Here is a 124,749-nt window from a genome sequence, read left to right as displayed (position 1 = left end):
GCAACTGATCAGCTGATTACTGCAAGGTAAATCTTCTCAAATCCATAACTGGATTGTAATATCTTTTAACGAATTTTCCTCTTTAAAACTAATTTTACAGTGAATAATTTAATATGTTAAATGATGATTATTTCATGTCATCTTTTTTTGTGTTTGTTTTGTTTTGTTCCTGAACATGGTGAGCACATGTGTTTTTTTCTTTTGAACTTAATATTTAACATCATAACACCAAAAATGGTACTAAATGAGTTATCTAATTTCCCCATATTTGTGAATGACCAGAAACAATGTGAATTTGACAAGCACAATACTTTATTGTGTGTAAAACATAAATACATAGGATATATGTAAACAATAAATTATTATTTCAATAGTTATACAAACATTTGCAGTTTAATACCCTTGTAATGTTATATTGTTATTTTACTGCAACAGTTATCTCCAAACTAAATTCTTTTCTTATTTTATCAGATTAGAAATTAAGACTTACTGATAATAGGTAATTTAAAATTAACATTTTCTTCTTTTTATCTTCATGAAAACAAGACTCATAATAAATATATATATTAGTGACCTGTTCATATATGATTTTTTTGTATAAAGTATTAAAATTAAAATTAGACATAAGGTTTATGGTGAAATGTTATATGACAACCTCTTGTTGGTCATTTCTTCATCACCCATAAATTTGAGATTTTCTTTACTTACCATGTTCTGAAAATTTACACATTACACATTAGAATAATTTAAGGTCTCTGATTAAAATAGCAACACAGCTTTCCACTCTCAGGCAGCCAATTAGATTATGTGAACAAAACAAACCACTGTAAACCTTGTAATGGGAGAATAATACATAAATAATACATTTCTTATTTGTCATATGTCCAGTGTATCATCCCAAGAAATGCTAAATAATTATCATTAAAATTAAGTTAGCTATGCATATTGGGGCTCCTTATTTGCTATGATAATATAACAATTGCATTATTAAAGAATGTTTTTTCAGTAAACAAGGAAAATAATCTTTGGTTTAAACAATATTCTTAAGACAAACATAATTCTACATGTCTTTAATACTCTGTATTGTCTGTTTATTCTGAAAGTAATTAACTCTGATATTCAGTTTCTACCTAAAAATAATAATATGAAATTACTTTTGAGACTATTTCATCCTATCTAAAATACTAAATATATTTTAAAATGCATACATGTAAGAGTTGTTGAAAAAAATTAATATTGTTTTTGAAAAAAATACCTTATAAGGTTGATTGGTGCCCACCATCTTTATCTTCATCATTTTGTCTGCTCCCTATAAGATATCAAAATAGTTAAGAAAAAATATAAATACATATGTTACTTTCTTGAGTTTACATAGATTTTAGTATGACTTAATACATTCAAGTTTAAACGTGGTAATGTTTTTTTTTTAATAATGAGTTTCTTAATTGTCCTGAGAAAGTATGTTCAAATAATTGAAGTAATCATGTTTAAAAATCACCAAATAATTATAGGCCAAAATACATTAATTATATTGATCTGGATAAACTCCACCTGTTGGAGGGGGAGGTCGGGTAGCCTAGTGGTTAAAGCGTTCGCTCGTCACGCCGAAGACCCGGGTTCGATTCCCGACATGGGTAAAATGTGTGAAGCCCATTTCTGGTGTCCCCCGCCGTGATATTGCTGGAACATTGCTAAAAGCGGCGTAAAACCATACCCACTCACTCACTCCTCCTGTTGAAAGGGGAAACAACTGCTGTGGTTGCAAAACATCTTGGTCGTGAGATGTACGGTCAAAACATCTTGGTCGTGAGATGTACGGTCCGTCCGGCAAAGTTTGAGCGTTTCCTGCATTAAAATTGAGCATTGCTTTAGATCCAAATTATTTGAGTGTTTATTTTCTTAAAATATGAAATTTAAGTCTCGATTATTTTAATATAACTATGAAATATGTTTTTGATCGATCGGCTCTAGATCAACACTTCGTTATAACGTGACATTTCTTATGTGGTTGCATGATAGTTATTTTTTTAAACAATACCAAAAACAATATGGTTTGTTTCACTATTTCATCGGTATTTTACATGAATTAATTAACTGTTTCATTAGCTTTGCTATTAGCCTTGAAAACGTACAGAATGTACCGGAGTGGCTCACCTGGTCCCATGCGGTATCGCGCTTCGGTTACCGTCTTCTCATTCTGCAACTGAATCTGGTACATTGGGAAGCCGAAATTCTCTGATATATCTCCACATATCACACCCCTTCTTCCCCCCCAAATTGTCTCTCGGTCACCAACCTTCGGAGATGAAAACATCGTCACCACGGTAATGTTTTGCCAGCTGGGGATTTCCTGTACTAGACGACCTCGGGTATCCCCGATCCGAAAATAGTGCCGTCAATTATTTTTAGCCAGCCAATCAAAACGCGATGACACAATCCTCCACTCTCAGCCAGCCAATCAGATTGGGTGATAAAAATAAACCACTGCGAATACACCACGGCTGGCGATTGAAGATCAAGCCCTGTTATGGGAGAAGTAAGGTTCTCCCATGTGATTGGATGATATTGTGATAATGGTGAGTACGTGTGGAGTAAATGTCCCATAAAAGTTGTGAACATGCTATCTTGAGCATAAGGATATATAATTAAAAACCCTCGCTCTTCCCCAAATGGCTTATATTTACCAATCATAATGGGAGGACGTGGTTTAATTAATGTGGAGGCTCTTCATGATAGAAATGTTTTGTGCAATTTTGCACACATTTATTTGTCTGATGATCCTCTTGTGAAGCATGTCAAGACCGAGCCGAGCTTGTGGGTTTCACCAGAGTGGAAAATGTTGAGACCTGCATCACTTCGGGTTTTCCTCCCACATTAAGCTGACACGCCGTAATATAACTTGAATACTGTTAAAAGCGGGGTTAAACCCAACCCACTCACTCACTCACTTGGGTTGAGGAGCCAATGGTTAACCATGAAGTTACCTAAGCACGTAGGTTATTACTGCGAATGCATCAAACTGAATGTCAATCTGAATATGATGGTTATTCAAACATGAATCAACCAAGGGAGCTAACTCTTACATCATTATCATTCTGTTTATCGAAGGGCAATCATACCTAGGCATAATATGGCAGTTCATGAACTAATAAATAATAGTTAATAAATGGGGGAATAACGTGACGTTAGTTTGATTAATCAACTGATATACATAGACGTTTGGCAACTTAATAAGAATGAATGACAAATACTTTCTTCATACTGCATCAGGAAACGATTATGAAAAATGCATAAAATGTGACCATCGTAAAACACATGAAAGTGGTGTATTAGATGTACATGTATCTACCTTCCCTATTGGAAACAGTGGTTGATAGCATGAGCACCGAACTACGCTGAAGGTACATACAATCGGCCACGCCCTGTAACACTCATTCCTCTTAAGGCTTTCACTGAAAGCATCGGTACTTGTTCTGATCCTTACACTGAATGAAAAAGGTGTAGAGGAATGAATAGATGTAATATTGTAGACAAATACACTAGGGGGCCATGTCCCGACTTTAAATGCGTTCAGGTAAGCATAACCTCTAATATTCCAGGAAAGGTATCTTACGTCATACTTAGAATTCAAAATCGAAAGAGAAAGTAACAGTTTTAGGATTCACGTACGTGTCCAGGTTATCTTGATCAATTAACAACTTGATGGCACAATATAATGTTTGTACACGGGTTTATTGGGATAATAATAGTGCCAACGTAACAAACATTACGACCCCAGTCACTGTATGAAGAAGAACGAGAAAAAGTAGTAGCTTGAGACTTCGTAATGGCTGAAGGAGGGTCGAGAAAAGGTAAGATAAGAAGTGTTTGTGTTTGTGTGTGTGTGTTGTGTTGTGTTGTGTTGTGTTGTGTATCGCCGCAGCCCAAACATTATCGAATCTTATAATCCAGTGATATTGTGAGCAGCGAGCCACGTCGTCAGTGTACGCTGAAACGTAGTCGTCAAACCTGATCACCCGATCCATTTGCCCGTCTCTTACCACAAGTAGGCAATTTCTGAAGACCAATTCTAACCCGGAACATTCAGGGGGGCAGTGAATTTCATAACGCCTAACGCTCGTACTTAAGCAGCTCTCACACTTTGCCGAGGTGGTTGCCGAGCTCTCCCGAGCCTAACTCGGTTAGGACTCGGGAAGAGACTACATATATACGAGTATCATACGAGTACGCTACGAGTGTGTGACGAGGACCACAGGAGTCCAATAGGAGTCTATTAATTAATAGAGTTGCATACGAGCACAACGATCTCGATACGAGCTGTACAAGTTTGGTACGAGGTGGCTACGAGCTGCTAATGCTACCATCACATCAAAGTAGTTCTATCCCGTTCTACCCCGTTCTAAACAAAATACTAGAACGGGCTGTGTTCACGGTATAGCGCATAGTTTGGCGTAAAATACTATGATAGTTCGTTCATAAGCAGTCCTCAATACGTCTATCTCGTTCTTAGCCAGTCTGCAGTCCGTTTTTATCCAGTTCAGGTCGAGTAAATGTGCCCGTTCACCTCATCCCGACAACGTTTCGAAGCAGTTCGTAGCCGTTCTCAACCCGTTCTTAACCAGTTCAACCTCGTTCTACCCCGTTCACAATACGTCAAAGCCAGTTCTACCTAATTCTTAACCCGACCAACTCGTTCGCAGTACATCCTCATCTCGTCCCAAGTACGTGTGTATTCGCGTCCTGGCCCGACACCTATGGATACCTAGCGCGTTGTAGCCAGTTTTCATTCAAGTTCAGGGCTCCGAGCTGTACACATCATGTCTCCAAAGAGAAGTCGTCCCGGTCGGTGTGCACACGTTGTGAAAATTATGTCGGACTGCACCACGTCGTAACACGTCCCTAGTAGGTTCGAAGTACGGCAATCCCGTTCGAAGTACGGCAATTCCGTTCGTAATACGTCTTTCTCGTTTTAAGTACGTTGTTAATCCGACTAATTGCAGAACGGGATGGACGGGATAAAATTTTGAGCAGACTCAAAGTTCTAGAACACCCTCCCCGTCCGAGCCCGTCCATGAAGTTCGTAAAAAGACTGTCAATAGTTGCTACTACGTCCACTACGTTCTTACACAGTTAGAACCCGTTCGACAAAATTTTCATGAACCTATTGAGAACTAGTTTGTTGTGATGGGGGTATAAATAATTCGGCGGGAATTACACTCGTATAGCTCGTATTAGACTCGGTCAACTAGGCAATAAATTTTGCAGACGATCCTCATACGAGTTCTGTACGAGCACCACGAGGTCGCCACAGGGTACTATGAGTAGGACGTGTGTGTTACGAGTTTGTTACGAGTTTCTTAGGAGTTGGCTGGCGGCCCGACTGTTTTGAGCAGATCAGTACGAGGTATCCCGAGTTACCCCGAGTTTAGTACGACTTCGCTACGAGCTCCATACGAGTACCCCCGAGTCAGCTCGGGTCCATACTCGGACGCAACTCGGCAAAGTGTGAGAGCCCCTTAAGTCTTCATCCACCTGCACGAGGGTGACACTGAGTTTGCCTCACACATTTTGAAATCTTCTCTTGTCCTTGAGACTAAACACAGAGAATTTTTTCCAGATAATAATAAAAGACAATAGACCTCACCACCCTAGCTCTTCCCTCAATCGCTTATATTTACCAATCATAATGGGAGGGCGTGGTTTGATTAACGTTGGGGCTCTTCATGCTAGAATTGTTTTGTGCACTTTTGCACACATCTATTGATGATCCTCTTGTGAAGCATGTCAAGACAAGGCATTGCACAGTTTTCTTAAAGGATGTGGAACAAAATCTCAATGTCAGTGCTGATTTTGTTGATGGTTCTGTACTGCTGGACGGTACAGAAATGAGTGTCAACCAAGCGAAGTGCTGTATCAGATCGGCCCAGACTATGTTTAAGTGTGTTGAGAAGATCAGCAACTCTGGAGAGTCCTTCGCTTGGATGAAGTCGGCTGGCCTGAAAAGTGAAACAGAAGGCTTTCTGTTTGCTGCTCAGGACCAGTCACTTCCACTCGAAACCGTCAACGTGTAATTTGGCATCAAAATGTAAATATAAAATGTAGAATATGCAATTAATTCAATGAGACTGTCCAAAACATTGTCAGTGGATGCCCAGCTTTGGCACAAACACAGTATCTTAAGGGACGTGATGGAGTGGCTCGATCATTTTATTGCCGTTTTCGCCATCCTTTTGGTTTTGACAGATAGGTCCATCCATGGTACGACCCGGAATATGTAGAGGGTGTCATGGAAAATGATAAATACAAAATACTTTGGAATAGGTCCGTATACAGCATCAGACGTATCAAGGCCAACAAACCTGATCTTGTCCTATTTGATAAATCCAATGAAATCATTTATATTAGGGAATTTTCTGTCATTTTTGACCCTTTTCTGTGATTGACAAGATTGAGGAAAAACATGGCAAATATGCAGACTCCGCTTTCGAAATGTCACGCTTGCATCCCAAGTACCATGAGCTGATGATGAGCCTAACCAGTATGACTGTATCCTCTTTGCTGCATTTTTTATGTTAATCTGTAACTACTACTACTACTACTACTACTACTACTACTACTACTAGTACTACCAACAGGCGACGAAGCCTTTACCATTAAATGAAATCATGCGAATCAGTCAATGGTGAAATATGTCAAATATGTGCTGAAATATGTACTTTAGTCTCTGCATAATGCGGTTCACCGCAGGTGACAGTCTGAGCAACACAGTTCCTCTTTGTTGGTGTCCATTTGTTCACTGGAATAGGTTAGAATAGAAATGAACTCAAAGATCTAATGTTTTGGATTTGTGATGAGAAACATGATGCTGTATTTATTCACGCTATGGAATTCCGATGGGTTTCCCAAGGTGTTCTTAGCCACTCCAAGATAACAGGTTCGTGAAAAACCTATAAAAGTTAAACTGTGTCTGTTCCTCGGACATGTGACCAACGACAATGTAGTCGCATGTAAAGAAACAAAACAATGTTATAAAGAAAAGCTCCCGACTAAAGGACAAAACATGTTAAAGAAACATTTGACAATTTTGTTGATTTGTTGTTGGAAAGGCGGAAGGTTTCTACGTTTGTAATATTGTAAAAACATGAATACTGTGACACAATATTCGCCGTGACGTGTACAACCAATCAAAAGGTTGGACGAACGCAGTTATCTGTGTTGTACCGACAGACTGATCTGACCAATACATGAGGTAAAAATGTTTTATGTATCAATATTTCCTGACATATATGTATTTTACATGTACACGTGTTCATATCGAGTGCGAGATACTAAGGTACGTAATCTTTATCTGATATCCAGAATGTTGTCTAAACCTGACTCATTGTTTTGTAAAACCAAAGGCATAGTAATTTGCCTACGTTTGACAGACTATTACACCCCACCCCCACCTCTTCCAGTTAGTATGATTTAGTATGATAATTATCTTTGTTCATTTGCTAAAGAGGCCCAATGCCAATTGCTGCATTTCTGTTGTAGAATACCTTGAAAGGCTACTGGCTAAAGCTGAGAGACACAGCACCGGAAGCGTCGCTGAGGTCGTCTCCCTTCTATACCGCAATAAACCAATTGGCTACTTTCGCCACATTCTAGAGAATAATAATGGGAAAATGCAAAGACTAACCAAAGATATGGGAGGGGATCCACATTGTCCAATCAATGGAAAGCTTAGTGGACTTTTCTTTGGTGTTACTTTATTTAAGGGTGGCTTGCCGACCATATCTCCATTTGGGGACACCAGAGTGACAGTACCCCTGAGTGAAGTCTTTGATGATTCGGCAAATCTGTATTTTGCTGATTTTTATTGCATGCCTAGGGGTAAACGTTTGCATTATGTGACCCTAGTTCTGACCAAAACTGATTCGGAGGCAGACCGTTTCTGCGAAGAAAACCTGATCAAACTTGATGCATACAAAAACAAATATTTAATAAGGAGTGGGAAGCAGACATATCGGTCCCAGACACGTAATAAATTAACTGTTGAAGTGTTCTATACAGAAGATGTGAACATATCACGTAGGAACCTGACGCATACACGTATATATGGGCGGGGACAAAGCGTTGGGGGAATAGGAAAATCTGTTGGATGTTCCACATGCAATATTGATGTTCATGCACATTTGAAACATCAGAGGGAATGGGTAGGTGTTAGTCAATGGGAATATGGTGAAGATCCATACGAAGATGATGAACCACACTGTCAGGTAGATGATGATCCATACAGAGACGATGATTCACAGATAGAGTATGACCCATATCAAGACTTTGGGCCATTTGAACATGATGAGCCATTTCAAGATGACGGGGCTTCTGAGGATGATGAACCATATCAAGACGATGAACCATATCAAGACGATGAGCTGTATCAAAACGATGAGCCGTATCAAGATGATGAGCCGTATCAAGACGATGGGCCGTGTCAAGATGGTCAGCCGTATCAAGACGATGGGCCGTGTCAAGATGGTCAGCCGTATCAAGACGATGAGCCGTATCAAGACGATGGGCCGTATCAAGATGCTGAGCAATATCAAGATGATTGGCCATATCAAGATGATGAGCCGTATCAAGACGATGAGCCGTATCAAGACGATGGGCCGTATCAAGATGGTCAGCCGTATCAAGACGATGGGCCGTGTCAAGATGGTCAGCCGTATCAAGACGATGGGCCGTGTCAAGATGGTCAGCCGTATCAAGACGATGGGCCGTATCAAGATGGTCAGCCGTATCAAGACGATGGGCCGTGTCAAGATGGTCAGCCGTATCAAGACGATGGGCCGTGTCAAGATGGTCAGCCGTATCAAGACGATGGGCCGTGTCAAGATGGTCAGCCGTATCAAGACGATGGGCCGTGTCAAGATGGTCAGCCGTATCAAGACGATGGGCCGTGTCAAGATGGTCAGCCGTATCAAGACGATTGGCCGTATCAAGACGATGGGCCGTATCAAGATGCTGAGCAATATCAAGATGGTCAGCCGTATCAAGACGATGAGCCGTATCAAGACGATGGGCCGTATCAAGACGATGAGCAATATTTAGATTATGAACAATATTAAGGTGGTGAGACATATCAAGACGATGATCAATATCAAGATAATGAACGTTATTAAGGTGGAGAGACATATCAAGACGATGTTTGAAGATGATGATCCAAACAGATATGACGATGATCAATACATTGGTGACATTTGAATGATGTTGACACAGCATATTCACCGGAGAGTAAAAATGTGATTACAAGATATTAAGAAGTGATGCAAGAACAAGGTGTGTACTAGTATTGGCATAGATGCCTACACTTTACCATCCAAAGAATGGGTGTGGATATTGTCGTTTGGAGGAGCAGAATAGGATGTTTTTGTCCGAGAAGAAAACACTCACATGGAAGTCACCCCGGTATACAGCTACCAAGTGGTATAAGGTTGGTTCTGAGACTCACACTGTTTTCATTGTCGCTTTTATTGATAGCGGGAGATGTTGAATCCAACCCAGGACCGACCCAAAATACCCCCTTCTTCAGAAAGAGTAAAGACTAGATTATCGCACAAAATGTTTCTGGCCAATGTTTGACTACTGACACGTCACATAGCCAATCAACACTTGAAGATCTTGCTATAACACCCAAAGCAATACAAACACAGATTACCTCCCTATGATGACAAACTTCGTGACTTTCAAGAGGAAAACACAAGTTTGAAACAGAAACTTGATGCCCTGGAATCCAGAAATGACAGCATTGAAGCACAGTCTCGAAGATCAAATTAAATCTTTCATGCTCTGCAAGAAAAGAAGAGTGAAACATGGGAAGAGTGTGAGTCATGTGTTAAAGATTTTATGGACGTTACCCTAAACATCGACTTCAATCCATCAGCATAGAAAGAGCACATCGGCTGCACTCAAAATCTGGAAGTAGACCGATAATTGCCAAGTTCTCTTTCTACAAGGACAGAGCAGCTGTGATGGAAGCTGCCAGGAAGTTTCTAAAGGGAAATAAAGAGTACAGGGTTTCAGAAGACTACACCCGGGAGTGAGAGGAGTTCGATCAAAGTTGTTTCCCTTTATGATGAGAGCCAGACAAGAGGACAAAGTTGTCTATTTGAGCTACGATAAACTTGTAGTTGATGGTTCAGTTTTTGTTCTGGGAGACGACGACACATAAATAAGACAACTTGGACAGCTTAGGAACTGGACAAGATCATCACCCAATCCTACTGAGACATCATCGCCGTCTGCACCTGCTGCTGGGTCATCATCAACAACGTCTCCATCAGCTTATAGTAATGGAAAATAGGGTGGTGGTCGTGGGCTCAATGACACTCATGAAAATAACACTGATTCTACACTTAACATATTGAATATATGTTCCTGGAACATCCAAGGACTAAAATCCAAGAATGAATTTGGTGACTTTATTTCATTCTGCCTGGATCTTGATATATTCTGTTTTGTTGAAACAATGTGTACAGATGCTAGTGATGTATTAACGAACGTATTCAGTAACTATGATTATTATGTTTGTGATGCAAAACGTCTCTCTGAACGTGGAAGTTTATCTGGTGGAATTGCAGTTTGCATAAAATATTGTTTGGCGGGATACTTCGAGAGAGTTTATTCACATTGGGATAATGTTATCTTTTTCAGGATTGTGAATGCTGAAAGTCCAATACATGTTTTCATTGCTTTTGTCTATATTCATCCTGAATCATCTCCGCTCTACAATAAGGGTGAAGAAAATGGTATAGATAGATTGGAAAGTCAGTTAGTACAGATCAAACATGATTATGATGAGTCCTGTAAATTCATCTTATGTGGTGATTTTAATGCAAGAACGGGGTGCGACCGGGATTTGATTCTTGATGATGATGTGAAGTACACTCTTCAAAAAAGGAAACGCATAGGTGTTTTGAGAATTCCAATTAGATATTTTCCCCCAGCAATCGTCATAAAGACAATTCTTTTGTTTGATTCCCGTTAATCATGTCATGTTTGTTGTGCATTGCGCGCAAACACATCTCAAATTTTTTTTGTAAACGTTTATCAGCAAAAATGAAAAGGATGCACGGAAATTGCTTTCAGAAAAAGTTTTCAGCACAATGCACGTGCAAAATGTTGGAAACAAGAGTAGAGACACTGACTATATAAGACCTGCAGCTGACAGAAATATCGCCATTGGACGTTGGGAAGCAGGGGAGTCCCAGTCTGCTGCTTCAAGACACTTCAACGTTCACCAAAGCACCATATCTCGACTATGGGATCGATATACCCGCACTAATCCGACTCAAGATCATCCCAGAAGTGGAAGACCAAGAGTGACCAACCCTGCTCAGGATCAGTGCATCGCCTTCGGAATCGATTTGCTACAGGAACGGACACTGCAGGACAAGTGCCTGTTATGCGAAGAATATCCGACCAAACCATCAGAAATCGTCTGAGGGAAGAGGGAATTCGAGCGAGACGACCAAAAGTTGGACCTGTCTTGCGACGTCTACATCGTCAACGACGTGTCCGGTGGTGCAACAGAGTACAGGCATGGGATCTCAGGAACTGGCGACGCGTTTGGTTCAGCGATGAGTCACGTTTTCTTCTTCAACGACGGGATGGAAGACAACGTGTATACCGACGTTGACATGAACGTTTTGCGACGAACTGCGTTCGACAGGCGGACCGATTTGGTGGAGGGAGTGTCATGGTGTGGGGAGCCATATCCTACACGGGAAGATCACAGTTAGTGGTTGTCCAGGGCAATCTTACAGCAAAACCGATACATAGACCAAATTCTGCGTCCTCACCTCCTCCCAACTTTGGACGCCAGAGGGAGCTGTTCCAACATGACAACGCTCGGCCGCACACAGCACGTGCAACAGTTAATTTCCTTGTTAATGAGAACATCAATGTCCTCCCATGGCCGTCCAAATCGCCTGATCTCAACCCGATTGAACATTTGTGGGACGAACTTGATCGACGCCTCCGTCAACGTTACCAGCGTCCCCACACACTGGCACAACTCGCCAACGCCTTACAGCAGGAATAGCGAAGAATTCCCAAAGAAAAAATCCGACGACTTGTGCAATCTGTGCCAAGGAGGTGTCGAGCAGTGACGGCTGGAAGAGGTGGTGTGACTAGGTACTGACCGTGACGCCCCCTTGTGCAATGTGCAATGACTGAACTGAATTAATGCTGACAATGACGACAATGCTTTTACCGATCACTGTGTCTAATTTAATTTGATTGTGTTCACGTATATATTCTGTGTAGATACTTTTACATCCGCTTAATAAATATCATTTTTCAGTTACAAGAAGTGTTCGTGACTATAAAACAAATAAGTATGGTAGAGCTTTACTGGACTTGTGTAAATTAATCGGCATACATATTGCAAATGGCAGAGCCCCATTTGTTATCCCGAGTAACTTCACTTTTGCGTCACATACAGGATGCAGTACTGTAGATTATTTCATAGTTTCCAGTGATCTTTCCCCAAATGTCATTGACATGTTATCCAGCGTACAGATTCAGATTATATGCCCGTCAAATGTACAATAAAAAATGAAATATACAATCAAGTAATAGAATCACCAGAAACCACAGATGGTATGGTGGAGACTGTTCCTAGATATATTCTACCAGTTGAAAACTTGGGGTCATATTTACACTGTCTTCAGAATACTACAAGTCAGATTATGTATGAACTATTCTCAGTGATATTAGATGATAACATTAACAAAGCCATTGACAAACTATCTGAAATTATGATCCACAGTGCTCAAAATGGAGGAGCTTATGATACAGCATCTAAGCAAACTAGAAGATCACAACCTCCTTGGTTTGATGAAGACTGTGTTCAATTCAAATCAGAGAAATATAGACTTCTGAACAAGTTCAGAAAATATAACTGTGCGCTAAATTTGCAAAAATACATTGATGCAAAGGCAGATTTTAAAATGTGCTGTGGAAGAGAGAAGAAAATTTATAATATGAAAATGAGTGATGAGATAAATGCAGCTGTCAAAGGATAATGACTGCAAGAGATTCTGGGATACACTTGCCCCACAAAACAAGAACTCTAGTAATACAATATAACCTGACGTTTGGGCATCCTATTTTGAAAACTTATTGCACCCTGCAACTACAGAAGATAATTCTGAATTTGATCATTCGGTTTTCCAATTCCTTGATAACCATTCTTGCGAAAATTGTAGTATATATTTTACTAATGATCTATCAGACAAAATCACTGCATACGAGATAGAAGAAGCCATTTCCAAGCTAAAACTCGGCAAAGACAATTAAATGTATTGCAATCATTTTGTTTGAAATGGGGACTTGGGGTAAATTTAAATAAAACAAACATAATAGTATTTAGAAATGGTGGTATTGTTGCCAAAAGGGAAAAGTGGACTTATGGACTTAAGTGGACCTCGGTCAAGGTTGAAACTTACTATAAATATTTGGGTATCATGTTTTCTTCTAAATTATTGTGGTCAGTAGCATGTAAACAACTTGCTATTCAAGCTTCAAAAGCATGTATGCCTGTGTATAAATTGTTTAAACAAAATAAGTATATATCATTTTCAACAGCATGCAATATTTGTTATTGTAAAATTGCACCAATATTACTATATGGTTCGGAAATATGGGGAACGAAATATTATGCTGCCATCGAAAAAGTACATACCTCATACTTCAAACGTTTTTGGGGTATTGGTAAATATGCCTCAAATAAAGCAATTCTTGGTGAAACTGGACGCTGCAATATGTTTGTGCATAGCCAAGTAAGAGTAGTTAAATACTGGATAAAGTTACTTAGAATGGAAGAATGTAGATATCCTCTTCAATGTCATAAATTGTTAAAGCATTCGAATGATAAAGGTAAACAAAACTGGGTATCTGAAGTAAGAAATCTATTATTTACATGTGGTTTTTCTTTTGTGTGGATTGCACAGGATATTGGAAACATTTAAGTATTTATGGGAATATTTAAGCAGCGAGTGAAAGATATATTTGCACAAACTGGAACGAAACTGTTTCATCTTCGCATTATCTTAGCAATTATAGTAAACTAAAGACACATCTTCAACAGGAAATGTATTTATCTGTCTTACCAGACAAGTCATTAATAAGATCGTTTTGTAAATTTAGAATCTCATTACATAGTTTTTATGTAAATATGTGTCGTGAATCGAAAGATATTGATGCTGTTAACAGTGTTTGTACCAATTGTGACAGAGGTGAAGTTGAAGATGAATTCCATGTCTTATTTAAGTGTAACAAGTAATCCAAGTTAAGATCTACATATCTCCCCTTCTTGAATAATGACTATAAATCTGAAATGTTAATGATCAATATTATCAACTCACAAAATAAACATGTTATCTTTTCAGTGGCTACTTATATAAAGCATGTTGTTTTTTATCAGATTCAAGAAGATGTAATTTCTGTATATGCACGTGACATCATATTATGAGTAAGTATCAATTGTACTTTAGGCCATATGGCTATAATACTGAATAAACCTGTCTGTCTGACTACTGACCATTTGAAGAAGGAGGGTATTGGGAAAACGATGAGCCATAGGGTGATGGATCGAAGGCTGACATCGGGTAATAGGCAGTTGGAAAACCATAATCTAGTTAGTAGAGCAGATGAAGTGAAAACAATTACAAATAATTATATACCCGTGGGGATTCCCGCTAAGAATATATTTGCCCATCAACCTATGCTGGTCGTGAGAGGCGAATACTGATTACCTCCCTTTAGCAGTATGTGTGATTCAAAATCAGAGAGGTAAATAATAGAAAATCAAGAAGAACTTTTCCAATACTATGGGGATATCTCTTCGGCATGGAGAGCTCGAATCGGCAGGTTTGTGCTCCCAAGAGACCACAGGCAAGTAGAAAAGGTTCTTCTCTACATACCTGAGTCAGACAGGATGGAGGGTACAGCAATGGCGTATAGGATTTTGTTGTATACAACTGTTTTTATCACAATGTGGACAATGAGATCGGTCACTGCATCTATGGACCATGCGATGTTTACGTTGGATTTGCCGTCCAGAGGAACCTCGTTTACATACCCAAAACTGAACAGTATCCACGAATTTAGGACAAACCCGTTTGTTTCATTGCTGTTGGTTGAAGGTGAGGTAGAATCGAACCCGGGACCTACGAGTTGGGATTTCGCAGGATCAACCATCGTAAATCAGATTGAGGAATCAGACAACTTATAAAGAGACATACGGTCTTTGAGAGAAAAGGTGCATTCAAGCAAGGCAGGGGTATGTGAACTAAGAACCAGAAGTCAGTGTTAACAGAGAAGAACAGGCTGTTTTCAGACTAGATGTGGATGAAGTGCCTTACAACGTAGTTCATAGTTATGTGTCACACAGTTTGCATCTGTAAAACATTAGGATTGAAATATTTTCGTCCTGGCCATTTTATTGTTTTTAATTTTACTTAATCAGATGACAGACACATTTATATTTACTTTTTATCTTGTACATTAGATAAGTAATGTGTAACAACATATTTGTTGTGTAAAAAAAGTACTTTGTTAAATGCATGGTTGTTTGGATTTCTGAAATCTCAGTCAATCAAACACTCAAACATGCAACAATTCACTCCCAGGGAAAATAGAAATACTTGAATGAATTAGATGAGTTATTTGATAGTTTTTTTAATATTAATTCTATTCTCCGAAATGCACTAAAACATGACTAAGTATTAGTTACACTTAGGTTAGATTTATCATTGTTAAGGTTGAATTTACTGGTTTTATTTATACACAAACAAAACAAATATAACACACAAAGTAAATACACTTATAAACCAATGTAAAAGATTAACCTATCCTGTGAGGTATTTACAACTGTTTATGACTCCAATCTATCACAGTCCTGCTGGTGCAAAGGGTGAATGTGAAGTGCAGATTTGAATTAAGAAAGAGGGCAAGAGTTTGAATGATCCAATCGGTTAAATCAGGCCACGTAATAATGTGGTAGCCCTACCTGTTACCCTTATTTATATTACAATGAAACAAACTGTAGAGCTAATAGTAGACCCAACTCGGAAACCCTCTGTGTCCTTATAATTATAGTCTGTTTCAAAATGACCAAACCTGTTGATAGAAAAAATATATTCATTAGTTAAAATAGGAAATGATAAACCTGCAATTCTCAAAGCAATTGTCATTATACAAGGTGAGGTGAGGTGAAATGGGGTTTAACGTCGCGTCCAAGATTATTGCACTTATATAGCGACGTGTGTGTGTGTGTGTGTTGTGTTGTGTTGTGGTGTGGTGTGGTGTGGTGTGGTGTGGTGTGTGTGTGTGTGTGTGTGTGTGTGTGTGTGTGTGTGTGTGTGTGTGTGTGTGTGTGTGTGTGTATGTGTGTGTGTGTGTGTGTGTGTGTGTGTGTGGCTGCTTGTGCTAGTCCGGACTACTGCCGATTCATAGTGCTAGCTGACTGAGATACCATGCCGCAGTTTAACATGAATACCCCACTCAGACACAGTATACTGACTCCGAGCCGACCAGTCCTTGTTTTAGCCTTTGTTGCATCTCACCAAAATATTGAACAAAACGAGTTGATATGTTCATCAACAGAGCATAGATGTCCCACATAAAGAGACCCAGTCTCTAAAGCTGACTATATGCTTTATTTATATGGCATGATGTATTGTACCGGATCAGATATGATGAAACAGAGGTTGATTACCAGCAAAAGTGAATTTAGGTTGGGAGCAGCTATTTCCGACATTTCCCAACGTTGTGCTGATGTCCTGGTAGTAAAGTGGTACCCGGTAGGACTCCCAGATCAGGTAGACTCCCAGATCAGGTAGAATGGCATATATTATTATTGTAAATCCCAAGTACAATAAAATATACACGGACCTGTGGGCACGAGTATATAGGAAAAGGCTCATCCGTCTTAGTCGTCTCTTACCCTAGGTTATTGGGAACCTATTCTACACGAAATAGTAGGTATATTTACAGGCGTAACAAAATTTGTGCACATGACAAATGTAACGATCCAAACGCATTCCTACTGGCTATCTCTATAACACTATGGCCTATGTATATAACTGAGTAAAAACTGATTTCACAACTGATATGTTTTTGATTATTCCTCAGGTCACACTGTGGCTGGAACACAGCCGAGGCGATGTGACATTGAAACTCTCTCACTGACACTTTTCTCGCCAGACACACGGTATATAAAGCTACAGGCCACATTGTGGCTGGAACACAGCCGTGGCGATGTGACATTGAAACTCTCTCACTAACACTTTTCTCGCCAGACACACGGTATATAAAGTATGTTCATCTCCCTAACCGATATACTCTACATATGTCTCTGTGGTTATTCGTCCTGGTCCATTACATTCTTAGCGGCTCATTTACACTGCAAAACTGACGGGGTTGGTACACTTACGGCGATATCTTGTTCAATATTCGTTTGAATGCGTCAGAACAGGTCTATTAATTTATCCTTGTTCGCAGTGTAAAAGGCTGATCTTCAACTGAAAGCTCATTACGTTATTCACGCTTCGCGTACCGTGAAATAAACTATGCACTCTTTCTGTATGTACAAACACGAGAAGCATAATTATTAAATGAACTGAGTTTGTCATGGTACATAAGCATATTCTAAACCTTTTGTGTAACTTCAAGAAGTGAAAATGTGTAGAACACTGAAACTAATCTAATACCCGTCTTGTATGAGCGACACATTCGTGTCGACGCATGCTCATATGACTGAATGACATAAACCATAAATGGAACGAATTTCAAAGATTTTGTGTTAAGCCTGATCACTCGTTGTAAACAGTCAGTCCCAAATATAGTCTGGAAGATAATTTAAGGTACCGTCATAAACAGTCATACATAACTGGATATTACATTTAAAGACAATCGGTGCATGAATAAAAAATCTGTCCATTTAGCTATCACTATATTTCATCAACAACCAGACCTGTTCGTCACGGGTGGAACGAGCATTCATTGAAACAGCCATCTGCATAATGCTACCCCTGCGTCACAGGGCCATATGCACGGGAATCACGCACGTTGAGACGCCCAACGCTAACACCGTATTCGTGCGTGATTCCCGTGCACCGGAATGGCGAACAAAAGGCTATGCTGTTCTTGAAATAATACCTCTTGGATCCAATGATATGACAGTGGCACTTGAAACGTTGCCAATAACCCTGGACTCATAATTGAAAACAGTAAATCTGAAAACTGCGAGTGATGCACAATTGCAATAGTTTCATGACACAGTTGCAGACCAACAACAAGCATTGAACATAAGAAGGCATATTTTTTTTATTCACTTCCACACATTGTCAAATCGTCAGTACATGATTAATTAAATAATCCCACATATCCTGTGTTTCCTTAATTACTCATTGTCACTGACTGTCAATAGTATATTCATGGATTTTATCTGATTTGTTTAGTGTGTGAGAGTGGAGGAGCAGTTTTCACTCGTTGGGGGGCATACCAGATGTCGAAGGGGCAACACAGTGGTATACAGAGGTGATGGGTCTACTTTGCTTGTTATGCAAATACCAACCTATTTCAATTTGAAGTCAGAATGGGGAAGCAAATTTGAGACTGAGGGCATGAACTTGCTGACGTGTGCTGGTTCTGTGGTGTAGCGGTTACTACGTCTGCTTTACACGCAGAAGGTCGCGAGTTGGTACCTCGTCAGTACTTCTTTTTGCAAGCATTTTTCTTCTTCCCTTTACGATCAAACGAAGAAACAAGTAACTAACGTTTCATTTACATTTAATCTGTAACATTCATTATTAATTCACTTTCCCAATACAAACGAGTTTATGACGTGCAATCACTGTTTTTTGTTGGACATAAAGAAAACATACCCGAGTGTGCTGTTTTCAGTTGATAGCAAATAAAATGTCAGTTGTTAGTTGAGGGAAGATGAAAAAAACAAACATGAAATCGGTAAATATGCTTTGAAATGAAGTAAATGTGTCTTTGTTACCGTGTGCTGGTTCTGTGGTGTAGTAGTTATCACGTCTGCTTTACACGCAGAAGGTCGCGAGTTCGAACCTCGCTAGAACCTCTTTTTGTAAGCACTTTTCTTCTTCACCATCAGATGATCAAATAAATGACTTCCGTTTCATTCACCTTTCTTCTGAAAAAATTCATCTATATTCTCGTCGTTCTCCACCAAGCATTCACTTTCCCAATACAAACGAGTTTAGGTGCAAATCACTTTCTTTTGTTGGACATAAAGAAAACATACCCGAGTATGCTGTTTTCAGTTGATAGCAAATAAATGTCAGTTGTTAGTTGAGGGAAGATGAAAGACGACAAACATCTCCTTAAAACTGGAAAACCACATATAAACAGGGTTATTTGAAAAAAACCCGAAATGAAATCGATAAATATGCTTTGAAATGAAGTAGATGTGTCCTTGTTAACGTGTGCTGGTTCTGTGGTGTAGTGGTTATCACGTCTGCTTTACACGCAGAAGGTCGCGAGTTCGAACCTCGCCAGAACCTCTTTTTGTAAGCACTTTTCTTCTTTACCATCAAACGATCAAATAAATGACTTCCGTTTCATTCACCTTTCTTCTGTAACATTCATTTATATTCTCGTCGTTCTCCACCAATCATTCACTTTCCCAATACAAACGAGTTTAGGTGCAAATCACTTTCTTTTTTTTGGACATAAAGAAAACATACCTGGGTGTGCTGTTTTCAGTTGATAGCAATAAATCACTTTTTTTTGTTGGACATAAAGAAAACATACCCAAGTGTGCTGTTTTCAGTTGATAGCAATAAAATGTCAGTTGTTAGTTGAGGGAAGATGAAAGACGACAAACATCTTCTTAAAACTCGAAAACCACATGTAAACAGGGTTATTTGAAAAAAACAAACATGAAATCGGTAAATATGCTTTGAAATGAAGTAAATGTGTCTTTGTTACCGTGTGCTGGTTCTGTGGTGTAGTGGTTATCACGTCTGCTTTACACGCAGAAGGTCGCGACTTCGAACCTCGCCAGAACCTCTTTTTGTAAGCACTTTTCTTCTTTACCATCAGATGATCAAATAAATGACTTCCGTTTCATTCAACTTTCTTCTGTAAAATTCATTTATATTCTCGTCGTTCTCCACCAAGCATTCACTTTCCCAATATAAACGAGTTTAGGTGCAAATAACTTTCTTTTGTTGGACATAAAGAAAACATACCCGAGTGTCCTGTTTTCAGTTGTTAGCAATAAAATGTCAGTTGTTAGTTGAGGGAAGATGAAAGACGACAAACATCTTCTTAAAACTGGAAAAGCACATATAAACAAGGTTATTGGAAAAAAACCCACATGAAATCGGTAAATATGCTTTGAAATGAAGTAAATGTGTCCTTGTTAACGTCTGCTGATTCTGTGGTGTAGTGGTTATCACGTCTGCTTTACACGCAGAAGGTCGCGAGTTCGAACCTCGCCAGAACCTCTTTTTGTAAGCACTTTTCTTCTTTACCATCAAACGATCAAATAAATGACTTCCGTTTCATTCACCTTTCTTCTGTAACATTCATTTATATTCTCGTCGTTCTCCACCAATCATTCACTTTCCCAATACAAACGAGTTTAGGTGCAAATCACTTTCTTTTTTTTGGACATAAAGAAAACATACCTGGGTGTGCTGTTTTCAGTTGATAGCAATAAATCACTTTTTTTTGTTGGACATAAAGAAAACATACCCAAGTGTGCTGTTTTCAGTTGATAGCAATAAAATGTCAGTTGTTAGTTGAGGGAAGATGAAAGACGACAAACATCTTCTTAAAACTCGAAAACCACATGTAAACAGGGTTATTTGAAAAAAAACAACATGAAATCGGTAAATATGCTTTGAAATGAAGTAAATGTGTCTTTGTTACCGTGTGCTGGTTCTGTGGTGTAGTGGTTATCACGTCTGCTTTACACGCAGAAGGTCGCGACTTCGAACCTCGCCAGAACCTCTTTTTGTAAGCACTTTTCTTCTTTACCATCAGATGATCAAATAAATGACTTCCGTTTCATTCAACTTTCTTCTGTAAAATTCATTTATATTCTCGTCGTTCTCCACCAAGCATTCACTTTCCCAATACAAACGGGTTCAGGTGCAAATCACTTTCTTTGGTTGGACATAAAGAAAACATACCCGAGTGTGCTGTTTTCAGTTGATAGCAAATAAAATTTCAGTTGTTAGTTGAGGGAAGATGAAAGACGACAAACATCTCCTTAAAACTGGAAAACCACATATAAACAGGGTTATTTGAAAAAAAAACCGAAATGAAATCGATAAATATGCTTTGAAATGAAGTAAATGTGTCCTTGTTAAGGTGTGCTGGTTCTGTGGTGTAGTGGTTATCACGTCTGCTTTACACGCAGAAGGTCACGAGTTCGAACCTCGCCAGAACCTCTTTTTGTAAGCACTTTTCTTCTTTACCATCAAACGATCAAATAAATGACTTCCGTTTCATTCACCTTTCTTCTGTAACATTCATTTATATTCTCGTCGTTCTCCACCAAGCATTCACTTTCCCAATACAAACGGGTTTAGGTGCAAATCACTTTCTTTTTTTGGACATAAAGAAAACATACCTGGGTGTGCTGTTTTCAGTTGATAGCAAATAAAATGTCAGTTGTTAGTTGAGGGAAGATGAAAGACGACAAACATCTCCTTAAAACTGGAAAACGACATATAAACAGGGTTATTTGAAAAAAAACAACATGAAATCGATAAATATGCTTTGAAATGAAGTAAATGTGTCCTTGTTAAGGTGTGCTGGTTCTGTGGTGTAGTGGTTATCACGTCTGCTTTACAAGCAGAAGGTCGCGAGTTCGAACCTCGCCAGAACCTCTTTTTGTAAGCACTTTTCTTCTTTACCATCAAACGATCAAATAAATGACTTCCGTTTCATTCACCTTTCTTCAGTAACATTCATTTATATTCTCGTCGTTCTCCACCAAGCATTTACTTTCCCAATACAAACGAGTTTAGGTGCAAATCACTTTCTTTTTTTTGGACATAAAGAAAACATACCTGGGTGTGCTGTTTTCAGTTGATAGCAATAAATCACTTTTTTTTTGTTGGACTTAAAGAAAACATACCCGAGTGTGCTGTTTACAGATGATAGCAAATAAAATGTCAGTTGTTAGTTGAGGGAAGATGAAAGACGACAAACATCTTCTTAAAACTGGAAAACCACATATAAACAGGGTTATTTGAAAAAAAACCGAAATGAAATCGATAAATATGCTTTGAAATGAAGTAAATGTGTCCTTGTTAACGTGTGCTGGTTCTGTGGTGTAGTGGTTATCACGTCTGCTTTACACGCAGAAGGTCGCGAGTTCGAACCTCGCCAGAACCTCTTTTTGTAAGCACTTTTCTTCTTTACCATCAAACGATCAAATAAATGACTTCCGTTTCATTCACCTTTCTTCTGTAACATTCATTTATATTTCGTCATTCTCCACCAAGCATTCACTTTCCCAATACAAACGAGTTTAGGTGCAAATCACTTTCTTTTTTTGGACATAAAGAAAACATACCTGGGTGTGCTGTTTTCAGTTGATAGCAAATAAAATGTCAGTTGTTAGTTGAGGGAAGATGAAAGACGACAAACATCTTCTTAAAACTGGAAAACCACATACAAACAGGGTTATTTGAAAAAAACAAACCATGAAATCGATAAATATGCTTTGAAATGAAGTAAATGTGTCCTTGTTAACGTGTTGGGTTCTGTGGTGTAGTGGTTATCACGTCTGCTTTACACGCAGAAGGTCGCGAGTTCGAACCTCGCCAGAACCTCTTTTTGTAAGCACTTTTCTTCTTTACCATCAAACGATCAAATAAATGACTTCCGTTTCATTCACCTTTCTTCAGTAACATTCATTTATATTCTCGTCGTTCTCCACCAAGCATTTACTTTCCCAATACAAACGAGTTTAGGTGCAAATCACTTTCTTTTTTTGGACATAAAGAAAACATACCTGGGTGTGCTGTTTTCAGTTGATAGCAATAAATCACTTTTTTTTGTTGGACATAAAGAAAACATACCCGAGTGTGCTGTTTACAGATGATAGCAAATAAAATGTCAGTTGTTAGTTGAGGGAAGGTGAAAGACGACAAACATCTGCTTAAAACTGGAAAACCACATATAAACAGGGTTATTTGAAAAAAAAAACCCCATGAAATCGATAAATATGCTTTGAAATGAAATAAATGTGTGCTTGTTAACGTGTGCTGGTTCTGTGGTGTAGTGGTTATCACGTCTGCTTTACACGCAGAAGGTCGCGAGTTCGAACCTCGCCAGAACCTCTTTTTGTAAGCACTTTTCTTCTCTACCATCAAAAAATCAAATAAATGACTTCCGTTTCATTCACCTTTCTTCTGTAACATTCATTTATATTTCGTCGTTCTCCACCAAGCATTCACTTTCCCAATACAAACGAGTTTAGGTGCATATCACTTTCTTTTTTTGGACATAAAGAAAACATACCTGGGTGTGCTGTTTTCAGTTGATAGCAATAAAATGTCAGTTGTTAGTTGAGGGAAGATGAAAGACGACAAACATCTGCTTAAAACTGGAAAACCACATATAAACAGGGTTATTTGAAAAAAAAACCCATGAAATCGATAAATATGCTTTGAAATGAAATAAATGTGTGCTTGTTAACGTGTGCTGGTTCTGTGGTGTAGTGGTTATCACGTCTGCTTTACACGCAGAAGGTCGCGAGTTCGAACCTCGCCAGAACCTCTTTTTGTAAGCACTTTTCTTCTTTACCATCAAACGATCAAATAAATGACTTCCGTTTCATTCACCTTTCTTCTGTAACATTCATTTATATTTCGTCGTTCTCCACCAAGCATTCACTTTCCCAATACAAACGAGTTTAGGTGCAAATCACTTTCTTTTTTTGGACATAAAGAAAACATACCTGGGTGTGCTGTTTTCAGTTGATAGCAAATAAAATGTCAGTTGTTAGTTGAGGGAAGATGAAAGACGACAAACATCTTCTTAAAACTGGAAAACCACATATAAACAGGGTTATTTGAAAAAAACCCGAAATGAAATCGATAAATATGCTTTGAAATGAAGTAAATGTGTCCTTGTTAACGTGTGCTGGTTCTGTGGTGTAGTGGTTATCACGTCTGCTTTACACGCAGAAGGTCGCGAATTCGAACCTCGCCAGAACCTCTTTTTGTAAGCACTTTTCTTCTTTACCATCAAACGATCAAATAAATGACTTCCGTTTCATTCACCTTTCTTCTGTAACATTCATTTATATTCTCGTCGTTCTCCACCAAGCATTCACTTTCCCAATACAAACGAGTTTAGGTGCAAATCACTTTCTTTTTGTGGACATAAAGAAAACATACCTGGGTGTGCTGTTTTCAGTTGATAGCAAATAAAATGTCAGTTGTTAGTTGAGGGAAGATGAAAGACGACAAACATCTCCTTAAAACGGGAAAACCACATATAAACAGGGTTATTTGAAAAAAAACAACCATGAAATCGATAAATATGCTTTGAAATGAAGTAAATGTGTCTTTGTTAACGTGTGCTGGTTCTGTGGTGTAGTGGTTATCACGTCTGCTTTACACGCAGAAGGTCGCGAGTTCGAACCTCGCCAGAACCTCTTTTTGTAAGCACTTTTCTTCTCTACCATCAAAAAATCAAATAAATGACTTCCGTTTCATTCACCTTTCTTCTGTAACATTCATTTATATTTCGTCGTTCTCCACCAAGCATTCACTTTCCCAATACAAACGAGTTTAGGTGCATATCACTTTCTTTTTTTGGACATAAAGAAAACATACCTGGGTGTGCTGTTTTCAGTTGATAGCAATAAAATGTCAGTTGTTAGTTGAGGGAAGATGAAAGACGACAAACATCTGCTTAAAACTGGAAAACCACATATAAACAGGGTTATTTGAAAAAAAAACCCCATGAAATCGATAAATATGCTTTGAAATGAAATAAATGTGTGCTTGTTAACGTGTGCTGGTTCTGTGGTGTAGTGGTTATCACGTCTGCTTTACACGCAGAAGGTCGCGAGTTCGAACCTCGCCAGAACCTCTTTTTGTAAGCACTTTTCTTCTTTACCATCAAACGATCAAATAAATGACTTCCGTTTCATTCACCTTTCTTCTGTAACATTCATTTATATTTCGTCGTTCTCCACCAAGCATTCACTTTCCCAATACAAACGAGTTTAGGTGCAAATCACTTTCTTTTTTTGGACATAAAGAAAACATACCTGGGTGTGCTGTTTTCAGTTGATAGCAAATAAAATGTCAGTTGTTAGTTGAGGGAAGATGAAAGACGACAAACATCTTCTTAAAACTGGAAAACCACATATAAACAGGGTTATTTGAAAAAAACCCGAAATGAAATCGATAAATATGCTTTGAAATGAAGTAAATGTGTGCTTGTTAACGTGTGCTGGTTCTGTGGTGTAGTGGTTATCACGTCTGCTTTACACACAGAAGGTCGCGAGTTCGAACCTCGCCAGAACCTCTTTTTGTAAGCACTTTTCTTCTTTACCATCAAACGATCAAATAAATGACTTCCGTTTCATTCACCTTTCTTCTGTAACATTCATTTATATTTCGTCGTTCTCCACCAAGCATTCACTTTCCCAATACAAACGAGTTTAGGTGCAAATCACTTTCTTTTTTTGGACATAAAGAAAACATACCTGGGTGTGCTGTTTTCAGTTGATAGCAAATAAAATGTCAGTTGTTAGTTGAGGGAAGATGAAAGACGACAAACATCTTCTTAAAACTGGAAAACCACATACAAACAGGGTTATTTGAAAAAAAAACGAAATGAAATCGATAAATATGCTTTGAAATGAAGTAAATGTGTCCTTGTTAACGTGCCCTGGTGTGGTGTAGTGGTTATCACGTCTGCTTGGTTACCTCCCTTGTTGAGGCGCAACGTGGAAGCAATTTGCAAGTGCTCTGCTATTTATTGTAAGTACTTCTACCTTTGTGGAAATATTTGACTGTTGTTATGAAGGTGTGTTCATATATGTTTCAAGATTACATCTGAACGTGTAATTGGAGGAAATAGAAACCATGAGCCGCCAGGCTGGGGGGCAAAGGCCACCCCCTAGTCAGGTCATCAACAACAATGGCCGCCATCGTGTCTATCAAAAAGAAAACATTGTTCGGGTTCATTATGACAACCAGATTCGCCCTAAAGCATTTGAGCTTTGCAAGGTGTTAGAGCAAGAACTGGGAGACAATACTGTGTACTGCTGTACACCTAGAAACAACAATTATTATGAAATTACTCTAGCGGAAAATGCGCTAGTAAAATCACTTGGAGAGTCTGTTGTTGTTGATCATGAAATATACAAACTTTCGCCTCTTATGAATAATAGAGTTGTAGTTTCATTTATGAACTTGCCCAGCTATACCACAGATGAGGAAATCAGAAACGTCCTACATGCGTTTGGAATAATTGAAGTGGATACCATCCACAGGAGGAAAATCCATGGCACTAATTGGGAAGATGGTACAAGATATACACAAGTAAAATTTCCAACAGGGATCCGCAGTCTTCCCTATAGCGTCAAATTCAGGACACATGAAGGTTTTGATTTTTTCAGAGTTATTCACAACGAGCAAATCAAAGTGTGCTACCACTGCCTTTCAGACCAACACGAAAAAAAGATGTGTCCAAACATTGTATGTAGAAACTGCGGGAACCAAGGACATCTTCAAAACAACTGTCGTGTTCCAAAATGCCACAGATGTAAACTGAAGCCGGTAGACTGTGATTGCTATGGGTATGATGATGCTTCTGATGACATTGATAATGATAATCATGATGATCATGATAAGGATGAGGAAAATGACCTTGATGTTGGCATCATGGACACAGAGACGGATGCAACTCTAGCAAGGTGGCCTATTCTTAATGAATTAACAGTTGAAGATGACAAGGATCAAGAAGGGGTTGATACAATTGTAGATATCCCCGAGGAAGACAACGAAGAAATGTCACCAGATAAACATGTGACGAATTTTGTGACTGACTCGAACAATGAAACTCAAAATCTTGTCAATGAACTACTATCTGAAATCATTGACAGAAGTGTACATGTTGGCCAATGTAGTTCTGATGCCAAAAAACATGTATCTCCGTGTAGTGCTCACTTAGTAAATGATGTGAAAGACACACTGTTAGATATTGTACAGAAAGTTAATCTTGAACATCATGACAATAGTGAGGTTGTAGATGTTCATGATGGCATGGCAGCCTCGAATGAGATCAATCACAATGTTCTTTCACAGCCATACCGTGGGGATGGTGCCCCAGGAAGCGTGAAAGGCAAATGGAGAATATCCAAGCCTGATGAAGAGGTAATTAAGGCACATGTTGGGGGAAGAGCCCCTAGAAAAAAGAATGTTGTTAAATCTCGAAAAGGGAAAAAATATAGATGAAACACATGTTGAAGTATAATATGCATCTCTCATTGCTCATCATGTTCAGTATATGGTCATGGAATGTCAATGGTTTGAGAGATGTTGGTAAATTTGAAAAAGTGATGTCACTTATAAACAGTTCACATGTTGATATAACATTCTTACAGGAAACGTTTTGGGACACAACATTTGTTGAAAACTATCAACATATGTGGGCCGGGAAAATTTTATTTTGTAATTCATCCAACATAAATCGCAGGGGTGTAGCTATATTAGTATCCGAAAATTTTCAACATGAAGTTAGAATGATAGCACACGATTCTGAAGGCAGACTATTAAAAGCAGAAATTGATGTGGATGATAAAAAATATTATTTACTCAATGTTTATGCTCCTAATGGTTTAGAAGAAAAGTTAACATTTTACAAAGAGCTAGAAGGATGGTTAGAACCAAGTAATATGTTTGTAGGGGGAGATTTTAATGATATAGTAGATCCTGTTTTGGATAAAGGCATTAACAATAAAACATTCAATCTAAGAAGTAGTGACACTCTTATTTCCATAATTCAAAAATATTGTATGGTTGATGTATGGAGACACAAAAATTATGATAAAAAGGAGTTCTCCAGAACCCAAACAGTAAATGGTGTTTTAAAACAATCCAGAATTGACTTTTTTCTATTATCCAGACATCTTTTACATAGTGCTATACATTGTTATATCAAATACTGTAAAATGAGCGATCACAACATTGTTTCACTGAAGGTTGATCTCAGTAACATAGAAAAGGGTCCAGGAGTTTGGATTTTTAATAATCAGCTGTTAGAAGATGGTATGTTTTATAATAAAATTCGTCATATTATTGAGGAAGCAAAAGTATGTCCACTTTTTACATCAGAGCCACTTATGTGGTGGGACAACTTGAAATATCAATTTAAAAAGTTTTCAAAATCTTATTCAAGCAAAAAAAGTAGACTGGCAAAAAATGATTATTACAACATTCAAAATAAACTTAGAATTGAATATCAAAAATTAGCTTCAACACCGGGGTATCAATCTACACAACTGTGTGATTTAGAACATAAATTAGAAGAATATGACAACAACACCTGTAGGGGTGCTATCCTGAGATCAAAAGCACAATTTACTCTTGAATCTGACAGATGCACTTCCTATTTCTTAAATTTAGAAAAGTCAAAACAGCAAGCTAATTCAATCAAAGAACTTATAACTGAAGATGGAACAACGATACGGAATACAGAGGACATTATAGACGCAGCACAATCATTTTATGCCAAGTTATATACAGATGAGGGATTTGATCAAGTAAAAGAACAAGTAGTTGTAAATATGATTCAGAAATCGATTAATGATGAACAAAAAGTTAAATGCGATCTTCCCATTTCTGAAAAACAGTTGACAGAGGCACTGAAAGGAATGAAACATAACAAGACACCAGGTCCAGATGGTTTAACTGTTGAATTCTTCCTCAAGTTTTGGGAGATTTTATGTCCTCTTTTCCATCATGTTACACAGAGTATCTTTGAAGAGAAGGAATTATCTCGTTCTATGAAAACCAGTATTATCAGCTTATTCTATAAAAATAAAGGTGATAAAAGAGATTTAAAATGTTACAGACCCATTTCACTGATCAATGTTGACTGTAAATTAATATCACGCACATTGTCGCTTAGACTCAAGTCTGTAATGTCAGATATTATCTCCCCCGAACAATCCTGCTGTGTACCAGGGAGAGACATTGCACACAATTTACATTCGGTCAGGGATGTAGTTGATATAGTGGATAGTGAAGATAAAGATGCATTTTTAATTAAAGTAGATCAAGAGAAAGCTTTCGATAGAGTTTCACATAATTACTTGTTGGATATTTTACAAAAATTCAATTTTGGGACTAATTTTATATCCTGGATTAGAATTTTGTATACAGACATTAAAAGTTCTGTCAAGTGTAATGGACATTTAAGTCCATATTTCAAACTATCCCGTGGAGTAAGGCAAGGGGACCCGATGAGTTCCATGCTGTTTGTGCTTATTTCTGAACCATTAAATTTGTTAATAAAAGAGAACCCACATATTCAAGGCATCAACATTGGCAATGTTTCATCTTTAATATATCAACATGCCGATGACACTACTATTACAGTGTGCAACTCACAGTCAGTGGAAAATACTTTTGAAACAATTAAATATTATTGCGAAGCAACTCAAGCCAAGATCAATTTACAAAAGTCGGAGGTGTTACTTCTTGGTAAAGCCAAGTTCAATAAATGTAACATTAGTCTTCCCGTGAAGGTTAAAAAAGATTGTGTTGAACTTCTGGGAATATATCTTGGCTCTGACTTGGCCACTTGTGAGACACTAAATTGGACGAAAAAGATAAATAAAATTCAAACTCTACTTAATTCATGGATTCAACGTCAACTCACACTGCAGGGCAGAGCCACGGTTTTAAACATCCTCATTGCCTCTAGATTATGGTACTCTTTTACAGTGTTACCAGTGCCACACTGGGTAGAAGTAGCCTTTTCCAAAATGTTTTCAAAATTCTTATGGGTAAATAAAAAGCCAAAAATAGCAGCTGTGACATTCATGGGCAAATGTACAGAAGGTGGTTTAAATATACCCAATTTGTGCCTCAAAAAGTATGCTTTAAGATTGAAACTGTTAAAAGCTTTCTTAGATTGTAAATTAGACTCATTATGGAAAGCAACTATGTCTTTCTTCTTTTCAAAATATTTAAATATGGGATTACAATCAAACATACTATGTTTAAAGTTTGACAAAAAAGATATGTTGCATGTAAATCCTTTTTATGCTGAGTTGTTGCTTGCCTGGGAGGACATCAGTGGTGGTAAGAGAAGCAAACCTACCACTTTACCGGATATAATGTGTCAGCCTTTATTCAACAACCCTCTAATTTTGTATATGAACAAAACTTTGTTGTTTAAATCATTCATTGACGGTGGAATCACTTGCATAAAAGATATTTGCTATGAAGTTATACCACAATTTTTGTCACCTGATAGTATTGTTGTAATTGTACAAGAAACAATACCTGATGTTGATGTGGCCACTATCAAGAATGGTTATGCTGTTATTTTATATGCGCTTCCAACAGATTGGAAACAGATCATATTGTCTGATGCTGTCATAAATCCTCCTTGTAAAGAAATACTTTGTCCTATAGCGAACGAAGATGTATCAGTGCAGCTGTTTACGGTGAAATATTGTTATGAAATTTTCAGAACAAAATATTTTAAAAAACCAGTTGCCATAAATTGGTGGAATAATATATCTCTTGACATCAACTGGAAAGATGTTTGGGTTAATGTGTATCAAAATGACAAATCAGCCGAATGTATACAACTAGATTTTAAGATTGCCCATAACATTATTTACACATATGACAGACTCAGCCAATTTGGTTTGACAGACACAGATATTTGTCCAGTTTGTCAAAATGAAAAAGAAGATGTTCTGCACTTGTTCATCTTCTGTAAAGAGTTATCGTTCTTACAATCACTATTTGTTGACATCCTCACTGATGTGTGTCAAGATACTGGGTTCACTCTTGGACAATTCTCGCTGTGGTTATTGTTTGGATTTCTTCCTGAGAGAAGTGTGTCGGCAAAACCATTGTTAGATATACTGTTATCAATTTATCGGTTGGCAGTATTTAAGAGAAGAATTGTTATAAGCCTAGGTACAGTCTCTTTTCACATAAACACATTTTTCAAATCCTTGGTAAAAAGACATCTCACATTTCTTTTGTATCATTACACAAAAATGAAAAGATTGCATGTCTTTATTCAAAAATACATAATGTCTAATAACCTCATCGAGTTAGATGGGAATGACATTCTTTTGAAACATCCTCTTGATTAGCTCAATTATAAGTTACTTATACTATTTCATTTCACATGAAAGCTTTTTTCAAATCTTTCATAAAGTGTCATTTTAGTTGAATGATTGTTCACTATTGAAAAATGAATCAATTACAAAGTTGTGTGTACATAATCAAATGTAAATATCTATTTCTCATATTTCTGTCATTAGAATTCAAATGTTAACCACTGCCACCCAACTTCTGTGATACCCTTTTTATCTTTGTGGTGGCAGTGTCAGCACTGTCTGCGTTTGTATTATATTCCTGTGAATAAATTTTATCAAGAAAAAAAAAAAATCACGTCTGCTTTACACGCAGAAGGTCGCGAGTTCGAACCTCGCCAGAACCTCTTTTTGTAAGCACTTTTCTTCTTTACCATCAAACGATCAAATAAATGACTTCCGTTTCATTCACCTTTCTTCTGTAACATTCATTTATATTTCGTTGTTCTCCACCAAGCATTCACTTTCCCAATACAAACGAGTTTAGGTGCAAATCACTTTCTTTTTTTGGACATAAAGAAAACATACCTGGGTGTGCTGTTTTCAGTTGATAGCAATAAATCACTTTTTTTTTGTTGGACATAAAGAAAACATACCCGAGTGTGCTGTTTACAGATGATAGCAAATAAAATGTCAGTTGTTAGTTGAGGGAAGATGAAAGACGACAAACATCTGCTTAAAACTGGAAAACCACATATAAACAGGGTTATTTGAAAAAAACCCGAAATGAAATCGATAAATATGCTTTGAAATGAAATAAATGTGTGCTTGTTAACGTGTGCTGGTTCTGTGGTGTAGTGGTTATCACGTCTGCTTTACACGCAGAAGGTCGCGAGTTCGAACCTCGCCAGAACCTCTTTTTGTAAGCCTTTTTCTTCTTTACCATCAAACGATCAAATAAATGACTTCCGTTTCATTCACCTTTCTTCAGTAACATTCATTTATATTCTCATCGTTCTCCACCGAGCATTCACTTTCCCAATACAAACGAGTTTAGGTGCAAATCACTTTCTTTTTTTGGACACAAAGAAAACATACCTGGGTGTGCTGTTTTCAGTTGATAGCAAATAAAATGTCAGTTGTTAGTTGAGGGAAGATGAAAGACGACAAACATCTTCTTAAAACTGGAAAACCACATATAAACAGGGCTATTTGAAAAAAAACCGAAATGAAATCGATAAATATGCTTTGAAATGAAGTAAATGTGTGCTTAATGTGTGCTGGTTCTGTGGTGTAGTGGTTATCACGTCTGCTTTACACGCAGAAGGTCGCGAGTTCGAACCTCGCCAGAACCTCTTTTTGTAAGCACTTTTCTTCTTTACCATCAAACGATCAAATAAATGACTTCCGTTTCATTCACCTTTCTTCTGTAACATTCATTTATATTCTCGTCGTTCTCCACCAAGCATTCACTTTCCCAATACAAACGGGTTCAGGTGCAAATCACTTTCTTTGGTTGGACATAAAGAAAACATACCTGGGTGTGCTGTTTTCAGTTGATAGCAAATAAAATGTCAGTTGTTAGTTGAGGGAAGATGAAAGACGACAAACATCTTCTTAAAACTGGAAAACCACATATAAACAGGGTTATTTGAAAAAAACCCCGAAATGAAATCGATAAATATGCTTTGAAATGAAGTAAATGTGTCCTTGTTAAGGTGTGCTGGTTCTGTGGTGTAGTGGTTATCACGTCTGCTTTACACGCAGAAGGTCGCGAGTTCGAACCTCGCCAGAACCTCTTTTTGTAAGCACTTTTCTTCTTTACCATCAAACGATCAAATAAATGACTTCCGTTTCATTCACCTTTCTTCAGTAACATTCATTTATATTCTCGTCGTTCTCCACCAAGCATTTACTTTCCCAATACAAACGAGTTTAGGTGCAAATCACTTTCTTTTTTTGGACATAAAGAAAACATACCTGGGTGTGCTGTTTTCAGTTGATAGCAATAAATCACTTTTTTTTGGTTGGACTTAAAGAAAACATACCCGAGTGTGCTGTTTACAGATGATAGCAAATAAAATGTCAGTTGTTAGTTGAGGGAAGATGAAAGACGACAAACATCTGCTTAAAACTGGAAAACCACATATAAACAGGGTTATTTGAAAAAAAACCGAAATGAAATCGATAAATATGCTTTGAAATGAAGTAAATGTGTCCTTGTTAACGTGTGCTGGTTCTGTGGTGTAGTGGTTATCACGTCTGCTTTACACGCAGAAGGTCGCGAGTTCGAACCTCGCCAGAACCTCTTTTTGTAAGCACTTTTCTTCTTTACCATCAAACGATCAAATAAATGACTTCCGTTTCATTCACCTTTCTTCAGTAACATTCATTTATATTCTCATCGTTCTCCACCGAGCATTCACTTTCCCAATACAAACGAGTTTAGGTGCAAATCACTTTCTTTTTTTGGACACAAAGAAAACATACCTGGGTGTGCTGTTTTCAGTTGATAGCAAATAAAATGTCAGTTGTTAGTTGAGGGAAGATGAAAGACGACAAACATCTTCTTAAAACTGGAAAACCACATATAAACAGGGCTATTTGAAAAAAACCCGAAATGAAATCGATAAATATGCTTTGAAATGAAGTAAATGTGTCCTTGTTAACGTGTGCTGGTTCTGTGGTGTAGTGGTTATCACGTCTGCTTTACACGCAGAAGGTCGCGAGTTCGAACCTCGCCAGAACCTCTTTTTGTAAGCACTTTTCTTCTTTACCATCAAACGATCAAATAAATGACTTCCGTTTCATTCACCTTTCTTCTGTAACATTCATTTATATTTCGTCGTTCTCCACCAAGCATTCACTTTCCCAATACAAACGTCTTTAGGTGCAAATCACTTTCTTTTTTTGGACATAAAGAAAACATACCTGGGTGTGCTGTTTTCAGTTGATAGCAAATAAAATGTCAGTTGTTAGTTGAGGGAAGATGAAAGACGACAAACATCTTCTTAAAACTGGAAAACCACATACAAACAGGGTTATTTGAAAAAAACCCGAAATGAAATCGATAAATATGCTTTGAAATGAAGTAAATGTGTCCTTGTTAACGTGTGCTGGTTCTGTGGTGTAGTGGTTATCACGTCTGCTTTACACGCAGAAGGTCGCGAGTTCGAACCTCGCCAGAACCTCTTTTTGTAAGCACTTTTCTTCTTTACCATCAAACGATCAAATAAATGACTTCCGTTTCATTCACCTTTCTTCTGTAACATTCATTTATATTTCGTTGTTCTCCACCAAGCATTCACTTTCCCAATACAAACGAGTTTAGGTGCAAATCACTTTCTTTTTTTGGACATAAAGAAAACATACCTGGGTGTGCTGTTTTCAGTTGATAGCAATAAATCACTTTTTTTTTGTTGGACATAAAGAAAACATACCCGAGTGTGCTGTTTACAGATAATAGCAAATAAAATGTCAGTTGTTAGTTGAGGGAAGATGAAAGACGACAAACATCTTCTTAAAACTGGAAAACCACATATAAACAGGGTTATTTGAAAAAAACCCGAAATGAAATCGATAAATATGCTTTGAAATGAAATAAATGTGTGCTTGTTAACGTGTGCTGGTTCTGTGGTGTAGTGGTTATCACGTCTGCTTTACACGCAGAAGGTCGCGAGTTCGAACCTCGCCAGAACCTCTTTTTGTAAGCCTTTTTCTTCTTTACCATCAAACGATCAAATAAATGACTTCCGTTTCATTCACCTTTCTTCAGTAACATTCATTTATATTCTCATCGTTCTCCACCGAGCATTCACTTTCCCAATACAAACGAGTTTAGGTGCAAATCACTTTCTTTTTGTGGACACAAAGAAAACATACCTGGGTGTGCTGTTTTCAGTTGATAGCAAATAAAATGTCAGTTGTTAGTTGAGGGAAGATGAAAGACGACAAACATCTTCTTAAAACTGGAAAACCACATATAAACAGGGCTATTTGAAAAAAAACCGAAATGAAATCGATAAATATGCTTTGAAATGAAGTAAATGTGTGCTTAATGTGTGCTGGTTCTGTGGTGTAGTGGTTATCACGTCTGCTTTACACGCAGAAGGTCGCGAGTTCGAACCTCGCCAGAACCTCTTTTTGTAAGCACTTTTCTTCTTTACCATCAAACGATCAAATAAATGACTTCCGTTTCATTCACCTTTCTTCTGTAACATTCATTTATATTCTCGTCGTTCTCCACCAAGCATTCACTTTCCCAATACAAACGGGTTCAGGTGCAAATCACTTTCTTTGGTTGGACATAAAGAAAACATACCTGGGTGTGCTGTTTTCAGTTGATAGCAAATAAAATGTCAGTTGTTAGTTGAGGGAAGATGAAAGACGACAAACATCTGCTTAAAACTGGAAAACCACATATAAACAGGGTTATTCGAAAAAAATCCCGAAATGAAATCGATAAATATGCTTTGAAATTAAGTAAATGTGTCCTTGTTAAGGTGTGCTGGTTCTGTGGTGTAGTGGTTATCACGTCTGCTTTACACGCAGAAGGTCGCGAGTTCGAACCTCGCCAGAACCTCTTTTTGTAAGCACTTTTCTTCTTTACCATCAAACGATCAAATAAATGACTTCCGTTTCATTCACCTTTCTTCTGTAACATTCATTCATATTCTCATCGTTCTCCACCAAGCATTCACTTTCCCAATACAAACGAGTTTAGGTGCAAATCACTTTCTTTTTTTGGACATAAAGAAAACATACCTGGGTGTGCTGTTTTCAGTTGATAGCAAATAAAATGTCAGTTGTTAGTTGAGGGAAGATGAAAGACGACAAACATCTTCTTAAAACTGGAAAACCACATACAAACAGGGTTATTTGAAAAAAACCCGAAATGAAATCGATAAATATGCTTTGAAATGAAGTAAATGTGTCCTTGTTAACGTGCCCTGGTGTGGTGTAGTGGTTATCACGTCTGCTTTACACGCAGAAGGTCGCGAGTTCGAACCTCGCCAGAACCTCTTTTTGTAAGCACTTTTCTTCTTTACCATCAAACGATCAAATAAATGACTTCCGTTTCATTCACCTTTCTTCTGTAACATTCATTTATATTCTCGTCGTTCTCCACCAAGCATTCACTTTCCCAATACAAACGAGTTTAGGTGCAAATCACTTTCTTTTTTTGGACATAAAGAAAACATACCTGGGTGTGCTGTTTTCAGTTGATAGCAATAAATCAATTTCTTTTTGTGGACACAAAGAAAACATACCTGGGTGTGCTGTTTTCAGTTGATAGCAAATAAAATGTCAGTTGTTAGTTGAGGGAAGATGAAAGACGACAAACATCTTCTTAAAACTGGAAAACCACATATAAACAGGGCTATTTGAAAAAAAACCGAAATGAAATCGATAAATATGCTTTGAAATGAAGTAAATGTGTGCTTAATGTGTGCTGGTTCTGTGGTGTAGTGGTTATCACGTCTGCTTTACACGCAGAAGGTCGCGAGTTCGAACCTCGCCAGAACCTCTTTTTGTAAGCACTTTTCTTCTTTACCATCAAACGATCAAATAAATGACTTCCGTTTCATTCACCTTTCTTCAGTAACATTCATTTATATTCTCGTCGTTCTCCACCAAGCATTCACTTTCCCAATACAAACGGGTTCAGGTGCAAATCACTTTCTTTGGTTGGACATAAAGAAAACATACCTGGGTGTGCTGTTTTCAGTTGATAGCAAATAAAAAGTCAGTTGTTAGTTGAGGGAAGATGAAAGACGACAAACATCTGCTTAAAACTGGAAAACCACATATAAACAGGGTTATTCGAAAAAAATCCCGAAATGAAATCGATAAATATGCTTTGAAATTAAGTAAATGTGTCCTTGTTAAGGTGTGCTGGTTCTGTGGTGTAGTGGTTATCACGTCTGCTTTACACGCAGAAGGTCGCGAGTTCGAACCTCGCCAGAACCTCTTTTTGTAAGCACTTTTCTTCTTTACCATCAAACGATCAAATAAATGACTTCCGTTTCATTCACCTTTCTTCTGTAACATTCATTTATATTCTCGTCGTTCTCCACCAAGCATTTACTTTCCCAATACAAACGAGTTTAGGTGCAAATCACTTTCTTTTTTTGGACATAAAGAAAACATACCTGGGTGTGCTGTTTTCAGTTGATAGCAATAAATCACTTTTTTTTTGTTGGACTTAAAGAAAACATACCCGAGTGTGCTGTTTACAGATGATAGCAAATAAAATGTCAGTTGTTAGTTAAGGGAAGATGAAAGACGACAAACATCTGCTTAAAACTGGAAAACCACATATAAACAGGGTTATTTGAAAAAAAACCCGAAATGAAATCGATAAATATGCTTTGAAATGAAGTAAATGTGTCCTTGTTAACGTGTGCTGGTTCTGTGGTGTAGTGGTTATCACGTCTGCTTTACACGCAGAAGGTCGCGAGTTCGAACCTCGCCAGAACCTCTTTTTGTAAGCACTTTTCTTCTTTACCATCAAACGATCAAATAAATGACTTCCGTTTCATTCACCTTTCTTCTGTAACATTCATTTATATTTCGTCGTTCTCCACCAAGCATTCACTTTCCCAATACAAACGACTTTAGGTGCAAATCACTTTCTTTTTTTGGACATAAAGAAAACATACCTGGGTGTGCTGTTTTCAGTTGATAGCAAATAAAATGTCAGTTGTTAGTTGAGGGAAGATGAAAGACGACAAACATCTTCTTAAAACTGGAAAACCACATACAAACAGGGTTATTTGAAAAAAAACCGAAATGAAATCGATAAATATGCTTTGAAATGAAGTAAATGTGTCCTTGTTAACGGCGCCTGGTGTGGTGTAGTGGTTATCACGTCTGCTTTACACGCAGAAGGTCGCGAGTTCGAACCTCGCCAGAACCTCTTTTTGTAAGCACTTTTCTTCTTTACCATCAAACGATCAAATAAATGACTTCCGTTTCATTCACCTTTCTTCAATAACATTCATTTATATTCTCGTCGTTCTCCACCAAGCATTTACTTTCCCAATACAAACGAGTTTAGGTGCAAATCACTTTCTTTTTTTGGACATAAAGAAAACATACCTGGGTGTGCTGTTTTCAGTTGATAGCAATAAATCACTTTTTTTTTGTTGGACTTAAAGAAAACATACCCGAGTGTGCTGTTTACAGATGATAGCAAATAAAATGTCAGTTGTTAGTTGAGGGAAGATGAAAGACGACAAACATCTGCTTAAAACTGGAAAACCACATATAAACAGGGTTATTTGAAAAAAACCCGAAATGAAATCGATAAATATGCTTTGAAATGAAGTAAATGTGTCCTTGTTAACGTGTGCTGGTTCTGTGGTGTAGTGGTTATCACGTCTGCTTTACACGCAGAAGGTCACGAGTTCGAACCTCGCCAGAACCTCTTTTTGTAAGCACTTTTCTTCTTTACCATCAAACGATCAAATAAATGACTTCCGTTTCATTCACCTTTCTTCTGTAACATTCATTTATATTTCGTCGTTCTCCACCAAGCATTCACTTTCCCAATACAAACGACTTTAGGTGCAAATCACTTTCTTTTTTTGGACATAAAGAAAACATACCTGGGTGTGCTGTTTTCAGTTGATAGCAAATAAAATGTCAGTTGTTAGTTGAGGGAAGATGAAAGACGACAAACATCTTCTTAAAACTGGAAAACCACATACAAACAGGGTTATTTGAAAAAAACCCGAAATGAAATCGATAAATATGCTTTGAAATGAAGTAAATGTGTCCTTGTTAACGTGCCCTGGTGTGGTGTAGTGGTTATCACGTCTGCTTTACACGCAGAAGGTCGCGAGTTCGAACCTCGCCAGAACCTCTTTTTGTAAGCACTTTTCTTCTTTACCATCAAACGATCAAATAAATGACTTCCGTTTCATTCACCTTTCTTCTGTAACATTCATTTATATTCTCGTCGTTCTCCACCAAGCATTTACTTTCCCAATACAAACGACTTTAGGTGCAAATCACTTTTTTTTTTGGACATAAAGAAAACATACCTGGGTGTGCTGTTTTCAGTTGATAGCAATAAATCACTTTTTTCTTGTTGGACATAAAGAAAACATACCCGAGGGTGCTGTTTACAGATGATAGCAAATAAAATGTCAGTTGTTAGTTGAGGGAAGATGAAAGACGACAAACATCTCCTTAAAACTCGAAAACCACATATATACAGGGTTATTTGAAAAAAACCCGAAATGAAATCGATAAATATGCTTTGAAATGAAGTAAATGTGTCTTTGTTAACGTGTGCTGGTTCTGTGGTGTAGTGGTTATCACGTCTGCTTTACACGCAGAAGGTCGCGAGTTCGAACCTCGCCAGAACCTCTTTTTGTAAGCACTTTTCATCTTTACCATCAAACGATCAAATAAATGACTTCCGTTTCATTCACCTTTCTTCTGTAACATTCATTTATATTCTCGTCGTTCTCCACCAAGCATTCACTTTCCCAATACAAACGAGTTTAGGTGCAAATCACTTTCTTTTTTTGGACATAAAGAAAACATACCTGGGTGTGCTGTTTTCAGTTGATAGCAATAAATCACTTTTTTTTTGTTGGACATCTAGAAAAAATACCCGAGTGTGTTGTTTACAGATGATAACAAATAAAATGTCAGTTGTTAGTTGAGGGAAGATGAAAGACAACAAACATCTGCTTAAAACTGGAAAACCACATATAAACAGGGTTATTTGAAAAAAAACCGAAATAAAATCGATAAATATGCTTTGAAATGAAGTAAATGTGTGCTTGTTAACGTCTGCTGGTTCTGTGGTGTAGTGGTTATCACGTCTGCTTTACACGCAGAAAGTCGCGAGTTCGAACCTCGCCAGAACCTCTTTTTGTAAGCACTTTTCTTCTTTACCATCAAACGATCAAATAAATGACTTCCGTTTCATTCACCTTTCTTCTGTAACATTCATTTATATTCTCGTCGTTCTCCACCAAGCATTCACTTTCCCAATACAAACGACTTTAGGTGCAAATCACTTTCTTTTTTTGGACATAAAGAAAACATACCTGGGTGTGCTGTTTTCAGTTGATAGCAAATAAAATGTCAGTTGTTAGTTGAGGGAAGATGAAAGACGACTAACATCTGCTTAAAACTGGAAAACCACATATAAACAGGGTTATTTGAAAAAAAACCACCATGAAATCGATAAATATGCTTTGAAATGAAATAAATGTGTGCTTGTTAACGTGTGCTGGTTCTGTGGTGTAGTGGTTATCACGTCTGCTTTACACGCAGAAGGTCGCGAGTTCGAACCTCGCCAGAACCTCTTTTTGTAAGCACTTTTCTTCTTTACCATAAAAAAATCAAATAAATGACTTCCGTTTCATTCACCTTTCTTCAGAAACATTCATTCATATTCTCATCGTTCTCCATCAAGCATTCACTTTCCCAATACAAACGAGTTTAGGTGCAAATCACTTTCTTTTTTTGGACATAAAGAAAACATACCTGGGTGTGCTGTTTTCAGTTGATAGCAAATAAAATGTCAGTTGTTAGTTGAGGGAAGATGAAAGACGACAAACATCTCCTTAAAACTCGAAAACCACATATATACAGGGTTATTTGAAAAAAACCCGAAATGAAATCGATAAATATGCTTTGAAATGAAGTAAATGTGTCTCTGTTAACGTGTGCTGGTTCTGTGGTGTAGTGGTTATCACGTCTGCTCTACACGCAGAAGGTCGCGAGTTCGAACCTCGCCAGAACCTCTTTTTGTAAGCACTTTTCTTCTTTACCATCAAACGATCAAATAAATGACTTCCGTTTCATTCACCTTTCTTCTGTAACATTCATTTATATTCTCGTCGTTCTCCACCAAGCATTCCCTTTCCCAATACAAACGAGTTTAGGTGCAAATCACTTTCTTTTTTTGGACATAAAGAAAACATACCTGGGTGTGCTGTTTTCAGTTGATAGCAATAAATCACTTTTTTTTTGTTGGACATAAAGAAAACATACCCGAGTGTGCTGTTTACAGATGATAGCAAATAAAATGTCAGTTGTTAGTTGAGGGAAGATGAAAGGCGACAAACATCTGCTTAAAACTGGAAAACCACATATAAACAGGGTTATTTGAAAAAAAACCGAAATGAAATCGATAAATATGCTTTGAAATGAAGTAAATATGTGCTTGTTAACGTGTGCTGGTTCTGTGGTGTAGTGGTTATCACGTCTGCTTTACACGCAGAAGGTCGCGAGTTCGAACCTCGCCAGAATCTCTTTTTGTAAGCACTTTTCTTCTTTACCATCAAACGATCAAATAAATTACTTCCGTTTCATTCACCTTTCTTCTGTAACATTCATTCATATTCTCATCGTTCTCCACCAAGCATTCACTTTCCCAATACAAACGAGTTTAGGTGCAAATCACTTTCTTTTTGTGGACATAAAGAAAATATACCTCGTCGTCCTGTTTTCAGTTGATAGCAAATAAAATGTCAGTTGTTAGTTGAGGGAAGATGAAAGACGACAAACATCTTCTTAAAACTGGAAAACCACATATAAACAGGGTTATTTGAAAAAAAACCCCCTTGAAATCGATAAATATGCTTTGAAATGAAGTAAATGTGTCTTTGTGAACGTGTGCTGGTTCTGTGGTGTAGTGGTTATCACGTCTGCTTTACACGCAGAAGGTCGCGAGTTCGAACCTCGCCAGAACCTCTTTTTGTAAGCACTTTTCTTCTTTACCATCAAACGATCAAATAAATTACTTCCGTTTCATTCACCTTTCTTCTGTAACATTCATTTATATTCTCGTCGTTCTCCACCAAGCATTCACTTTCCTAATACAAACGAGTTTAGGTGCAAATCACTTTCTTTTTGTGGACATAAAGAAAATATACCTGGTCGTCCTGTTTTCAGTTGATAGCAAATAAAATGTCAGTTGTTAGTTGAGGGAAGATGAAAGACGACAAACATCTGCTTAAAACTGGAAAACCACATATAAACAGGGTTATTTGGAAAAAAAACCCCTTGAAATCGATAAATATGCTTTGAAATGAAGTAAATGTGTCTTTGTTAACGTGTGCTGGTTCTGTGGTGTAGTGGTTATCACGTCTGCTTTACACGCAGAAGGTCGCGAGTTCGAACCTCGCCAGAACCTCTTTTTGTAAGCACTTTTCTTCTTTACCATTAAACGATCAAATAAATGACTTCCGTTTCATTCACCTTTCTTCTGTAACATTCATTTATATTCTCGTCGTTCTCCACCAAGCATTCACTTTCCCAATACAAACGAGTTTAGGTGCAAATCACTTTCTTTTTGTGGACATAAAGAAAATATACCTGGTCGTCCTGTTTTCAGTTGATAGCAAATAAAATGTCAGTTGTTAGTTGAGGGAAGATGAAAGACGACAAACATCTGCTTAAAACTGGAAAACCACATATAAACAGGGTTATTTGAAAAAAAAACCCCTTGAAATCGATAAATATGCTTTGAAATGAAGTAAATGTGTCTTTGTGAACGTGTGCTGGTTCTGTGGTGTAGTGGTTATCACGTCTGCTTTACACGCAGAAGGTCGCGAGTTCGAACCTCGCCAGAACCTCTTTTTGTAAGCACTTTTCTTCTTTACCATCAAACGATCAAATAAATGACTTCCGTTTCATTCACCTTTCTTCTGTAACATTCATTTATATTCTCGTCGTTCTCCACCAAGCATTCACTTTCCCAATACAAACGAGTTTAGGTGCAAATCACTTTCTTTTTGTGGACATAAAGAAAATATACCTGGTCGTCCTGTTTTCAGTTGATAGCAAATAAAATGTCAGTTGTTAGTTGAGGGAAGATGAAAGACGACAAACATCTGCTTAAAACTGGAAAACCACATATAAACAGGGTTATTTGGAAAAAAAACCGAAATGAAATCGATAAATATGCTTTGAAATGAAGTAAATGTGTCTTTGTTAACGTGTGCTGGTTCTGTGGTGTAGTGGCTATCACGTCTGCTTTACACGCAGAAGGTCGCGAGTTCGAACCTCGCCAGAACCTCTTTTTGTAAGCACTTTTCTTCTTTACCATTAAACGATCAAATAAATGACTTCCGTTTCATTCACCTTTCTTCTGTAACATTCATTTATATTCTCGTCGTTCTCCACCAAGCATTCACTTTCCCAATACAAACGAGTTTAGGTGCAAATCACTTTCTTTTTGTGGACATAAAGAAAATATACCTGGTCGTCCTGTTTTCAGTTGATAGCAAATAAAATGTCAGTTGTTAGTTGAGGGAAGATGAAAGACGACAAACATCTTCTTAAAACTGGAAAACCACATATAAACAGGGTTATTTGAAAAAAAAAACCCATGAAATCGATAAATATGCTTTGAAATGAAATAAATGTGTGCTTATTAACGTGTGCTGGTTCTGTGGTGTAGTGGTTATCACGTCTGCTTTACACGCAGAAGGTCGCGAGTTCGAACCTCGCCAGAACCTCTTTTTGTAAGCACTTTTCTTCTTTACCATCAAACGATCAAATAAATGACTTCCGTTTCATTCACCTTTCTTCAGTAACATTCATTTATATTCTCGTCGTTCTCCACCAAGCATTTACTTTCCCAATACAAACGAGTTTAGGTGCAAATCACTTTCTTTTTTTGGACATAAAGAAAACATACCTGGGTGTGCTGTTTTCAGTTGATAGCAATAAATCACTTTTTTTTGGTTGGACTTAAAGAAAACATACCCGAGTGTGCTGTTTACAGATGATAGCAAATAAAATGTCAGTTGTTAGTTGAGGGAAGATGAAAGACGACAAACATCTGCTTAAAACTGGAAAACCACATATAAACAGGGTTATTTGAAAAAAAAACGAAATGAAATCGATAAATATGCTTTGAAATGAAGTAAATGTGTCCTTGTTAACGTGTGCTGGTTCTGTGGTGTAGTGGTTATCACGTCTGCTTTACACGCAGAAGGTCGCGAGTTCGAACCTCGCCAGAACCTCTTTTTGTAAGCACTTTTCTTCTTTACCATCAAACGATCAAATAAATGACTTCCGTTTCATTCACCTTTCTTCTGTAACATTCATTTATATTTCGTCGTTCTCCACCAAGCATTCACTTTCCCAATACAAACGAGTTTAGGTGCAAATCACTTTCTTTTTTTGGACATAAAGAAAACATACCTGGGTGTGCTGTTTTCAGTTGATAGCAAATAAAATGTCAGTTGTTAGTTGAGGGAAGATGAAAGACGACAAACATCTTCTTAAAACTGGAAAACCACATACAAACAGGGTTATTTGAAAAAAAACCGAAATGAAATCGATAAATATGCTTTGAAATGAAGTAAATGTGTCCTTGTTAACGTGTGCTGGTTCTGTGGTGTAGTGGTTATCACGTCTGCTTTACACGCAGAAGGTCGCGAGTTCGAACCTCGCCAGAACCTCTTTTTGTAAGCACTTTTCTTCTTTACCATCAAACGATCAAATAAATGACTTCCGTTTCATTCACCTTTCTTCTGTAACATTCATTTATATTCTCGTCGTTCTCCACCAAGCATTCACTTTCCCAATACAAACGACTTTAGGTGCAAATCACTTTCTTTTTTTTGGACATAAAGAAAACATACCTGGGTGTGCTGTTTTCAGTTGATAGCAAATAAAATGTCAGTTGTTAGTTGAGGGAAGATGAAAGACGACAAACATCTTCTTAAAACTGGAAAACCACATACAAACAGGGTTATTTGAAAAAAAACCGAAATGAAATCGATAAATATGCTTTGAAATGAAGTAAATGTGTGCTTGTTAACGTGCCCTGGTGTGGTGTAGTGGTTATCACGTCTGCTTTACACGCAGAAGGTCGCGAGTTCGAACCTCGCCAGAACCTCTTTTTGTAAGCACTTTTCTTCTTTACCATCAAACGATCAAATAAATGACTTCCGTTTCATTCACCTTTCTTCAGTAACATTCATTTATATTCTCATCGTTCTCCACCAAGCATTTACTTTCCCAATACAAACGAGTTTAGGTGCAAATCACTTTCTTTTTTTGGACATAAAGAAAACATACCTGGGTGTGCTGTTTTCAGTTGATAGCAATAAATCACTTTTTTTTTGTTGGACATAAAGAAAACATACCCGAGTGTGCTGTTTACAGATGATAGCAAATAAAATGTCAGTTGTTAGTTGAGGGAAGATGAAAGACGACAAACATCTGCTTAAAACTGGAAAATCACATATAAACAGGGTTATTTGAAAAGAAAACCCCATGAAATCGATAAATATGCTTTGAAATGAAATAAATGTGTGCTTGTTAACGTGTGCTGGTTCTGTGGTGTAGTGGTTATCACGTCTGCTTTACACGCAGAAGGTTGCGAGTTCGAACCTCGCCAGAACCTCTTTTTGTAAGCACTTTTCTTCTTTACCATCAAACGATCAAATAAATGACTTCCGTTTCATTCACCTTTCTTCTGTAACATTCATTTATATTCTCGTCGTTCTCCACCAAGCATTCACTTTCCCAATACAAACGAGTTTAGGTGCAAATCACTTTCTTTTTTTGGACATAAAGAAAACATACCTGGGTGTGCTGTTTTCAGTTGATAGCAATAAATCACTTTTTTTTTGTTGGACATCAAGAAAAAATACCCGAGTGTGTTGTTTACAGATGATAGCAAATAAAATGTCAGTTGTTAGTTGAGGGAAGATGAAAGACGACAAACATCTCCTTAAAACTCGAAAACCACATATATACAGGGTTATTTGAAAAAAAACCCGAAATGAAATCGATAAATATGCTTTGAAATGAAGTAAATGTGTGCTTGTTAACGTGTGCTGGTTCTGTGGTGTAGTGGTTATCACGTCTGCTTTACACGCAGAAGGTCGCGAGTTCGAACCTCGCCAGAACCTCTTTTTGTAAGCCTTTTTCTTCTTTACCATCAAACGATCAAATAAATGACTTCCGTTTCATTCACCTTTCTTCTGTAACATTCATTCATATTCTCATCGTTCTCCACCAAGCATTCACTTTCCCAATACAAACGAGTTTAGGTGCAAATCACTTTCTTTTTGTGGACATAAAGAAAATATACCTGGTCGTCCTGTTTTCAGTTGATAGCAAATAAAATGTCAGTTGTTAGTTGAGGGAAGATGAAAGACGACAAACATCTGCTTAAAACTGGAAAACCATATATAAACAGGGTTATTTGAAAAAAAAAACCCTTGAAATCGATAAATATGCTTTGAAATGAAGTAAATGTGTCTTTGTTAACGTGTGCTGGTTCTGTGGTGTAGTGGTTATCACGTCTGCTTTACACGCAGAAGGTCGCGAGTTCGAACCTCGCCAGAACCTCTTTTTGTAAGCACTTTTCTTCTTTACCATCAAACGATCAAATAAATGACTTCCGTTTCATTCACCTTTCTTCAGTAACATTCATTTATATTCTCGTCGTTCTCCACCAAGCATTCACTTTCCCAATACAAACGAGTTTAGGTGCAAATCACTTTCTTTTTGTGGACATAAAGAAAATATACCTGGTCGTCCTGTTTTCAGTTGATAGCAAATAAAATGTCAGTTGTTAGTTGAGGGAAGATGAAAGACGACAAACATCTGCTTAAAACTGGAAAACCACATATAAACAGGGTTATTTGAAAAAAAACAACCATGAAATCGATAAATATGCTTTGAAATGAAATAAATGTGTGCTTGTTAACGTGTGCTGGTTCTGTGGTGTAGTGGTTATCACGTCTGCTTTACACGCAGAAGGTCGCGAGTTCGAACCTCGCCAGAACCTCTTTTTGTAAGCACTTTTCTTCTTTACCATCAAAAAATCAAATAAATGACTTCCGTTTCATTCACCTTTCTTCAGTAACATTCATTCATATTCTCATCGTTCTCCACCAAGCATTCACTTTCCCAATACAAACGAGTTTAGGTGCAAATCACTTTCTTTTTGTGGACATAAAGAAAATATACCTGGTCGTCCTGTTTTCAGTTGATAGCAAATAAAATGTCAGTTGTTAGTTGAGGGAAGATGAAAGACGACAAACATCTGCTTAAAACTGGAAAACCATATATAAACAGGGTTATTTGAAAAAAAAACCCCTTGAAATCGATAAATATGCTTTGAAATGAAGTAAATGTGTCTTTGTTAACGTGTGCTGGTTCTGTGGTGTAGTGGTTATCACGTCTGCTTTACACGCAGAAGGTCGCGAGTTCGAACCTCGCCAGAACCTCTTTTTGTAAGCACTTTTCTTCTTTACCATCAAACGATCAAATAAATGACTTCCGTTTCATTCACCTTTCTTCAGTAACATTCATTTATATTCTCGTCGTTCTCCACCAAGCATTCACTTTCCCAATACAAACGAGTTTAGGTGCAAATCACTTTCTTTTTGTGGACATAAAGAAAATATACCTGGTCGTCCTGTTTTCAGTTGATAGCAAATAAAATGTCAGTTGTTAGTTGAGGGAAGATGAAAGACGACAAACATCTGCTTAAAACTGGAAAACCACATATAAACAGGGTTATTTGAAAAAAAACAACCATGAAATCGATAAATATGCTTTGAAATGAAATAAATGTGTGCTTGTTAACGTGTGCTGGTTCTGTGGTGTAGTGGTTATCACGTCTGCTTTACACGCAGAAGGTCGCGAGTTCGAACCTCGCCAGAACCTCTTTTTGTAAGCACTTTTCTTCTTTACCATCAAAAAATCAAATAAATGACTTCCGTTTCATTCACCTTTCTTCAGTAACATTCATTCATATTCTCATCGTTCTCCACCAAGCATTCACTTTCCCAATACAAACGAGTTTAGGTGCAAATCACTTTCTTTTTTTGGACATAAAGAAAACTTACCTGGGTGTGCTGTTTTCAGTTGATAGCAATAAATCACTTTTTTTTTGTTGGACATCAAGAAAAAATACCCGAGTGTGTTGTTTACAGATGATAGCAAATAAAATGTCAGTTGTTAGTTGAGGGAAGATGAAAGACGACAAACATCTGCTTAAAACTGGAAAACCACATATATACAGGGTTATTTGAAAAAAACCCGAAATGAAATCGATAAATATGCTTTGAAATGAAGTAAATGTGTGCTTGTTAACGTGTGCTGGTTCTGTGGTGTAGTGGTTATCACGTCTGCTTTACACGCAGAAGGTCGCGAGTTCGAACCTCGCCAGAACCTCTTTTTGTAAGCACTTTTCTTCTTTACCATCAAACGATCAAATAAATGACTTCCGTTTCATTCACCTTTCTTCAGTAACATTCATTTATATTCTCGTCGTTCTCCACCAAGCATTCACTTTCCCAATACAAACGAGTTTAGGTGCAAATCACTTTCTTTTTGTGGACATAAAGAAAATATACCTGGTCGTCCTGTTTTCAGTTGATAGCAAATAAAATGTCAGTTGTTAGTTGAGGGAAGATGAAAGACGACAAACATCTGCTTAAAACTGGAAAACCACATATAAACAGGGTTATTTGAAAAAAAAAACCCATGAAATCGATAAATATGCTTTGAAATGAAATAAATGTGTGCTTGTTAACGTGTGCTGGTTCTGTGGTGTAGTGGTTATCACGTCTGCTTTACACGCAGAAGGTCGCGAGTTCGAACCTCGCCAGAACCTCTTTTTGTAAGCACTTTTCTTCTTTACCATCAAAAAATCAAATAAATGACTTCCGTTTCATTCACCTTTCTTCTGTAACATTCATTCATATTCTCATCGTTCTCCACCAAGCATTCACTTTCCCAATACAAACGAGTTTAGGTGTAAATCACTTTCTTTTTTTGGACATAAAGAAAACATACCTGGGTGTGCTGTTTTCAGTTGATAGCAAATAAAATGTCAGTTGTTAGTTGAGGGAAGATGAAAGACGACAAACATCTTCTTAAAACTGGAAAACCACATATAAACAGGGTTATTTGAAAAAAAAAACCGAAATGAAATCGATAAATATGCTTTGAAATGAAATAAATGTGTGCTTGTTAACGTGTGCTGGTTCTGTGGTGTAGTGGTTATCACGTCTGCTTTACACGCAGAAGGTCGCGAGTTCGAACCTCGCCAGAACCTCTTTTTGTAAGCACTTTTCTTCTTTACCATCAAACGATCAAATAAATGACTTCCGTTTCATTCACCTTTCTTCAGTAACATTCATTTATATTCTCGTCGTTCTCCACCAAGCATTTACTTTCCCAATACAAACGAGTTTAGGTGCAAATTACTTTCTTTTTTTGGACATAAAGAAAACATACCTGGGTGTGCTGTTTTCAGTTGATAGCAATAAATCACTTTTTTTTGGTTGGACTTAAAGAAAACATACCCGAGTGTGCTGTTTACAGATGATAGCAAATAAAATGTCAGTTGTTAGTTGAGGGAAGATGAAAGACGACAAACATCTGCTTAAAACTGGAAAACCACATATAAACAGGGTTATTTGAAAAAAAACCGAAATGAAATCGATAAATATGCTTTGAAATGAAGTAAATGTGTCCTTGTTAACGTGTGCTGGTTCTGTGGTGTAGTGGTTATCACGTCTGCTTTACACGCAGAAGGTCGCGAGTTCGAACCTCGCCAGAACCTCTTTTTGTAAGCACTTTTCTTCTTTACCATCAAACGATCAAATAAATGACTTCCGTTTCATTCACCTTTCTTCTGTAACATTCATTTATATTTCGTCGTTCTCCACAAAGCATTCACTTTCCCAATACAAACGACTTTAGGTGCAAATCACTTTCTTTTTTTGGACATAAAGAAAACATACCTGGGTGTGCTGTTTTCAGTTGATAGCAAATAAAATGTCAGTTGTTAGTTGAGGGAAGATGAAAGACGACAAACATCTTCTTAAAACTGGAAAACCACATACAAACAGGGTTATTTGAAAAAAAAACGAAATGAAATCGATAAATATGCTTTGAAATGAAGTAAATGTGTCCTTGTTAACGTGTGCTGGTTCTGTGGTGTAGTGGTTATCACGTCTGCTTTACACGCAGAAGGTCGCGAGTTCGAACCTCGCCGGAACCTCTTTTTGTAAGCACTTTTCTTCTTTACCATCAAACGATCAAATAAATGACTTCCGTTTCATTCACCTTTCTTCTGTAACATTCATTTATATTTCGTCGTTCTCCACCAAGCATTCACTTTCCCAATACAAACGACTTTAGGTGCAAATCACTTTCTTTTTTTTGGACATAAAGAAAACATACCTGGGTGTGCTGTTTTCAGTTGATAGCAAATAAAATGTCAGTTGTTAGTTGAGGGAAGATGAAAGACGACAAACATCTTCTTAAAACTGGAAAACCACATACAAACAGGGTTATTTGAAAAAAAACCGAAATGAAATCGATAAATATGCTTTGAAATGAAGTAAATGTGTGCTTGTTAACGTGCCCTGGTGTGGTGTAGTGGTTATCACGTCTGCTTTACACGCAGAAGGTCGCGAGTTCGAACCTCGCCAGAACCTCTTTTTGTAAGCACTTTTCTTCTTTACCATCAAACGATCAAATAAATGACTTCCGTTTCATTCACCTTTCTTCAGTAACATTCATTTATATTCTCGTCGTTCTCCACCAAGCATTTACTTTCCCAATACAAACGAGTTTAGGTGCAAATCACTTTCTTTTTTTGGACATAAAGAAAACATACCTGGGTGTGCTGTTTTCAGTTGATAGCAATAAATCACTTTTTTTTTGTTGGACATAAAGAAAACATACCCGAGTGTGCTGTTTACAGATGATAGCAAATAAAATGTCAGTTGTTAGTTGAGGGAAGATGAAAGACGACAAACATCTTCTTAAAACTGGAAAACCACATATAAACAGGGTTATTTGAAAAAAAAAACCGAAATGAAATCGATAAATATGCTTTGAAATGAAATAAATGTGTGCTTGTTAACGTGTGCTGGTTCTGTGGTGTAGTGGTTATCACGTCTGCTTTACACGCAGAAGGTCGCGAGTTCGAACCTCGCCAGAACCTCTTTTTGTAAGCACTTTTCTTCTTTACCATCAAACGATCAAATAAATGACTTCCGTTTCATTCACCTTTCTTCAGTAACATTCATTTATATTCTCGTCGTTCTCCACCAAGCATTTACTTTCCCAATACAAACGAGTTTAGGTGCAAATCACTTTCTTTTTTTGGACATAAAGAAAACATACCTGGGTGTGCTGTTTTCAGTTGATAGCAATAAATCACTTTTTTTTGGTTGGACTTAAAGAAAACATACCCGAGTGTGCTGTTTACAGATGATAGCAAATAAAATGTCAGTTGTTAGTTGAGGGAAGATGAAAGACGACAAACATCTGCTTAAAACTGGAAAACCACATATAAACAGGGTTATTTGAAAAAAAACCGAAATGAAATCGATAAATATGCTTTGAAATGAAGTAAATGTGTCCTTGTTAACGTGTGCTGGTTCTGTGGTGTAGTGGTTATCACGTCTGCTTTACACGCAGAAGGTCGCGAGTTCGAACCTCGCCAGAACCTCTTTTTGTAAGCACTTTTCTTCTTTACCATCAAACGATCAAATAAATGACTTCCGTTTCATTCACCTTTCTTCTGTAACATTCATTTATATTTCGTCGTTCTCCACAAAGCATTCACTTTCCCAATACAAACGACTTTAGGTGCAAATCACTTTCTTTTTTTGGACATAAAGAAAACATACCTGGGTGTGCTGTTTTCAGTTGATAGCAAATAAAATGTCAGTTGTTAGTTGAGGGAAGATGAAAGACGACAAACATCTTCTTAAAACTGGAAAACCACATACAAACAGGGTTATTTGAAAAAAAAACGAAATGAAATCGATAAATATGCTTTGAAATGAAGTAAATGTGTCCTTGTTAACGTGTGCTGGTTCTGTGGTGTAGTGGTTATCACGTCTGCTTTACACGCAGAAGGTCGCGAGTTCGAACCTCGCCGGAACCTCTTTTTGTAAGCACTTTTCTTCTTTACCATCAAACGATCAAATAAATGACTTCCGTTTCATTCACCTTTCTTCTGTAACATTCATTTATATTTCGTCGTTCTCCACCAAGCATTCACTTTCCCAATACAAACGACTTTAGGTGCAAATCACTTTCTTTTTTTTGGACATAAAGAAAACATACCTGGGTGTGCTGTTTTCAGTTGATAGCAAATAAAATGTCAGTTGTTAGTTGAGGGAAGATGAAAGACGACAAACATCTTCTTAAAACTGGAAAACCACATACAAACAGGGTTATTTGAAAAAAAACCGAAATGAAATCGATAAATATGCTTTGAAATGAAGTAAATGTGTGCTTGTTAACGTGCCCTGGTGTGGTGTAGTGGTTATCACGTCTGCTTTACACGCAGAAGGTCGCGAGTTCGAACCTCGCCAGAACCTCTTTTTGTAAGCACTTTTCTTCTTTACCATCAAACGATCAAATAAATGACTTCCGTTTCATTCACCTTTCTTCAGTAACATTCATTTATATTCTCGTCGTTCTCCACCAAGCATTTACTTTCCCAATACAAACGAGTTTAGGTGCAAATCACTTTCTTTTTTTGGACATAAAGAAAACATACCTGGGTGTGCTGTTTTCAGTTGATAGCAATAAATCACTTTTTTTTTGTTGGACATAAAGAAAACATACCCGAGTGTGCTGTTTACAGATGATAGCAAATAAAATGTCAGTTGTTAGTTGAGGGAAGATGAAAGACGACAAACATCTGCTTAAAACTGGAAAATCACATATAAACAGGGTTATTTGAAAAAAAAAACCCATGAAATCGATAAATATGCTTTGAAATGAAATAAATGTGTGCTTGTTAACGTGTGCTGGTTCTGTGGTGTAGTGGTTATCACGTCTGCTTTACACGCAGAAGGTTGCGAGTTCGAACCTCGCCAGAACCTCTTTTTGTAAGCACTTTTCTTCTTTACCATCAAACGATCAAATAAATGACTTCCGTTTCATTCACCTTTCTTCTGTAACATTCATTTATATTCTCGTCGTTCTCCACCAAGCATTCACTTTCCCAATACAAACGAGTTTAGGTGCAAATCACTTTCTTTTTTTGGACATAAAGAAAACATACCTGGGTGTGCTGTTTTCAGTTGATAGCAATAAATCACTTTTTTTTTGTTGGACATCAAGAAAAAATACCCGAGTGTGTTGTTTACAGATGATAGCAAATAAAATGTCAGTTGTTAGTTGAGGGAAGATGAAAGACGACAAACATCTCCTTAAAACTCGAAAACCACATATATACAGGGTTATTTGAAAAAAACCCGAAATGAAATCGATAAATATGCTTTGAAATGAAGTAAATGTGTGCTTGTTAACTTGTGCTGGTTCTGTGGTGTAGTGGTTATCACGTCTGCTTTACACGCAGAAGGTCGCGAGTTCGAACCTCGCCAGAACCTCTTTTTGTAAGCCTTTTTCTTCTTTACCATCAAACGATCAAATAAATGACTTCCGTTTCATTCACCTTTCTTCTGTAACATTCATTCATATTCTCATCGTTCTCCACCAAGCATTCACTTTCCCAATACAAACGAGTTTAGGTGCAAATCACTTTCTTTTTGTGGACATAAAGAAAATATACCTGGTCGTCCTGTTTTCAGTTGATAGCAAATAAAATGTCAGTTGTTAGTTGAGGGAAGATGAAAGACGACAAACATCTGCTTAAAACTGGAAAACCACATATAAACAGGGTTATTTGAAAAAAAAACCCCTTGAAATCGATAAATATGCTTTGAAATGAAGTAAATGTGTCTTTGTTAACGTGTGCTGGTTCTGTGGTGTAGTGGTTATCACGTCTGCTTTACACGCAGAAGGTCGCGAGTTCGAACCTCGCCAGAACCTCTTTTTGTAAGCACTTTTCTTCTTTACCATCAAACGATCAAATAAATGACTTCCGTTTCATTCACCTTTCTTCAGTAACATTCATTTATATTCTCGTCGTTCTCCACCAAGCATTCACTTTCCCAATACAAACGAGTTTAGGTGCAAATCACTTTCTTTTTGTGGACATAAAGAAAATATACCTGGTCGTCCTGTTTTCAGTTGATAGCAAATAAAATGTCAGTTGTTAGTTGAGGGAAGATGAAAGACGACAAACATCTGCTTAAAACTGGAAAACCACATATAAACAGGGTTATTTGAAAAAAACAAACCATGAAATCGATAAATATGCTTTGAAATGAAATAAATGTGTGCTTGTTAACGTGTGCTGGTTCTGTGGTGTAGTGGTTATCACGTCTGCTTTACACGCAGAAGGTCGCGAGTTCGAACCTCGCCAGAACCTCTTTTTGTAAGCACTTTTCTTCTTTACCATCAAAAAATCAAATAAATGACTTCCGTTTCATTCACCTTTCTTCAGTAACATTCATTCATATTCTCATCGTTCTCCACCAAGCATTCACTTTCCCAATACAAACGAGTTTAGGTGCAAATCACTTTCTTTTTTTGGACATAAAGAAAACTTACCTGGGTGTGCTGTTTTCAGTTGATAGCAATAAATCACTTTTTTTTTGTTGGACATCAAGAAAAAATACCCGAGTGTGTTGTTTACAGATGATAGCAAATAAAATGTCAGTTGTTAGTTGAGGGAAGATGAAAGACGACAAACATCTCCTTAAAACTGGAAAACCACTTATATACAGGGTTATTTGAAAAAAACCCGAAATGAAATCGATAAATATGCTTTGAAATGAAATAAATGTGTGCTTGTTAACGTGTGCTGGTTCTGTGGTGTAGTGGTTATCACGTCTGCTTTACACGCAGAAGGTCGCGAGTTCGAACCTCGCCAGAACCTCTTTTTGTAAGCACTTTTCTTCTTTACCATCAAACGATCAAATAAATGACTTCCGTTTCATTCACCTTTCTTCTGTAACATTCATTCATATTCTCATCGTTCTCCACCAAGCATTCACTTTCCCAATACAAACGAGTTTAGGTGCAAATCACTTTCTTTTTGTGGACATAAAGAAAATATACCTGGTCGTCCTGTTTTCAGTTGATAGCAAATAAAATGTCAGTTGTTAGTTGAGGGAAGATGAAAGACGACAAACATCTGCTTAAAACTGGAAAACCACATATAAACAGGGTTATTTGAAAAAAAAACCCCTTGAAATCGATAAATATGCTTTGAAATGAAGTAAATGTGTCTTTGTTAACGTGTGCTGGTTCTGTGGTGTAGTGGTTATCACGTCTGCTTTACACGCAGAAGGTCGCGAGTTCGAACCTCGCCAGAACCTCTTTTTGTAAGCACTTTTCTTCTTTACCATCAAACGATCAAATAAATGACTTCCGTTTCATTCACCTTTCTTCTGTAACATTCATTTATATTCTCGTCGTTCTCCACCAAGCATTCACTTTCCCAATACAAACGAGTTTAGGTGCAAATCACTTTCTTTTTGTGGACATAAAGAAAATATACCTGGTCGTCCTGTTTTCAGTTGATAGCAAATAAAATGTCAGTTGTTAGTTGAGGGAAGATGAAAGACGACAAACATCTGCTTAAAACTGGAAAACCACATATAAACAGGGTTATTTGAAAAAAAACCCCCGTGAAATCGATAAATATGCTTTGAAATGAAATAAATGTGTGCTTGTTAACGTGTGCTGGTTCTGTGGTGTAGTGGTTATCACGTCTGCTTTACACGCAGAAGGTCGCGAGTTCGAACCTCGCCAGAACCTCTTTTTGTAAGCACTTTTCTTCTTTACCATCAAAAAATCAAATAAATGACTTCCGTTTCATTCACCTTTCTTCAGTAACATTCATTCATATTCTCATCGTTCTCCACCAAGCATTCACTTTCCCAATACAAACGAGTTTAGGTGTAAATCACTTTCTTTTTTTGGACATAAAGAAAACATACCTGGGTGTGCTGTTTTCAGTTGATAGCAAATAAAATGTCAGTTGTTAGTTGAGGGAAGATGAAAGACGACAAACATCTCCTTAAAACTCGAAAACCACATATATACAGGGTTATTTGAAAAAAACCCGAAATGAAATCGATAAATATGCTTTGAAATGAAGTAAATGTGTCCTTGTTAACGTGTGCTGGTTCTGTGGTGTAGTGGTTATCACGTCTGCTTTACACGCAGAAGGTCGCGAGTTCGAACCTCGCCAGAACCTCTTTTTGTAAGCACTTTTCTTCTTTACCATCAAACGATCAAATAAATGACTTCCGTTTCATTCACCTTTCTTCTGTAACATTCATTTATATTCTCATCGTTCTCCACCAAGCATTCACTTTCCCAATACAAACGAGTTTAGGTGCAAATCACTTTCTTTTTTTGGACATAAAGAAAACATACCTGGGTGTGCTGTTTTCAGTTGATAGCAATAAATCACTTTTTTTTTGTTGGACATAAAGAAAACATACCCGAGTGTGCTGTTTACAGATGATAGCAAATAAAATGTCAGTTGTTAGTTGAGGGAAGATGAAAGACGACAAACATCTGCTTAAAACTGGAAAATCACATATAAACAGGGTTATTTGAAAAAAAACCGAAATGAAATCGATAAATGTGCTTTGAAATGAAGTAAATGTGTCCTTGTTAACGTGTGCTGGTTCTGTGGTGTAGTGGTTATCACGTCTGCTTTACACGCAGAAGGTCGCGAGTTCGAACCTCGCCAGAACCTCTTTTTGTAAGCACTTTTCTTCTTTACCATCAAGCGATCAAATAAATGACTTCCGTTTCATTCACCTTTCTTCAGTAACATTCATTTATATTCTCGTCGTTCTCCACCAAGCATTCACTTTCCCAATACAAACGAGTTTAGGTGCAAATCACTTTCTTTTTGTGGACATAAAGAAAATATACCTGGTCGTCCTGTTTTCAGTTGATAGCAAATAAAATGTCAGTTGTTAGTTGAGGGAAGATGAAAGACGACAAACATCTCCTTAAAACTGGAAAACCACATATAAACAGGGTTATTTGAAAAAAAATCGAAATGAAATCGATAAATATGCTTTGAAATGAAGTAAATGTGTCCTTGTTAACGTGCCCTGGTGTGGTGTAGTGGTTATCACGTCTGCTTTACACGCAGAAGGTCGCGAGTTCGAACCTCGCCAGAACCTCTTTTTGTAAGCACTTTTCTTCTTTACCATCAAACGATCAAATAAATGACTTCCGTTTCATTCACCTTTCTTCAGTAACATTCATTTATATTCTCATCGTTCTCCACCAAGCATTCACTTTCCCAATACAAACGAGTTTAGGTGCAAATCACTTTCTTTTTTTGGACATAAAGAAAACATACCTGGGTGTGCTGTTTTCAGTTGATAGCAAATAAAATGTCAGTTGTTAGTTGAGGGAAGATGAAAGACGACAAACATCTTCTTAAAACTGGAAAACCACATATAAACAGGGTTATTTGAAAAAAAACCGAAATGAAATCGATAAATATGCTTTGAAATGAAGTAAATGTGTCCTTGTTAACGTGTGCTGGTTCTGTGGTGTAGTGGTTATCACGTCTGCTTTACACGCAGAAGGTCGCGAGTTCGAACCTCGCCAGAACCTCTTTTTGTAAGCACTTTTCTTCTTTACCATCAAACGATCAAATAAATGACTTCCGTTTCATTCACCTTTCTTCTGTAACATTCATTTATATTCTCGTCGTTCTCCACCAAGCATTTACTTTCCCAATACAAACGAGTTTAGGTGCAAATCACTTTCTTTTTGTGGACATAAAGAAAACATACCTGGGTGTGCTGTTTTCAGTTGATAGCAATAAATCACTTTTTTTTTGTTGGACATAAAGAAAACATACCCGAGTGTGCTGTTTACAGATGATAGCAAATAAAATGTCAGTTGTTAGTTGAGGGAAGATGAAAGACGACAAACATCTGCTTAAAACTGGAAAACCACATATAAACAGGGTTATTTGAAAAAAAACAACCATGAAATCGATAAATATGCTTTGAAATGAAATAAATGTGTGCTTGTTAACGTGTGCTGGTTCTGTGGTGTAGTGGTTATCACGTCTGCTTTACACGCAGAAGGTCGCGAGTTCGAACCTCGCCAGAACCTCTTTTTGTAAGCACTTTTCTTCTTTACCATCAAACGATCAAATAAATGACTTCCGTTTCATTCACCTTTCTTCTGTAACATTCATTTATATTCTCATCGTTCTCCACCGAGCATTCACTTTCCCAATACAAACGAGTTTAGGTGCAAATCACTTTCTTTTTTTGGACATAAAGGAAACATACCTGGGTGTGCTGTTTTCAGTTGATAGCAAATAAAATGTCAGTTGTTAGTTGAGGGGAGATGAAAGACGACAAACATCTTCTTAAAACTGGAAAACCACATATAAACAGGGCTATTTGAAAAAAACCCGAAATGAAATCGATAAATATGCTTTGAAATGAAGTAAATGTATGCTTGTTAATGTGTGCTGGTTCTGTGGTGTAGTGGTTATCACGTCTGCTTTACACGCAGAAGGTCGCGAGTTCGAACCTCGCCAGAACCTCTTTTTGTAAGCACTTTTCTTCTTTACCATCAAACGATCAAATAAATGACTTCCGTTTCATTCACCTTTCTTCTGTAACATTCATTTATATTCTCGTCGTTCTCCACCAAGCATTCACTTTCCCAATACAAACGAGTTTAGGTGCAAATCACTTTCTTTTTGTGGACATAAAGAAAATATACCTGGTCGTCCTGTTTTCAGTTGATAGCAAATAAAATGTCAGTTGTTAGTTGAGGGAAGATGAAAGACGTCAAACATCTCCTTAAAAGTGGAAAACCACATATAAACAGGGTTATTTGAAAAAAACAAGCCATGAAATCGATAAATATGCTTTGAAATGAAATAAATGTGTCTTTGTTAACGTGTGCTGGTTCTGTGGTGTAGTGGTTATCACGTCTGCTTTACACGCAGAAGGTCGCGAGTTCGAACCTCGCCAGAACCACTTTTTGTAAGCACTTTTCTTCTTTTCCATCAAACGATCAAATAAATGACTTCCGTTTCATTCACCTTTCTTCTGTAACATTCATTTATATTCTCGTCGTTCTCCACCAAGCATTTACTTTCCCAATACAAACGAGTTTAGGTGCAAATCACTTTCTTTTTTTGGACATAAAGAAAACATACCTGGGTGTGCTGTTTTCAGTTGATAGCAAATAAAATGTCAGTTGTTAGTTGAGGGAAGATGAAAGACGACAAACATCTTCTTAAAACTGGAAAACCACATATAAACAGGGCTATTTGAAAGACGACAAACATCTTCTTAAAACTGGAAAACCACATATAAACAGGGTTATTTGAAAAAAAACCGAAATGAAATCGATAAATATGCTTTGAAATGAAGTTAATGTGTGCTTGTTAACGTGTGCTGGTTCTGTGGTGTAGTGGTTATCACGTCTGCTTTACACGCAGAAGGTCGCGAGTTCGAACCTCGCCAGAACCTCTTTTTGTAAGCACTTATCTTCTTTACCATCAAACGATCAAATAAATGACTTCCGTTTCATTCACCTTTCTTCAGTAACATTCATTTATATTCTCGTCGTTCTCCACCAAGCATTCACTTTCCCAATACAAACGAGTTTAGGTGCAAATCACTTTCTTTTTGTGGACATAAAGAAAATATACCTGGTCGTCCTGTTTTCAGTTGATAGCAAATAAAATGTCAGTTGTTAGTTGAGGGAAGATGAAAGACGACAAACATCTCCTTAAAACTGGAAAACCACATATAAACAGGGTTATTTGAAAAAAAATCGAAATGAAATCGATAAATATGCTTTGAAATGAAGTAAATGTGTCCTTGTTAACGTGCCCTGGTGTGGTGTAGTGGTTATCACGTCTGCTTTACACGCAGAAGGTCGCGAGTTCGAACCTCGCCAGAACCTCTTTTTGTAAGCACTTTTCTTCTTTACCATCAAACGATCAAATAAATGACTTCCGTTTCATTCACCTTTCTTCAGTAACATTCATTTATATTCTCGTCGTTCTCCACCAAGCATTCACTTTCCCAATACAAACGAGTTTAGGTGCAAATCACTTTCTTTTTTTGGACATAAAGAAAACATACCTGGGTGTGCTGTTTTCAGTTGATAGCAAATAAAATGTCAGTTGTTAGTTGAGGGAAGATGAAAGACGACAAACATCTTCTTAAAACTGGAAAACCACATATAAACAGGGTTATTTGAAAAAAAACCGAAATGAAATCGATAAATATGCTTTGAAATGAAGTAAATGTGTCCTTGTTAACGTGTGCTGGTTCTGTGGTGTAGTGGTTATCACGTCTGCTTTACACGCAGAAGGTCGCGAGTTCGAACCTCGCCAGAACCTCTTTTTGTAAGCACTTTTCTTCTTTACCATCAAACGATCAAATAAATGACTTCCGTTTCATTCACCTTTCTTCTGTAACATTCATTTATATTCTCGTCGTTCTCCACCAAGCATTTACTTTCCCAATACAAACGAGTTTAGGTGCAAATCACTTTCTTTTTGTGGACATAAAGAAAACATACCTGGGTGTGTTGTTTTCAGTTGATAGCAATAAATCACTTTTTTTTTGTTGGACATAAAGAAAACATACCCGAGTGTGCTGTTTACAGATGATAGCAAATAAAATGTCAGTTGTTAGTTGAGGGAAGATGAAAGACGACAAACATCTGCTTAAAACTGGAAAACCACATATAAACAGGGTTATTTGAAAAAAAACCCCTTGAAATCGATAAATGTGCTTTGAAATGAAGTAAATGTGTGCTTGTTAACGTGTGCTGGTTCTGTGGTGTAGTGGTTATCACGTCTGCTTTACACGCAGAAGGTCGCGAGTTCGAACCTCGCCAGAACCTCTTTTTGTAAGCACTTTTCTTCTTTACCATCAAGCGATCAAATAAATGACTTCCGTTTCATTCACCTTTCTTCAGTAACATTCATTTATATTTCGTCGTTCTCCACCAAGCATTCACTTTCCCAATACAAACGAGTTTAGGTGCAAATCACTTTCTTTTTGTGGACATAAAGAAAACATACCTGGGTGTGCTGTTTTCAGTTGATAGCAATAAATCACTTTTTTTTTGTTGGACATAAAGAAAACATACCCGAGTGTGCTGTTTACAGATGATAGCAAATAAAATGTCAGTTGTTAGTTGAGGGAAGATGAAAGACGACAAACATCTGCTTAAAACTGGAAAACCACATATAAACAGGGTTATTTGAAAAAAAATCGAAATGAAATCGATAAATGTGCTTTGAAATGAAGTAAATGTGTGCTTGTTAACGTGTGCTGGTTCTGTGGTGTAGTGGTTATCACGTCTGCTTTACACGCAGAAGGTCGCGAGTTCGAACCTCGCCAGAACCTCTTTTTGTAAGCACTTTTCTTCTTTACCATCAAGCGATCAAATAAATGACTTCCGTTTCATTCACCTTTCTTCAGTAACATTCATTTATATTCTCGTCGTTCTCCACCAAGCATTCACTTTCCCAATACAAACGAGTTTAGGTGCAAATCACTTTCTTTTTGTGGACATAAAGAAAATATACCTGGTCGTCCTGTTTTCAGTTGATAGCAAATAAAATGTCAGTTGTTAGTTGAGGGAAGATGAAAGACGACAAACATCTCCTTAAAACGGGAAAACCACATATAAACAGGGTTATTTGAAAAAAAATCGAAATGAAATCGATAAATATGCTTTGAAATGAAGTAAATGTGTCCTTGTTAACGTGCCCTGGTGTGGTGTAGTGGTTATCACGTCTGCTTTACACGCAGAAGGTCGCGAGTTCGAACCTCGCCAGAACCTCTTTTTGTAAGCACTTTTCTTCTTTACCATCAAACGATCAAATAAATGACTTCCGTTTCATTCACCTTTCTTCTGTAACATTCATTTATATTCTCGTCGTTCTCCACCAAGCATTCACTTTCCCAATACAAACGAGTTTAGGTGCAAATCACTTTCTTTTTTTGGACATAAAGAAAACATACCTGGGTGTGCTGTTTTCAGTTGATAGCAAATAAATCACTTTTTTTTTGTTGGACATAAAGAAAACATACCCGAGTGTGCTGTTTACAGATGATAGCAAATAAAATGTCAGTTGTTAGTTGAGGGAAGATGAAAGACGACAAACATCTCCTTAAAACTGGAAAACCACATATAAACAGGGTTATTTGAAAAAAAACAACCATGAAATCGATAAATATGCTTTGAAATGAAATAAATGTGTGCTTGTTAACGTGTGCTGGTTCTGTGGTGTAGTGGTTATCACCTCTGCTTTACACGCAGAAGGTCGCGAGTTCGAACCTCGCCAGAACCTCTTTTTGTAAGCACTTTTCTTCTTTACCATCAAACGATCAAATAAATGACTTCCGTTTCATTCACCTTTCTTCTGTAACATTCATTTATATTCTCATCGTTCTCCACCGAGCATTCACTTTCCCAATACAAACGAGTTTAGGTGCAAATCACTTTCTTTTTTTGGACATAAAGGAAACATACCTGGGTGTGCTGTTTTCAGTTGATAGCAAATAAAATGTCAGTTGTTAGTTGAGGGGAGATGAAAGACGACAAACATCTTCTTAAAACTGGAAAACCACATATAAACAGGGCTATTTGAAAAAAACCCGAAATGAAATCGATAAATATGCTTTGAAATGAAGTAAATGTGTGCTTGTTAATGTGTGCTGGTTCTGTGGTGTAGTGGTTATCACGTCTGCTTTACACGCAGAAGGTCGCGAGTTCGAACCTCGCCAGAACCTCTTTTTGTAAGCACTTTTCTTCTTTACCATCAAACGATCAAATAAATGACTTCCGTTTCATTCACCTTTCTTCTGTAACATTCATTTATATTCTCGTCGTTCTCCACCAAGCATTCACTTTCCCAATACAAACGAGTTTAGGTGCAAATCACTTACTTTTTGTGGACATAAAGAAAATATACCTGGTCGTCCTGTTTTCAGTTGATAGCAAATAAAATGTCAGTTGTTAGTTGAGGGAAGATGAAAGACGTCAAACATCTCCTTAAAAGTGGAAAACCACATATAAACAGGGTTATTTGAAAAAAACAAGCCATGAAATCGATAAATATGCTTTGAAATGAAATAAATGTGTCTTTGTTAACGTGTGCTGGTTCTGTGGTGTAGTGGTTATCACGTCTGCTTTACACGCAGAAGGTCGCGAGTTCGAACCTCGCCAGAACCACTTTTTGTAAGCACTTTTCTTCTTTTCCATCAAACGATCAAATAAATGACTTCCGTTTCATTCACCTTTCTTCTGTAACATTCATTTATATTCTCGTCGTTCTCCACCAAGCATTTACTTTCCCAATACAAACGAGTTTAGGTGCAAATCACTTTCTTTTTTTGGACATAAAGAAAACATACCTGGGTGTGCTGTTTTCAGTTGATAGCAAATAAAATGTCAGTTGTTAGTTGAGGGAAGATGAAAGACGACAAACATCTTCTTAAAACTGGAAAACCACATATAAACAGGGCTATTTGAAAGACGACAAACATCTTCTTAAAACTGGAAAACCACATATAAACAGGGTTATTTGAAAAAAAACCGAAATGAAATCGATAAAAATGCTTTGAAATGAAGTTAATGTGTGCTTGTTAACGTGTGCTGGTTCTGTGGTGTAGTGGTTATCACGTCTGCTTTACACGCAGAAGGTCGCGAGTTCGAACCTCGCCAGAACCTCTTTTTGTAAGCACTTATCTTCTTTACCATCAAACGATCAAATAAATGACTTCCGTTTCATTCACCTTTCTTCAGTAACATTCATTTATATTCTCGTCGTTCTCCACCAAGCATTCACTTTCCCAATACAAACGAGTTTAGGTGCAAATCACTTTCTTTTTGTGGACATAAAGAAAATATACCTGGTCGTCCTGTTTTCAGTTGATAGCAAATAAAATGTCAGTTGTTAGTTGAGGGAAGATGAAAGACGACAAACATCTCCTTAAAACGGGAAAACCACATATAAACAGGGTTATTTGAAAAAAAATCGAAATGAAATCGATAAATATGCTTTGAAATGAAGTAAATGTGTCCTTGTTAACGTGCCCTGGTGTGGTGTAGTGGTTATCACGTCTGCTTTACACGCAGAAGGTCGCGAGTTCGAACCTCGCCAGAACCTCTTTTTGTAAGCACTTTTCTTCTTTACCATCAAACGATCAAATAAATGACTTCCGTTTCATTCACCTTTCTTCAGTAACATTCATTTATATTCTCGTCGTTCTCCACCAAGCATTCACTTTCCCAATACAAACGAGTTTAGGTGCAAATCACTTTCTTTTTTTGGACATAAAGAAAACATACCTGGGTGTGCTGTTTTCAGTTGATAGCAATAAATCACTTTTTTTTTGTTGGACATAAAGAAAACATACCCGAGTGTGCTGTTTACAGATGATAGCAAATAAAATGTCAGTTGTTAGTTGAGGGAAGATGAAAGACGACAAACATCTCCTTAAAACTGGAAAACCACATATAAACAGGGTTATTTGAAAAAAAACCCCTTGAAATCGATAAATGTGCTTTGAAATGAAGTAAATGTGTGCTTGTTAACGTGTGCTGGTTCTGTGGTGTAGTGGTTATCACGTCTGCTTTACACGCAGAAGGTCGCGAGTTCGAACCTCGCCAGAACCTCTTTTTGTAAGCACTTTTCTTCTTTACCATCAAACGATCAAATAAATGACTTCCGTTTCATTCACCTTTCTTCAGTAACATTCATTTATATTCTCGTCGTTCTCCACCAAGCATTCACTTTCCCAATACAAACGAGTTTAGGTGCAAATCACTTTCTTTTTGTGGACATAAAGAAAATATACCTGGTCGTCCTGTTTTCAGTTGATAGCAAATAAAATGTCAGTTGTTAGTTGAGGGAAGATGAAAGACGACAAACATCTCCTTAAAACTGGAAAACCACATATAAACAGGGTTATTTGAAAAAAAATCGAAATGAAATCGATAAATATGCTTTGAAATGAAATAAATGTGTCTTTGTTAACGTGTGCTGGTTCTGTGGTGTAGTGGTTATCACGTCTGCTTTACACGCAGAAGGTCGCGAGTTCGAACCTCGCCAGAACCTCTTTTTGTAAGCACTTTTCTTCTTTTCCATCAAACGATCAAATAAATGACTTCCGTTTCATTCACCTTTCTTCTGTAACATTCATTTATATTCTCGTCGTTCTCCACCAAGCATTTACTTTCCCAATACAAACGAGTTTAGGTGCAAATCACTTTCTTTTTTTGGACATAAAGAAAACATACCTGGGTGTGCTGTTTTCAGTTGATAGCAAATAAAATGTCAGTTGTTAGTTGAGGGAAGATGAAAGACGACAAACATCTCCTTAAAACGGGAAAACCACATATAAACAGGGTTATTTGAAAAACAACAACCATGAAATCGATAAATATGCTTTGAAATGAAGTAAATGTGTCTTTGTTAACGTGTGCTGGTTCTGTGGTGTAGTGGTTATCACGTCTGCTTTACACGCAGAAGGTCGCGAGTTCGAACCTCGCCAGAACCTCTTTTTGTAAGCACTTTTCTTCTTTACCATCAAACGATCAAATAAATGACTTCCGTTTCATTCACCTTTCTTCTGTAACATTCATTTATAATCTCGTCGTTCTCCACCAAGCATTCACTTCCCCAATACAAACGAGTTTAGGTGCAAATCACTTTCTTTTTTTGGACATAAAGAAAACATACCTGGGTGTGCTGTTTTCAGTTGATAGCAATAAATCACTTTTTTTTGTTGGACATAAAGAAAACATACCCGAGTGTGCTGTTTACAGATGATAGCAATAAAATGTCAGTTGTTAGTTGAGGGAAGATGAAAGGCGACAAACATCTGCTTAAAACTGGAAAACCACATATAAACAGGGTTATTTGAAAAAAACACACCATGAAATCGATAAATATGCTTTGAAATGAAGTAAATGTGTGCTTGTTAACGTGTGCTGGTTCTGTGGTGTAGTGGTTATCACGTCTGCTTTACACGCAGAAGGTCGCGAATTCGAACCTCGCCAGAACCTCTTTTTGTAAGCACTTTTCTTCTTTACCATCAAACGATCAAATAAATGACTTCCGTTTCATTCACCTTTCTTCTGTAACATTCATTTATATTCTCGTCGTTCTCCACCAAGCATTCACTTTCCCAATACAAACGAGTTTAGGTGCAAATCACTTTCTTTTTGTGGACATAAAGAAAATATACCTGGGTGTGCTGTTTTCAGTTGATAGCAAATAAAATGTCAGTTGTTAGTTGAGGGAAGATGAAAGACGACAAACATCTGTTTAAAACTGGAAAACCACATGGAGGCCTCCTACTTGTATATATATACTTGCCAACCACACTCTGTAAATTATTGCTTGATAACGGTGTTAGAACCTTCACCGAAACGTCGCTCTTAATTGTAATAAAGAAGCTGTTCATCCATAAATTCTAATCCTTACATATCCCAAATGTGTGGATCGATACTCATGATGTCAATCACTGCATTGTCTGGTCCGTATATTTACAGACTGCTGTCATATAGCGGCTGATCCACAGCTGACAATGTTCTATTTGAGTCGCGATCTGCGACTGGAGCCGACAACTGATGCTCATCACCTTCCAGAGTAGTAGTATAGTTAGTATGTCCTCAATAACGAGCCTGCCATTCTTATAATAGCCCATCTTGTTCTCAGGTCTGAGATAAGTCAGTTTCTCACGCTGTCTCTCATTACGAATAATTACAAGAAACCTATCAAAATCAATAAAAGACGTGAAAATAGCAAAAAGTACCCTATATTGCCAATCAAACTTTATTTATAAGAATCTTTTCAATAAGGGGCGATATGTACAATATTAACCCTTAATGTATAAAAAATACTCTTTATGTAAATTTGTATTTTTTTTACATTAAGAGCAAGTTTTAAATTAAGGTTTGTAACAATGGTATTACCAACAAATACAGCGTGGTAGGGTTAACATCGTTGCCTGGCTTCTCCATCTTGATAACAACATTGTCCGGTTTGACCCGGTTTCAAACTGCACTCATCCAGAGCAGTTGTGCGTAGTTCATCGGCAGTTTGTAGGGACTGTGCTCACATTGTGCAGACGCCTTTGAACCTCATCCCACAAGTGTTCGATGGGGTTCAGATCAGGGCTGAGGGCTGGCCACGTCAGAACACGGATGTTGTGTTGTTGCAGAAAGGCCATGGTAGCTCTGGCAACATGGGGACGAGCGTTGCCCTGCTGGAAAATGTGTTGTTGATGTTGTGCAAAAAATGGAACAACGTGGGGTCTGATCACTTGGTCGATATGCCGCTGAGCAGTGACGCCGTGTCCCCGAACACGTGGGTCCAAGTCTCGCATTAAGTCCAATCCCTGCCCATATCATGACGCTAGGTCCACCCCATGGATCCCTTTCCACAACGTTTCTGTCAGCGAAACGATCACCTCGACGCCGCCAAATTCTGACTATTCCGTCTGTATGGGAGACACAAAAAAGATGACACGCCTCCACTCACGATGACGCCAATTGTGATGACCCTGTGTCCACCGAAGTCGTGCTTGTCGATGCCGTGGTTGGAGAACAGGACGACGTGCTGGTCGGCGACATCTGAGGTTGTTGGAACGGAGACGTCGGATCAGAGTGTCCCGGCTAATGTGTCGATTATGTGTTCCTATGGTCTGTCGGGCACTTTCACTTGCAGTTAGGAACGGATGTCGCTGGTGTTGACGGGTAATCTGCCGATCTTTTCGAGGTGTGGTGACCCTAGGACGACCGCTCCGAGGAAGGTCATCTTTGGTCTGTGTAGCATTGTATCGATGCAGGAGACGGTAAATTGTGGTTATGTTAACGTTGAAATGACGGGCAACATCTTGGACAGACTCTCCATCTTCCAAACGTCCGGTAGCCTGGTTTCTCTGAATTTGAGTTAGGCGTGGCAATGTTGACCAAGGAGTGGTAGGTCCAAGAATCGGCCACAGTTTTATACGTGACAGTTCGCGCATCTTTGATTTCGCGAGAAATGGGTGCATGATACCCACATATTCATTGAAATGGTGCGTTTTGGCGATTCGTTTTTTATGTTGCGTTTTTACTCGGAGCCTCCAAAATGCAACCAAAAATATTGATAACACCATCAGGCTTCACTACATGCTAAAACTCGTATCAATTTATGGTTCCGTGTTTGTTACCTATTTGCTTAAAACCACTTGCGTTTCTTTTGCGTGTGAGGATAGTAGGCTGAGCTTGTGGTGAAGTGGTAATAGTGATAGCTGTGGTTACATTGGTTTGTTGTCTTTAACCAGTCCCCCTCGTAAAAGCTCTTTCCCAGCTCTGTTTTTCGTTTCCACGCTGCCGCCACCAGCAGTCCAATGTCTCCCACTTCGGGCCTTCAGCATTTCCTCCTCCACTTGTAGACGAACCAATATGCTTGGTCACTTAACAATTTTGGCATCCTCTTCAGCCTGACTCTTCACTTCTGCTAATTCTAGTTGCCTCTTTGTGTTTTTAACTCCGATTGGAGATCACAAATTGACATATTTGAACATCTGGATGCATTTGATCGCGAAGTTTTGGTTCTAATAGAGTGATTAGTTAGCAATTATCAGGCTTATCAACAGAGTTAACTGCCTTATTAACATTTGTGCCACCTGGGAGATCTAACACATTTACATGCCAATGGTTTCGCAAATGTCTCTCACGTAAGGCAATCTCATTAAAATCAGATTTTAGTTCTCGCTATCGCCAAACCAAGATCTGAGGACATCCCATTACAGGTCACGTCAAAACGACCTTTCATCCGACCAATCAAAGCGTCGCTTACAAGATCGTGAAAGTGACAGTCGGAATGTGTTTTCTAATCATGCAACCTCGAAAACGTTAACACGGGGTATTCCGAACGACAGTTACGGTCCGTACGACTGATTCCGTCAAAATTATCGTCTATCTCTCGCTTCCGTTGTATAAACATTTGAACAGAGGAGGCATTGCAAAGTACATGGGAAGCAATGCCATACAATTTCAACCATATATTAGACATTCCGGAATGTTCGTTTGTTCAGTTTTCAAAATGTTAATCGAGAACTGTGCCAGCATATTTGTCAAGTGTAGTCTGAAATGGAAGTCGCCAGGGTGAGCGACGTAAAGCTCGAGAAAGCTGTTTTTTAATTGGCTGATGTCGACTTCTTGCTAGTCATTTCAGTGGTCGGTCAAAGTTCGCGAAAGTTCGTTCTGATGTGACCCGTAAGGGGATGTTCTCAGATCTTTGTTAAGCGGTAGAGAGAACTAAGTCGTAGATCTGATTTTTATGAGATTGCACGTAAGACCACGGTACTCTTGATCAGACCTTGGGCAGCTGCAGTGGAGTTTGTCGCCGAAGATGTCCAGAATGGGGCCGTCCTAGTGATGATATTGGTAACTGCATGGGGGACTGGGTTGGTTGGTAAGTCTATCCATGTTAGAGACCAGTGATTCATCTCTAAAGACACGTGTCAGTATTTGTTATCCATTTGGCGACTTATCCGCCTCACGGGACCATGAAAAGAAGTGTATGTTCAAAGTTTCAAGGATGTATTGTCCAGAGAACACGATACCAGAACGTTATGGAGGCTGCCATATTTTTCCCTACCAGAACTTGAACCTATGCAAATTGGGAATGGTATGTGGAAAGTCAAAACTAATGGCGGAACAAAATTAATCTGTAGGAATACTATCCTTTATAACAAAGATAACAATACAATGACGAATCCATGAGATAGGATTAGTCTACAAAGGTAATTAGGAGCCAATGAGATTAACAGGAGACAAGCCAATGAAGAACACTCAGGGGTGCAGTGATTGGGAAGGGTGGAATAACCCGGAGCTGGCCATGGTAATACTAATAATAATCAAGATGTTGTTGTTTGGTTGTTCTGTTTTTTTACGCCGCACTCAGCAATATTCCAGCTATATGACGGCGGTCTGTAAATAATCGAGTCTGGACCAGACAATCAAGTGATTAATATCATGCGCATCGATCCACGCAATTGGGATCGATGACATTTTTCAACGAAGTCAGCGAGCCTGACCACCTAATCCCGTTAGTCGCCTTTTACGGCAAGCATGGGTTGCTGAAGACCTATTCTACCCCGGCTCTTCACGGGTAGATCAAGATGTCCATTTGTGATTGAAGATGTGCTTGAAGTACACGCAAGGTAGGTAGATACATGTACCTTGGTCTCGGTTCCTGTGGATTTCTATAGTTTCTTGGAGTTTCTTCTTTTTCCAGTGAAGATGATGGTGTGGATAATTTTGGATTGTTGCCAGGAAAAAAAGTAAGGATTTATGAGATGTTCTGAATATTGGAGGTCTTGTTCTTTTATTCTGGTGGCTATGGGATGTGAAGCCTCTCCAATGTATGTCTCCGCGGTAGCACGATATGTCATAGACATCCCCGTGGTGGAGGTGGACAGGGTCGGACCTTTACCGTTGGCGTGGAAGATAATTTTAAGTGTCCTTTCAGTGGTGAAAGCCACATCTGTGTTGGCTGCTTTGGAAAGACATCTGCTGATCTGGTGAATGGTAGGGCCTTGGTTTGGGATGGGTGTGTCTGGTTTTGACTTGGAATCGGGATCTTTTTTGCTTTGTTTCCTGGGGTTTACGAATGTTTTTCTCAAACAGATGATAAGCATATACATTAAAGGTGTGTTTAAAATGCTAGATTTCGTCGGTTGAGGGTGGCAAGTATGGCTTGTTTGACCTGTGGATGATGGTTTGACATGTAGTAAACGTAACGGTCCGTGTGAGTAGGTTTATGATATACGGCAGTGTGGATGTTGTCATGACTAATGTCGAGTTGTATATCGAGGAAGCGTAATTTGCGGTGGCTTTCCGTTTCGAAGGTAAACTTGATTTTTTGGTGTTGAAAGTTGAGGGGCTCCAGTATAGCTTCGTTGTCCTGGTCTGTCTTGGATGGTGAGCGCGTTAGCTACTTTTCTATACTTGTCAAGGCAGCTTCTTCAAAATTTATCATAAAAAATTCTGTAAGGAATTGGGACAAGCAGATACATGTACTTCCAGGTGGGTTCCCCTTGTCCCAACTCATTACAGAAACTATGACGAATACTTATCTTCAAAGACGCTCCTCTCCTCTGTTCTTCTTAGCTTTATCTGATGTTAGCAAAACCACCTCTTCCAATGATATCATCTGCTATATTCTTCTAGTTCTTACAGATAAATTTTGTAATGAAAGCTTGCAGGAAAAAACATTTACAACATTCTCGCTGACATGGTTGATGCATGTCATTATATCCCAATTGTGTATATCGATGCTAATGATGTCAATCACTGGATTGTCTGGACCGGCTTGATTATTTACAGACTGCCGTTATGTAGCTGGAATATTGCAGAGTGTGGCATTAAACTAACAAACAGTGTGCTTTGTCCTGGATGCACATGTGGTGTTCTTAATAACTAATCTGATGTCCTTCTTGCTTTCATATTGTCATGAAAATTCAGGTACAGTCATCAGACTTGCAATGCAGGTGTGTTCCATGTGGCATATGACATTGCTTGAGGTGAATTGGTGCGTTTGATATGTACAAAGGTGGCCTGTTCTAATTGCACAAACAGCAGTGAAACATCATTTTGAAAACCTTTATTATCTTTTTATCCATTTTTTGTTGATGATTTGATTGTACAGACAGTGGGCATGACAAGTTGTAACTGGAATAATCTGGCAGAGAACTGGTTTGGGCTGGTGAGGCTGGAACTGGATCTTCATCAGACTGGAAAGATCAGTGAGTTGCTGCTGACACTGCTGCAATCCCTGTCAGACATTCAGTAATACATAGATGAGCGTGATAGTTAGCTTTGTTCGTTTGTAGTTTTACGCCCCACTCAGCAATATTCCAGCTATATGCCGGCAGTCTGTAAATAATCAAGTCTGTACCAGACAATCCAGTGATTGACATCATGAGCATCGATCTACACAATTTGGATTCGATGACATGCATCAACTGAGTCACTGAGCCAGACTACCCAAACCCAGTAGTAGCCTCTTATGGCAAGCATCGGTTGCTGAAGATCAATTCAAACCTGGATCTTCATGGGTCACATGATGGTGAGCATCTAAGAGTGGGTGATTTGGGTTTAACGCCGCTTTTAACAGTATTCCAGTTATACTCCGGCGTGTCAGCTGAATGTGGGAGGAAAGCCCAAAGTGATGCAAATCTGAGAAGTTTACCACTTTAGTGCAATCCACAAGCACGGGAATGGTGCTGACAAACCAAGAAACATAAGCAGGGCGAACCGTGATTCGAACCCATAATTATAGGTTTCTGGCGTGCCCATGGGACGCAACTCAGCACAACGAATCGCGGCACCTTAAACGACTGGACCACCTGTGCCCCCGAGCATCTAAGATTCTACAGATAGCTAGGTTTCTGTGATCCCACAACAAAGGGAAATAAAGGGAAGATGTCAAAACCTAACCTGAGCTATTTTCCCAAATCATGAATGTCATGTGTTTTACTTCGCAGGGAAAAAGTTGTCTTTCTTTTTAATAGAAATTTCATAAGTGTTTATTTAATGCATGATCATAATTTCGTTGATGTAACATTCCTGAATCAATAACCTAATATCGATCTACAGATAATACCGCTGTACCTCTGTTAGCACTTCTTTGACTGTTGGATCCCTCTTTGCTCTTTGTTTCATTACCTGAAATATGACGCAAGTAGTAGCCATGGTGAAAGAATCAAATAGCGTCATGGCACTGTAGCTCACATGTTGGCCTACCTTCAAAATACAGTACCACAAACTTTTCAAATATTCTGGCTACTGGAAACTGTCCTGGAACATTCACACAAACCACTTTCGCCTGCTTCCTTTTATTCAGTAATGAATCAAAAGCGGACTCACCCTTGTGGCGTCACAAGTCATGCTTATGACTCCCTTGTTCCTTACTATGATCCACATTATCTTAAGAGTGTTCCCTACCACACTTTTCTATCACAAAAATACCCCAAATCACCTGGCGAATTATTAAAACCATGCCTTAAGGTCAGTTCGATGTCTGATGTCTGACGCCCGACGCCTGGAGCCGTCTTCAGTCCGCGCCATATCGGATCATTCCTCACCACACGTTATCTTCTTGATTACGGAATGGAGGGGTGTTGCCAAATGGCATCGGGATCATCTGTAAGCGTCAAGACAAAAGTCACGAGACACCATGCCTACCCGTAACCTTCGTAAGTGTCCATCTCCTAATCGACCCTTTTCATTCAGTCCAAAACAGCATAGGCATGACTATGTAAATTGGCACTTTGTTTCACAGTGTAGACGTCGCTCAGTCGGTTAGATGTCGGCTAACAATCGCGTCCGAAGGATTCTCAAAAAGATTGGTTCCTTGGTGACAGGTGACCTACTACAGCCAATGTCCTCACATGGAGTTGTGGTACTGTATTCTAAAGGTGCTCCCTTATGTTGTCAACAGTTTAATTTCCTATAATTAGGAGATAAACATACTGTGTTTTCAATGTAGAGCTATGTTACCTGTAGATTTAAACCCGCTAAATTGTGAGGTTTCAAATGCTAAATTTTGCGCGGTTAAATCTACAGGTAACCTAGCTCTACATTGAAAACACAGAATGTTTATCTCCATTCGATCATGACTAAATAAAAAGCAAACTCTTTTGTGTTTTGGTGCAAATATATTGAGTGAAGCGTCATGCGTTGAGTCCAATCTTTTGAGTGGGGTGTCGATGTGAATAATGAAATCACCGACAACAGCCAGTAAACAAAATATGGCGCTGTATATACTCAAGCAGTGTTTACACCGTAATACATCACGCGAACATATGACAGGCATTGAAAGCATACACATGATACAAGCACTCCAACTTGGTAAGCTAACATGATGTAGGTATCCCTAAAGAAAACTAAGCAATCTTTCTACACCGCGCGTAACCATTATGACGTCATATCGCTCATTGTTATGCAAAAGATATGACGTCACAGTCGTATATAGAAAAGCACCAAATTCCAAGCTCTGTTGTCTCCAAACGTAAATACATTCTCTTTGTAGATTTCTAACGTATTTTCTGCATTAATTGTATTGCCACACATCCTTTGAATATTGTAGTAACCGCCACTGTGCATTTTGTAACCTGTAATTGTAGATATAATTATTTTTTATATGCCTACCGACAATGACTGAAAAAAGTACTATTCTATGAATATTAGCTTCCACAGGGATGCGGCCGTCAAACCAGCTGTTTCAATCAGAGGGGATTTATTGTGATTTAATAGCCTCTGATTGACCAATCGATCGAGTTATTTCCAAATTCATGGTAGAATGTCATATTAAAGCTTCTGTCACCATTCAAACATTTTCTACATAGATATTTGGAGCAAACTGTCAAATCTAAAATGATTCCCTGTTTCAGCAATATTCTTAATCTGCAATAATTAATGTAATTGTTTGTTTCTTTTTCGCACCAAATTTCACCTTTGAACCTTGAATGCCTCCTCATAATACCACAAACTTTTGTCATATTGCTTCACAAAAGATAAACTTTCCATTTTGAATCCTTTCATAAAACAAAACACCATCTGAGAAAACAAGCTAAAACAGAATCAGCCTCCCTAATTGCTGATGAACTTGACCTTTGACTAAACTAGGACATGAGAAGCTATCAAACACACAAATACACTCACAACGCTGTCTTCTGCTGAGAATCCTATCAACTTCGTCAGGACCTGAAATCAAGAGTGATCTTTTGCAAACACAGATGCAGTTTTCAACAAGTGCACATGCAGATATTGTTGTCAAGATTTACGAACACTGTTTTGGAGGTCAACACAGAGGACATTTTCCACTTATACTGTTCGAGTTCTCTAAATACAGGGCAGTGTTACAAATGATGTTCAAGGTCTATAATAGAAGGCAGTTTTGCTCATGCTGTGCGAGTGTCAAAGTAAAAAGGTAGTTTGACTTCTGTTCCTTAAGTTATGAAAAATGGTCAAAATGGAGGACAGTTTTACGGATGCTGTTCATGAGGTCGGCATTGCATCGATACAGAGGTCAACAGGTCCTTATACATAATAATCAGTGTTCCCGCTGGCTTTTGAAACTTACAGTTCTAGTGGACTGGCAGCTCTAATAATTACCAGTCCCCCCCAAATTTCTGCCGGTCCCAAATTTCAACAAATAAAAAAATGTTTGAAAATTACCTGGTTTTAATTCTTTCAACATTATGTTCAGTGCAAAGATGTCATCTCTGAAGTAACTTAATTAGATCTATACATCATTCACATTAACTTCAGTCACAATTTTCTCCCTTTTTTTTTAAATATTTCGAGATGAAGTCACTACTAATTGATATTTAACCTCGAAGCAATGCGAAATGTTATTTCCTTGCAATAAAAATAGACAAGGGGAAACCCTGATAGTAACAGACAAGCTGACTTCATTCGAAAAATGTACTTACATGAATATCGCCAATGTTTTGTTCAACAACAAAGATTTATATGGTACTTTATTTGCCGGTTCAAAGGGACTGGCAGTCACCTGAATTACCGATCCAAGCCTAATTTTACCGGTAAAAAACTGCTAATTACCAGTAAACGGGAACACTGAATAATGAAGGTAGTTTTACTTGTTCAATTAGTCAATGTAGACGGCGGTATATACTATCACTGTTCGAGAGATCAACACAGAGTGCCTTATTACTTATGTTGAACGAAAGGTCAACATTCAGGATAGGCGGGCTAACTCACGCTGTTAAAATGGTTGCTATAGAGGGCTACAGCTACAAAACCAGATATTTTACAAGCCTGAATTTCCTTAAGAACAACACCTTGCAACAATGTTATTTTTGTGTCAGTCAATTTTAGTTTTTGTCAACAGTCTGGAGCAAAATGATTTTTTTCAAGAATTTTTTTGGATTTTGTTTTGCTTTAAAATCCCAGGTGTCCCCACCCCCACCCCCCGGGTGGTTCACTTATGAGGTTGATTTTGAGGTTTTACTCACGCTGTTTGCGAGGTCAACATTGAGGGCTGCTGTACCATCGTTGACCTTGCAGGAGAGACTCCAGGTCTTGCCCTGGCAGCTGGTCAACTTGCTTGTCAAGGTGGAGATATAACCCTGGAACCATGACACCCACACCTCATCTCACAACTACTCTCACACTTTCACTTGACAATTATAAAGCATTTACATTCTTCAGGGCTCGCCCACACGTCCTACTTTCACAGCCTTCACCCCAAACATGACAATAATTGGTTAAACTCCTACAAGAGATTGAAAAAATGGCAATATATACGGCAGCAATATTCCAGATATATCACAGTGGCCTGTAGTGAGTGAGTATGGTTTTATGCCGCTTTTAGCAATATTCCAGCAATATCATGGCGGAGGACACCGGAAATGGGCTCACACATTGTACCCACGTCGGGAATTGAACCCAGGTCTTCGGCGTGACGAGCGAACGCTTTGACCACTAGGCTACCCGACCGCCCCTACAGTGGCCTGTAAATAATCAAATTATAGCCAGAGAAACTGTTTTGATAGAATTGGCAATGATCCACTCAGCTGGGGCAGGATGACACACGACCGTTACAAGTAGCTAACAGAGACAAGCTTGGGGTGCTGGAAACCTATTCCACCTGCAAATCTTTGATATATTTACATAATGTACCTTGATTAGAAACTCCTTGGTTTCCGTGACTGGCATTGTACTGAGGATCTCTGAAAGATACATGAAGTTTCCCTCTACAGGAGGAGCTGATTGGCTCGGACTTGATCCCCCTCCGAGGAATCTATCCATCCTAGACTGTCCTTGGTTCCTTGAGGCACTTCTACTTCCCTGATTTGATTGGACAGGAGTGGCCGAACCAACTGTTTTCATTTTTGTCAGATTGGAAAACGGATGGATTACAGCTTTGGGAACATCAGTCTTATTACACACCTGGCCATCTTCAGGACAGGGCTTCACCTTGTGCTTAGTGTACATGGTTTCTGAGTTTTTCTGTTGGTCTTCAGCAGGGCTGTCAAATCTCATCCTCTTTGCCTGTACACCGGTGAATGAGTTCAAAGTCTTACTTGCATCAACATCACAAACATCAAAGTCAAAATCTTCCCCGAAGTCCTCATCAGCAACATATGCCGACCCTGATTTTCTATCATTATTGGGCTGTCTTGTAGGTCTGTTTTGTGCAGTGATGATTCCTAACCCAACCTGTCCTGTTTCAAGTCTCTCTCTAAGCTCATTCTTCCCTCTCTGGGGGTCTATTCCTGTCGAACTAGAAACAGTTTGCTTTCTGTTTTGTAAGATGCTCTGATTGGGTCTGTCTGCATCCATCTTCCTGTCTTGGTCAACTCCGCTAGTCGTCATTGTTCTTGAATGTTGACTTACTGGTTCCTGTTTAACCTCTTGCTTAACTGTCCGGGAAAAAGATGTCTGAATGTCAAAGTCATCATCAAAGTCGTCCATAAACACATCCTCCCCAATGCCCATGTGATCAGTCTGATTGGTTGGCCTCCCAGCAGACGTCTGCTGTTGGCTGGGAGGCTCGGTCTTTATATGATGCGCTGGCTGATGTCCTCCTGTGGTTGTCTGTGCTGTTCCCTCGTCTTCCATGTCAGCCATGAGAGCATCGTAGTCAAAATCATCCCCCCACTGAAACATCACAGCGGTAGTGAATGCATGATGTTTTACTAAGGATAGATGTATGATTCAAATCATGTCCTTGTCAGGAAAATTGGAAGAAATCATTATTTGGTTGAAAATAGGGAATTCATAAAAGTTTCTATTTTTAATTAAGCCATCGAAAAACATCTTTCCGAATCTTCTGACAAACACTCAGAGTGTGTCAGAAAGTCTGACATGTTTTTGGACAGCAAATAGGAGCCAAAATATTACGAATGCGCCCTTACATAAATAACAGAAAAGTAAACGTAACATTTTTTTATAAGGTCAATAAAATGTGAAATACTGGTCCGTTAACTTCTTATTGATGTGTGTGTGCAAATGAACACCACAGGCTACAAAATCACTTAACCTGGAATCCTCCCAATGCAGCAGATACTCTAATGATGCTATACTTCGAGCTATACTTTTGGTCAAACTTGTAGAATTTTCCTATTCGGAATATTCTATAAGTAATACGTTACCACTGTTATACCGAGGCTGTTGTCTCCCACAACTGCTGCTATAGCGAAATCTACCACAGAGATCTCAATTACCTCATGCAGCATGTGCGTAGCCACCTAGCTGCCATGTGACACCCTTCACTCTTGTCTCTTGCGAGAGCAAGTGCTCGGGGGACGGACGGGCTGGCAGCAGCCCAGTGGTAACGTATTACTTATAGAATATTCCGAATAGGAAAATTCTACAAATTACATTAAGTAATACGTTACCACTGTTATACCGAGGCTGACTACCACAGTAGGCGGTGGGGAGCACCTACAACCCGAATCCTGACTGCTAGCGTTCCTTCCGACCAGCGGAAGTAAACACCAAGGCGGAAGCACTCGATGCGCATGCACCTAGCTAGGCGTTACCCTATAGGAATACCAAAGCACTGTCAAGCGCATACCGTAAGGCTCAATCGTCATTGCCAAAACGATTGGTGACTCCAAACGGCCCCACTGGATAGGTATTTCATCGCCGCAGCGGATGAGAACACAGTATCCGTGTGAGCTAAATCTTAGATCAGGTTAAACAGTCGAAAAGAGGGAAATTAATTTCATTCAGACCGTATATCCCAGAGCAAGCCTACTTAAAGTATGCATTAGGCGCGTGACCTAATTCCAGTATTTGTAAGCATGCATCACAAGGTTGGGATACACGACAGACAATTAAAGACATAATTGTCAAAATACAAATAAGGACTAAAGCACACAAAAAGCCGCCCTCACCTGTGGTGTGAGTGCGCTGGTTTGCGGGACCCCAACTCCTGTACCCACGGCAGTGGGAACATTTGAGTCGACCCAGATTGACCACCGTGCAAGGTCAGACGCCTGAGGAGTTCGGAATTGCGCTGGGCACACCCCTTAGGTGCCCGCTTGCGCCGCGATCCGCGGGCCAAGACGGTGCACACTCTCCACGACGGCATCAGCGACCTGTTTGAGGTAATGATTGGCAAAAACCGAGTCAGAACGCCAGTAACAACCTCGTAATATTCTGCGAACAGAGATATTCGAGTGTAGGGCAAATGTTGCCGCTAGCGCTCTGATCTCGTGCGGGTTTGACCCCGCTACCGGTAACCCCCGAGACCGGTACGCCAGATTGATGACAGAACGAAGCCACAACGCAATCGAGTTGCGAGTTATGTCAACCGTGCGATTAGGGTTACACGATATGAACAGACGGTCACGCCCTTGTCTACGTTCATTCGAAGCCTTAAGATAATACTTAAGGGCCCTAACCGGACACAGCGCTCTGTCCTCAGTATCAGCAGGATGTAAGATTTCTTTGAGTGATCTTACAGTGAATTCTCTCTCCGTTTGCCCGACTCTCTGATTCTTGGCGATGAAGCCCATGAGCAGGCCCAGGCGGACCGCTCCTTCGTCACCCCTATCGAATCGTACCTTGGCGACATCGAGTGCATGAATTTCGGATACACGTGCCGCCGTGGCAAAGGAGAGGAGAAATGCTGTTTTCCAAGTCACATGCCGGAACGAAGCACTATGTAAGGGTTCATACGGAGCTTCCGTAAGTGATTGCAACACTAGGGACAGATCCCAGGCCGGTGCCCGAAGGCGGCCCTTCTTAAGATCGTGCTGTTTGAAACCCTTGATAATACCCCGTATCACCGGCTCTTTGGAGAGACTGGTACCCATAGCAACGTCCCGTACCGTAGCAACGGACGAGACATAGTTGGCAATGGAACCCCCGGAGAGTTTCCGGGTCTCTCGCAAGTGAGACATGAAACGAGCAATATCCTGCACAGATACCTTATCTGGCGAATGAATGTGATGTTTACAACACCACTTCGTGAAAATAACCCAACATGCATTATACACCTTCTGGGTAGAATCACGATGCATACTAACGTATGCCCGAGACGCCCGGCGAGAAAAAACTTTACTCCTCAGACGCTCGGTGACAACATCCACGCGTGCAGATTGAACTGCCCTGCGTTTGGATGAAGCTGACGGGTGTGAGGGTGGATCAAGAGATCCGGTCTCACAGGCAGTGGAAGTGGCGACTGCGTGACCTGGGTCAGCAAGTCGGGGTACCACGATCTGTTCGACCACATGGGCGCGATCAGTAACATTCGACAGCGAACTCCTCGGAGCCGGCTTAGAATGTGTGGTATCAACGCTGTCGGCGGGTAAGCATAAGCGACCAAGCCCGTCCAGTCTAACGCGAGAGCATCGTGATCGATGGCCCTCGGGTCCGGGACTGGTGATACAAACAACGGGAGTTGATTGTTGAACCGCGTTGCGAACAGGTCGACCATCGGACGACCCAAACGTTCGCACAGCCACTGAAACACTACTGGGTTCAGCATCCACTCTGTGGGGCTCGGATCCTGAGGCCTCGATAGAGCATCGGCCAGTACGTTCCGCACACCTGGGATGTGACGGGCGCGTATCTGGCATGGGACACTGTCCACCAGAGCGTAAAACTCGAACGTGAGATCGAGTAGCGAGTGACTGTGGGTTCCCCCCAGTTTGTTCACATAGGACACTACCGTCGTGTTGTCATGAGCATGAGCCGGGCGTCGACGAGACGATGCTTCCAGTGATTGACTGCGTTGATCACTGCCTTGAACTCGAGACAAGTGATGTGAAGACCTAGTTCGTCTACGCACCACAGCCCCGAGCTCACCTCCCCCTTTAGATGGGCGCCCCAGCCCACTAGAGAGGCGTCTGTATACAGGGTCAACGTGGCCCTGTAGGGCCGCATTGAGAGTCCTGATAAGACAATGTAAGGGACCGTCCACCACTCCAGATGCGGTCGGAGCCGATCCGGGAGGGCGACGGTCGCACTGTTCACCTCCGTTGCTAACAACTGGATTAAAAACCGTTGCAGCGGGCGGAGTTGGAGACGACCCCGTGCGGTGCAGTCCTGGGCTGATACAAGTAGCCCTAACAGCTGTGACCAAAAGTGAACAGTCTGTTGCACCGCTAAGACTTTGGCAATCATCGCCTGAATTTTGTGCCACCGGTCTGGGGGGACAAAGAGGCGATGGGACACCGTGTTGAACCGACCTCCGATGAACAGCAAGTTCTGAGAAGGGGTTAACTCGCTCTTGGGGAGATTGATAATCCACCCAAATTGCTCCAAGAGCCGACGTGCGAAATCGAGATGGCGTGACAGGGTGTCCGTCATTCGATTTGCTACTAGCGAGTCGTCCAGGTACGCGAAGTACCGGACACCCCTCCTGTGGAGGAACCCCACTATGGGGGTGGTTAACCGGGTGAACAGCCAGGGAGCGGACGTGTGAATCATTCTGAGTTCGGCACTGTCCTACTTGGGAACGAGAAATATCCTGGAGTAAAACCCCGGTGTTATTTCTGGTAGAGCTAACTCCCGTACTGCCCCTTCTCCACCAACCTGCCGATGGCATCGGCGAGGATGGGAAGATCGGTTTCCAAATCGAAACCTGCCAACGGGGCAACGGTGAGCGGCGGATTCGCTTTGAGATCAAGCCGATAGCCGTACCGAATCGTGTTGACCACCCACGGGTCGTCGAACACTTGTTCCCAATTCTCCCAGTAAGTCTGGAGTCTGGCTCCCACTGGGGAAGGAGAGGGGGCCCTGACAGGTTGCGGCAGGCGCAACTGTCCAGGGCCAAGTGACTCGGGTTCGCCTAAGGGCCAACCGAAGTTGGCGCTGTCGGCATACGAACCCCTCCAATGAGAGTCACCTGGAGGGGCCCTTGCCGTCCATCGACGACTTGGGCTTCCCCCAGTTCCCCGTCTTCCCGCGAAAGGGCAGCTGATTGCCCATACCGGAGCCCTCAGGGCGGGGCTACTTCCCAGAGGAAGAAGAACCCGACCCCTTAGACCTACATGCCGCAGCAGCCTGGGGCGCGCTCCGGTTAGGAGCGGCACCCAGGCGCCTATGCAGGGACCCAACAAGAGCAAGTGTGTGCCGAGAGTCCTCGGCAACGTACTCCAGGGAAGCATTTAAACTGAGCAGGCAGTTGTAAATGCGCTGGTCACGGTCCGTGGGAGAACCTTCGACCAGACGGGCCGCTGCAGCCAAGTAAGTGTCTCCGTGAGACATGGAGTGCCGAGCGAGGGCGTCCAGCTGGTGCAAGGTAGCTTGCGTTACCGTAGCAGCCGGTGGGGCACGGACACCCAACCGCTCAACATGGGCCTCTGCGGTAGGACCAGCCTCGGGAAAGGCAAGGTCATGTACCGGGAATAAACCCTTTCTCCACGACGTCGGAGGCAACGGGAGACCCCGACCGGAGGCCGCCGCGAAGGCGTTCTCCAAGGAAGGCTTGAAACCGCGCAGCAAGGTCGATGCGGGGAAAGCCGTGTCGGAAGACTCATCGTATACCTCGGAGGAACCCACAGTCGTGGATTCCCCGCGGTACCGGCCGGGGCATGTCCTCAAAGAGGTCATAAACCATGGCCACGCGGTCCTAAACCGATAGCGGGAGCAACGGTTCGGGGGAAGGACCGGTGACCACGGGAGCCGCCGTACCGGTGGACCCCGCGTCCGACCCCGCGTCCACCGAAGTGGCCGGGGACGGAACAGCCAGCGGCCTATCTTGCGATAAGGCCGCCAGCTTGGAGTCCACAAGTTTCGACAACAATGCGGCGACGGAATCCCCAGACAGCCCTAGGGCCGCAAGGGGATCCGCCGCAGCCGAGGAGGTGGTACCCGCACGGGGACCCCGACCGGACGAACCGGCCACCACAGGGGTGGAGACGGACTGTACGTACAGCCGGTACCGCTCAAACACCGCAGGCCCCAGACCTTCGCACAGGATGCACCGGGTGTCCCCGCAAGGAACCCTGCACCGCGGGCAACGATCGTGGGGATCCCGGGACGACAAAACTTTCTGCACACCCCACAACTCCGAGGAGCAGGGGTAGAGGGGGTGGATACTGGGGACATATCCATGTCAGACATTGATTGTTTGCTATAAACAAAGAACAAAACATGGTTACAACGCACGCACCACAATGATTCACAAACGAACATTTTCACAAGAAAATAAACGAGCAATGTGAACATATAACATACACATATAACTTTTATTAAAGAAATAAGTTATGTTAACCCCCAAAACATACAAGAACAGGGGAAACGTAAAACACAACGTGCATACGCGAACCCCGCAAGTATATAGAAAAAAGGGCGGGAAAAATTTTCCGTTTGGCGGGAAAATTATAACCAAGCGTAGCTACCGCAACGACCCATAAAAGCACAGTTTATTAGAGAATAAACTATAATAAATATCACCAAATCTTCAAGGAACGCTTCAGCAGGAGAAAACACGTCTTGCTAAGCAGACGAAGGAGACAAGAGTGAAGGGTGTCACATGGCAGCTAGGTGGCTACGCACGTGCTGCATGAGGTAAGTGAGATCTCTGTGGTAGATTTCGCTATAGCAGCAGTTGTGGGAGACAACAGCCTCGGTATAACAGTGGTAACGTATTACTTAATGTAATATCAGAGAACTTACATCATCAGGATCAGCCATTTCCCTTTTCCCACTGGACTGATGCGCGGTGGGGTTTCCTGGATTCAAAACAACAACAAATAACAAGAGACTTTCCAAACAACAAATGCCAAAGATCGAGACACTACTATTGAAATGTGCTCTGCAAATACAAATGACATCACACATCACTCACAAACAATAAATGGGTGGATGAGCAACTTCGGGTTTAATGTCACTCACTCATTAAATGCTATGTCAGCAAAATGTTCAGGAAAAAAACAAACTGTAAATAACTTAATATGGATATGTTGCTGACATCGTAAGGATTCAGGGATATGGAATTTGTCCAATGATCAGATGATCCTGCAAAGAGACACAATTCTGCCTCCCACAGAATACATGATTGAATCTAGTTCTGTTACACATTTTCAGCCACAACAGACCTTAGTTTAGAGTAGAAGATGATACAAAGATATCCCAAGTCATAATGATACTTAACAGTTTTAAGAATGATAAATTACTAAGAAGACATTTCAAAATGAATTTTCAACATTTGCAGATATATATCCAATTTTAGTTTCTAGCTTCTGGGGGTGCCACATAACAAAGACAACAGGCAAGTTTAAATATACGATATACATAAGGATCCTATCTAAATGCAAAATGTGAATAAGGAATTGATTCATTGATTGATTGAATGATTAAGGCCACACTCAGCAATATTGAAGCTTTATGGAGGCCGTCTGTAAATAATCGAGTCTGGACCAGACACCCCAGTGATTGACATGAGTATCAATCTACACAATTGGGACACAATTGGGACATGATGAGCCTGAGTCTGACTACCTGACCCTGTTAGTCGCCTCTTACGACAAGCAAGAGTTGGAGAAGACCAATTCTTGGTAAGGTTAAAGAAATTTCATTAAACACTACTAATAAATGTATTTTTTAAAACTTTTACTATATTCATGATAATACAGTCTTACCCTGTCTGCCCACTGACATATTTCTGGTTGAATTGTACTGCTGTGTACTCTGCTGTGCTGCCTCTCTCTTGATAGTCTCTTGTTTAAACCCTGGAGCTGATCGAGATGTTGTCCCAGGGTGGTGCATGTGTGCCACGCCTTTCTTGTCCTCCCCTTTACTCAGCATGCGGCCAGAAAACTCTTGTTTCTCGCTTTTCCCCTCACTGGTCTGCCCAGCCTGCCTGTGAAGCAAAGCCAGCTTTGACAGACACCACACAGACATACATCTTGGCTTGCTCAGAAGTCAAAGGAACTGAAGATCCAGGTTAGAATAGGTCTAACTAACGGGATCGGGTGGTCAGACTCGGTGACTTGGTTGATACATGTCATTGTATCCCACTTGAGTGGATCGATGCTCATGATGTCAATCACTGGATTATCTGGTCCAGACTTGATTATTTCGTACCGCCGTCATATAGCTGGAATATTGCTGAATGCAACATTAACCACCAAACAAACAAGTCGAAGTCTGGCTCCAACTCTGCTTTCTATAAAATTTTAACAAACTATGAAAAGACATTTTTATTCTTTAGTATGCAATGCAATTTTCTTGAGAAACTTCAAAGCTTTTACAAAGTGCCCTCACAGCAACTCACATCCAACACAAAGGCTACGTACATCGCTGCAGCCAGCACTGCCTCAGGGGTGTGGGTCTCCACCAGACTGTCCACCTCACCCCCCAGGATCTGGACATTCTCCGGCCCCAGCATCAGCATCCCATGGCGACACAACACTTGGCCCTTGACCAGCATCTGGAAACAGGTGAGGTCAGGTAAAATGGGATTTAACGTCACATACAAGATTATTGCACTTACACAGCAACGTGCACGCACATTTTTGTGTGTGTGTGTGGCTGTTTGTACTAGTCAGGACTAATTCCGATTTCATAGCGCTAGCCCACCGAGATACCATATATGACGACGGTCTGTAAATCGAGTCTGGACTAGACAAACAAGTGATCAACATCACGAGCATCGATCCATGCAATTGGGATATCATGACATGCATCAACCAAGTCGGCAAGCCTGACTACCTGATCCCGTTAGTCGCCTCTCACGGCAAGCATGGGTTGCTGAAGACCTGGATCGAGAGAGTGAATCATGTAGTCAGCAACATTCCAGCAATATCACTGCAGGCTTTATATAACTGAGTCTTGACCAGGCAAACATGGGAATGAAAGCATTGGCGACAATAAATGCCATCGGGGTACCATGACACACAAGCAGCCACGTCACGAAACCTGACCACCCATCTCTATTTTAGTCAGCTCTTATATTGTGATCTGGAATCCCCCGAACGGCATTTGCCATGATGATGAGACATACCAGAACTATCCCTTCAACCGTACCTTAGTCCCCGGAGTGATGAAGGGTGTGAGTGCTGCAACAGGCTTGTACTCCATCCCCTTGACATCGGACACTCCATCGGTCAGTTTGAGAACTATCATGCGCGTTGGCTTGGGTTCCCACTGAAACACAGATCATCACCAGGTCAGAGATGTAATGACATTATCAACTGAGATTTATCTGAGCTTGCTCAGAGAAGGATATGTTTGCACCAAAGTCTGCAGCAAATGTCAGTACAAATTCCCAAGTGGAAAGAAAAATGTCCCAGTTAAAACTAATGTTATTGTATTGTGGAGGGGACTTGTATCTCATTAATAATTTGACCAACAGAGGAAGAATGGTTACTTTCACATTGTTGCACTGAATTTTAAGTCAAAGAACCTCTGAATCGATGAAAATAGGCACTAAATGATAATAACAATTACAATAATAACAACAATAATAATGAGTTGAAAAATATTTCAGTTATACATGTACCAAAATTGTCTCATTTATTCCATGTGTCTCAGTTCTACAAAGTAATGACTTTTCCCTAATGTTCTAGCCATAGGCACTTAATTTGAAATCCTAGCTAAAAGCCCAAGAGTTTAAAACTTGATTTTCACAGTCTCAATTTGTCTGTGTAAGCCAGTAGCATGAAGCATATACTTGTCTATGTGATCAGAAGCATGAGAGACTCACTGCTGGCTGTCTGGTGTCCTCCCCTGATACTTGTGCATTGGGGTTTTCTGTACCCTTTATCTTCTGGCCTTGGGAGTAGAAGGAACTCCCTACATTCACTGCTGAATCAATCTACAGACAAAACAAAGCGAGACAGTAAGTACATGCTGTAACTAGCTGCACTCAGCAATATTGCACTGTCTCAAAACATGAATAATCAAATTTGTGTCAAGAGAACCAGTGGTTGATTGCATGAGCAACGACCATCACAATCAGTCAGGGCACATATTGCATAGCTTCGACCTTTCCAAAATTCAAATAGTACTTTGTTTGGGACACCAAAGCCTAACAACAGGAATCATCTACAGTACAAAAACTCAGATGACAATTTCATTGCCTAGTTTCTATTCAACTACAGCAAACTCAATTACCTCTTTACCGGTGTCTGTAGGAATTTGGTCCTTGTGTATTATTTTCAAAGATTGACATATTATTTGCATGGATTAAGAAAGAAATCCTTTTTTCTTCTTCTTAGTATTTACAAAACCTTTGGGAATTTTGCCAGCTGTGACATTGTAAGCCATTGGATCCTCAATTTGGTTGGCCCCTAACCCAGGCATGGTTTACTGGGCACATTCTGCCACAGGAAGAAAGTCATAAAAATATTCATCAACATTTGTTTGATTCTGGGATAATTCACATTGAGTCAGTGCAATATAGAGGCAAACAGGCTGTCAGTTCAAGGTTGTGGGTCAGCAAAACTGTTGACCAGGCCAGTGCGTGTTATTATTTCGTGAAGGTTGTCTGAAAGATTTCAGTTGGCTTGGACTTAACAAAAGCATTCATGTACTTTATTGTACTGCAAGTCCAGAATTTGCTGGAACAACAGAGTTGGTGAAGGGCAGTTGTAATTTGAGAAACCATTGTCAAACAGTCTCAAAGTGCCAGGCATAGACACTATAGAGATGTAACTTCATTACAAGACACAACTAAAATATCTCTGCATAGTGCTTTTGGCACTCAGATGACAAAATCTGATAAAAAACAAACACTGCATACACCATGTAAACAATTGCCAAAGAGGAGTTGCCTTTCACAAAGTTCAAACTGTCACTCAATCAAGTTATGATTAGCATTCATACTTTTAACATATGTTATTTTTTTACAGGTTTTTATCTGAGAAACATCATTTATGTATAGATAAATCTCACTACTTATATAACCAGTTGGCTCCAAAGGTTTTTAACTCAGGAGCCAAAAGGCTCCCAGGGACTGAGGTTGATAATGGCAACACTGGTGTCTACTGAAGGAAGTAGCCACTACAATCTGTATGGATTTAAAAGAGCATTTTGGCTAAAGTTGTACAAAGTTCGGACAGTATTTTTCTAAACCAAATATTAAAAGGGTGATGCTTACTCTTATAAAAGTGGAAGACTAGAAACACACCATAAAACAAAAAGGATCCATTATTATCCATTATCTTTCTCACCAAATCTCTGATGGATGTCGCCCATTTAAGGTACTACCATCTGTTTTCATGCTCTTTGGGCAGCAGAAATTATCATTAATCCATCATCTCCTAGTGTTACATACTTGTAATGCAAATATGCCGCTGATCTCGATCTTCCGCGCCTCCAGCAGCTCCAAAGGGAGACAACCCATCTTCAACTCACGTAAGTCCGACATGAGCCACTGTTCGTACACCTGGTTCTTCAGAGACTGTAGACTTACATCCGATCCCTGTCAGATATATATGTACTAGTTAGTATTCTTGAACAAAGGATGGTGTACATTACATTGTCTCTGCAATCTAATGAGTTGTTATTGAATTGTAACTGAATGTAAGCAAACATGGTACATGTTAATTTCTAATTATAATAAGACATAATCATGATAATATTGAAGACTCCAGATAAGAACAAGTTTACTTTTGTAATGTGGGTTTTATGGCCTATTTACAAGTAGGTTTATTTGTTTTCATATGGTAATTTGGTTTACATTTGAAACTGTTTGATTGAAATATTATTTTGGACATATTAAACAGCAGTCAGCAAAATAACATGGTCATTTTGGGAGTATACTTGAAAATGAAAGGTTAAATTTAAATTCATATTTCAATTCTAACATATCATTCTCCAACATATCAATGGAATTATACTTTTCCAAAAAGAAATACATGGAAGGCTCCTTACCATAATAATGAGGTGATGGAGAATGTTTATCATGTTTATGTTCGCAAAATTCTTTCTTGGATGAATGTAATATAGTTTCCTGAAAACAATCAAGCAGGTGCAACTTTGCTCCCATAATTTATCAAAGCTGACCAATGTCTGCTGAACATTAAGGTTGTTTGTGGACAACTGAAGCTGATATCTTGGTTTGTCTCCTAATTTCACAAAAAAAGTCGGGTAGGTCAGGCATTGATTTTCCACACCCCTTTGCCGACATAACATATGTATCCCAATATATGCGATGCAAGGGTGTCTTGCATTTCAGACAGTTGTTCTGGAAGCCTGAATGCTTGTCATCCACAATGTAACACAAAATACATTTGTCCTATCAAACATGTAAACAGTCTAATGTCTAATGACATTTGTCTTGAGCAAGATCACTGGGTTTAGGCAGGTGATAGTTTCACATGATAGAACATATATGTGTGAATATTCCTATAGGACAGTTACAGGTTTCAGTGTGATAGAAACAGAATCCTACACAAAAACATGGTATGTACCTGCAAAGGAACAAATGTTGGTAGTAGAAGTTTCGCTGAAATTCAAATACCGTATTCGACGTAATAAGCGCCCCGCTCTAATAAGCACCCACGGCGATATTTGCTATTATATTGGCGAGTGAACAATCCCAATTAGCACCCCTTCCGATTGATCAATGCACACAAGCCTTATTTATTCGTGTATAATACGCACTCGTGTGTTTTATGCACCGTTAATTATGGGGAATTAAATTCTGGACAAATTTATCTGTCGTACATAAACCACGAAATTTATCTTTCAACTCTGTTTTTTCACCAAAATAATATTCTAATAAAAGCCCCCTATTTCTAATTTTGAGAGCGCCCAGGGCGCTTATTACGTCGAATACGGTACACAAGGAGCTAAATCTTGTCTACACCTATGCATAATACATACCAAAAGATGAGCAACATCTTTACCTATACATGTACAAACACAATAAATGACAGTAGACCTATTTGATGGCCATTGCTTACAGGATTTTCTTCTTGAATCCATTCCAGACATGCTTCCAGCCAATCCTCAGGTACTGTGACACAGTAGGAAGTCTTCAGCCACGTCTTAAGGGCACCCACGTGGTTCAGCATCATCATCACATGATCTGAGGCAGGTCCGCTGCTCTTCAAGTCAACAGGATTGATTGAGATTGAGTACGGTTTTATGCAGCTCTAAGCAATATTCCAGCAATATCATGACAGGGACACCAGAAATGGGCTTCACACATTGTACCCATGTGGGGAATCGAACCCGGGCCTTCGGCGTGACGAGCAAACGCTTTAACCACTTGGCTACTCCACTGCCCCCAAATCAACAGAAAAGGGTGGTAATAACCTTTACTCAAAGATTCATCTAGGATTTTCCTGAGCTCAATATTCAGCTCCCAATCTGCAGCAAATATTGGTAAAAATTCCCAAATAGAAATAGGATAAGTCTCTGCATGTCATAGCCTTGCAAATGTGACTTAGTTTGACATTACTGAATTCAATGAAATAAAAATATAAATCAAATTTTGGATAAAAACAATGTTTCCTCGCAATTTGCACTGCAAGCACGAAGTACAAAATCCAAGATATATCTCTGTAAGTTAATACATTGAGATTAATACAGCTGATAAATCCTGAGTTTTTAAAATATTTTCATTCTCAAATATCCTGTAAAAAACATGTGGCACTTGTGTCATTTACAATTTGAATATTGGGTAAAGTGCGATGAAATGGGGTTTAACATCTTGTTCAATATTTTTATTAAATGTATGTCGTGCTGAGCATGTACACTGAGATCATACTTCATTTATAACACATAATCCCAACACAGACACATTATACTGACTCAAAGTTGACCAGTCCCTTGTTTTATCCCCTGATACCAAACTCCAGGCGGGGTAACAGCAAATACAATCTTTTAATGTCTTTTGGTAATGACGCAGCCAGGGTACAGAACCACCAACGTTTGGCTCTCCAGTCATATGCTCTATCCATTACAACACGGAAGTCACAATATGAATACACTTCTAGAGATGCTTAATGAACATGATGAATGGGACACTTGATGGGACTAGTTTTATGCTGGCTTCTCATTCAGTCATAAAACATGAAACATCTTAAACAACCTTCTTGCAGGCCCAAGGATCTATTTAAAATTAAAGAATCAAAATAGATAACATTATCAGTTTCTTTGTCGTTTAACACCCCACTCAGCAATATTCCAGCTTTATGATGATGGTTTGTAATCATTGGAGTCTGGACCAGACAACCCAGTGATTGACATCATGAGCATTGATCTACGCAGCTGGGATATGATGACATGCATCATCCAAGGCAGCGAGCCTGACTACTCGCTTCCATCAGTCGCCTCTAACAACAAGCATAGTCGCCTTTTATGAAAAGCATGGGTTGCTGAAGACCAATCCTAACTCGGATCTTCACAGGTCACATTATCTGTAGAATTGCTGACAAAATTATGACACTTTAAAAAAAACCTGCTAAATTTAAGATTAAACCTAAAGATGTTACTGTTGACTATTAATATTTTGGAAATTATGATCCCATTAGTTAATGTATTCATGTAAAAAGTGAGCGAAATGACAATTTAAAATAATGATCACAATATCTAGATATGCTTTTATAAATGATTGAAATATAGAGTGTCGAGATTATTAAACATAATCTTCAATTTTAGTCGTTTTTTTTCCCCTCTGCCGTTTTCGTCAACGTAATATAGGCCGTTTTGGAACGTGCCGTTTTAGCCAGCACCTGATCACTGTGTTTCTAACCACAGAGTAAATTTCAACTTGTTTAAAATTATAGTTAAGCTATTCTCAATCGTTAAATGCAGTGGCACAATTTGCCAGTGGACATGTCTCGGTGGGTCTTTTAAACTTCCAAATGATTAACTGAAGATTGTTTACAAAGGACAACCGGGTATACACCTACAATCGTTGAACGAGACGCACCTATATGCATGCAATGTTTCTATCTAAATGTATACTTAAGTGTCATTTCATTGCGTGATACTCAAATTGCAGGAAACATCATATAGATACAACGACTGCCAGGAAACTGGTCATTACCTCCTGAAAGCGTTTTAACTTAGTAGCTCTTCTTCTACGTTGAAGTAAAAAAACAATCTCAACTTCCGTGCATTCGCGCCACAAGGGAGAATTTGTGATGGTGTGTACTCCCTTCTTTTTCCAACAAAATACATATTATCAATAATCGATACATAGTTATAATGTTCTATATACTGACCATATAATGAATGTTTACATTCAATGAAACGCACATACTTTCGAAAAACAAGTTTTGGAATACTCTATCGGGTAAGATAAATGTGTGCAAATGATTACTCCCTCGTTTACTCACAAACTGATGACGTTTTGTGGTATCTTTGTATGGCGCTTTATTTGAACTAATTACAAGCAGTTGAAGAACGCGATGCCATGGGTGTGACTATGTCACGTGGCGAGAAGCAAGTTTCTGGAAGGCGAAAGTTGCCATTCGGTGGCAATTTGTTAGAACGTATTCGAGCGGGTCCCTTTTCAAACAGAAGAAATCAGATTTCAGGAAGCACAGATGGTATAGGCCTACTTCTAAACCAGCTGATGTTTGGAATCTGCTTAGTCATGTTGAAATTTCAAAAAAATAATGCATTAATAGTGCTGTAAAAATACACTTTAAAGTGACAGGGTCATCAGAATAACAATACCACCATGTAATAAACATTTACAGAATCTATGTATTGTTACTTCAAAGCCCAGTGTTCAACTATGACACCAATGATTTTGCTTCTTGAAAAAATCATTGACATAATGCATACAAATATTTTCCTTTTTTCTTCCAGATATAAGTCCAGAGTTAGTCAGGAAGTATTTAGCAGAACACCCATTATTTCTAGAAAGTATTGTTAAGGAGCAAACCCCAAAGAAAAATTTGCTCCGTGTTCAAGGTGACGGTCTTGGGAGGAAGAAAAGCAGGACCTTGGGTGGTATAAATTTACCCCTTTACATCCATTGTATAATGCTAGTTACAACTTAATTTGTTCTGAAGAATCAGTTACCTATAAGTAACTTGTCAATTGAATATACTAAATTATGTACATGCATTTCCCATAACTTTCAAAATCACATTGAAAGTGTTTTATTGTTGTATCTGAAGCAGTCAACATAAGAGTCAAGTGCCAGTTAAGATTTAGAGATAGCCAAATTTACCTTTTATACACATAGATGACTTTTAGGGTTTAGAATGATGACAATCAATAAAATTAATAAAAATGACACATGTGTGCCTCTTGCAGCATATTTATGTACTATGACAGGTTGAGTTGCACAATTTATTACAGCCATTAATTAACTGCATCTATATTAAATCTGTAATAATATCAGGTATCAAAACCTGAATTTATCTATTTTCCATGAACACTTCTAAAGAGTTCTAAGATGAGTGTGTGATGGAGAAAACAACATGTATTTTACATTGACCTGTATAAAAGACTTGCAGCTGTGCAAAGCCTTTATTAATGGTAAATGCCAGAAATACATATGCTTCTAGATTTCACATGTCTTCAGTTTTTCAGTATCATTTGTTTCAGTTCAAAAGTAGTCTGTCATGACATGTAATGTAGTATTTATGAATTTTCCTGATCTCTGTAAATCTTGTTTCTCAGCTCTAGAGGCTTCACACACGTTTCTTTCACTAAAGACAAAGGTATGTTTCATTTAATAAGCTTAGGCCATCACAAACAGATAATTTGAACATCAATCATTGCCTCCATTTTCTTAATCACACACAAACCCTTGGTCATCAGATTGACCTCTCAGTGGTCAAAGAAATAATTTAGTAATGAACTTGCATAAAGGGGCATTCAGACAGTACAACTAGTAAGTACAACTTGTTGTATGCAATTACTGGTACGAACCATTCCATTTAAAGGGTCTTGCTATATGTTATCATTATAAGGACGAGTGGAGTAAACACGTTAGTTTCCACGATGAATATACATCTTTTATTAAAAAAACATATTGTTTTTTAACAATGTCTAAAGTTCAAGTCTTTTCATGCTAGAGATTCGATTGTAATGTATGTTTACCTTGAATTCACAAAGTAATATTTTGTTAAACATGGCAGTACACTGGGCTGTGCCTGAAGTCACAGACACAGCTGTGTCTGTCAGAAGGGAGGAAGAAGGATGTGAGCGAGATTCTGGATGAGGCTGCCTGTATTCTAGCTAAAGGTGACAATGCATGTTTTTTGTCATGACGTTTGTGTGTTGTTTGTTAAGTACTGCACAGCAGCCAGCACTATGCAAGGTTACAATGACTGAACTTAGACAGTAAGACAGATATATATTTATATAAAAGTTGCGGGATTTAAGTTAACTTGATACTGGTCTTTGCAGTGGAATCAAACCAATATTTTAAAAAACCAAAACAACACATTCAGCTTGTCACAAGAAAAGAATAAATGTTCAAGCATTTCAATTTTGCAAAATGTTAAAAAATGATCATCGTTTATTCCAGCTTTAAATAAAAAGTTGTTAAAATTCCATGTGAAATTTTGAATTGGAAATTTCTCAACTTACTGTCTGTTGTATAAAATTGATCGAATTTGAAACACTTTGACTAATATTCATGTGATACAGGTAAACCTAATTTGACTTCCCATTGGCTGCTTTGGTCATAAAGAGAACACTGAATATCTTGACTTCCTTTGTGTCATTAAGTAGTATAAAATCTACAAATTATAGGTATAAGAGGATTATAAGAGAAACTACAGTGTCTCAAAGAAGACTACCATGGTTGTTGTAGTAGCACAAAAGGTCACTGATAGAAATATCAACACACAGAATAATTATTTTGCACACAAGGAGTAACTAACTTTCTTTTATTCAAGATAACTTTAAAGGAAAAAAGTGTCAAGTCAATTATTTTCCGGAGATGTGATTTTAACTACTTTTAAGGTATATTAGTGTTGAATTTCTTGTATCACCACATTGATTTGCAATGGCTGATCCTATGAATGTGAAGACAAACTTAGAAGCAGCTAAACTGCTTAGCCAACAACGTGAAAATATCAATGCTAAACGAGGACAAGTCACTAAAGGTGTGTTGTTCCACCAGGACAATGCATCTGTGCACAGGTCTGTTGTTGGCATTTGACTTGTACTCCTTGAACATCTGCATATTTACCAGCCGGGCACTGTCAGGTTTCTGCCTCCTCCCAAACTTGAAGAGAGAATTGTGTCACAAGCATAATGCAAATGATGATGAAGTCACTTCTGTTGTGGAGGACTTGTTACATCACTATGAGGAAGCCTTTTACACCAGTGGGATCCAGGCACTCCAGCATTGTTGGTAGAAGGTGTGTGGACATTGGAGGGGATTATGTGGAATAACAATTAAAAACCAACTCCATCAACACATTTCATCATAGTTAGGCTCAGAACTTTTTAGCCACCCCTCTACATGGTATTTATTTGTATTTTTAGTTTTTTTGAGAGGAGCTGTATTTCTACTCAACAGCAATAAAATTTGTTGCAAAGTTACCAACTTGACAGGTTTAGTATTTATCAAGTACTTGATTGATGTGAATTTCAGGATCAAGATATAATACTTAAAACCATTTGCAGAATGTTGATACAACGAACTATGATATTGTAGAGACAGGATAACAAATATTATGATAATCAATTTTATCTTATTTGCAGCTACTGATTCAGATGACTTTGCCTTGTATCTCCCCAAGCATAATGAAACGGTAGGTTATTTAATCTAACGAAACAATATATCGCCAAATCATCTTTATCTTCATCATCCCAGTAATGCTTCTACATTATCACATACTTGAAAACAAACTCAAAGAGTGTCAAATTTTTGTGATTCCTGAATTGGTCCCAAAAAAACTATGCTTGTTGTGTGATGGGACTCTTTGGATTGGGTGGTCAACTTCAGTGACTTAGTTGATGGTGTGGACATTGCTCTTATATCAGTCATTGGTTTGTCTGGTCCAGACACAATTATTTACAAGACGCCATCATAGGCTTGGTTTGTACAGGTCATGAAATCCTGGAAGTCATGGAATTTTAGTTTGACTTTCCAAGGCCTGGAATAGTTTTGGAAAATAGAAAATGGTTATGAAGTCATGGGGAAATCAGTATTTTCAAAGCAGTACTTTTTTATGGCGATATATCAGTGACAGAAAAATAAGTAAAATTCAGTCATCATCCATTTTCCATGGCATTCTCAGTTAACACCTCCTAAAGTTTGTTATTTGTTTTGGTTTTTATTCATGTAATATCATGGGGAAAACTGGCTTAATACCATGGAAAAGTCGTAGACATTTGTCACTTTGTCAGGCTAATAGTGTATGAAGCCTGATATAGCTCAGTCCGTCGATAAGAAAGAGAAAAACTGGCAATAACATGAATTTCCATGTTGCAAAGCAAGCTAAGTAATAATTTCATAGTGACAATAATTGGGTGAGCTGGGATTTACCTAGGATTCCAAACTAAATGCCCTTGTCAGACAATTATGAATAAAATAGTTATTTTGCAGAAATGTGAATTTTTTGGAAAATTCTTTTTTTGTAAGTTTAGAAGTATTTAACACTCAGTGCAACAATATATAACAAAGCCTTTTCCTCTTATTAGTCTGTGAATTACAACTCACCCCCTCAAAGCCATAAAAAGCCATTAGTTATAGCTCTAATGTGAATTGGAAATTTTAAATTAAAAGTTGGAAATCTTTACTTGGCCTTAAATATTGGCCTCTAAGCTAGTCCAGATAAATCGCTGGTAAGTGTTCTTTGTTAATAAAAAATGATTCTGGATAAAAAGTGATAACTGACAACCATATATATATATATATATATGCACACATCTGTTTTGCAGGAGCTTGAGCACTACTATAATGGCACAAAGTAAGTAACATCTGGATAACTTCTCAACAGGTTGACAACACTGAACAATATACTGTATACATCATTGGGATTTAATAGAAAATAATTTCACATAATAAAAAGATGTGATTAAAAACAAGATTGTCTACAATTTGTGTTTGTGTTTCTACGTGCATATATTTGTGAATTTTGTTGTTTATAAATAACTACTGACAGATTCTGGTCAGTGGGTGTTTAATGGCATGGGTTGTTGCTCATTCGTTCAGTCACTGGTTTGTCTGGACCAGATTTGAACATTTACAGGCCACCATAGTATAGTTACATTACCCTGATATTGCTGACTGTACATTAAACAGCCGTCACTCACTAACTATATTTTATGTATGACATTAGGGCTGGGACGAGTCCAAATTTACTACCCAGGTACCCACCCCCCTATTACCTGACCCTACCCGACCCTACCCGACCCTACCCGCGTACCCGCTGTAGGTCTCAAGAGATAGGTACAAACTGTCTGATTGGGAAAAGTTTGACCGTAGCCCTGGCAAAAATTATTTACATTCGCGTATAAGACAATCAGGTTATGCATACACTGAAGTTTACTTTTAAGTTTCAACTTTATTTAAGCATATAAATGCCAGAAAGAATGGGTGCATAGTCAGAAAGAAATGCGAACATTAGTGACTTGTAGTGTTACCACTTAGAGTTCTAGATATTTTTTGTCATTAAACAATATGTGACTAACCACAGGTCCGGGTAGTCCAAATACCCGAGTTACCCCTCCCAGCCCTTTATGACATGTTTATTTACAGGAAGCCGTATGGGCCAATAGGCAAAGGCATGACTGTTGCAGCTCTTGCTGCAATGGAGAAGACTATCCAACTGGTTGAAAACCTACCTCAGGTGGGATATCATTGATACTGACATCAGGGATTTAGCTAGGATTTCAAACCAAGTGCCTTTGGCAGTCAAATTGGCTAAAAAGTTATTTTTTAAAATCTTATTTTCTGAAATTCAAGGGTGTTGTAACATTGCATTCAATGCAATGATGTTAAACTAAATAAGAAAGCATTTACCATTAATGGTCTTGTTTTTAGTATCTACAAAGCGATAACATTAGTTGAATATTATGAGTTGGGAAATATTTTTTTCCAATTAATGAATGTTTACCAATATTTGTATAAGACCTGGGACCAAATATCCATTAGCCTCTCAGCAGATCTTGATAAGTCCCTTGAGATGCTTAGTAGTACATGCAGCATTTCGGTGCTGATTCATGGGTAATATTTGTTCTATGATTCATGGGCAAAATAGGTTTAATGATTCATGGGTAATATCGGGTCTATGATTCATGGGCAGTATCAGTTCTATTATTCATGGGTAATATAGGTTCTATGATTCATGGGTAATGTAGGTTCTATGATTCATGGGTAATATCGGTTCTATGATTCATGGGCAATATAGATACTATAATTAATAGGCAATATAGGTTCTATGATTCATGGGTAATATAGGTTCTATGAATCATGGGTAATATCGGTTCTATGATTCATGGGCAATAAAGGTTCTATGATTCATGGGCAATATAGGTTCTATGATTAATAGGCAATATAGGTTCTATGATTCACGGGTAAAATAGGTTCTATGATTAATGGGTAAAATGGGGTCTACGATTCATGGGTAATTTAGGTTCTGTGTGCCCTGTGCTTGTAAGAGTCCACTAAAATAGAGATATAATACTGCATACAACTCTTAAAGCCATGTGGAGGATGTGGGAGTTTCATATAAACATACCAACTTATGTCTCTCGCACTCGTCTTGAATGTACCGGATGAACACTGTCCTATTTGCATGTTTTGTACTGCAGGACACAAGGTTCCCTAAAGGTGTTGGTCGTGGAGCGACAAGTGTACACAGTGCCCTGTGTGTGCCCCTCGTCTTGCCTTCGAACGATCTCCTAGGTGAGATGTGCTGTTTGTTGTCCACACATGTACATGGCAAGAATTATGATTATATTCACATAGAAATGTGGCATGGAATTTGACAACTGCACTGCACAAGATTTCTATGAACCAGGGCCTACATGCTCAAAGCGATCTTAGCGCTAAGATGATCATAACTCCCATACTTTAACATAGGCTTACAATAGTGGTAACGCTAAGATCGCTTTGTGCAAGTGGGCCCTGGTTTGTAAAGGGAGGATTGTTTTAGTTTAAATTTTACTGAAGAGCTGCCATTTTTACATTGAAGGCGTGCCGAAGACAGAGAGTTGTGTCCTTATGTGCGGCAACATTCCTATTACTGTTGGTTCAAATACCAGATTTGCCCTGGTTTCTGAATTCTGTTTTGTCAGCTCCATATCAGTCAGTGACAAAAATGTTTGATACAACATGTCCAGATGTGGTGTATCAATCAAAGTAAGAAACCAGGCTGTATGATGAAGTAGGCAGCCTTAGAAATTAGATTTTCTAAGACTAGTCCTATTTCACCTTATTTCCTCCAGGCCTCAGAATGTGTAGCTAGTCCTGCTTGAACAAGAATGTTCACTATATTTACATTTTCTGTCAGTTTTATTCGGTTCCAATTTGTATCAAAATTGAAGCATCGAGAACTGGTTCAGAATTATACTTATATAGCCCTGGAAAGCTATGTCAGTGGGGACTACCATTGTTGGATGTTTGCTTGTCCTCAGCACAATTTAGTAGTCTCAGACCAGCATGTATTTTGATGGTTGTGTAGATATGCACAGTTACATTCAAAAGCGTTTAATTATATTGACGCAAGGGTTCCCAGATGCATATATTTTGTATAATTCAGTTCACTCAAACCTTATCAGTTAAAAGGACTGAGGCATATCAGGCAATACACATAGTATGCTATTTTAGTGCACAATGTGGTATATTTGACAAATGAATTTCAAAGATAGCACTGTAGTCTGGGGAGTCGAATAAATCTCCAGTTACCTCATGCTTGTTACTAGGAGCTAACTTATGAGTGATGGTCACAATGTGATGCTGTCAGTCATTGCTCATGCTGTCGACCTCTGGTTTGTGTCACCCAGATATGGTTATTTTCAAGTCTGACACTGATACAGCTGACACCAGTGCTCTAACCACAGGCTGCCGTACCGCCCCTATGAGAACAACAAGTGATCATTTTCGACTGTCACCTGTAGCACAATGGTGTAAAACAACATTCACTTTGTTCAGTTTAGTTTCTTTTCTGTGCAGGTGTCATCGAACTGACCAAAGAAGGCTTAAAGGATTCATTTACTGATGAAGATCATCAGGTTGGTGGATGGTGTTCAGTTTAGTGTCAACGAGCATGTTGACAGGGAATTAGCTCTTGGGTGAATAAAGGACAAAATTGACATCACTGTCCCGGAACGCTTTATGCACAACATGTAAACAATAAACAACAATTGCACAATGAGCGGAATACCTGCTCTGACAACACAAACACAGCGATGAGCGGACCTTCCAGCTCAGGCATACATGAGGTGAGCGGAGCTCCAGCTCACCTCAGGACGTTTCCTACGAGCGGCACATCCTGCTCGAGGTCATCCCTACACCAGCACTTGGAATACCAAGCTTGACTAACACCATGTAATGGTAACTCATATATAGTAATGAACAACAATGGACAGACAAAGAGACAATGATGTTGCTCTGGACATTGGACATATGGGCGTGATGAACTGACACAGTTCAGGGGATGACCAATTAAGGCAATAAATGCCATACTATAAAAAGCAGTAGTTAAAGGGAAGTGATATGGTAGTCCAGGCTGACTGACAGTCAAATCAAATGAAATGTTGGTGAGGATTAACAACGGGGATTAGTGTCTTATAAATAATGACAATTAAGTTATGGAGACATATACATGTCGTGGCTACAGGGTAACTAAGCCTTTGGAGTCAAATGTACTTCAGACAATGGTAGAATAGGTTTTCAACATCTAAGCGTGCTGTAAAAAGCAACTATGCTCGTCCCAATAGCTGTAATATTGCTGATTATTATGCCTCAAAGTGAGATTGACCAATCCGAGGGCAGAACTACTGACCCCACATGAGCCCGTATACAGTCAGTAAAAATCCAAGATGGTTGTTACTGACCTGGGCCACTTGCACAAAGTGCTTTGTGCAAGTGGGCCCAGATATGAGACCGTATACCGTCAGTAACAGCCATCTCGGATTTTTCAACACACACCTCACATATTTTACATTTAAATTCTGGTACAGAAATTTGTTATTTGACACTGTTTTGTGTTTAAATATCATTAATGGTGATGAGTTACAAATGGCAACGTCAAAGAACATAGTATAGGATGACGTCACAAACAAGAAATGTGACGCTAATGACGTCACATAGCAATAGAATAGACAGCAGCCCGTCGTAAGGGGAAAGCGGCCTGCTATCAAGTTACATTGGCCCGCATATTACCATATGGGCATTTTGATGAAAATTCCATCCATTTTAACTATAATGCCTTTAACGTTCTCATTTAGTGCATGATATATTCGATTGATAATGTTTATGTTTTTGCGTTAAAGTGTTGTATATAGTACATAGTGTAAACTTTTTGACATAATAAATTTGTTATGTGTCTTTAGGTTATGTGTCTTTATATTAGGTTAGGAGAAAAATATTGGGCTCGGCTCACACCTCGCCCAATTTTTCTGCTAATCTAATATGACACTGTATACCGCAACTAAAGACACCATAACTAATAGTGCGGCGTTAAACAACATACAATATCCGTCACATTTCACGTGGTGATCAATGTATTGCAGCTGGCTAATGCCATGTTGAGCTGGTTGGTGGCCTCTCTACACCAGTGCAGGGTAAGTACAGGGTGCCTCTCGGGGGAACCATTGTACAGCCTCAATGGATAGGATATATCAGAATATCAGGAATGGTGAATATTTAGGCACATGCTGCATACATTGCTTGCAGAAAATATGTTTGAAAAGTTTAAATAGTCTAGAACATTATTCCAAGGAATTACACATATACTTCATACATTGCTTGCAGAAAGTATGTTTGAAAAGATGATTCTAGGGAATTGCATTGCATTATGAAATAAGCAATGTTCACATGAAAGCTAAGAACAAATAGAATGAACCTTCGGTCTGACTCAGCATGACCATAGGTTGGTATTGTTTTGAAATGACATGGCAGAGATAGAATTATTTCTAGAAATATATTTTCTTTCAACTGTACCACCATGGGGCACTCATAGCGTTGTGTAGAAGTGCCCTTTGGAATTTGGAACAATGCTTTTGATCAATCTTCAAACAATGTGAATATCGTTTCACCATGAGTTTGTTGAACCTTCCTTTCATTGAGATAGATACATGTGTAATATATTTTCACTAATTTCAGTTTCTAAATCCCCAGAATTTTTTTATGAATCATACTGTCCACGAGGCATATTTATATGTTCATTTACCACATGTTTGAAAAGTACATAAAGTACAATCATCACTGGCTTAATATAATATTTATACATGGCTAAAAACTATGATTTTCCAAGTGTGTCCTTTAAGCACCAGTACCTTATTTAACTGTGCCATTACTATTTTACCTATCATTGGCGCTGTAATACAAGGAATTTCGAACCTTGTATGCATACATGGCAAACATATTTGTTTTCCTTTGAATCACAATTAAAACATTTAAGTGAATGAAATAATGAATACATATCATATTGTAAAACAAAGTGATACAGTTTGGTGTTGTCTCCAGCTTTCTCTGATGAACATGATATTATTTCAGATGAACAGAGTTTTGTTGACTCAGTCCAAGTTAAATGACTTCCTGCTAGACACAACCAAGTAGGTACCAAGAATTGTGATCTAACAAATTATTACGGTTTACCTGAAAAATAAAAAGAACTGACATGACCTTAGGTGTTTTTATCCATTGCCAGTTGGTGTACAAAACCAGCAGACAAATAGCCTGAAATGAGAGAAAACATTCTTTGCGCTTTTAGCAATAACCCAGCAATATGGCGACATGAGAAACCAGACTTCACACATTGTACCCATGTGGGGAATAAAAACCCAGGCCTTCTGTGTGATGAGTGACCACTGTAAACACTAGGCTACCCCTTTGCTCCAGTTGTATGGAGGATGAAAACCACCATATTTACAACCTGACATGTCTCCTGAAAATCGTAAATTGTTAACAATTACATACATGACTGACTCACAGGTTGATGTTGGTGTTTTGTAGTGTATCAAAACAATGCATCACTAGCTGACCACTAAACTCAGTGTCCCCAAAGTTTAAACTAGGATGTTTTTTATTCACTAAAAGTAACTTACTTGGAAATTGGAATTGAAAAGAAAAATATTTCAACCACATTAATTGAGTATTTGGTCAGACAGTTGGTAAAAGAAACAATAATATAAAAGGCCCAAGTGTAACAAGTAATCTCTGTGGTGGCTCATAGTCCTGTGCATGACAAGCAGGCCACAAATGTGGTGAAGTGAGTGAGAGAGTTTGTTTTTACACAGTTTTTAGCAATATTCGAGTAATATCACTGCAGGGGATACCCGAAATGGGCTTCACACATTGTACCCATATCGGGAATCGAACCCGGGTCTTTGGCGTGACAAGCGAACGCTTTAACCTCTAGGCTGCCCCACTGCCCCTGGTGAAGTGAAGTGGGTGGAGGGGTGACCGGGCCAAGCATACTTAGCTGCTGAGAGCTTCAAGGGCCTTGGTCACATTGAAAAACAGGTTGTAGAATATATGGTGTCGATTTATGCAAGTGACTTATTCAGCAAGTGGGATCCTGGTAGAATGAGATGATAATGTGAATCTACAACTCTACTAGAAGCTGAGAGGCAGCTTGGGTTATATGATCCCAAGGGAGTGAGTGAGTATGGTGAACACTTGAACTACTAGGCTACCCCACTGCCCCAATGATCTCAAGGGAACTGAGAGTACAGTTTACATGAACATTGATCATTGATCATTTACCAGGTTAATGATAGTTATAATGTCACATGCCTTCAGTGTAATCCTCCGGAGTGATGTTGATTAATATGTGGCCCATCACCACCACCACCACCATCATCATCATCATCATCATCAACATCATCATCATCATCATCATCATCATAAATTATAATTTTTCTCAAATAATAATCATAATCATAATATCAAAACATTTTAGTGTGTTAACTTTCTTGGTTTCATTACTTTTTTCTTTCAGGGTCCTGTTTGATGAAATGATCAGCATAGACACTCTGGTACAGAATATCATGGTATGAGCAGCACTACCAGCCCTTTATATATCCCAGCAATACTATATGGATATGAAATAACATCTGCTATCACATAGGACAGTAATAAGGTGGTACAGACCAAACAGAGTGGAAACCTAATGCAATATTCATCACAAAAACATTTTTACAGGAATCTAGCAAAGCACAGCAAGGGAGATAATCCCTGTGAACACTTGCACATTTGTCCTGAAAGGTCAAACTGCAAATAAACTCTTCATGGCATTATTGCAGGACTGTTAAGGGGTGATATTATTGATTATTTATGATTGAAAAAGAAAATGAGCCAAGATCATCAGTGGGTGTTATTACAGAATGTGTGTCTATTTTGTATAGGAGTAAGATGTATGTTTTAGTTTTGCTCCTGTATTATGGACATGCTATATTACATGATTATCATGTGATTACCAGTATCACACCAAGGACCTGGTGCAGGCAGACCGATCGGCTCTGTTTCTGGTTGACGAGGAGAAGAATGAGCTGTTTGCTAATTACTTTGATGAGGGTGTAACGGAGGACGGCAAGCCAGTCTTCACCAAACGTCAGATAAGGTACATAGACCATGACAGAGTTCTGAAGAAAGGCATAGAGAAATGTAGTGTAGAAGACTGTCTCACTATGTACACCAGTGGACATGTTAATGTTATGATCAATATTTCATGTGCCTAATATCCCTACATGTCTTTTTACTGTCTACCAACCCTTATAGTGGCCCCAGGCAACGAATATCAAAAATAGAAACTAACTGTCCACTAGTCCTTATAATGATAACTTATAGCAAACCCTTAAAAATGGCAAATTCCTACTAGTCCTTATGATACCTTAACCATTGGACAGTTTGGCCAGGACTATAGGACTAGTGCCAATTTCAAATGACGAATATTTCTGTCATTTTTAAGCACTATTAAGAAATGATTTTTTTATTGCTTCTGTGTTGGATTCCAACCTTTTTGAAGCGCCATGCTATTCATATTGGGCCTGTCTCTTCATACTTCTAGTCGAATGGGGCATGGCCTAAACACTCATGTGGTACATAAGAATCAAGTTTACTTTAAACTTACTTTGTAGACTACTAAAGAAAAGATAAACATCATCTTTTCTCCTTCCCTTTCATGAAAACAGAAAATAATTAACTTTTTTAACTGGCCTAATGATATGTCTTGTAGATTCCCAAGTGACAGGGGTATTGCGGGACATGTTGCTAAAACAGGAGAGGCACTCAACATCCCTGATGCCTATGAGGATCCAAGATTTAACAGGTTTGGACACAATAGCTCCTGTAGTATGGTCAACACAATTAGTTCTTTTAGCACACATAGGGCTGTAAATAAAGATAATGTTGATTTTAAGGCACACACTACATCTTAACACAATTTATTTTATTCTATACTGTAATGCAACACAAATTTCTTAAACCAGCAGAGCACACTTTTTCTCTCAAAACAAAGGAATGACACTCCCAATTATTACCATCATTGCCTTAGATCTATTTCTATATTGTTATTTTGTCATGAATGAAGTCAAATTAAGGGATGTTTATTAAATGCTAGCCTTCTCCACAAGTGGCCGGAGCCTCAATAGACATGGACCTGCATACTGAATATTTGTTTTCCAAATTCAAAATACTTTTTGGCCCACCCGCACCAGCTTGATTTAAGTAACTTTATAAATTTGGTGTCCAGGTATAAGTATATTACTATAACAACAAAACTTTATTCAGTAAATTGAAGAACAGACACAATCAAAATGTTTGTTGACTTACCGTCTCTAACAAATTCTGCTTCATGGTAATTAATGGGAATTCTGTGACCAGGTAATGACACAGTTTAAATTCTGCATCCCCGTCTGACGCTGTCTGAAATGGTGTTAGGAATAACTTAAAAATCATAATCAATCATCAAATCAAAGCCAGACCTGTCTCATATCTTGCTAAACCCCTCGTATCCTTGTCGTAAGAAGTGGAGGAATGGATTGGTGGTCAGCTTTGGTGACTTAGTTAATTGCATGTCACCGTACCCTGATGACGTGGAACAATGCTCAACATATCAACTACTGGCTTGTTCGGCCCAGACACGCTTCCGTTAGGCCACTGGAATATTGCTGATTTTTATGTTTTTCCGACACTTGTGTAAACTGATCCACCATGTTCCAGGGATGTGGACAAGCAGACTGGCTACACCACCAAGAACATTCTATGTATGCCCATCATCAGCAGGGGGAAGGTGATCGGGGTGGTACAGATGGTCAACTCTCTCACTGAGGACCACTTTACTAAAGCAGGTACAGTGCTGGTCACATGGTCACAGGTATTTTTAATAATATAAGCATTAATATGGTGCTATGCTTGCTGTTCAAGGATTCAAGGATAAGCTTGAAGCTGTCAAGGTGCAAGTATTCACATCAGTATTGTATTCCTGCTGTGCAATAATTAGATAATAATTTCCATCCTAGAATTAACAAATTTAGTGCAAATAAGCCTATCAGCATAAAGCCATCTTCCTGAGGCAAGAGAGTTAACTGACTTTAAAAGTCCAGTTTCCACCCTTGCTGAACTAGGCTGGAATTACTGGGCTCGATCGTAGCGCCACCAGTGGCTATTACCAGTTATGTCTCTTCTAAGCCTCTCCTATGGACCAATCAGATTCCACCTGTCGTATCACTTGCGTTTGCTTCACACAAAATGGTGGCACCCGGTTGGGAGGATCTGATCGATAATCAAGATCTATATTGTGATAAAACGGTTCTTACTTCGCGAAATGCATCAAATCATGTGAGCACCTTGATTAAAAACATGAAAAGATTTGGAAAATATCTGCTGACAACGAGTTGGCAGTGCACATGCTTTGCAAATCCTGCAATCGACCGAAATCTGCACAACAGTTAACGAACCGGATTTCAATTTTGGTGCGCGATTTCGATTGGACTATGCATAGACTCGTTAGTCCAGCCAAAATGTAACTCCATAATACCAGCCTAGTTCGGCAAGGGTGGAAACTGGACTTTTATAGTCAGTTAACTCTCTTGCCTCGGGAAAATGCATAAAGCAAAAAAATGTGTGACTACAAATATTTTCACATCATTCATGCCCAAAGTGTAGTAATATTTCTTATCCAAAGGGTTTGTTTTGTTTTGTTTTGCAGATGAGGAGGCCTTCAAAATGTTTGCAGTGTACTGTGCACTGGCCCTGCACTACTCGAAGGTGAGGCACTGCCTGGGCATAATGCAGACACTGGAAATAGCAGTATTCAAAATTAGTGTTAAAATAGTGTCCCAGGCTCCTTTAAGTTTACTGCATGTTGTATTATATAAATCTAGGAACCCTCTGAAGTTTAAATGTTAGACATTAGTATTGGGTTGTGACAAGGAATTGTTAACTTTCACACTTACTTCCAAACACTGAATGAGGTGTAACATCTAAATTATATGTGGATGCCAGCACCTTAAGTGTGTGCAGTAATATTGGCTTCAGGCTTCACACATTGTACCCATGTCGGGAATCGAACCCGGGTCTTCGGCGTGACGAGTGAACGCTTTAACCACTAGGCTACCCGACCGCTCCAACCTAGTGTGTTTAAATCATGATGCATGGGTGCTGCCATGAAATTGGTGGTGATCAGTAACAATCTAATTGTCATATTCTGGACTACAAATATATTTGAAGGTTCCTTATGGGGTTCCAATCTGGAACCTTTGAAAGAATATGCCCATGTGAAAAGAAAAAAACCTTTTGGGATGAATGAAAATGTTGATGTCAAACTGTTATGCCAGGAATGGAATTATTTTATGTTATTTGTGGTTTTACTTTCAGAAATACATCAATGAATATTGTGACTGTAGCCATGGGAATGTATATTCAATTGTACACCCTGGTTGCCTGTTGATTTACTCCCTCACTTCCAAGTTCAGATCATTGCTCATGCTGTCAATCACTGGTTTGCCATGTCAAGGTTATTTACTGGTTATACAGCTGGAATGTTGCTTATGGTATTAGTTGCAACATTCACACCTCCCTCCATGTTGCAGCTGTTCAGCTTGCTGAAGCAACAGCAGGACCAGTACAAGGTGGCCATGGATGTTCTGGAGTTTCATTTTGTGGCTCATGATGAGGAAGTGGATGAGCTGGCTGACAATCCTTATCCAGCAGCTGAGGAGGTTCCAGCTGTATTGAGCAAGTAAGATCTGTGTCATCTTCATCTTAATTGCTTTTGTAATATCATACCTGCTTGTTGAGTAGGTAATAGGCTGATTCTTATGTCTTGCCAGTTCATCTCCATAACATCTTAAACAATTTCTAAAGATAAAAAATGGTAAGGTAATACACTCGGAGCCTGGGAGATTGACTTCATGGTGACTGAGCTGAGATTGGGATCATGTGTTCATAGTTCATACTTTGACGTAGTGGATCACTGCTACTGCTACCAAACATTGTTTGCCTTGTCCAGACTTGAATATTTACAAACACACATGATATATAGCTATAGTATTTCTGACTAAGGCATGAAACGTTCACATATAGCATAGCTGAGATTTTGAAAGCCTTTATCTTGTATCAGGTGCAGCATATACATTACTAAAAAATCAGGATAGTATTTTTTCATGGTTTTCTTTTCAGATATGAATTTTTTGCAGATGATTTTGAGAAACAGTTGCCAAAATTGTTTCTACACATGATTGATGATCTGTTTGGGCAAAATATGTAAGTATAATTACACACTCTGTACTCACCAACTAAATACTAACACCAAAGTGTGAAGGAAAGTCATGTGACTCTGACTTTCTCTGTTCTGTGGGCATATTTCACAAACTTTAATCCCATGTGAATCCCAAGTTGTAGCAATGTCAGTGTTTTACCAATATGTTCTCAGAGAGGGATATTTGGTCCCAAATGTGCAGCAAATGTTGGTCAAATTCTTAAATTTGACTTGAAATATTCCTAATTGAATTTCTTATAACCATGCATGACCATGTAACACATGAACGTTGAAAAAAGAATCCCATTTTTAACAAAATTCTAATTTTATCTGTGACAGGCCATGTATGTATGGGTTGGATTATCTGCTTGTCCTTAGTGTGTTGCTAAAACAATTAGCTTGGTGGGCCAGCCAATACTGTACTCAGACATGCATGTATGTATTAGTTAATTGTAGGGCTGGCTAAAAAGATTGATAATCAGAATTATCGTCGATGGAAAGAAATTTTAACGAATATGGATAGGAAACTGTTGTCATCAATAATAACTCACATAAACTATTTTGATGAAATAAATTTTAGATTTACAGAAAGACTTGTCATTGTCAATAATGTCAATTGTCGAAGACGGAAAGCAACAGTTTTTGTTATATCTCAAATGTCTACAAAGTAATCCATGCATAAACAATCACTGCTCACCAGTGGTGTGAAATTTGTTGATTTCTTTCGGGACTTTTTGGCATGTTTGCTAAAAGTTCCTTCTCCCATATTTATTGATTATTGATCGATATTTAGTCAGCGATTATCGATCTCCATGATCTATATCGATAGCCAGTCCTAGTTAATTGATATTTATATCTGGTAATCAACAGTGATACAAACAGTGCCAGGATGAATACTGTATTTGTGCATATTTGTTGGCTAGTTTTAGGTGGCCATACTGGGCCCAATACAACAAACTGATCTTAGCATTATGACTATCTTGAGTCAGTGTGAATGTATGTGGCATACAATTTCTTTGTAGAACTGGGACCCATGTCATTAGATGTTTTGTCTTAGATCTATTTCTATATGTTAGATACTTTCTTCATTAATTGAAAGTGATCTAAAGAAACTTATGGTCAACTTTAACTTAAGAATTGACTTCAATATCTTTTGTGTTTATGGAGGTGTAAACTAGTGTGCACACTGTAGAAATACATGTAGTGCATTTTTTACATTTTTTACATTTATAACTCCATAAACACAAAAACATATTGAAGACATTTCTTATAAATAAATATGTCAACAATAACAACTTCACAAACTGTTAATTTAAACACAAACGTAACTGCAGACAAAAATATGAAATCAGTCACCTTATTCAGCACAATAATGCAACACAAACCCCGCCCGTTCCAGTATCAGCCAATAGGGAAAAAGCAGTGCGTTAGTAGGCATAGACTGAAAGAAATTTGGCAAGAGAAATGGGTTGGTTAGCCCATCAAATGCTACGAATCATTTGCAGTTTATTTATTCAGGTTTGACCAGGAGAAGCTGTGTCGGTTTACTCTGATTGTGCAAGAATTACCAACCAGTTCTGTAAAAAAGCGGTCTGTTAGTAGGCATGGACTGAAAGAAATTTGGCAAGAAAAATGAGCTGGTTAGCCTATCAAATGCCACGAATCATTTGCAATTTATTTATTCAGGTTTGACCAGAAGAAGCTGTGTCAGTTTATTCTGACTGTGCGCAAGAATTACCGACCACTTCTGTACCACAACTGGAGGCATGGATTCGAGGTGGCCCATGCGCTGTACTGTATGATCAAAACCAACCCTGGCATCTTCTCCATCAAAGAGGTACTGCTACAGGAACCACACAACAGAAATTTGTGTTAAAATATGTAATTGGTGTCCAGGTGTGAACTATGCACACTGTATATGTGCTGAAGCATCACACAGTTCTGCAATGTTCATATGTTGGATTGGTTGAATACAAATTCTATTTTGGTTGAATGAAACATGTCTGCTTGTTTTGAAAAAAAACAGTTTGCGTGACTGCAAATATTTCAATGACTTTTATGTGACTCTCATATGTTAATTTGTGGAAGGAGTTAGTCAGCTGAATTTCAGAAATTTTGATTAACTCAGGCTATCATCTTTGTTATAAAATGCCTTGAAAATGTAATTTTAAGCCCTGAAAAGGCCTTGAATTTTAGTGCTCAACATCAGTGTGAACTCTGAGGTAAGAACAGACTAAAATGAGGATATTGCTCTGTGTTATAGTACCTAGATGGAAGAACTATTGCTAATAATGTGAACCACTGGTTTAACTGGCCTGGTGTCATTTTAAGTACCTAGATGGAAGGACTATTGCTGATAATGTCAACCACTAGTTTGCCTGGCAAGGTGTCGTAGTACCAAGATGGAAGAACTATTGCTGATAATGTCAACCACTGGTTTGCCTGGCAAGGTGTCGTAGTACCAAGATGGAAGAACTATTGCTGATAATGTCAACCACTGGTTTGCCTGGCCAGGTGTCGTATTACCAAGATGGAAGAACTATTGCTGATAATGTCAACCACTGGTTTGCCTGGCCAGGTGTTGTAGTACCCAGATGAAAGAAATATTGCTGATAATGTCAACCACTGGTTTGCCTGGTCAGGTGTCGTAGTACCTAGATGGAAGAACTATTGCTGATAATGTCAACCACTGGTTTACCTGGCCAGGTGCCGTAGTACCAAGATGGAAGAACTATTGCTGATAATGTCAACCACTGGTTTGCCTGGCCAGGTGTTGTAGTACCTAGATGGAAGAACTATTGCTGATAATGTCAACCACTGGTTTGCCTGGCCAGGTGTTGTAGTACCTAGATGGAAGAACTATTGCTGATAATGTCAACCACTGGTTTGCCTGCAGCAGATGCATATAGCATATTAATTTACCAGAATGATAGTTGGGCAATCTGGACTAGACATAGATTGTCTTACTTGATTTTGGAGACATTTTAGTCTATCAACTTGGAAACTCACTTTTTTCCTGCTACCCAAATCTGACTTTGTGGCTCTCTTTAAGACAAAGATTGTGTTTGATGACCTTCAACAAAGGGAGGTTATGAGCAAGGACAGGTTGTCTAATGTGGCTTGTCAATGGTGAACTTGCTTTCTTACTCAAGGGCAAAAATAAGTGATCAATATATTGATAACTGAAAATTATTAATAATCATATTGTATTAGATGAGAATGTGAATTGATCAATCTTCTACCTGTGTACATGGCCAACCGCTTGTCAAGACAGACCAGGCTCGGTGTATTGATGCCATTCAATGCATATTGGAGTCAAAGATGAACCTGCTATGGATCTCAAATGGAAAATGAAAATTACTTTATCTTCAAAAGAGAGAGCAGATTTGGGCTATGATGTTCCCTGAAAAATCACAGCGATAGACAAAAAGATGGCCATCATTCCTTTAGCCTTTGATTATAGTACTGTCCCCGTTGTATACTGTGGGGAAAACAGATTTTGATAATTCTGCACACGATTCTTCAAACTTTTATACTTAGTTTTCGTGAATTTCGTAGTTTTGTACCTGTTAGACTTGTGGCAGGCCCTTTTATGATAAACTTATCCATGGCTAGAATAGCTTATTTAAATGATTCATGAGATCACCTGTGTAAACATACAGACATGCACTTTCGTTAAGTAATAATACAAAAATCAACTTCAATTCAAAACGAAATAAATATATGTTTAAAACCAGCTTTCTACTCACATGTTCAAATTCTGCAGTGTACTTGACAAATTCTGCAGCAGATAAATGCATTTACTACAAGATGTGATTTTCTACAAGTTAGGTACATTTCTGCACTGATTTAGCATTGCTGCAAAATGTTCCACGACCATGGTATTGTGAAATATGCTGGGGATGACAGTAGGATGAGAACAAGACCTTGTGCACATATTCTTCCTTAGTGTCACACTTCCCAAGTCATGGATGATAGTAAATTTAGTTTTTACACTGCTTTTAGTAATACCTCAGAAAGGAGACATCAGATATGGCCTTCACATGTTACATGCCTGTGGGGAATCAAACCTGGACCCTCTGTAACTACTGGCTACCCCACTGCCCCATGGATGACGACTTCATGCTTAACTTATAACATATCTAGAATCATGATTTGTAGACCTAAATTCCACCTTCTTCATGTCAGGTATATGATGTCTCTTGCGTTCATTGTCGTTGCAGCAAATGGGTCTCGTGATATCGGGATTGTGTCATGATGTGGATCACCGTGGTTACAACAATGCATTCTTCACCAAGCTGCAGCTGCCTATGGCTGCCCTGTACAGCACTTCCGTCATGGAGCAGCATCACTACAAGCAGACAGTCATGATCCTGCAGGTTTGGACAACACATACCTACTTTACAAAAGAAACTTGCATTTTATCAATACTTTGGGGTATTCTAAATCAGAATAGATCCTTGTAATAGCTATGCTAAAAACGTGTGTATTTGAGTGGAACAAGGGTCTCCAGCACAGGCAATGCTTGTTGCAAGAGATGATCAATATGAGGATTGGGTGGTCACAATGACGGCTGAGTGTGAGCTAATGACCATCTTCCCGAGGCAAGGGAGTTACCTGACTGTAAAAGTCCAGTCTCCACCCTTGCCGAACTGTAGTGTCGCCATCACCTTTCTTGGAATTTTTAGAGAAAATAGTGTGATCAGGGAAATAGTACATGAAGACATCCCATCAATGTGTTGAAGTGTGACCTATATTTTGCACTGTTTTATGTTTGTTAGAGTGAAGCGCACGACATCTTCTCCTTCATGACTGCTGATGAGTACAAGGAGATGCTGGAAATGATTCGCCAGGCCATCATTGCCACTGACCTTGCCCTCTACTTTCCCAACCAAAAATCACTTGCAGCTCTTATCAAGGAGAATACGTTTGATATCAACAACACCAAGATGAGGTAACATCATGGATTTATATGTCCCTTCAGAAGTTTTGTACCCCTTTAGAAGACTTGTACGGTGTACCCCTTTTGAAGTCATGTACCCCTTTTGAAGTCATGTACCCCTGTACACCTGTACCTCTGAAGTTATATACTCCTTTAGATGTAATCTACCCCTGAAGTCATGTACCCCTTTAGAAGTATTCTAGCCCTGAAGCCATGTACCCCTTTAGAAGTCCTGTACACCTTTAGAAGTCATTATCCCTTTTGAAGTCATGTTCCCCTTTAGAAGCCATGTACCCCTGAAGTTATGTATCCCTTTAGAAGTATTCTACCCCTGAAGTCATGTACCCCTTTAGAAGTAATCTACCCCTGAAGTCATGTACCCCTTTAGAAGTCATGTTGCCCTTTAGAAGTCATGTACCCCTTTAGAAGTCATGCGCCCCTTTAGAAGTCATGTACACCTTTAGAAGTCATGTACCCCTTTAGAAATCATGTACCCCTTTAGAAGTAATCTTGCCCTTTAGAAGTCATGTACACCTTTAGAAGCCATGTACCCCTGAAGTTATATACTCCTTTAGAAGTAATCTACCCCTGAAGTTATGTACCCCTTTAGAAGTATTCTACCCCTGAAGTCATGTACCCGTTTAGAAGTCATGTTGCCCTTTAGAAGTCATGTACCCCTTTAGAAGTCATGTACCCCTTTAGAAGTCATGTACCCCTATAGAAGTCTTGTACACCTTTAGAAGTCATGCACCCCTTTAGAAGTAATCTTGCCCTTTAGAAGTCATGAACCCCTTTAGAAGTAATCTTGCCCTTTAGAAGTCATGTACCCCTTTAGAAGTCTTGTACACCTTTAGAAGTCATGTACCCTTTTAGAAGTCATGTACACCTTTAGAAGTCATGTACCCCTTTAGAAGTCACGTACCCCTTTAGAAGTCATGTACCCCTTCAGAAGTCATGTACCCCTTCAGAAGTCATGTTGCCCTTTAGAAGTCATGTACCCCTTAAGTCATGTACCCATTTAGAAGTCTTGTACCCCTTTAGAAGTAATCTACCCCTGAAGTCATGTACCCCTTTAGAAGTATTCTACCCCTGAAGTCATGTACCCCTTTAGAAGTCAGGTACACCTTTAGAAGTCATTATCCCTTTTGAAGTCATGTTCCCCTTTAGAAGCCATGTTCCCCTGAAGTTATATACTCCTTTAGAAGTAATCTACCCCTGAAGTCATGTACCCCTTTAGAAGTATTCTACCCCTGAAGTCATGTACCCCTTTAGAAGTCATGTTTCCCCTTTAGAAGTCATGTACCCCTTTAGAAGTCATGTACCCCTTTAGAAGTCATGTACACCTTTAGAAGTCATGTTGCCCTTTAGAAGTCATGTACCCCTTTAGAAGTCATGTACCCCTTTAGAAGTCATGTACACCTTTAGAAGTCATGTACCCCTTTAGAAGTAATCTTGCCCTTTAGAAGTCATGTACACCTTTAGAAGCCATGTACCCCTGAAGTTATATACTCCTTTAGAAGTAATCTACCCCTGAAGTTATGTACCCCTTTAGAAGTATTCTACCCCTGAAGTCATGTACCCCTTTAGAAGTCCTGTACACCTTTAGAAGTCATTATCCCTTTTGAAGTCATGTTCCCCTTTAGAAGCCATGTACCCCTGAAGTTATATACTCCTTTAGAAGTAATCTACCCCTGAAGTCATGTACCCCTTTAGAAGTAATCTACCCCTGAAGTCATGTATCCCTTTAGAAGTCATGTACCCCTTTAGAAGTCATGTACCCCTTTACAAGTCATGTACACCTTTAGAAGTCATGTTGCCCTTTAGAAGTCATGTTGCCCTTTAGAAGTCATGTACCCCTTTAGAAGTCATGTACCCCTTTAGAAGTCATGTACACCTTTAGAAGTCATGTACCCCTATAGAAGTCTTGTACACCTTTAGAAGTCATGTACCCCTTTAGAAGTAATCTACCCCTGAAGTCATGTACCCATTTAGAAGTCATGTACCCCTTTAGAAGTCTTGTACCCCTTTGAAGTCATGTACCCCTTTAGAAGTAATGTACTCCTTTTAAAAGTCTGGTACCCCTTTAGAAGTCATGTTCCCCTCTAGAAGTCATGTACCCCTTTAGAAGACACGTGCCCCGTTAGAAGTCATGTACCCCTTTTGGAATCATATACCCCTTTAGAAGTCATGTACCCCTTTAGAAGTCATGTTGCCCTTTAGAAGTCATGTACCCCTTAAGTCATGTACCCCTTTAGAAGTCATGTACCCCTTTAGAAGTAATCTACCCCTGAAGTCATGTACCCATTTAGAAGTCATGTACCCCTTTAGAAGTCTTGTACCTCTTTGAAGTCATGTACCCCTCTAGAAGTAATCTACCCCTGAAGTCATGTACCCCTTTAGAAGTAATGTACTCCTTTTAAAAGTCTGGTACCCCTTTAGAAGTCATGTTCCCCTCTAGAAGTCATGTACCCCTTTAGAAGACACGTGCCCCGTTAGAAGTCATGTACCCCTTTTGGAGTCATATACCCCTTTAGAAGTCATGTACCCCTTTAGAAGTTATATACACCTTTAGAAGTCATGTACCCCTTAAAAGTCTTGTACCCCTTTAGAAGTCATGTACCGGTGGCCCCTTTAGAAAATGAAGGCACCATTTTCTTCCTGGAACTATATCCATACTGTTCCACCAAGCACAGGACATGATGAGATTCTTAGTAAGGAAGAATAGGTACCAGGTGCCCCTTGCTTGTCTTTCAAGTTGAATAAAATAGGGATCAGATGGTTAAAATATGTTAGCTGCTCAAACTGTGCCATTGTGGCCATAAGGTGTGGCTAATAGTGTTACGGGTATCTATTTGCGTGCCTGGCCTCGTCTTGGATTATTTACAAGCTGCTATGATAAGCCTGACTGCAGCGTAAAACAACATTCACTCACTCATATCAAGCACTGAAGGAAGCATACAGTGTAGATGAATGAACCATCGCACAATTCTATGTACCTGATGTACAGTCACAGATAAATTTCATACAAAGCTTTCCGTTACTTCATTTAGCCTCAAATACACTACTCCATGTTTATTACCATATACCTGACAAAGAGGATGGATCATTTCACATTCAGTTCTACATTCCTCTTTGGCAGAGGCCAGTGTAAGTCCCTGATGATGACGGGGGCAGACTTGTGTGCCGTGGCCAAACCTTGGAGGACACAGGAGCAGACCGTCGATCATATCTATGAGGAATTCTATGTGCAGGTTTTGTATATTATTGTGTTGAGTACACTTATTTGGGGTTGCTCTCAGGTTTCCTGGAAATTTGCTTTGGAATTTCATTTGGAAATCAGCATTAGCTCGAGGATTCATATTTTTTTAAGTCCTGAACATCAAATACTCACACATGAGTGAGTGAGTTGAGTTTAACGCTGCTTTGAACAGTATTCCAGTTATATCACGGCGTGTCAATTTAATGTGGGAGGAAAGTCACTGGACAGTCAGTAATTTATTCAAGAGCATTACAATCCTGCCCAATACCCTGGTAAATGAAATAAATGATTACATTTTTAATTAGAAATGTCACAGCTGTGTTCATTATTTATATTTTTGCAGCATGCATGTCATATTTGCTTTGTAGGGAGATAAAGAGAAGAAATACGGCTTCCAGCCTATTCCTATGATGGACAGAGAGTACAAGGATGAGATGCCGAAGCAACAGGTAGACACACAAACTTACCTGTACATCTTGTCATCATGTTACATATACTACTCAAAAGAAGTTGAGGACCACCCGATTCTTTCATATTACTACAGTGGTCCTTAACTTCTTTTGAATTGTATACATGGCATTTGTTACTTGGGCAGTTTGAGGTGCCTAGTGAGGTGTTCTCAATGTCCATTTAATGGAGACGGAGGTTTTAGTTATAACACACAAGGTACTCAGATGTGTTTCTGTTGCCTGACGCGTTTAGGCACAACACATATCTAAGGGGTAGAGTCAAACTGACATCTTTTTTTGGCTGTCTCTCGCACTTATACCCAATCTTGCAACTTTCCTTCTGCAGCAAGATAAATATTTCTACCCTAAAGAGAAACAGAAGCAATCAATCCAAATGGTCTCATAGGTGGATGTCTCTTCCCAGTACAATCACCCTACAGTAAACTACGGTTATAACGAACACGCTTATAAGGAACTGACGGATATAACGAACTTACTTTTTGGCCCCGACTACTTGCTGTAGTCATGCTGTATATGTACTTATAACGAACTACGGTTATAATGAACTAAAATTAGTAGTCCCTTTGAATTCGTTATAACCGTAGTTTACTGTACTTGTCTCCATTTACCTATTTCCATATTTACCCTAGATCTTTGTAGAATTTCAGAACAACATTTTAAGTTTATACTTAAGCCTTTCTCCAAAATACCCTGGATATAATTGGATGTGTGTTGGTATGACAGTGTGTTCATTGAGCCTGTCAAATGGCTGTGAATCAGGAGTGATATTAATTCCCATGTTATGGCAGTGAAAATGAAGGAGACACGCAATTAACCTATGACACAACTCCATTTTAATCTGGTGTCACATCATAGCACTGTAAGGTATCATCAGAGACAGACCCATAGAAACTGAGGGAAGTAGGTAATTGTGTACATTTGCTCATAAATGTGCCCACTATCTCATAGAAATAAAAATATATTTTCCGTATTGATTTATTTTAAAACATTTTAAAAACATAGATTCTATTCATCATACTTTTATGCAGACCTTTACAATGGGAATAATTCCCTAGAATTATGTAAAGTGTGACTTTGGTGCGGAAGTTAATGAAATAAGTGTGCCCAGCACAACAGAATGTACAGTAACCAGGTAACTGTTGGGTGTGTTTCAATTGGACAATTAGGTTAAATATAAATACCTATTTGAGACAAATTTACTCAGAATACTGATCAGATGAGCTGATATTCCCAACTGTGGACCTGTTCATTGTTCGGTACCAATGGGGTGACACTCAAATAGTCAAATAGTCATAGTAACCAAGTATCATCAAGCCACCATTGTGACCACTACAATCTATTACTAATGTCAGTGTGGTAGAGTATCGGAGTCCTAATTGTGGGTCCTGATCCCTAGAATGTACTGCTTGAGACACTTTGTGACCAGGACCCATCACTGTGGTGCTACATTCATCGCAATGATGACCGCATGACAAAAGATGGCGGAAGTTTACCATGAAAGTAAAGTACATAAGTTTCATACCCTGCCATGATGATGATGTGATTGATTACCCCATTTACATGAATGTTTGTTGTGTAGGTTGGCTTCATCGGGTTCATCTGCTTGCCTCTGTACAACACACTCATCAAGATTCTCCCCGGATCACAACCACTCCTGGACGGCACCAAGTCAGTATACTTTCTTTGGGAAACTTTCATTCATCATCACCATCACCATCACCACCACCACCATCATCATCATCATCACCACCACCACGATCATCATCATCACCATCACCATCATCATCACCATCACCACCACCCCCACCACCATCACCACCACCATCACCACCATCATCACCATCATCATCATCATCATCATCATCACCATCACCACCATCATCACCACCACCACCACCATCATCATCACCACCATCACCATCATCATCACCATCACCACCACCCCCACCACCATCACCACCACCATCACCACCATCATCACCACCACCACCACCATCATCATCATCACCACCACCATCACCATCATCATCACCATCACCACCACCCCCACCACCATCACCACCACCATCACCACCATCATCACCACCACCACCATCATCACCACCACCACCACCATCATCACCACCACCACCACCACCACCATCATCACCACCACCACCATCATCATCACCACCACCACCACCATCATCACCATCATCATCACCACCACCACCACCATCACCATCATCATCATCATCATCACCATCACCATCACCATCACCATCATCATCATCATCACCACCACCATCACCACCATCACCATCATCATCACCACCACCACCACCATCACCACCATCATCACCACCACCACCATCATCACCACCACCACCACCATCATCACCACCACCACCACCACCACCATCATCACCACCACCACCATCATCACCACCACCACCACCATCATCACCACCACCACCACCACCACCATCACCATCATCACCACCATCATCATCACCACCACCACCACCACCATCACCACCATCATCATCACCACCACCACCACCATCATCATCACCACCATCACCATCATCATCACCACCACCACCACCACCACCATCATCATCACCACCACCACCATCATCACCACCATCACCACCACCCCCACCATCATCATCACCATCACCACCATCACCACCATCATCACCACCATCACCACCACCCCCACCATCATCACCATCACCACCACCACAACCATCATCATCATCACCATCACCACCACCACCATCATCACCACCATCACCATCACCACCATCATCACCATCACCACCACCATCATCATCATCATCATCATCATCACCACCATCACCACCACCACCATCATCATCATCATCATCATCATTATCTTTGTAATGCGCTTAACTCCATACACTAGTTGAATGCTCACAGTGCTACATAAAAGAGGGGCAACTCTGCTGATGCAAGACAAATAGATGTGTCAGTTGCTGTTGATTTTAAATTTTATGAAAGAGTCTCGACAGGAATGTCTTGAGACAGGACTGGAAGATTTGCAGAGTTTCTGCTTCTTTCACATGTGAAGAGAGATGGTTCCATAGAACTGCAGCATTGTAGGCAAATGACCCCTGCCCAAACCTTGTCAGTTTTGTCTTTGGTATACAAAGGAGATGTTTCTAGGTAGAACGAAGGGATCTAGGTGGCTGATACACCTGGATAAGGTAAGATAAGTAAGAAGGTGCTGACTGGTTGTAGCAGGAGTATGTTAAAGTCAGGATCTTGTATTCAACTGGAGATTCTACTGGGAGCTAGTGCAGATCGATAAGCACAGGTGGTATATGCGTTGACTTTTTGGTTCTTGATGTTACAAAGTAGACTATTGCAGTAGTGAAGTCTAGTGAGCACAAGGCTTCTGACAAGCATATGTGTAGCATCCGTAGACAGTTGGTGTCTGATTGCTCCGATAATTCAAAGGTGGAAATGGCATGTTCTGTAGATCTGTGAAACATGTAGAGTTACATGTGATGTTTATATGTTGTGATTGTCCAACATTCACTCTTGTAACATCTGCAATGCTCTACTTGCTGCATGTTCCAACCAGGATTACATTAGCCTTGTCAGGACTGAGTTTTAACATGTACTTAGTGATCCAAGATTTGATTTCATTTGTACATTCCTCTACATGTGTGACGGCAGATTGGCAATCTTGTAGGGGTGTCAGGGTGGTATTGTAGGACTGGCATAATTCATCAAGATGATCTGGGGGGGCCAGTGTTTCGAAGATCATCTTTAAATGAATCTGCATCAATATTCTTCAAATTACAGCAGGGAACTTCCATATCTTCAGTGGGGAGACCAGAAAGAGAAAGCATAAATATGATCATAAAGTGATCTGACCTTTGCTTGTCCTGGTCTGACAAGTTCTTGATAAGATTATCAGAACTTCTTGTAACTTCCCAGTCAATGATATGTTCATTCTTTGTGTAGTAGCATTGACATATTGACTAAATCAATTTTCTTCACTTTGGGTTCATCCTTCTCATCCAAATGAACATTAAAATCTCCAAGGATTAGAAGATTCTTCTGTAGGTCACTTTTTTGGCATATCCTTGTACTAAGACAAACAAATCTGATTTGCCTAAGGTGGTAGTTTGGAGAGACATTGCTGAATATTATGTCACAACTTCCAACAACTCAAAAGAATCAATGCTTTTATGAGGAATCAAGAGTTTAACACATCTCATATCACAGCATGTCAGCTTATTGTGGGGGGAAAACCCAATGTGGGGCAGGGCGTAGATGTTTACCACTAAGAGTAATTAAATCAATAAATTGGTTGTGTAGATGAACAAGCATAATGTTGCATGGACTCTTAACCTAGAATACCTGTGAAGATCCAGTTAGAATAGCTCTACAGCAACCCATGCTTGCCGTAAAAGACAACTATGCATGTTGTAAGAGGCAGCTAATGGGATTGGGTGGTCAGGCTTGCTGACCTGGTTGATGCATGTCATCATATCCCAATTGCGTGATGTCAATCACTGGACTGTCTGGTCCAAACTTGATTATTTACAGACCGCCGTTATATAGCTGGAATATTGCAGAGTACGGCATAAAACAACAAACAAACAAACAAACAAACTTACTCTGGAAATGCTACAGTCATTGGCAATGTACGTCTTCTGTTTCCCCAGCTCCAACACTGTTAGTTGGAAGGCATTGGTTGAGGCCAAAGAGAAACAGAAACAGCTAGCAACAGAGGAGGAAGGAGCTGCATAAGGCCTCACCACCCATGCATCTCCATCAACATCTATAATCAAGCAAGCTGTTTTGTCATATTAGAAAAAAGTATTAACAGGATGAAAACTTGATATATACTACTCAAAAGAAGTTAGAGAACACCCTATTTTTTCATATCATTATTCTGTCATGGCTGGTGGGTATTGCAACACACAGACTTCCAATGGTGAGCGGTCTCTAACTTTTTTTTGAGTGGTATATAACACTTTGTCTCATGACATTAAAATTTAAGTCATGTGCTTATTAATGCCACACCCAGTTGGGCCATGCAAATAATTATTTTATCAAACACATCACTGGAGCTGTTGACTGTGATATTAACTGCAATAGCATTGTCATGAGAATTTATTTTCATTTAATTTCAGATCATAAGGGTGATTATGATCTTCTGTTTGTTTACAACTTGATTTGTACGATGGTTTGATCTCGTTATGGTCCGGTACCAGTTTGTTTTACATGTTTTGATGTTGTTTTCAATGTATGTTCAAATTATCCATATTTTGTTCCATTTGTGTGGATGACAGACTGTGATATAGACTGATGTTCTTTTGTTGTAGTATCATTGTTAATGCCTAATGTGTATTTTAAGCAAAGCATGAACTGAATGAAGTATATTTTATTCTCAACATTTTAGAAGGCTAATGCATCTTGTACAAGGCAAACCCATGGATTTGTGTAGTAGTGCCATAGACACGATAATCACAGTCAAGTCAAGACTGTCTTTGTGAGAAGTATGTCAAATGTTCCCCGGCCCTGTTCCACAAGGCGAACATAGCACAAAGACAATTGTATTAAACTCCCATATTTAAATATAGACTTACGACAATCGTAACGCTAAGATCTCTTTGTGAAACGGGACCAAGGTCTGTACTCCATCAGGAAACTCCAGTGTTCATCAATGCTCAGCATGGTGCAGTAACTTCTGCTGTATTTACTTCTGATTAATCTCTGTTGATTAATATCAGTGTGTATGATTTCAACTAAAATGAACATATTCATTTTAGCCTTCTTTGTTTCTAGCTCATCTGGTCACTGTCAAAAAAACTTAAATGCTGGTGAACAGTATTTCACTGCACATCAGTCACAGTAGCGTGGGAGGAAAGTCCTGTGTGACGTTTACCAAATTAGTGAAATCCATAAATATGGCTATGGTGCTGACAAACCAAGGACCATAATCAGAAGATTCAGGATTTAAACAATGATCTGCAGATTCTGGCAGTCCTAAGGGACGCAATTCTGAAAGCTGAAGACCACTTGAAACATCAGGGCCACTTGTGCCCCCAACATGCTGATAATCAAGTTAATATCTCACAAACAAATAATCTGAACCATATACTTGAGACTGCAACACATAAGTACTGAGATAGCAGTTGGGTCGTGAAGCACAAAGAACAAGAAGCAACAGTATCCGACTTGAAAGCAGCATTCACCTGTTAGAACCAAGGACCGAATGTAAAGACACTGATGCCATTATGATGGCCAAGAAAGCAATACATCTTGTGGATTTTATGGTAACTAATAAAGTTTGACACCTGAAGAACGCCTTAGGGAGCATTCAAAAGTTTGAGGTCTGATAAAATTCATAATTCTAGTGGGTTAACAGGTCAGCCAGTATTTCAGAATTTTTAGTTTGAATCAATAAACAACAGCTTTTATCACATGTAAATCATCATAATGTTATATCAGTATCTCCATCATAGGTAAATTGAGTTGAAATCCAAGAAGATGCAAGTCAGTTTAACAAAAATCATCAATGTTGCTGTTGATTATAATACATAACTTCTGATTTTTGTTATTTTCATTCTGAAGGAATCTCTTTGAGAATGTCATCATTTTCACAATTTCTTTTAGGGTGGGTGGGGGAACGTCTTAAAACAATATTTTTCAGACATCTCCCTTTTAAACTGGTCCCTTGGATAAGTCCAGCTGGAACTCAGCACAGAACTCGGGTGTACATTGTATGATTTATTCAGCACATGTAAGACATGACAGGAGCGTTGCTTGTGCTCGTACAGCTCCTTTGTAACTGTGGAGGATTTTTGCCAACAAGTATGGACATGCTCGAACTGCAAAAATACATTCATTTAGGTACTTGAATTTCATGTAGATTATTAAATACTTCCAAACAAATTTCTGCTGCTTTAAGTTACAACTAAAATTTCTTGAAAACACTGAAAATAAAATATAAGCAGACTTAATTATCTGAGAGCACACTACAGTATTGTATAGAAAACAGCTGCTGTTTCTAC

General features: G+C 39.0%; 4 protein-coding genes and 89 non-coding genes across 93 annotated transcripts in view; 91 read left to right on the top strand and 2 right to left on the bottom strand.

The window, feature by feature from the left end:
- The first annotated feature begins 3,664 nt into the window (after window positions 1-3,664).
- LOC124141420 (repetin-like) lies at window positions 3,665-11,014 on the top strand. Its single transcript, XM_046509424.2, has 2 exons — window positions 3,665-3,851; window positions 7,537-11,014. The coding sequence occupies exons 1-2, from the start codon at window positions 3,827-3,829 to the stop codon at window positions 9,108-9,110; spliced, it is 1,599 nt and encodes a 532-aa protein (XP_046365380.2). The 5' UTR covers window positions 3,665-3,826; the 3' UTR covers window positions 9,111-11,014.
- An 8,051-nt stretch (window positions 11,015-19,065) lies between these two features.
- On the top strand, window positions 19,066-19,138 carry Trnav-uac. Its single transcript has one exon. It is a non-coding gene; the product is annotated as a tRNA-Val (tRNA).
- Window positions 19,139-19,507: 369 nt separating this feature from the next.
- Trnav-uac lies at window positions 19,508-19,580 on the top strand. Its single transcript has one exon. It is a non-coding gene; the product is annotated as a tRNA-Val (tRNA).
- Window positions 19,581-20,015: 435 nt separating this feature from the next.
- On the top strand, window positions 20,016-20,088 carry Trnav-uac. The gene has a single exon. It is a non-coding gene; the product is annotated as a tRNA-Val (tRNA).
- Window positions 20,089-20,455: 367 nt separating this feature from the next.
- Window positions 20,456-20,528, top strand: Trnav-uac. The gene has a single exon. It is a non-coding gene; the product is annotated as a tRNA-Val (tRNA).
- Window positions 20,529-20,963: 435 nt separating this feature from the next.
- Window positions 20,964-21,036, top strand: Trnav-uac. Its single transcript has one exon. It is a non-coding gene; the product is annotated as a tRNA-Val (tRNA).
- Window positions 21,037-21,406: 370 nt separating this feature from the next.
- Trnav-uac lies at window positions 21,407-21,479 on the top strand. The gene has a single exon. It is a non-coding gene; the product is annotated as a tRNA-Val (tRNA).
- A 368-nt stretch (window positions 21,480-21,847) lies between these two features.
- Window positions 21,848-21,920, top strand: Trnav-uac. The gene has a single exon. It is a non-coding gene; the product is annotated as a tRNA-Val (tRNA).
- A 438-nt stretch (window positions 21,921-22,358) lies between these two features.
- Trnav-uac lies at window positions 22,359-22,431 on the top strand. Its single transcript has one exon. It is a non-coding gene; the product is annotated as a tRNA-Val (tRNA).
- A 367-nt stretch (window positions 22,432-22,798) lies between these two features.
- Window positions 22,799-22,871, top strand: Trnav-uac. Its single transcript has one exon. It is a non-coding gene; the product is annotated as a tRNA-Val (tRNA).
- A 437-nt stretch (window positions 22,872-23,308) lies between these two features.
- Trnav-uac lies at window positions 23,309-23,381 on the top strand. The gene has a single exon. It is a non-coding gene; the product is annotated as a tRNA-Val (tRNA).
- A 366-nt stretch (window positions 23,382-23,747) lies between these two features.
- On the top strand, window positions 23,748-23,820 carry Trnav-uac. The gene has a single exon. It is a non-coding gene; the product is annotated as a tRNA-Val (tRNA).
- Window positions 23,821-24,188: 368 nt separating this feature from the next.
- Trnav-uac lies at window positions 24,189-24,261 on the top strand. The gene has a single exon. It is a non-coding gene; the product is annotated as a tRNA-Val (tRNA).
- Window positions 24,262-24,630: 369 nt separating this feature from the next.
- On the top strand, window positions 24,631-24,703 carry Trnav-uac. Its single transcript has one exon. It is a non-coding gene; the product is annotated as a tRNA-Val (tRNA).
- Window positions 24,704-25,070: 367 nt separating this feature from the next.
- Trnav-uac lies at window positions 25,071-25,143 on the top strand. The gene has a single exon. It is a non-coding gene; the product is annotated as a tRNA-Val (tRNA).
- A 368-nt stretch (window positions 25,144-25,511) lies between these two features.
- Window positions 25,512-25,584, top strand: Trnav-uac. The gene has a single exon. It is a non-coding gene; the product is annotated as a tRNA-Val (tRNA).
- Window positions 25,585-32,194: 6,610 nt separating this feature from the next.
- Trnav-uac lies at window positions 32,195-32,267 on the top strand. Its single transcript has one exon. It is a non-coding gene; the product is annotated as a tRNA-Val (tRNA).
- A 366-nt stretch (window positions 32,268-32,633) lies between these two features.
- Trnav-uac lies at window positions 32,634-32,706 on the top strand. The gene has a single exon. It is a non-coding gene; the product is annotated as a tRNA-Val (tRNA).
- Window positions 32,707-33,076: 370 nt separating this feature from the next.
- Window positions 33,077-33,149, top strand: Trnav-uac. The gene has a single exon. It is a non-coding gene; the product is annotated as a tRNA-Val (tRNA).
- Window positions 33,150-33,586: 437 nt separating this feature from the next.
- On the top strand, window positions 33,587-33,659 carry Trnav-uac. Its single transcript has one exon. It is a non-coding gene; the product is annotated as a tRNA-Val (tRNA).
- Window positions 33,660-34,028: 369 nt separating this feature from the next.
- On the top strand, window positions 34,029-34,101 carry Trnav-uac. Its single transcript has one exon. It is a non-coding gene; the product is annotated as a tRNA-Val (tRNA).
- Window positions 34,102-34,469: 368 nt separating this feature from the next.
- Window positions 34,470-34,542, top strand: Trnav-uac. Its single transcript has one exon. It is a non-coding gene; the product is annotated as a tRNA-Val (tRNA).
- Window positions 34,543-34,978: 436 nt separating this feature from the next.
- Window positions 34,979-35,051, top strand: Trnav-uac. Its single transcript has one exon. It is a non-coding gene; the product is annotated as a tRNA-Val (tRNA).
- A 366-nt stretch (window positions 35,052-35,417) lies between these two features.
- Trnav-uac lies at window positions 35,418-35,490 on the top strand. Its single transcript has one exon. It is a non-coding gene; the product is annotated as a tRNA-Val (tRNA).
- Window positions 35,491-35,860: 370 nt separating this feature from the next.
- Window positions 35,861-35,933, top strand: Trnav-uac. The gene has a single exon. It is a non-coding gene; the product is annotated as a tRNA-Val (tRNA).
- Window positions 35,934-36,302: 369 nt separating this feature from the next.
- Trnav-uac lies at window positions 36,303-36,372 on the top strand. Its single transcript has one exon. It is a non-coding gene; the product is annotated as a tRNA-Val (tRNA).
- Window positions 36,373-36,805: 433 nt separating this feature from the next.
- Trnav-uac lies at window positions 36,806-36,878 on the top strand. Its single transcript has one exon. It is a non-coding gene; the product is annotated as a tRNA-Val (tRNA).
- Window positions 36,879-37,248: 370 nt separating this feature from the next.
- On the top strand, window positions 37,249-37,321 carry Trnav-uac. Its single transcript has one exon. It is a non-coding gene; the product is annotated as a tRNA-Val (tRNA).
- Window positions 37,322-37,759: 438 nt separating this feature from the next.
- On the top strand, window positions 37,760-37,832 carry Trnav-uac. Its single transcript has one exon. It is a non-coding gene; the product is annotated as a tRNA-Val (tRNA).
- Window positions 37,833-38,200: 368 nt separating this feature from the next.
- On the top strand, window positions 38,201-38,270 carry Trnav-uac. The gene has a single exon. It is a non-coding gene; the product is annotated as a tRNA-Val (tRNA).
- A 437-nt stretch (window positions 38,271-38,707) lies between these two features.
- Window positions 38,708-38,780, top strand: Trnav-uac. The gene has a single exon. It is a non-coding gene; the product is annotated as a tRNA-Val (tRNA).
- A 368-nt stretch (window positions 38,781-39,148) lies between these two features.
- Window positions 39,149-39,218, top strand: Trnav-uac. The gene has a single exon. It is a non-coding gene; the product is annotated as a tRNA-Val (tRNA).
- Window positions 39,219-39,654: 436 nt separating this feature from the next.
- On the top strand, window positions 39,655-39,727 carry Trnav-uac. The gene has a single exon. It is a non-coding gene; the product is annotated as a tRNA-Val (tRNA).
- A 437-nt stretch (window positions 39,728-40,164) lies between these two features.
- Trnav-uac lies at window positions 40,165-40,237 on the top strand. Its single transcript has one exon. It is a non-coding gene; the product is annotated as a tRNA-Val (tRNA).
- Window positions 40,238-40,606: 369 nt separating this feature from the next.
- Window positions 40,607-40,679, top strand: Trnav-uac. The gene has a single exon. It is a non-coding gene; the product is annotated as a tRNA-Val (tRNA).
- Window positions 40,680-41,048: 369 nt separating this feature from the next.
- Trnav-uac lies at window positions 41,049-41,121 on the top strand. The gene has a single exon. It is a non-coding gene; the product is annotated as a tRNA-Val (tRNA).
- Window positions 41,122-41,558: 437 nt separating this feature from the next.
- Trnav-uac lies at window positions 41,559-41,631 on the top strand. Its single transcript has one exon. It is a non-coding gene; the product is annotated as a tRNA-Val (tRNA).
- Window positions 41,632-42,000: 369 nt separating this feature from the next.
- Window positions 42,001-42,073, top strand: Trnav-uac. Its single transcript has one exon. It is a non-coding gene; the product is annotated as a tRNA-Val (tRNA).
- A 369-nt stretch (window positions 42,074-42,442) lies between these two features.
- Window positions 42,443-42,515, top strand: Trnav-uac. The gene has a single exon. It is a non-coding gene; the product is annotated as a tRNA-Val (tRNA).
- Window positions 42,516-42,884: 369 nt separating this feature from the next.
- Trnav-uac lies at window positions 42,885-42,957 on the top strand. The gene has a single exon. It is a non-coding gene; the product is annotated as a tRNA-Val (tRNA).
- A 370-nt stretch (window positions 42,958-43,327) lies between these two features.
- On the top strand, window positions 43,328-43,400 carry Trnav-uac. The gene has a single exon. It is a non-coding gene; the product is annotated as a tRNA-Val (tRNA).
- A 369-nt stretch (window positions 43,401-43,769) lies between these two features.
- Trnav-uac lies at window positions 43,770-43,842 on the top strand. The gene has a single exon. It is a non-coding gene; the product is annotated as a tRNA-Val (tRNA).
- A 437-nt stretch (window positions 43,843-44,279) lies between these two features.
- On the top strand, window positions 44,280-44,352 carry Trnav-uac. Its single transcript has one exon. It is a non-coding gene; the product is annotated as a tRNA-Val (tRNA).
- Window positions 44,353-44,720: 368 nt separating this feature from the next.
- Window positions 44,721-44,793, top strand: Trnav-uac. The gene has a single exon. It is a non-coding gene; the product is annotated as a tRNA-Val (tRNA).
- Window positions 44,794-45,163: 370 nt separating this feature from the next.
- On the top strand, window positions 45,164-45,233 carry Trnav-uac. The gene has a single exon. It is a non-coding gene; the product is annotated as a tRNA-Val (tRNA).
- A 437-nt stretch (window positions 45,234-45,670) lies between these two features.
- Window positions 45,671-45,743, top strand: Trnav-uac. Its single transcript has one exon. It is a non-coding gene; the product is annotated as a tRNA-Val (tRNA).
- Window positions 45,744-46,181: 438 nt separating this feature from the next.
- On the top strand, window positions 46,182-46,254 carry Trnav-uac. The gene has a single exon. It is a non-coding gene; the product is annotated as a tRNA-Val (tRNA).
- A 369-nt stretch (window positions 46,255-46,623) lies between these two features.
- On the top strand, window positions 46,624-46,696 carry Trnav-uac. Its single transcript has one exon. It is a non-coding gene; the product is annotated as a tRNA-Val (tRNA).
- Window positions 46,697-47,065: 369 nt separating this feature from the next.
- Window positions 47,066-47,138, top strand: Trnav-uac. Its single transcript has one exon. It is a non-coding gene; the product is annotated as a tRNA-Val (tRNA).
- Window positions 47,139-47,507: 369 nt separating this feature from the next.
- Window positions 47,508-47,580, top strand: Trnav-uac. The gene has a single exon. It is a non-coding gene; the product is annotated as a tRNA-Val (tRNA).
- A 369-nt stretch (window positions 47,581-47,949) lies between these two features.
- On the top strand, window positions 47,950-48,022 carry Trnav-uac. Its single transcript has one exon. It is a non-coding gene; the product is annotated as a tRNA-Val (tRNA).
- Window positions 48,023-48,459: 437 nt separating this feature from the next.
- On the top strand, window positions 48,460-48,532 carry Trnav-uac. The gene has a single exon. It is a non-coding gene; the product is annotated as a tRNA-Val (tRNA).
- Window positions 48,533-48,901: 369 nt separating this feature from the next.
- Window positions 48,902-48,974, top strand: Trnav-uac. Its single transcript has one exon. It is a non-coding gene; the product is annotated as a tRNA-Val (tRNA).
- Window positions 48,975-49,345: 371 nt separating this feature from the next.
- Window positions 49,346-49,418, top strand: Trnav-uac. The gene has a single exon. It is a non-coding gene; the product is annotated as a tRNA-Val (tRNA).
- Window positions 49,419-49,855: 437 nt separating this feature from the next.
- Trnav-uac lies at window positions 49,856-49,928 on the top strand. The gene has a single exon. It is a non-coding gene; the product is annotated as a tRNA-Val (tRNA).
- Window positions 49,929-50,296: 368 nt separating this feature from the next.
- Window positions 50,297-50,369, top strand: Trnav-uac. Its single transcript has one exon. It is a non-coding gene; the product is annotated as a tRNA-Val (tRNA).
- A 369-nt stretch (window positions 50,370-50,738) lies between these two features.
- On the top strand, window positions 50,739-50,808 carry Trnav-uac. The gene has a single exon. It is a non-coding gene; the product is annotated as a tRNA-Val (tRNA).
- A 439-nt stretch (window positions 50,809-51,247) lies between these two features.
- Window positions 51,248-51,320, top strand: Trnav-uac. The gene has a single exon. It is a non-coding gene; the product is annotated as a tRNA-Val (tRNA).
- Window positions 51,321-51,757: 437 nt separating this feature from the next.
- Trnav-uac lies at window positions 51,758-51,830 on the top strand. Its single transcript has one exon. It is a non-coding gene; the product is annotated as a tRNA-Val (tRNA).
- Window positions 51,831-52,198: 368 nt separating this feature from the next.
- Window positions 52,199-52,271, top strand: Trnav-uac. Its single transcript has one exon. It is a non-coding gene; the product is annotated as a tRNA-Val (tRNA).
- Window positions 52,272-52,640: 369 nt separating this feature from the next.
- On the top strand, window positions 52,641-52,710 carry Trnav-uac. Its single transcript has one exon. It is a non-coding gene; the product is annotated as a tRNA-Val (tRNA).
- Window positions 52,711-53,147: 437 nt separating this feature from the next.
- Trnav-uac lies at window positions 53,148-53,220 on the top strand. The gene has a single exon. It is a non-coding gene; the product is annotated as a tRNA-Val (tRNA).
- Window positions 53,221-53,657: 437 nt separating this feature from the next.
- Window positions 53,658-53,730, top strand: Trnav-uac. Its single transcript has one exon. It is a non-coding gene; the product is annotated as a tRNA-Val (tRNA).
- A 369-nt stretch (window positions 53,731-54,099) lies between these two features.
- On the top strand, window positions 54,100-54,172 carry Trnav-uac. The gene has a single exon. It is a non-coding gene; the product is annotated as a tRNA-Val (tRNA).
- A 369-nt stretch (window positions 54,173-54,541) lies between these two features.
- Trnav-uac lies at window positions 54,542-54,614 on the top strand. Its single transcript has one exon. It is a non-coding gene; the product is annotated as a tRNA-Val (tRNA).
- Window positions 54,615-55,051: 437 nt separating this feature from the next.
- On the top strand, window positions 55,052-55,124 carry Trnav-uac. The gene has a single exon. It is a non-coding gene; the product is annotated as a tRNA-Val (tRNA).
- Window positions 55,125-55,493: 369 nt separating this feature from the next.
- Window positions 55,494-55,566, top strand: Trnav-uac. Its single transcript has one exon. It is a non-coding gene; the product is annotated as a tRNA-Val (tRNA).
- Window positions 55,567-55,935: 369 nt separating this feature from the next.
- Window positions 55,936-56,008, top strand: Trnav-uac. The gene has a single exon. It is a non-coding gene; the product is annotated as a tRNA-Val (tRNA).
- Window positions 56,009-56,377: 369 nt separating this feature from the next.
- On the top strand, window positions 56,378-56,450 carry Trnav-uac. Its single transcript has one exon. It is a non-coding gene; the product is annotated as a tRNA-Val (tRNA).
- Window positions 56,451-56,887: 437 nt separating this feature from the next.
- On the top strand, window positions 56,888-56,960 carry Trnav-uac. Its single transcript has one exon. It is a non-coding gene; the product is annotated as a tRNA-Val (tRNA).
- A 369-nt stretch (window positions 56,961-57,329) lies between these two features.
- Trnav-uac lies at window positions 57,330-57,399 on the top strand. The gene has a single exon. It is a non-coding gene; the product is annotated as a tRNA-Val (tRNA).
- A 369-nt stretch (window positions 57,400-57,768) lies between these two features.
- On the top strand, window positions 57,769-57,841 carry Trnav-uac. Its single transcript has one exon. It is a non-coding gene; the product is annotated as a tRNA-Val (tRNA).
- Window positions 57,842-58,278: 437 nt separating this feature from the next.
- On the top strand, window positions 58,279-58,351 carry Trnav-uac. The gene has a single exon. It is a non-coding gene; the product is annotated as a tRNA-Val (tRNA).
- Window positions 58,352-58,720: 369 nt separating this feature from the next.
- Window positions 58,721-58,793, top strand: Trnav-uac. The gene has a single exon. It is a non-coding gene; the product is annotated as a tRNA-Val (tRNA).
- Window positions 58,794-59,162: 369 nt separating this feature from the next.
- On the top strand, window positions 59,163-59,235 carry Trnav-uac. The gene has a single exon. It is a non-coding gene; the product is annotated as a tRNA-Val (tRNA).
- Window positions 59,236-59,660: 425 nt separating this feature from the next.
- On the top strand, window positions 59,661-59,733 carry Trnav-uac. Its single transcript has one exon. It is a non-coding gene; the product is annotated as a tRNA-Val (tRNA).
- Window positions 59,734-60,102: 369 nt separating this feature from the next.
- Window positions 60,103-60,172, top strand: Trnav-uac. Its single transcript has one exon. It is a non-coding gene; the product is annotated as a tRNA-Val (tRNA).
- Window positions 60,173-60,541: 369 nt separating this feature from the next.
- Trnav-uac lies at window positions 60,542-60,614 on the top strand. Its single transcript has one exon. It is a non-coding gene; the product is annotated as a tRNA-Val (tRNA).
- A 436-nt stretch (window positions 60,615-61,050) lies between these two features.
- On the top strand, window positions 61,051-61,123 carry Trnav-uac. Its single transcript has one exon. It is a non-coding gene; the product is annotated as a tRNA-Val (tRNA).
- A 436-nt stretch (window positions 61,124-61,559) lies between these two features.
- On the top strand, window positions 61,560-61,632 carry Trnav-uac. The gene has a single exon. It is a non-coding gene; the product is annotated as a tRNA-Val (tRNA).
- A 369-nt stretch (window positions 61,633-62,001) lies between these two features.
- Window positions 62,002-62,071, top strand: Trnav-uac. The gene has a single exon. It is a non-coding gene; the product is annotated as a tRNA-Val (tRNA).
- A 438-nt stretch (window positions 62,072-62,509) lies between these two features.
- Window positions 62,510-62,582, top strand: Trnav-uac. The gene has a single exon. It is a non-coding gene; the product is annotated as a tRNA-Val (tRNA).
- Window positions 62,583-62,951: 369 nt separating this feature from the next.
- Window positions 62,952-63,024, top strand: Trnav-uac. Its single transcript has one exon. It is a non-coding gene; the product is annotated as a tRNA-Val (tRNA).
- Window positions 63,025-63,393: 369 nt separating this feature from the next.
- Window positions 63,394-63,466, top strand: Trnav-uac. Its single transcript has one exon. It is a non-coding gene; the product is annotated as a tRNA-Val (tRNA).
- Window positions 63,467-63,891: 425 nt separating this feature from the next.
- On the top strand, window positions 63,892-63,964 carry Trnav-uac. The gene has a single exon. It is a non-coding gene; the product is annotated as a tRNA-Val (tRNA).
- A 369-nt stretch (window positions 63,965-64,333) lies between these two features.
- Trnav-uac lies at window positions 64,334-64,403 on the top strand. The gene has a single exon. It is a non-coding gene; the product is annotated as a tRNA-Val (tRNA).
- Window positions 64,404-64,839: 436 nt separating this feature from the next.
- On the top strand, window positions 64,840-64,912 carry Trnav-uac. Its single transcript has one exon. It is a non-coding gene; the product is annotated as a tRNA-Val (tRNA).
- A 369-nt stretch (window positions 64,913-65,281) lies between these two features.
- Window positions 65,282-65,354, top strand: Trnav-uac. Its single transcript has one exon. It is a non-coding gene; the product is annotated as a tRNA-Val (tRNA).
- A 369-nt stretch (window positions 65,355-65,723) lies between these two features.
- Window positions 65,724-65,796, top strand: Trnav-uac. Its single transcript has one exon. It is a non-coding gene; the product is annotated as a tRNA-Val (tRNA).
- A 435-nt stretch (window positions 65,797-66,231) lies between these two features.
- Window positions 66,232-66,304, top strand: Trnav-uac. The gene has a single exon. It is a non-coding gene; the product is annotated as a tRNA-Val (tRNA).
- A 5,581-nt stretch (window positions 66,305-71,885) lies between these two features.
- On the bottom strand, window positions 71,886-92,311 carry LOC124141421. Its single transcript, XM_048402425.1, has 13 exons — window positions 92,232-92,311; window positions 90,139-90,282; window positions 88,506-88,652; window positions 86,934-87,044; window positions 86,255-86,374; window positions 85,525-85,658; window positions 84,868-85,088; window positions 83,903-83,958; window positions 76,946-77,926; window positions 76,279-76,392; window positions 74,963-75,004; window positions 72,911-72,964; window positions 71,886-72,071 (listed from the first exon to the last, which is right to left on the bottom strand). The coding sequence occupies exons 2-13, from the start codon at window positions 90,253-90,255 to the stop codon at window positions 71,904-71,906; spliced, it is 2,265 nt and encodes a 754-aa protein (XP_048258382.1). The 5' UTR covers window positions 90,256-90,282; window positions 92,232-92,311; the 3' UTR covers window positions 71,886-71,903.
- A 229-nt stretch (window positions 92,312-92,540) lies between these two features.
- Window positions 92,541-123,503, top strand: LOC124141422 (cAMP and cAMP-inhibited cGMP 3',5'-cyclic phosphodiesterase 10A-like). The gene is made up of 25 exons (XM_046509430.2): window positions 92,541-92,736; window positions 93,002-93,145; window positions 93,824-93,864; window positions 94,285-94,390; window positions 95,864-95,913; window positions 97,046-97,074; window positions 97,866-97,956; window positions 98,921-99,014; window positions 100,284-100,342; window positions 101,846-101,896; window positions 102,831-102,889; window positions 104,278-104,329; window positions 104,759-104,898; window positions 105,514-105,606; window positions 106,500-106,627; window positions 107,488-107,546; window positions 108,371-108,519; window positions 108,960-109,043; window positions 110,725-110,875; window positions 113,262-113,417; window positions 113,820-113,992; window positions 117,120-117,231; window positions 117,608-117,688; window positions 119,289-119,377; window positions 122,395-123,503. The coding sequence occupies exons 1-25, from the start codon at window positions 92,601-92,603 to the stop codon at window positions 122,477-122,479; spliced, it is 2,412 nt and encodes an 803-aa protein (XP_046365386.2). The 5' UTR covers window positions 92,541-92,600; the 3' UTR covers window positions 122,480-123,503.
- A 949-nt stretch (window positions 123,504-124,452) lies between these two features.
- Window positions 124,453-124,749, bottom strand: part of LOC124141423 (sorting nexin-12-like) — an 11,883-nt gene continuing 11,586 nt past the window's right edge. Inside the window, exon 4 of the mRNA XM_046509431.2 lies at window positions 124,453-124,749. This exon is cut by the window's right edge and continues 2,638 nt beyond it. The gene's annotated coding sequence lies outside the window, so the exon portion shown is untranslated.

Source organism: Haliotis rufescens, unplaced genomic scaffold, assembly GCF_023055435.1.
Source record: "Haliotis rufescens isolate VD_foot unplaced genomic scaffold, xgHalRufe1.0.p SCAF_26, whole genome shotgun sequence".
NCBI classification, from domain to species: domain Eukaryota; kingdom Metazoa; phylum Mollusca; class Gastropoda; order Lepetellida; family Haliotidae; genus Haliotis; species Haliotis rufescens.
This window is presented reverse-complemented; position numbering and strand designations above follow the sequence as displayed.

Coding starts and splice junctions, on each gene's coding strand:
- LOC124141422 (XM_046509430.2), top strand. CDS start 92,601: ATGGGTGTGACTATGTCACGTGGCGAGAAGCAAGTTTCTGGAAGGCGA. Junction 93,146..93,823: donor GAAAAGCAGGACCTTGGGTG/GTATAAATTTAC, acceptor CTTGTTTCTCAG/CTCTAGAGGCTTCACACACG. Junction 95,914..97,045: donor TCCCCAAGCATAATGAAACG/GTAGGTTATTTA, acceptor TCTGTTTTGCAG/GAGCTTGAGCACTACTATAA.
- LOC124141421 (XM_048402425.1), bottom strand. CDS start 90,255: ATGATGATGCTGAACCACGTGGGTGCCCTTAAGACGTGGCTGAAGACT. Junction 86,375..86,933: donor AGGACACCAGACAGCCAGCA/GTGAGTCTCTCA, acceptor TCTGTGTTTCAG/TGGGAACCCAAGCCAACGCG. Junction 77,927..83,902: donor AAATGGCTGATCCTGATGAT/GTAAGTTCTCTG, acceptor GTGATGTTTCAG/TGGGGGGATGATTTTGACTA.
- LOC124141420 (XM_046509424.2), top strand. CDS start 3,827: ATGGCTGAAGGAGGGTCGAGAAAAG. Junction 3,852..7,536: donor TGAAGGAGGGTCGAGAAAAG/GTAAGATAAGAA, acceptor TTTCTGTTGTAG/AATACCTTGAAAGGCTACTG.